Source organism: Paralichthys olivaceus, chromosome 16 (genome assembly GCF_024713975.1).
Source record: "Paralichthys olivaceus isolate ysfri-2021 chromosome 16, ASM2471397v2, whole genome shotgun sequence".
NCBI lineage: Eukaryota > Metazoa > Chordata > Actinopteri > Pleuronectiformes > Paralichthyidae > Paralichthys > Paralichthys olivaceus.
The window spans coordinates 21,556,660-21,700,838 of NC_091108.1; the positions used below are offsets into that span (position 1 = coordinate 21,556,660).

Consider the following 144,179-nt stretch of genomic DNA (forward strand, 5'->3'; position numbering starts at 1 on the left):
ATATAAAGGGAATTTATATCTATGAACGTGTGCAATTTGGTGAGGCTTGATTGAGTTTAAGGTGACGATGGAATGTGAAGAATTAACCGTTTTGACTGTGTGTCAAATGTTTGCAGAATATCTCGAGGTCAACATTAACCCAAAGCATAATTTTTTACCTAAACCAAAGCAATTGGTTTTTGTGCCTAAACCCAACAATACCATAACACCTTAAATCATAATTAGAAATTCATAAGTGAAATGCCAATGGTTTTGGAAGGCACAGACAAAAGACGTCATTTCAGCAGGACAACATTTAGGGCATGGACAGAAAACATATTTTGTGGTTGTCTTTGGAAGTGTGTTGGTAAAGTAACCAAGTAATTTGTCCTAAATACAATTTCTCAACTCCTGAATTGATTGCCGTATAATTTGGCTAAGACATCCATCCCAAGAGGATAAACCATTATGACCTCATACACGTACAAGACACAGACATAGATGTCAAAAGAGTTTGTGGCGATAAAGGCTGACGCCAGTGTCAGATGACGACATGTGATCTCCGCAAAGGTAAACCATAATAAGTGGATTACATCCTTCCTCTGCCAATGCCCCACCCCTCCGAACACTCTTCATATTTCCGTGTGATTTCTGAATCCTGGAACCGTCATTTTAACCCTCATGTCCTGGCTGTGCGGTACACGTCTCTTCTTGTGTGTGGCATTTGGCATTTGAACTGCATGCCGGCAATATGTTGGACTTCTTTTAAATGTGTGTAAATATATGTCCCATAAATTCTAGAGTGAGTCCAACAAACACAAAGTAAACTTCAGCACTGTTCAGATCCTGACTTCTGATTATTGTTTATTGTTATTCAATCATAATATACATTATCTCAAGGCACTTTACATAGAAGGTCAAGACCTTAAAACCCAACAGTTCCCACAATGAGCAGCACTTTGGAGACTGTGGAGAGAAAAACTCCCTCATTAACAGGGAGAAACCTCAAGAACCAGACTCAATCCGGGCAGTCACCTGCCTCGACTGGTTCGGGTGAGCAGAGAAAAAAGGGGAGGAGAGGAGAGATGGGTGGAAGAGAGGGGAGAGAAGAGAGAGTGATGGTGAGGAGGGGGAGAGAGAGAGGAGGGAGACCAGGAACACTTGAGCACCATCAGGTATCAGCTCTGACTAGTTGTAATGAAAATAATAACAGTGTAAAGAAGTTATTGATTATTATTGATAGCAGCAACAATTCATATAATAATGAATTACTAATAAGTATTGTTGTTAATAAGAATAATAATACTTGTTGTTGTCCTGCAGTTCTGGAGTCAGAGATATATGCAAGGAGAGAGAGAAAGAGAGAGAGAGGGACTATGGGAGAAAAAACAAACATAGTCATTGACATGTATTAAAATGAATAAATGAATGTGGGGGGGCAGAGAGACAGAGAGAAGTGTAGAAGTGCTCAGTGCATGATGGGAGTTCCCCCAGCAGTTTAGACCTATAGCAGCATAACTAAGGGATGGTTCAGGACTCACCTGATCCAGAACTAACTATAGGCTTCATCAAAAAGGAACGTTTTAAGTTTAACTTTAAATGCAGAGATGGTGTCTGCCTCCTGAACCCAGAGTGGGAGCTGGTTCCACAGGAGAGGAGCCTGGTAGCTGAATGCTCTACCTGTCACAGTCAGTCACCCATCCTCCCACTTCTCAGTCTGTCTCCCATCCTTCCACCTCTCAGTACTTTTCCATGGACTCCGCCTCTGCTTCATCTGCCAGCCAAGCCACACCCTCTCACAATCCAACACAGCTGCTCCTCATCACCTGCAATCAAGCCCAGTATCTGTTCACCAGCTCCACTCTCAGTCAGTGCCAGATTGTTCTACGCCTTCATGCAAGACTTTCCAGCAGTTATCCCCGGACTGATTCTTCGTTGCCGACCCTGCCTGTTCCTGACTAACCTGCCTCGTCCGAAACCTGGTAATCACCTCTGCCTTCCGTCCCTGACCAAGTCTTCTGCCTGTTGCTGTCTGTATTGCCTGCCACCTGATCTGCTAAGAGCTGACAATAAAGACTGTTACCAACTGTCCATGCTTGTTGTGCTGCATTTGGGTTCAAAACCATACCCGTTACACTACCTCCTGTTCTACTCTTACAGACTCTTGGAACCACAAGAGAGCCTGTGTTTTAGGAACAAAGTGATATATCTGGATAATATGGTGTTATCAGGTCTTTTATATGTGAAGGTGCTTGATTATTAAGGGCTTTAAATGTGAGGAGCAGGATCTTGAATTCTATTCTGAATTTTACAGTCAATGTAGAGAAGCTAAGACAGGAGTAATATGATCTCTCCTTCAGCACTCCTGCTGCAGCATTTTGGAACAACTAGAGACTTTTTACAGATTTCCTGTGACATCCTGATAATAAGGAATTACAGTAATCTACTCTAGAGAGAATTTAGAAGTAAGAAGTTTTAGGTCATCCAGGCCTTAATGTTCTTGAGACATTCCTGAAGTTGAACTAAGTGATTAGATTCATCAGGCTTCATAGAAATGTACAGCTGGGTGTCGTCTGCGTAACAATGGAAGTGTATGTGGTGCTTCCTGATGATGTTGCCTAAGGGGAGCATATATAAGGTGAAGAGTATCGGTCCAAGGACAGAACCTTGTGGGACTCCATGACTAACTTGCATGTGCATGGAGCAGGGGTTGCGTTAACCGAATATTTTCCTTCATTGACCGTTTTTTTAAACGGTGACGGAAAAATCTGAGGGCCATCCGTCATTTTGACAGATAGCAGGTACTTTGGCGTCACAGTGACACATGTAGACATGCAGACATTTTCATCTTTATGCACAGAGTACGTTACGGAGGTGACCAAATCAATCAAAAAAAGATTCCCATCGGAGCATCTGAGCATCATCTCTGACCTGGACACCGTACTCAATGCATCTCGCTATCCGGGTGGCGCTGACAGCGTGTTAAAGAGCTATGGACGGGAGGATTTGCAGCGCGTCTGTGACCACTACGGGTCACAGACCGGTGCAGCTGATCCACTGGTGCAGAAGGAGCACATGCTGCGGGATTTCCTATCGCTGAAGCGGATGCTTGCAGGATCAGGAAACCCCTCGTTCAGAGAGTCTTGCCGACTTCTGATCACTTCACTTGGAGAAATGTTCCCTGATTTCAAAACTTTGGCTGAAGTGGCGCTTGTAACTCCAGTTTCCAGTGTGGCAGCAGAGCGCGGATTCAGTCTCCAGAAAAACATCAAAACAGCCATGAGATGTCATATGTCCGAGGAAAAAGTCCAAAACCTCATGACAATAGCCTCTGCAGCAGTCCCCCTTGAGACATTTGATTACACGCAAGGGGGCACGCGATTCAAGTCCATGCGGACCAGGAGGAAGGTGTGAGACTGTGCGTTTAGGCCACAGGTGAACTGTTCATATTTCATGATTCATTGTTCATGTGTAGCTACTGGAGCCACACGGTCAGTTGTTTTTGTTACTGCGGAGAAAAGGTTACATATTCTTCTGCTTGATGTGTGTATCCACAGTGTGGATTATTTGTTCTGCTGGTCTGGACTGAATATTAATTAAAAATGAATTAAAATTAAATGCTTTTGAATACGTCATTATTATCATTTAAAAAATTAAAGAGACCGGTAAAAATAGATTATGACGGGATTTTTATGACCCTGTCAGTCGAAATGACGAAAAAGTCTAGCGCAACCTCTGGCATGGAGGGGTCATTGTTGAGGTTGACAAATTGAAATCTATCTGATGAATATGATTTAAACCAGTCTAGTGCAGTTCCTCTGATCCCTACATGTTGTTCCAGTCTCTGTAACAAGATCCTATGATCTATGGTGTCAAATGCTGCACTAAGATCCAACAGGACGAGTATAGAGACATGCCCATCATCTGATGCCATGAAAAGGTCATTAGTGACTTTTAATAGTGCTGTTTCTGTGCTGTGATGGATTCTAAATCCTGACTGGAATTTGTCCAGCAAACCGTTACTAACTAAGTAATCACACAGCTGGTTAGCAACAGCATTTTCTAGGATTTTGGAAATGAAGGGCAGGTTTGATATGGGTCTATAATTAGCTAAAACCTCTGGATCAAGTGTAGGCTTTTTAAGCAGAGGTTTAATAACAGCTCGCTTAAAAGCTTGTGGTACGTAGCCTATTAACAAAGACATATTAATCAGATTTAATATGAAACTGTCAATTAGGGGGAAAACTTCCTTTAAAAGTCCAGTTGGGAGTCTAATTGACAAGTTGTTGGTTTAGATGATGAAACTAATAAGGTCAGTTCAGGAAGATTAATAGAAGAAAATTGGTTCAAATATAAATCTGGTGCTACAGGTGGATCCATGGTTTCAGGACAGGACAATGTATCCGTGCTATTCATGGGGGGGAGGTGGTGGTTATAATTTTATTTGTGAAGAAATTCATGAAATCATTGATTCTCTGAGTTAGAGGAATAGATGGGTCAGTAGAAGTGTGACTTTCTGTCAGTCTGGCTACAGAGCTGAAGAGGAACCTTGGGTTGTTCTTATTTTCTTCTATTAATAATGAATAATAAGAGGTTCTGGCATTTCTAAGTGCTTTCTTGTAATTCATCAGGCTATCCTTCCAGGTTAGGTGAAAGTCATATTGACTGGTGGAACGCCACTTCCTCTCTAGTTTCCGTAATGTCTGTTTTAAAACATGTGTTTGAGAATTTTACCGTGGAGCTAATCTCCTCTGATTTAACTTCTTTTTCAGCAGGGCGACAGCATCACGGGTTGTTTTTTATGAAGCTGCTGTACTATTAACTAAGTTATCAAGTAAAGTGTGGGAGTAAAGTTTTGATAAATTTTCTGTATTGTACTGACACATGGCTGTGAGGTCAGTCTAGATGGAAGCAGTTCTTTAAATTTGTTCACAGTTTTATCAGATAAACAGTGACTATAATAGAATTTCTGTCCAGAATCAATATCGTCAATAATTTTAAATTCAAATGTAATTCAAAAATGGTCAGACAGAAGAGGATGTTAGGGGAATATTATTACATTTTCAATGTCTTTGCCGTATGTCAGAACAAGATCAAGAGTGTGATTTAAACAGTGAGTGGGTTTTATTCACATGTTGAGTGAAACCAATCAAGTCTATTATTGATTTAAAAGCTGAACTTAGCCTAGTTTATGCTTCTGCATCGCGTCAACGCCGTACCTACGCCGTAGCCTGTCGCTCGCCTCCCAAAAATCCGCAAACGCTGTGATTGGTCCGCTAAGAACGTAGGTTCTGGCAGCTGCTTTTCCGGTCTTTCTTCCTCGTCGTAAAAACCACCTCCGCAAAATTCTTCTCTGTCGCCTGCGCTTCAACATTTGCAATATAAGCATTTGTTCTTCAATATTGAGGAGCTCCAACAACAAATACAGCTGCTCCACCTCGGTCGCCATTGTTTACTGTTGTTTACTTTACGGAAGAAAAAGTGAGGATTCGGCTATAACCACACAAAAACGCAGCTACACCCCCTAGCGGCATGGCGGTGAATTGCAGAGCAACGCGTTCCCTCGACGCAGAACTTCGAATGCTCAACGACTGCGTCACGTCGACGGCGTAGGTACGGCGTCGACGTGACGCAGAAGCATAAACTAGGCTTAGGCTGTTGTTGGCAACATCTACATGAATGTTGAAATCACCTACTATAATGATTTTATCTGTCCTAAGAAATAGCTCTGTTAGAAAATCAGAGAATTCAGATAGAAATTCAGAGTAAGGGGCAGGAGGACGATATAGAAATGTGATTTCAGACTTGGAAGGATTTTCAAAGGAATTATAACTATGTTTCGGTTGAGGGTTGATATATAAATCAGATTTAGAGATTGCTGCAACCCCTCTACCTCTGCCTGAGGACATGTGACAGGGTAACACGGTACAGCAATACTAATGTGTATCCTGCCTTCCTAATACTGGACATAGTACATGTTTAAAACACATTTTAATGAAATTTATAATTGACAAATATTAGTTTTTAATATTTCTTCCAGAAACACCCCAGAATTTTGGTGTTGAGGCTTAAAAGGGGTCTCTAGTGTCAATCTAGGGGTCTCGTATTCAGCACCCAGGGTTAAGTGAGGAATAGACACAAAGCAAAAGTGAACATTGGAGTTGGTTTCCACCGCTGGAGATAAATATAGGAATAGGGGGGGAAAAATTTGATTTTGAACTTAGAATGTTTTTCTAGAAGGAGAAGTAAACAGCTGTTAATGCTAACTTTGGCTATGTAGCGAGAGCAAACCAAAATATAATAATAATATTTGTATAGCACTCAGGTTACAAAAAAAATGCCATGGTTTTTCTTTTTGTTAATATAAGCAGAGTAGTTCTGAGCGTCTTTGCCATTTTACACAGTGATATTCTTACAGATAGGAACTAAATCTCAAATGAATACAAGACAACTCTGAGCCACTTATTTCTGATGGCACTTCCATTAGTAGCCACATTGTGCATTATAAATGACTCACATCAAAATGTAATGCATTCATAATTCCTTATGATCAAGCATGTAAGACAGAATGCCTCTTAATGTCCCAATTTTACTTGAAAAACTTAATTATTATTATATATTATAGTTAATCATACATACAGTGGTTGTCACCATTTGAGTTAACACTTTATAGTAGAAATACAGATTGAGGGCTTCAGGATAAAAGATGTTGCTGACATGGGACTATATAAGACATTTCATTGGAGATGCATTTACGTTACTGTCGACCATTTTAAACAGTAGATCATAGAATTTGTTTCACTGAATGTTTTATGTCACCTGTTTGTTCTACATTCAGGCATCATTCTAGTATGAAAACCAACTTGTGGAAACTCAAAATATTCAGTCAGCCTGCACTTTAGAGAACAACAGAATACCTTTACAATCGGACTGATGAAGTGTACAAGCTGTTGTATTACTGTATAAATGTGGACAAACATGGATATGTGGTCTTCCACTTTGGAGTTGGCCCCCGACTGATTCGAGTGTGGGCCAGCTGTGTGGAATGCATCACTGAATAAATTAAACTGGGAGATGGTGAGGAACATAATTAATCTGCCATATTATCTAGTTGTCATGATTGAAATAGTTAATTAAAGATGGGAAGAGCTCTCCAGCTCTATATCTGGTGTTTTTTCTCCTTTGCCTTCTGTCTGCTCTCATTTCCTCCCTCCTGTCTTTCTGTTCTGCGTGTGACATTTAAGAGTCAGCAGGGAAGAGCTGCTAATGAATCTGTGGGGATTAGCTGGTCAGATGACGCAGAGTGAAGTTGTGGCTCACAGCTACAGATGCAAAACATCAGTTCTCATCTCCAGTGACTGATAGAGCGGTTGTTCCAAAGCTTTTTTGGAGACATACCCACAGAGTCGAGTCAGATGAGCTCAAGAACACCATCATCCAGACCACCTGTCATGTTCCAAATGTTCATTTGAACAGATTTTAAATTAGCCTGCTGAACGCTACCAAAAATTATTAATTTTTTTTTTATTTACAGTTGAGCTGTCACTGGTTTCATATTAGGGTTGTCACAATCACATTTCCACCATTTGGAAAGATTGAAAATACTTCTATAATTGGAAAATGATTGTGTGTTTGTCTGTTTGTACGACCACGTCTACTTGTCCAAAACCCATTCCCTTCCAAACCTTTTCATTGTTGTTAATGGAACCTTTGGCCTTGGTGGACAGTCAATGAGAGAGGGAGAGCTGCATCTGTGCCTACAATGCACCTCCCCTGCTTCCAGAGAGAGAGGGAGACATTAGTTTTGCTCAGCACATATTATTTATTGATATTTTTACCCTAATACTTTCCATAGGAATGGAACCAAATAGTAACTGCATCATGGAATATAAGTGATTTTGAGATTCAGAAGGTTTACACAATGTGATCATATATTTATTATTAACATTACCATTATCATCAGGACTGGTTTACTGCAACACCTGGAGTTCAGTGTGACAGGAGCTGGATGTTACCTGTTATCCAAAACATTTTACAAATCTAAGGTTGATCAATAAGGTGTTATATATCTTTTAGTATAAGTTTTAAATGGATACATATTGGACTTTTGCTATATTCTGCTGATGAAAATTATATTACAACAATCATTGGTATTGTTTCATTGCTCAGCCCTTGGTTAGCTATTCTCTGTTTTTACGACTAAGACAAAACTGACATGTCCAGAGTCTTAGTAGAATAATAACAAACATTCCCACTGCCTAAAGCATAGTGACACTCAGTAAAGTACATACCTCTGCCTATCCCCTTAAATTCAGTCAAGCCAAAAGTTGAGATGGCATTTTTTGGGGGGCAAATTGGTGAAAATTTCTAAAACTCGCAAAGAAATTAATAAAATGATTCTGGGTTATGGATCCATTGCAACATTTAATGGGTTGTTCCTTGGCCATGTCCCATCCTTCTACCGAGTTTCAAGAAAATTATAGAAAAAATCATAGTAATTTTGCTTCATTTCTTTTTTTCTTCGTAATTCTACTTACAATCAAACAAACATACAGGGGTGACAACATAACCTCTTTGGCGGTAACTTTTTTGAGGTAACTATTGGAGCATTGTTGCTACTTTACAATTCATGGATGATCATAATGGACGTGAGTTTGTAGCTGATGTCACTGTTGCCTCACACAGCCAATTCAGCCTCACTCACACAATTTGTCGCCCAGGCTACGCTGCCTGTGGTTGCTCTGCGAAACGGCTGCGCGGCGCTTCTGCTGTTAACTTTGAGTATAACTATAGCCTTTCTTCTTTCTGGTATGCCTACTATATTTCCTATGTACTCAGCGCAACCACAGCCAATGTGGTGCGGGCCTTAATAACACTGGAAACATTTACAAGGATCTGTCTACCCTCTAAACTCAATAAGTTAGATAATTGTTTGAATGAGAATTTGTTTTAAAGTTCATTTCATATAATCAAAATAAAAGGTAGAATAAATAAGGAAAGACTGAATTATTAAAGTAGGTTTGTCCACATTGATAACAAAGCAATCTTTTTTCAGTGTCAGAAACTTAATGAGCAAACATTACACGTTAATATAATGTAGCTGCAAATTCTTCTGTACTGAGAGGCTCATTAAAAAACCCTGTTCATCACATTTACTTTTCTTCATGTGACAATGACGTGCAAGGGAATTTGTTCAGTTGCTTCTCACTTGCCAGAAAAGTTGAAGCTTCTCAAGACTTCAGTAACACATTGACTATGAAATATACTGGCTTTCTTTGGGTGGGCATTCTGCTTAGCTTTGACTTCAAGTCTTGTAGGAAGCAATCATTTTATTGAACCTCTGAAGTTGCCATGAAAGGCTCAGGTTCATTACCCATGCTCTTAGTGGGAACCAGGCTTCTCACTTAAGCTGTGATCAGTAATAAATAGAAAACTGGCACTACCAGCTCTGACATCTAAGATTTGAGAGTCAAATCGACAGAGAGCATTAAATTCAATGAGCTGTGAGATTTCAGGAGATCAAGCCCAGAAGGCAAACAATGAGCAAACATGTTGCGAACACGGCTGGTATTAAGGGTTGTGTCAATTTAGCTGCTTTGTGCAAATGGCTGGCAGTCATGATATATATTTAATTCCTAAACAAGTCATCCCAGGGCACGCAGACAGCATTTTCCAGGGGACATGAACTACTTGGGAAGAAGAAGTTAAATTCTTGTTTATAGCGAGAGGATTCACTTATTTAACGCACCAACAGCAACCTACGCTGCCCTAAATGTTACCTTCAGGGTATGGGCAAATTAAATTCTGCTGGGCTCCCAATCATTTCATACACTCATTACAAACCAGCGATGGCGTTGTTCAGGAGGGGTGGTGGCTATGACTCAGGAGGTACGACAACGCTGCTTTCAAACATGCATTGACCCCCGGAGACCCTTGCTCTTTCTCCACACGAGATGAATCTGTGAACGTATATATATATATATGTCTGAGTGAGACCTTCGGACTTTTTGTGGACTTTGTCTGCCAGGCCTTCTAGTGTTAACTCTGCAGAAAGAATCTGATGTGAGCACACAGCAGGGGATCCCCAGCTGGATTCATTAAGATAAAATGAAATGAAATCAAGTCTAAATGATGAACTCAATGAGTGAAAGACAGTGTGTACAGAGATGTGTGTGAATGAGTGAATGTAGTGGGAGAAGTCTATATAAGCACTACTGTACTGCAGTCCATTCACCATGCAGGCCAAACTTTGTCTCCTTATCCAATTGCAACAGCCAAACCCAGCACCAGTCTATCACCAGGGTTTGTCTGAATTTACTAAAAGAATTCAATCTGAGAGTAGACTCTTTATACACCTACACTCTGTTATCTAATATGACTGTTTGCTGTGACAGGATCAGCCCTTTACATTTGATTCAATCCAATAAATCATTGCTTTTGATTTTATCAGCGTCAGGATCTGACCTCTCAGCAGTTTGAGATGTTTAAGAAAACATCAATTACGAGACATGATGTGCTCTTTAGGCAACTATACAAGATGAGAGAGAAAATGGAGGAGATGTAACTCTGTGGGTTTGTGGAGTTTTCCTGAAGAAAATTTCAAAGAAAGCTAAAAACACACCCCACCTTCTTCCAATTTGATTTCTCACTTCTTCTACATCTCTTTCCATTGTTCCCCCCTTTTCTCTCCTGCCCACCCAACACATTCTCGCAGCACATCTTTCGCATTGTCTTTTCTGCTTCTTATCTGTGACCTCAGTCACCCATCGTCTACCCACACTCACAGACACACAAACACAGTGGGTGGGTTAAAATAAAGGTAGATTGTTCGGCTCTCCACTGAAGTGGTCAGTGTGGTTAGATGAGGTGAAGTGATTCCAATCAATACGTTGTTAAACCGAGAGAAATGAATTTGTTTTTTATGTTAAGCTCAAAATAGCAGGATGAATCAGGAACAGAAATAAAACCATAGAGAGGAATAAATGTAAATCAAATGAGTGCAAATAATATACAGTGTTAATGATAATATGAGCCAGTTCTCCATTTTAAATTGAAATGCCCAAGATTTTCTCATTTAGAAACCACATAGTCACTTTTTTCAGCAAAAGTCCTGTAATGCATGTTACATTATGTCAAAACGTCTCTTTATGGTAGTTTCATGGTAGAGTCGACCATTCCAGCGCAAGAGATGGAAAGCGATGAAGCATGTCATCCAGCATTATTGTTTGCAGGTTGATCTCACTGATATCAGCTGCTCTGTCTGCTGTTTACTCTCGACAGATGAAACAGAGCTGTATTAAGTTACCGCTGATGCCACAGTAAACCTGCACCGTCTGTTATTTGTATGTTGCAGCACATTAAATGCCTCTAATGCTGCTCAATTAAACTGTTGTGGGGGAAAGAGCTGTGCTTGGAGCGGATAACCAAACAAGTAATCCATGATGAGCTGATGTCAGCTCGGTTGAACCCAGTGTTGAGATCAGTCAGATGTTCAGCTTTTTCTCACGTGAATCTTTTTAACATATATGCACCTTTTTATTGGATTGTTTGGCCATGTTTGATATGAACATCTGACATTGTAACATCATATGTAAAGCAGCTTTCAGATATGCACTGAACTCTTGAAGACATTCTCCAGAGGGGCTGTATATGAGAACGCGAATGTATTCATGTGGAGTTTCTCAGGCCAGCCCTCAACTCAGAGAATGTCTGAATGAGCCCGTGTGAGATAACAGCAGGAGATCCTCAGGAGCGAGTTAATGTTAATGACATTTCTAACACTTGACAGACACAAAAATGAAAAAAAGGACAAAAAGAATTCAAATCTCTCAGGATGATAAAGTGGTGCCAAACATGAAGAAGACACAGACAACGCTTTGAAGAGAGCTTTGGGTGATTAGATGCCAGGTGCCAGTGTTGATGTGCTGTAAACAAAAACATGTGATTTCCACAGCGACATTAATATGTTCCATCTTGCGTCTGCCTGAGAAGTCACCCCTCACCTGAACGCTCATGTCTGAAAAGAGCTCATGAAAGAAAATAAGGAACAAAAACATGAAGGTCCCCCTTTAATAGCAACTTTAATTCAATTCAATTCAATTTTATTTATAAAGCGCCAATTCATAATTTACATTATCTCAAGGCACTTTACATTTAAAGGTCAAGACCTTAAAACAATATTAACATAGAGAAACCCAACAGTTCCCACAATGAGCAAGCACAGGCGACTGTGGAGAGGAAAAACTCCCTCATTAACAGGGAGAAACCTCTGGCAGAACCAAGATTTCACTCTTGGGCATCTAAGGACAGAAATGTACATTAGTGGAATTACATTTGATGTTTCATGAGCGGTGTCACTCTACTATATATTGAATTCTGGCAACAAATCTCATGAAGAAATCAAACCGGTGCGTGTCATATCCGTCTTTCTGTGCTTTCTGACCTCCCTGCTCTTTCCTTGTCTGTGGAAGGCGTAAATCTCCAGAAAAGAATCCCACAGATTTAATTTAGAATCTACCACCACGCTCACAACTCAGTACAGAGGTGCTTTGAGCTAGATGCTAACATCGACATACAAACATCCTCGAACTACCGTGTCAACATTTGTCATATTAAAGAGATAATTCACAGAAAAATGAAAATCCACTCATTATCTACTCACCACTATGCTGATGGCAGGGTGGGTAAAGTGTTTGATTCGTCAAAACACTTTTGGAGTTTCGGGGGTAAACTGTGTTGGTGACCTCTTCAGACGTAATAGAACAACAGAAAAAAACAATTAGACTTTATTCTGCAGCACGATTGTGAAAAGAGTTTCAGTTCTACGTCAGAGGTCACCGATTTGAATTGTTGCTATCGAACACACAATGAGTATTTTAGCTGCTGTGGGAACAGTTTGAAAAAGGCCTGGATGACATCCTGCTGACACGTCATGCTGCCTAGAGTGAAGATATCTCTCTCAGTTTGCCTCTGTCCATTGAATCTGCATGCAATCAGCCAAATGAAATGTTATTTATGCATTCTGTCAGAAACCAGGGTAAAAGGGCATCATAAACGAGCCAACACACAGAGACTGAAGGAGAAAGTCCTGCTGTGTATCACTGTCACTGATTCCCCCACTACAACCTGCTTCAACAGTGTTTCGTAATCAGGTAGTCTCTTGTATTTGCTTATCTTTTACTGATAGCTGCAATAAACACACACACACACACAAACACACACACACAATCCTGTTTAGCACTCCAGAGAGGCTTGTGCTGCTCTATCTGTCTGCCAGCATCAACCACCACACTGAGATCCTACTCAGGCTTAGTCCACAAGCACCATACCCATGTCCACACACACACACACATACTACTAAGCACACATGCCATTATCCATGCCATCAGATGCATGCACAAAAATGACATATCTAACCATGTATAGAAACTTACATTGTATAGACACAGAAATCAGAAATCTTTATTGTCATTGTAACAATGTGACATTGTACAAGGAAATGTAGGTGCCGTCTTTACAGTGCAGGTAAAAAATAAAGACGATAAAGAAAGAAAATAAATAGATAAAAGGTCTGTAAGAAAATTAAAATAAAAAAGTAAAACATATAAATGCACTATGCTATAAAGAAAGGACTTTTAGTCTGAGAGAGTCGTGACACAAATTTTGAATTATAAAGTGTGTTTCTTGTCATGATAAAAGAAATAGAAATAGAGACAGTATTTGCCATAGTGCGTGTATGTGTGTGTGTGTGTGTGGTTTCAACACGTTTTTCCTGAAAGCAACACATATGTTAAAACCCCTATCATTAGAGACAGTTAGCGGTGAGTTGTTTTGTCAGAACACAGGTTGAATGACAGGGTGTGGTAATAAAGACGAGTGGACAGGATGTTGGGAGCAGGAAAGGGAAATGGCCACGCTGGTTCAAGGTGCCTGAGGGACACAGGCACATCCACATGGTTTGGACTGATAAGATAATTTCATGACTTCACAAACACAATGGAGAGTAGTTACTCAAATGTCTACACATTTACAATCAGCAACAGGAATGATTGCCACCATCATCATTATCAAATCTACATGTCTCTAAGAGCACAGCTGCTTTTCACAGGGTTCTGTAGATTTGATACGCTAAGTCGGAGTGCTAATGTCCTGAGTATTTAACTCATTGCCTAATCTTTCACCTTGGGCCACTTCGCTGCCATCTTAAAATACAAAGGCCATTTTTTTTATATCAAAGCAAATAAATACCCATCATATTTCATTCCAGTCATACAGAGTTGACTCGCTCTTTTATTGTTTTGGTGTTTTGTGTTGCTTTTTTTGATTAAAAATCTTATAAATAGAATTAATAAAAGGGCTCGGCCACTGTAAAAGCTGTCACAGTGCTGTCAGTGTGGTAGCTGACTGTGGTGACACATGTTAATTTCCTCTGTTCTGTGTCAGTTATTGTTCGGCCTGCTGTGATACTGTTTGCAGGAATGCACTTCAGGGCAGTATCAGAGTGAGAAAGAGGGTATGCCCCATTTTATACTACATAGTACGTAGAATCAATAAATACATATTTTAGAGTTAGTATATCAGAGATCCATGTATTTAAAGGTCCAGTGTGTAAGATTTAGGTGAAAGGGATCTATTGGCAGAAATTTAATGTAGAATAATCCTCATGATGTTTTCACTGGTTCATTTCATCTAAATTGTATGAATTGTAGTTTTCTTTACCCCAGAAAAGGCCCTTTATATTTAAATACTTTATATTAACATCGAGGGGACCCTCTCTACGGAGGCCGCCATGTTTTTTACATTAGTCCAGACTGAACAAACTAAACACCTTTTGAGTTTGTATAACAAGGGTGAGGTGAGGGGTTTTCAGCTGCAACATGCAACTTCAACACTGTACCTTTAACTATTGTGTACAAAAGCCATTGCTAATTGTGCTATTAAAGGCTTTAGCAAAGATTTAATACTCAACCATGTTTGGCAGTTCTGTCCTTGACACGCAGGAAGAAAAATGTGGACGCCAAGGTGGTGGATGGTATGTAGCACCTTCATTTTGATGACTGGAGTTTCCATCCATCGCAAACCTACAATATCATTTGTTCTTTATTAAACAGATTTAAAATCTGATTCCAAACTAAGCCAAAGTGGTTTGGTTGTTAAACAATTAGCCACAGTGTGCTGTGTGTGCCACAACCACAATCTTTCCTCGTTCTCGTTGTTTTAAACGGAACATTTTTTAATTGATGACGTAGACCCATGTTTGCTCCCTGATTGGTCTTATCAGTCACGACTCGACTACCAGCACTGTTGCCAACACTTACTGTCAGTGTTTCATCTTTCTAATGAAATCCCTGCTCTTACTTTTCACCATCGATGTCCCTTGTTCGCAGTTTTTTCTGCAACTTGTATCAACCAACTGCTGATAAGACAATCTACTTCCTGGTTACATCAGTGCATACATGTGCATTATCAGTACATGACTGGTCATTTAATATGCATTTTCAGCTGTGTATGGACAGAGATTATTTCTGATGCAGAGCAAAAGCGATAGCCCGAGGCAGAATTCAGACCAACTTTGGCCCTGCATGAAGGAATGCATCCGTCTCATCCATGTGAATAGTCAGCCCAGCAGCATCATAGGGGTCCCAATACTGCAGGCTCCGGCAAAACACAGCAGGGTGTCCGCAAAAAAAGTTCACACAAGCTCAGCTTTTGCTGCAGCACAATGCAACATTATCCAGCACATCACATCCATACTAGTGTGTGTTCCTAGTGGATTACTTTGTAATATGAACAAAGTATTTCTACTGTTTACTGTTTGAATCTCCACAAGCCACAGTAGCTTCGCAGAGCCGATGGCATGGCTGAAGATGGTTTAGGTGCATTTGTGTTATGCATGGTGAGTTTCTAATATGAGCACCACTCAAAAACTGGCTCACATTTAGAGAGTGGTCAGGAACGGGGGGGGGGGGGGAGTCTCTGGCTGGCTCAAACTGGCTAGAATCAAGTGATGATGAATCACTGGACTTTCCAAGATTAGTATGAGTTCAGCATGAGCGGGGCTTTAACCTTTTCCAACCTCATCAGCATGGCTGAGCGTGTTAACATGTCTGCTGTTATGTGTTTAAAAAGAGGACGTGGTAAGCATTCCTGTCTCTAAATTGCTTTCTGCTTAGTGACACAGTGAGCAGAGAATAGGAAGAATGGGTTAAAAGCAGGAAAGGAGTCAGTAGGAGGGCAAGGCAACCGTGGAGAGGAACGACTGGAGGGCGTCACAGAGGGGGGAGAAAAGTGGGGAAAGCTCTGGTGATGGAGGAGGGAAGGAAAAGAAGAATGGAGGAAAGGAGAAGGTAGGGGGTTAATAATGAGGTCTGAGTAAGGGATTAACCCCCCTGCAGACACACAAACCCACACACTGGATTAAGGAAGTACACCTGACAGGCCCCACATTAGACAAACTCTTATTGTCACACACTGGCCTCAGTCCGTCATGCGAGCAGTATCCTCTTGTGTCCTCGGTAGATCTCAAACATTTCAGAGAGCCATTCACTTTACACATTACATATCATAAATTACAGTCATAAATCTAATCTTTTGTGTTATGCTTGTTCAAGTGGTAGGATTTTAGACAAGTGAGGTTTTTTTCCCAGTTACAGGGTGAAAATTCCTCATCAACTTGTGAATAACATCACTTGGCAGTTATGCAAATGGTGGCACGCAGCCCCATGTGTGGTGACAAGCATGGCCGGATTTTAATTTTTTTCCCCTTTGTTTTTCTTCCCTCATATTTTGAGACACATCCTTTGGGTAGCCTGGAGTGCCAATCTGTCCTTGGCAGGGCTGAGTGGCCAAAGATTAATGGCTAAAGCCCAGATATTGGACAGTCTTTCCAAGGATAAAAATAGTAAATACAAGATAATGAAATTATGGGTCAATGTAAGCAAATGTAATAACAATAACATGTAATGATGATGTTCCTAATGATGCAACAGAAGAACCATCAAGGACATGATTGCGCTTTTGAAGAAATTATATTTCTCTCTATTTGCTAGAACTGCAATGAATATGTAAACAGAGTGCAGGCAATTATTAACGGTTTGTACTCATTTGACCTATTGTAGCCTGCAACCTTCCACCATTATACACAACATAACGTCTTTGGTAACATAATGTCAAATATTAAATAATAATAATAATCTGTCCTGGTCCAGATCCACCCTCCCACATTTTTGATTTTCAAAGCAGCCTCAGTCTATCCTAGTAGACTGCTGGTTGTTGTGACCTGAGCAGATGTGGTGTAGAAATACAAGAAAATGGTGATATTCCCTATGGCCTCATCTTCTTCATCTGTCATCATGCTCTTGTTTTTCCTGTATTTCCTAGCTTGGACAATTGCTTGATTACATGAGAAGTAAGAGGAGTCTTTTGGCATGCTAATTACCATTGCATAACATAGCACTTAAAGCGTTTCCACAACTGTCACCACAAATTATTTGGTACAACTGTACTGAATATATTTAGAGTTCTTGACTGGAGCAAAGGAATCTGTTGAATAGGCTTGGTATTACCTTTGAATTAACCCTTTATGTAAGGGGTGGCACAGTGGTGGGGTGGTCAGCACTGTTCAAATCCTGGTTTGGTTGGGGTCTTTCTTTGTGGAGTTTGCATTTCCCCCGGTGTCTGTGTGGGCTTTTCCTCCCACAGTCCAAACACATAGTGATTGGGGATTGGTTTAATTGGAGACTGTAAATGGTCGATAGGTGTTTGCTCTGAGATACACTGGCGACCTGTACAGGGTGTACCCCGCCTCTTGCCAATTATCAGCTGTGATTGGCTCCCAAGTGTTTGCAGTGATTCTCTGCAGGGATCAATGGTCAGGATGTGGTAAACGGGGTCCCCTTTTTGGTCCTTTGCAATTTTTTTAATCATCATTATTTATATATTTTGTGAAGGTGTATTTGTAAAAAAATTAAAAACGTTTGTGATGTAATTTTCCCACCAAAGCCTTTTTAAAGTATGAGATGCTAAATCCAAACACTCCGCTCCTCGCACCCCCGCCTCCCTCTCTCTGCTCCAGTACACCCCTTCAACTACATCCTGACTGTTATTGCTATCTCAGCAAATTCCAGAATCAGGAACTTTCTAACCTGAACTATCTCTGTGCTGCTGCCAGGATGTTCAGAGTGTGGCTCACAAAAAGCCTCGGACTGCACCTCTCCACACTGGCATGTTAGAAAGCACATGATGTACATAGCTGAGGTTTGGTAGAACTTCTGTCTCGGTAAAGATTCTAATTGGACTGAATAATCCAAATGATGCTGTTGACTAAAACCTAAGAGGACTAATAGCTCAATTTAGCAAAAAGGTGACACACCTTTAATATGGCATTCTCTTAATTTGTTTCACTGGACACCAGCTGTAATATTGCAGTACTGCCAACTGCTCTGCACTTATAGCTCTACTTTATGGACAAAAAGTGTAGTGTGTGATCTGAGAGGAATTTAATAGTGGGGGGTGGGGTGGCAGTGTCCATCTGTGGTGTCAGAGGGGGGTCTCTAATCTCCGTCTCTGAACCCCCCTCGTCAAAGCAGAGATGGACAGAGAAAATACTGTAAAATGGGCAGAAGAGAGGGGGCTATTATACTCCAGCAGAGAGCCTGTTTTTATGGCTCAGGGTTTCTGAGAGGGTTTAAGGATCAGGGTGGCTGTGTTTCTGTATCTTTGACTGCTGTGCAGAGAACTGAATGGTACTGATGTTGCTGTATCTGCTTCTATTTCAGACTTTTTTTTGTAACCTCATTCTCATACCTCTTGTGCAATGTTCTTGAAACATGCTTTTACTCACATCAGATATGTTCTCAGCATGAGCAGTTAGCCTATAAAATGCGTCTCTAAGCTTTTTGAATGGGTTTGATAAGATGTCTGAAATGAAATAAACTTAAGCTGAAAACATTTTCACATTTAATCTACACACATCAAAAGCCTATTGGTGACAACATCAGGAGAAACAACTAATCTACTAACTTGTGTTCATATTTACACTTATTCATCACTGCTGAATCACCAAATGAAATGTGGTTATGTTGAAGTCATGCAGCAGTGTTGTAGGTCATTTCTAAATTTTCTTCTGGTGAAATGTTTTCTAACTTGTGGTATTGAGCCTTTTAACGTTGAATGCATTGAGTGAAGAAGTCACATCTTTATGCCAGCTCCAAAATTTGCATCTTGTCCAGTCTGACCAAAGGTAATGTAAGCAGAGAAGAGTCATGGAGAAAGCCAATAGAATCAACTGACATGCTTTAAAGTGCTACTTCCCCTCTAAGTGTTGGCTGAAGTGCCTCTTCCTGGAAACATGTCTTCTGAATGCAGTGGGGGGAGGCAGGGCCCTTTGTAAACATTGTAAACACACACACACACACACATCCAGGTTGTCTAGCTATGAGCCTACACACGTTCTTGACAGAAATGTTGTATGAAGTATTGGGCCTCTCACTTCTTGAGTTTCCTGACAGCCAAGACCATGGTCATCCCGAGCCATTTGAACTACCGGCACAGGCAGGTGGTGCTGAGACAGCCGGGGCTGAAGCAACAGCGTCTAAGGAGTTTTGGTCAGCAGGAAACTGTGTCGCAAAAGTGTAAACACAAGACAGCAAGGCTAAAACATCCGTGTTTGAAAATTGGAAGGGCGAGAGCAGACAGGGGATATTTAAGGATGTAGTTTTAGCATGAATTTGAAAATTTCCACCCATGAGAGGTTGCTGGTGGCGGGAGGCTGTCCACCTGTGACTAGAGGATATATATATATATATATATATATATAGGGAGAGGGAGAGGTCCAAGTGGTTGACTCAATGTGAGCATTGGCCCTTCAAGGTCCAAGATGGTTTGAAACATCGGAGGGTGTTATGAGCAATGTACATCCCATAAATGTAGATTTTCTAAATATAAATATGGTAATAAATGTGATGATTAAACCAGCATAATTTGTTTAATCCAAGAGCAGTCTCATTAATTAGTTTACAGAATTAAGCTTTACAGCATCTCCTTAAGTGATTTTTTTTATTTCCGACTTACAGGTCAAAGTATCTTATGGGACCACAACCATGTCTTAGTGAGTGAAGCAGGCTGCGCAGTACATATTATTTGAATTTTGTCGTAAAACTATTACAATATTTATCTCTCCACTATTTTTTTTATGTAAAGTGGCATTTGCAAGGCATTTTCTGGCTAAAATCGAATGTTGTGTGCAAATATACCATCTGTACGGACGTTAGCTCAAGCTATAGCTATCAGCTGTGTGAGCAGTGTGCCTCCACTGCCAGGAGACAATTACAGTCTTTGATGTAAACGCACCCCAACAGCAGCATAAGTAGAGAATAGTCTTAAAGTCAGCAAACTGAATGTCACTTACACAGCAAAAGCTATCTATAGATTAGCAACGTTACATAATATTCAACAAAATAAGATAGTATTCACTCCAGACCAAGGCTGCAGCAGCAAAGCCTGTTGTGTAGTGAATTCAGCAAGGGTGTGTTTTATTGCTTTTGAATTGAAGAATGTTTTTGCAATAAAATATATGTGGGTAATATCTCTTTCAATAGTACAAAGTCTTGTATTAAGTGGGATTAGAGGCTAAGAGTCACCACCAATGTCCCCTGAAGTTTAACAGTAAGTCTTTAACCCTCTGAGGCACTAATAGTTACCACAGCAGAAGCACGTGTTCAGTCTTTGGAGTCAGAGCAGTGTCACAGCCTCATTACACCCCGGTCAGGTGCAGGGTCACGAAGTCAGGTCATGTTCGGACCAGCAGCTCATATGCTTTTGTCACATGTCACTGCACTGTAGATTTAAAGGGGTATTAACCAGATGGAACAATGTCTGACATTTACCCACCTCAAGCTACAGTAGAGACCTTTGTGTTCGAGAGGTGTCAGTTCATTTTGAGGCCTTGTGTACACAGGGAGGGATTAAGGATATACTGCTAATCAACATTTGGGCAAAATGAGCATGTCATTTGGATTCTAATGGGAAGTGAAAGCCGCACAAACCCAGAAACCCCAAAAATACTGTGCATATCCTCAGCAAATCGAAAGGATAAGACATTAAATTAAACCTGTTGTATCATTCAACCATCTGAGTGTAAACACTCATGTATTTAAACTGCTCTCTCTCAGGAGAAGCAGAGATGGGGGCTTGAAGCACAACACAAATGAGTTCCTTTCTTCTTCCTCTCCTGTGGCCTCAGGCAGCCTGGCTTCCCTGTGTGTGTGTGTGTGTGTGTGTGTGTGTGTGTGTGTGTGTGTGTGTGTGTGTGTGTGAGTGTGTGTGTGCACGTGCCTCTGTGTTTTGCTGGGAATCTCACAGGACATCATAGGGCTCCAAGATGCTCCACTCAGTGATTAGCTGTGCTCAGCAAGCGCCACAGGGACCATTTCACTCACACACACACACACACACACACACACACACACACACAGTTAGTCAGGCTGACAGAGACAGGCAGATTGGCAGGCCCGTGTGTCACTGGCTAAGCTGATGAACTGACGTCTGTGTGTGCCTGTGGTGTGTATGGAGGAGTATGGATGCCTTTTTCTTAACTTTCCTCTACATATGTATGTTTCTATATGTCACTTCAGTGTGTGCTTCTGACAGCATGGATAATGGCATATGCTTACTACTGTGTGTGTGTGTGTGTGTGTGTGTGTACAGTGGGGTCTGGTGCGTGTTTAGAGGCAGGAGCTGACTAAGCCTGAGATGGATCTCAGTTGGTGACTGATGCTGACAGACAGACAGAGGACATGATGAAAGTCTCAGAGTCACCGTCCAGCCTTTTCAACAGAACGGTTCCGTCACAGGAGCAGCACAAGCCTTTCTGGAGGCCTAAGCAAGATGTTGTGTGAGTGCCCCCCCTCCCCCACCACAATCATAAAAAACGTAAGGTAACACTTTATATTAGGGAACACATATCAACCATTAACTAGTTGCTTATCAGCATGGATATTAGAGGCATATTGGCTCTTTGTTAGTCATTATAAAGCACTTATTAATGCCTTATTCTTAATGACCTTATTCTGTAACTACTCCATTGATTAACAGTTTTCCCTTAATAACCTGCTAATTACTGCTTATTGATGGTAAGTAAGGAAGTTGTTGTACATGAATTACATGTGTGTTCCCTAATATAAAGTGTTACCAAACGTAATAACAATAATGGCTTGAATTTATATAGCGCTTTTCACAGGACCCAAGGACGCTTTACATATGTTTGTGAGGACAAGACAGAAGAGAAGAGAAGAAAGTAATAATACCAAACAGGATAGAATCTAGCAGCAGGGTGGAGCATTAACTGAGACCAAAGGCCTGAGAGGTGGTGCTTGAGGAGTTTTTTAAAGATTTCCAGAGATTCAGCGTTTCGTCAGTCTGAATTAAGCCAAATCATCAACTGTACACAGCTCACACATGACCTCACCCAGAGGTATCACTTTAGAATATTACCACCAAGCTGACAGACCTGTACACTCTCAACCTGTGTTCATTATTCACAGTGACACAAGCTGACTTAAACCGTTGCTTACTTTTATGGAATGCTGCGCTTCTCATATCACATCACTCATTACCCTTTTCATTAAACCCCCTATTTGATTTTAATGACAATATAGCAGCAGTGCAATTCATAGGATCTGTGATATGACGGTGGGTGTCAGACAGGATGGTTTTTCTGGTCTCCTGGGATTTTTACACACAAAGTTCTCAAGAGAAAAACAACATCCAATGAGCATCAGATCTGTGAGTGGAAACACATGAGAGAGGTCAGAATATAACTTATGTCCTTCTGACTTTCTTGGCCTCTTTGAAGAAGCATAGCTCTGATGATCCACTGGCCTCATCTAGACCTGGCCTTGTCATCTGTCCTGAGTGGTTTGATAACAACTGCATTTGAACACAAATGGGTATCAAATGAAATGTGCATTTAGATTTGAAAGTTGCTCAGGTATTTCACAATGCACACTGATGAATGAGTATTTGAGTGGGGAATTGAGATACGATCACAAGTGGTCACCAGAGACACGTTGACACGTTGAACTGATGAACTTAAAGTAAAATATCAGCTTTTGTTTGGATTGTCATGAAAACATTTATGGTCCCCAGACAATAAATCCTAAACATTGAAAAGGCTCTTAAATGTGAAGTGCAAAATCATTAGTAACATTTTTCATGTGGAACCTCCATCAGGTAAGAATTTCACTGTAACATTAATGATATTCCCATTGCACTCTGCTAATGTGGTATTTTGTCTTTCGTGCTTATGAGCAAATGTTAGCATGATAACACACTACACCACAGTGCTGTTAACAAACTGCAGATAGATAGCATCATTATTACAAATATTACACTATAAAAACTGAACATCAACACTTGCATACTGATGTAAAATGTCCCATGGGCACTTGACCCTAAACCGAGATCTCAGAGATTATTTAAACTACCTGAAGAAGCTACCACAGAAAAATCATATTCAATAGAAGCCCAACAGTTCTTGCACAGCGGAGAAAACTTTTCTCTGATCAAAAACCTTTACATGACCAGTTATTTATTTATCTTTACTTGTTGTTTGACCTTGTCCGTTTGAAAGCTTGTCAGATGTGTGGCAGGCCGCTGGGTCATGCATGTATTTATGGCATACTGTTTTTCTGTTCTTTAATAAATATTTTTGACAGATAGTGCACCTGAATGACTCCATGGAATGACACCCTCCCAGTGTTGGAGATCAACTCCTAGATTATGGAGTTTTTTTCCTATCTTTAATCAAGAGTGTGGTCTTTCAGTTTGAGCACATAACTTGTTGAATTTATGTTCAGATTGTGTATTTTCATCGAAACCCTGTCCTTGCACTAAAATAGCTCCTGTCTGCACTTAAATTTTCTGCTTCTGCTCAAACTGTGTGCTTGCACTCAGATAAATTGTTGCTTGCCAGGTGTCGTGTTGACCACTGGTCAACCAATGAAATGAATGAAATGATCCCTACGATGTACTTCCCCTTGCTTTCTCTATGACTTTTTGGAATATAAGGACAGGGGAAGTCCATCTAATAAAGCCATGGAGGGCTGGAGTGGATGAACCCAGTTACAGAGTAACCGCCCGCATGGCTATGCTCTGAAGTAAAGCAAACACGCCTGCAACGAGGGAGGATCATATCATTCATTTCATTGGTTGACCAGTGGTCAACACGACACCTGGCATTCTATTGGTTGGGGAATTTCGACAGGGTAGTAACACAATAAAATCCAAGCGCAGAGGAGAAATCTGAGAGCAGACAACTCACGAGCGCATGGAAAGCAGACTGAGTGAGGAGAAGGGCTGAAGCTGGAGAGCTGGGAATCCGTGCGAATATATCTGAGAGCAAGCACACAGTTTGAGCAGAAGCAGAACATTTAAGTGCAAACAGGAGCTATTTTAGTGCAAGGGCAGGGTTTTGATGAAAAGTAATAGACAATCTGAACATAAATTCAACAAGTCATGTGCTGGAACTGAAAGACCACGCTCTTGAATAAAGATAGGAAAAAAATTCCGTACTAGGTCTACTGGCAGACACACAAGCCAAACGTGGGCATGAGATAAGTCAGCCATAATTTCACATGAAGGAGTGAAGAAGAAATGCTGTGTGAACAATGATGTCATGGGCTTGTATTGACATTCTAAAGCAGTTCCTGAACACCAAACTTTTGAGGACAAGGGGACGCTGTGTCCACTGTGAAAACAAAGATGGATGACAGCGAAGTGACTCCTGACCATAACCAGCACAGGCTGTGTGAATGAAGAAAGATGTGCAACAGTACGTGTGCAGAAAAGAATTTTAGAGCTTAGAGGACTGGAGGAAAACTTTTTCAGGTTACTTATTGATGAATTAGTCTGCAATTAGATATGCAATATATAGTTTGAATAGAGGAAAAATCAGCATACAATTTGCATTTGACATTTTGTGAGCCAGACAAAAATAGCTGAAAAAGGAAAAAATCACTGTCGGTCATTTTCTTGGAGAAAGGCTGGCTGCCAAATGTTTTTTTATTTGGCCTTGAACAGCACAATGACAAGTCCCACAGCGCAGGTCACAATAAAAAGAAGGATTTAAGTGTTGGTGTTGGAAAGGCAGTGCAGTGACTATGACTCAATTTGAAGCTGGTCGCAGGATGTGAGCAGCTTCTACATGGAAAAGAAAATTCATCTACAACACATGTACTGTATGAATAACCACACTCCAACTAGACTTCACATGAAGTCTAATGTTACTCTGTCCCTGCTAGATGTGTGAATAGTTAATTGTTAACACAGGAGAAGGAGACCTCTCTCTCAGAAAGCAGTGTTATGGCAGAAAACAGCCTCCCAAGAGCAGCACTGGGTTGTTCAGTGATTTTGGCACAGTGGCAACGCTCAGTTTTTCAGGATTTCTGACCTAGAAAGAATTTTTTTTCCAGTGTGACTTTAAAATGGTCAATAAGCATTCTGAGCAACACTAGCCCAACTAACGGTGTTTCAGTGTCGTCAGAATTTGATCCACATTGTCCAAAACATTTTTAATTGTAGGAAGGCTTGAACGTATAAGCTGTCAACCACGATCCAGTCAGCCATGAAGGGCGAAGATGAAGACAATCAGGGTAAGGGTTGGTTTGGATTCTCCCTCTCCTCTAACTAAAAACTGTTGCAAATGATTTGTTTGTTGGGTCGGCAATGCTATATATCTGAACACTCCATCAACTAGCAAGATAGCGAGGCTGCAAAAACGTTGCCTACACGTGCACACCATGGTTGTGCTTGTGTTCCAGGATGGAAACATTGTCACGCTAATTTGTATTGTAACGTGATTTGTTGTACCCACTGTGGAAAGGACAGATCCTTTGTGTTTTGTGTTGCCTTTACATGACCAAACATTAATGACAATAAAAATCAAAAAGAAGTGTAAATAAGGAGCAGCAAGAGTTGAACCCCAACTTTGTCTTCATACTAAACTTACCCAAGTCGGTTTTTGCATGTAGAGCCTTTAAATAATATTACAGATTAGGACTGAAAATAAGACACATAACAATATGTTTGCCTTGCACACCAAAGCATTTCTAGCATTGTCCTGAGACATGGTGTTGTCGATGTTTGTCATCTCAGTGTTTAGTTGTGTTGCTCATTGGACCCAAAGTTCAGATGTAAGACAAGATGAGTAGTGCAGGAAAGAATATTATATCAAATTGGCAGGATTGCTGACTCTATTTGCAGTTAAAAGACAAGAAAAAACTCAAGCATCTCTAACTCAGAACTCAGGCAGCAACACTAGCAAAAGCCAGGAAACACCTTTCGGGAAACACAGGAGAACAAGCCAGGGCGGTATAGGAAGGTAGCACACAGATGAACCGAATTGGGGCAGGCAATCATAAAAGCTGACTATATACAAAGACAAGAAGTAAAACAAGCCAAAGATGAGTACAAAATAAAGCAGGAAATATGAGCTCATAGTTCAGACAACATACAGCTGAGATAATAACCCTAGCCCTCGAAAAAACAAGGCCGCAGGTTTAAAAAAAAAATGGCAATGCTTTTTAATCACATAGCCTCATGATCAGATGAGCTTACATCGACAACACGTAAATATAAGGTTAAAGTGAACACCGCTGGAAATTAAAGTCTGTGAAAGGTATTTCATGTCTTTAGCAAACTCACATTTTCTTCATTAAATTAGATGAACATTTGAAAGAGTTGGTATCAATGGATACAAACAGTGACAAGATTTATTGAAATTGTCATCATGCTGTGGAAATCATCCACCCCCATGTTTATGTAGCCACAAAAAGAGCCTGAATGAAAAGCAAATTTCTCTGCTTCCACCCGAGCATCTTTATTCAGCCGGAGCTCCAGTTTTTCACTTTGTCTTGGCAAGGCAAAGTAAACAGCTCTGCCAGAGCCAGTCAGCCAATATGGTGTAACTGATTTAAGGCGGATTAGAGATTCCTATGCTAAGCCTGAGAGAATCCTCTCAAATATTCACAGACGGACTGAATTAGTGAAAGAAACAATAGCCATTTTCAATGCATCTTATGTGAGATGTTTGCATCCTGTGATACTCGCAGCCATTGTAGGTGGCTGGCTCAAGAACATGTGACATGATTATATTTTAAAGCCACCCAAAGCCTGAGTTTTAACAGGGGCTGAAATTCAAAATACACATCACCTTCTTTCCAAAGAAAATGAAATAAAAAAGAAAATCCCCACTGTTTTCCTTCAGCCTGAAGTTGTATTTTTAAAGGTTTGTTCCTGGTTTCCCCTGTCAGTGACTTGAATTAATTCCTGGAAGAGCTTATTGCTCAGAGGAAGTGAAATTGCTCCTAGTTCATAACTATCGGGACAACAGTATCCTAATCTGTGTTTCTCTCTTTTTTATTTACAGACATGACACTTGCTACATGCAGTATAGGGTGGGATAAGTACGGATGAAATCTCACAGATCTGTACTAGATCAGTTAGATCTTCAAACCAGATAGTCTCAAGTCTGTCAGCTATGAAAACAGTGAATTTGTGAACATGAGCTAAAGTGACTGGTGGCTATATACACACATGATGGAATTTGCTGTATCTTCATATCTGATTAATCACAGTGACAACCATGGTTAATTCCACACATCCCAGTGCTGTCCCCTACCTGGACAGGACATCCCAAAGGAAGACAGGAGACAGTGTGTATTGTGTATCGCTAACAAAAGACACTTTTCCTCACCTGATTGGCTTTCTGCAGAGGAGTTGAGACAACCTCATGCTTCCCATGTCTTCAAGCAGAGGAGGTCCCTGTGGTGTAAATGCAGGGGCAACTGAGTTGCAATGCCTGCTTAGTCTCATGCCCCCTAATTACGCAGCCCTCTACTGCTCAAAATACATTTTCACTTCAAAACAAATTTTATTTTATCACTATTTCCCCCCATGCATTGCACGGTTAAAGAATCCCAAATAATATCAGTGCCGTCCGGTGATTCACCCAGCTATAAATCCCCACGGGGGCCTATCCCACCCATTTATTTTCCTCTTTGGAGAAAAATCAATGACATGTCAATCATGCCCTGGCCGTCAAAGTTGGCCACTCTCGCACTCGCAGAACAAACAATAGTTTGACACTTTTACTTTCTTCTAACGCTGTTACATCATTTGCAGCAATGATTACAGGACTTTCGCTCCATTACAAACAAAATAAACTTTATAGTTTGTAGAATTTTAATATTTCTATTGAAATATTTTACTGGGCTGGTTGTTGGAGCTGTGGTTGCTTATTTGTCTTGCTAATTTATCACTGCTCAGGAAACACAGACACGTTGTCCTCTACCAGGCCCGTGGGGGAATAGTGCTGCTGACACTGTGTCCAAACAGAAGGCATAGCATGAGCAGCACGTCAGCTGAGCAGCAGCAGCAGCAGCTCCGGTGTTCAATGTGCACAGGCTGCGTTCAGGCAGAATACTGAGTTGAGGGTCACACTCATTTGGAAATGCTCACAGCCCAACTCACAATCACTGTAGCACTGTTTTGCATTTAAAACGCTGCAACACAGAGACTAAAAATACACTTCAGGTTGTGTTTATGTATGTGCAGCGTCTGTGTCGACAGCTGAACTGATTAAAATGAGAGCTTATCTGTTCAGTCAGATGTGTGTCAGAACGGACAGCGGAAAATTGCACTGAACTGAAACACTAAGTCAGACAGAGGTTGCTTTATTTGCAATATAGTGATTTCTCATTTTACAGTGGCATTACTCTCCACCTCTCCCAGTCCATCTAACTTGAATGATACAACATGATGTCGTTAGTTTTATTTGCGAGCAGTGCAAGCTCACATTTGTACTTATGTCCGTAAAGCCGGTTTGACTGTGGCGCACATAAATTGGCATTGACCTTCGATCCATACCTGAATTCCATCAAACAATATTCTTCAAATATGTTGAAATACTGATGATATTTCTATTAGTTCCTATTGTCCTTTCAACAATTAACACAAAAAGGACTGCATGGACTACATCAGCTGCTCATGTCAGTCGGAGCACTGAGAGAAATGCACACTCGCATTGCTGTAATGCACAGCAGTAGCTTATCCTTCTCTTGTACTCACTGAGTGGTTGCACTAATGATCTCTCTGCTACCCCCAGCACACCATGCTTTTACTCACCTCACCAAACACTTCAAGACTTGACCTCATCAGGGTGGTCCACTATGGTGGTATATGGTATGGCATGATTCACTGGACTACAGTTATATTAATATAAAGAGGCAGTATCTTCCCACACAGAAACCCAACAAAGTATCAAACATGTATTTCTGTATTAAGAATCCTCTTTATGGTCCCACACACAGCGTGCAACATGCAAACTCTGACCTCTTCCCCACACGGAATACAATCCACACAGTGACCACACACGGAACAGTGGGCAGCCATGAAAGCGCCCGGGGAGCAATTGGGGGGTTCGGTGCCTTGCTCAGGGGCACCTTGGCGGTGCCCAGGAGGTGAACTGGCACCTCTCCAACTTCCGTCCATGCTGGACTTGAACCGATCACCCTCCGCTTTCCAAGCGGAGTCACTATGGACTGAGCTACTGCCTCTGTGTTACATGTTAACGTATCATTGTTCACAAGGTATTATTACAAGGTATTATTGTTATAATTTTATCCTGTTCAGTGGAGCAGTCAATCAGAAAGCACCATGTGCAGTCACAGATTTGTTTCTCTCCACAGTCCCCAAAGTGCTCCTCATTGTTCTCTATAAATTTGAAAGTCTCGACCTTCTATGGAAAGAGCCTTGAGATGATGAATATTATGATTTGCTGCTATACAAATACAATTTAATGGGAATACAGTACTTTACGCTTTGGTGAATTTTTAATTGTGGAATGAAAGTGCTTGTGATTCTGCATTTCATCGATTTGCAGGCACTAAAGCCTTTTTAGCCAATTTTACCAATGATTTTAACTGAACATCTGGATAGAAACACATAGAACTGAAACATTTTGCCAAATCCACTACAATATATCAGACATTCTTGGCTGAAATAATAACAAAAAAAATTAAATTTATAAAAATGCTGAAGGAGTTCCTCTGATTCTGTGTTTGGTTGAGTCAAAGCTGCTCAGGAGGCCAAAGTGATGTTAGAGGGTGAGTCAATGCATGGTTGGGTGACAATAACAGAACTCTAATTGAAATCCACAGCTAGAAAACACAGGAATGGTATAAGTCAAGATTTAAGTTTTTCTGGGATTTGTTACTTAGCGAATCGGTGCAGGAAAATGTTGATTTGACGTGTCAGAATGTTTTCTAGGGAACTGAACATCCATTCAGACTTTGGCCACCTTTATATCAGCACATTCTCACCAATACTGGTTGACGACAACATTAGGACTCCATATCCATTTTCTACCAATGTACTGTAACACAAACATAATGATCCTAATGAAAGCAAACGCCTTGTCATACAGTGACATGTTCATACTGTCTTCAGCAGTTTCACACATGACCTCCAGGTAAAATCCAGAGAATTGGCGATGGAGTTTACCCAGATTCTGCCTTTTACACATGCACAGCGGGAGGTTTCCGGCACGCAGAGGATCTGTGGAGTAAATGGTTAAATGGTTTGTATTCATAAAGCCCTTTTCTAGTCTTGATGACCACTCAAAGTGCTTTTAGTCCAGTGCACGTCTGAAAGAGGCTTTAGTGAAATGGCTGCTGATATGTTTTTAGAAGCACCTATTGATCACGTGGGCTGTATAAATGTTCCTTGAACGGTTGAAAGAGGTAGGACTATGAGATAGGTTTGAAAGCTGTAAGCGCCAGTAAGTGAACTGTTGATATCGAATTCAGACAGACAGTATCTCTTATTCCCAGTGGAATGAAATTACGGTATTAAAACTCTGTGTTGTTGTGTGAGCTGACAATGGCGTTGGGGTGCTGTAAACAAAATCATGTGATCGATGCAGCAGAGTTATTCACTTCCTGCCTCTGCCTGCTGCACTCTGCTGCACCACCTCTCGCCTGAATTATGTGGAGGATTTGATGCTGTTGTGAACGCATCTGTGCAGATAACCTCCCACCCTGTTGTGCATGTGTGAAAGGCAAACTGTGGGTTAAGTCCATAGCCAATTCTCTGGATTTTACCTGGAGGGCATGTCTGAAAACAGCTAAAGTAATACTTTATAGAATCTCTTCAATCCAAGTAAAAGTTTTTGTCAAATAAAGTTAAATCATTACTCTCAGTTTTTTTTGCAATTGCTACCCTTTAAGATACAATTATTGTTAAGCTGAATAATTAGCCTGAGTCACAAATGTCCATCAGAACTATCGCCAAAAAGCAAAGGGAAATAAGAAAAGCTTGGTTCAGGAGAATTTTTCATACCTAAATAAAAGCTCTGTACATGGGATGAAAAATGATGTGAACCCTTTTGGAATGATCTGCTTTTCTGTATAGGTTTGTAATGGAAAGGTGACAAACACATCCTTAACATACAAACAATTGCAATCTTACATGTGCTTATTTAAAAAAATACATCAAGGGGCACCTGCTTGCTTACTTGGTAGTGCAGGCACCAACATACCAAGGATTGAGGCCTGAGGCAGCCACAGGTACTGTTCCAACCCAGCCCTTTTCTGTGTGTCTTTCCCATTCTCTCCTCTCATTTCACACTTCCACTGTCTTGTCAATAAAGGTGAAAAATGTATCTTCCATCAATCCATCACACATTTTCAGACATGAACTCTGGACGGACAATCGGGTCACATTGGCTATATATGAAGAAAGCAGCAGGAGATTCTGCCGTCAGATGCATTACCAACACAACTTAATTTGACTGTGAAGATGTTTTGGTTAACTCTTATTAAGAGGACTACCCTCAACATTATCCTAAAAGATATACTGACAATCCTGGGAATTCATTTTCTCCTCTGTCAGAAAACCCCCAAATCCTGATGTCCCTCCACCATGCTTCACCTTTGATAAGATGCTTTCATTATGAGCCTCCGTGTCCCCCTTACACCATGTTCTTCCCAAACAGTTCAGTGTTAGATTAATCAGCCCACAAAGCATTTTCCTCAGTGGTGTGGTGGTTTCTTTGGCAAAGCTAAATGGTTCCCTTCAGCTGCCACTATGGGGTTCTTTATCACCTCACAGAGCACTTTGTGTTGTGTGTTCACAGTCAACGGTTGTGCTTCAGGACTCATCTCAGCCTGGTGAACTAGGCAGAGTAGCCACAATGAATCAATGAATTATCTGCGACCGTTTGTCTGACTATGGACCAATGTATGTCTTTGTCAAGGCTTCAACCTCTGAGTCCACTGAGATCTTTTTTGAGGCCTGGATGATTCTCGTAAACAAATGTTTGATTGTGTTTTTTAAGTCAAAGTATTGTAGCTGTAGCACACATCTCCAGCCTGCTGTCGTTGACTGTAGCGTTTTAAACCTGCACTGTGAATGTTTTAACGATTTAACGTGGACAACACAATTGCTTTGTCTGTTACTTGTTCACACAGATTTTTTTTGTTCACTGTTGCGATGAAAATCTTGATTCGACAATAGTTTTGTTAAATGTTGTGTCTATCATAACTGTCATGAAGTGGATTCCACTTTGATTGTCATTTGCATAAACAGATGCCTGAATAATTATGTATATGAGCATCAATATCACCGCAGTGAGCCTGAATGTTACCTGTGAAAAGCTGAATTCAAGGATCCAAAGAAAAACAGACACAACAACAGAAATCCTGTCAACGATGGAGGGAAAGTAGGATCATCTGAGGACTGGTGGGTCTATTAGGACGAAAATTGAAGAGACCACATCATTAAAGCATTATCAAAGGTTTTGTCTGACTGTGGCAAACATCTATTTATGATTATGTAGCATTTATGGGTCTGTCTGAGTTCTTGAACATGGGAGTGTTCTAGTTAACAGTGGTCTGAAGTTACTGAGCAGTCAAGGCCCCAGACATGTTGACAGAGAGCTAAAGCTAGGAGCCAGGACCACGTACATTTGAAGCGCAAAGACAGCTAATACCTCTTGTACATCAATATTAGTGGTTTTATTAGGTTTTCACCGAGGGTGAACCTGTTAACAAAACTCCTTTCTGCTTTTTTCCCCGGTATAAAACCTGATGTGCTCCCTCACCTCGCTGACACGTTTCAAAAACTGCTTGTTGGAGCTGATATAACCTGCGTCCACTGCAGAGTCATTTGACCTGGGAGTGAATACCGATTGTATCCATTCCTATTGCAGACAAAAGCCAGAGTTAGCCTAAGCCATCGATCATGATGTTTCACCCTGTTTTTGTAGCATTATATAACTAATTAAAACTTATTAGAAACATGAATACTTCAAAACATACATCGGCATAATGAGAACTTATCTAGTTTTAATCTAAAATGACAGACACTATCTTTGGAAAATTGTATATGGTGTGTACTTTGACTTTTGAATTAGCTCCATCCACTAACTTGGAGGAGACGGCCACCAGGGGGTGGTGCATATGTTTTGGCTTCACTTTCGGGGAGCTGTCCCTCTTTATATATGGATGGAAGAGATCAGTTGATCAATAACTGGAGAGTTTGTTCTTTCTTGTGCAGTCTCAGGTGGCAGTGCACAGGTTAACTAACCTCAAGTCCCCATTAACCGAGGGTCAGTTGCAGGGCTAAAGCAGTGATTAAACTCAAAATGATTTCTGTCACTTTCTCTAAAGCATGTTTATCTGTTGCATGAAACATGGGAGCTCTGTTTCACCAGGAGACCACTTTAAACCAAACAAATACTGTAGCCTGTGAGTCTGATTCCAAGTTGGCAGTATAGAGTGCACTGCTTCAGGGCAGTTAACTGTGACGTTTATTTTACGCCCAAAAGGTTGGTGACACTAGCGGAGGCTGGGTCTGCGCTGGCACAGATGCACCCAAGGGGGCAATTTAGAGCAATTACTGTAGCTCCTCATATAAAACTGAACAAAACCTTATTACAGATCAATGAAGTGTTCAGTCTAAACAGTTCACCACAGTCTTAATGACATAATATCTTATTTAGTCTGCACAAACATGCATTCCCTAGGAAGTAAAAAGTAAAGGACAATACTGCCACTACTGAGATGACGCAAAAAATCTTTGACATAAGTAATTCAAAATTGAATAACATGTTTACTTGATTCCATGCCCCTGTGCAGAAATCATACTGTAACTCTCTGCCTTGTGAAGTTTACACTACATGTACAACAAGTTATACAGAAAACAATTTATGTAAAACTAAAGTCATTTCACAAGCAGTGACTATTTCATACATCATTACTAACTCTTATAAACCAGATATTGAGAATATTAACTCGGCTACCACACACCCTGTTATTTATTTGCTGTTTATATGCTCGTGTGTTGTCTTTGCTTGCTGTCTGGTAGTTTTGTTTTTTATCTTGTGGTGTGTTAAGTGTAATTTCAGAGGATCACAATACACCTTAAAGGGATAGTTCACCAACAAATAAAAATTCACTCACTGTAAATTACACCGTTTTGATTCAAATATTAATTTCGGGGCTTTTCTGTCGTCGGAAGAAGAGGTCAACTTGGCCTCCGCCTCATTTACCCCTGAGACTCCAAAAGTGTTTTGTGGACTCCCTTCACCCACCCCTCCATCAGCATAGTGGTGAGTAAATCATGAGTGAATGTTCATTTACTACCTCTTTAAGGCTTTATTTTATTTTCATCCTCTGTGATTTTTAATTTGTATAGTGACAGCAGTCATTCTTCATTTTTTTATTATCTTCAAATAAATTAAAACAACTAATTATTCGTTCAATCAATGAATCAATTAAAAGAGCCTACACTACATTAACGTTTACGTCCACTTGGTCTCTTTGTTGTTAGTGTCGAGCTTCAGGCTGCAGGGGAGTGATGTTACTAACTGACTCTAGCTGCTTTCAGCCCTGAGCTCGGCAGATTTTCTCCGGAGGACGTGCCAGTGTGAACGCAAATGTCCGAGTGAGAGGGTCTGAAGTTTCTGTTGTGAACGCGTCTGTGCAGAGAACTTCCCGCTGCGTTGTGAATGTGTAAATGGCAGACTGTGGTAAAATTCCATAGCCAAATCTCTCCAGATTTTACCAGCAGGTCTGAAGATGGCTTCTGATGATTTAATGTTGCAGTGTCCAAGTGTCTCTTATGTGCCATGAGAGAAATGTTTTAAAGCTTTCTGTTGCAGAACCTTTCACACACACACACACACACACACACGTGAATGGACCCTTAAAAAACCTCATCAATAAGCCCAGTGGCTTGTGCTGAATCCTGCGGAGGATCTCCTGCTCTGTTCTCACATGAGCTCATTCAAACATTCACAGGAGGTTTTACTAGCAGGCTGGCTGGAGAATGCCTGGAGCTTCTCACTCTGACATTTACATTCTCACATAAAGCCCCTCCAGGGAATGTCTGCCGATTACTCGGTTTTAAGTGGAAAGCTCAAGTTCAAGTCCGAACGCAAGTTTATTGTGTGATTACCCCAAATACGATTGACAAGATAACAAAGTCAATACAGCAACGCTAAAGGAAAACAAAATTGGGAGATACAAAAACCAATCAGCAGTGTTGATAAAACTCACTGGACTCAGTTCCTGGCACCGACCCGAGCTGGATGATCAAACTGGCCTCTAGTTAGCCTCAGGTAGCACTGGAAACTCCTAAGCCATTTTCAGACATCACCTGCGGGTAAAACCCAGAGAATTGGCAACAGAGTTTACTTGAGTTTGCCTTTCACACAGCGGGAGGTTTCAACAGCATCAAATTCTCTGCATTATTCAGACAAGAGGTGGAGCAGCCAGGGGCAGGAAGTGACGTATTAACTCTGCTGCATAGATCACATGATCGTGATACAGCTTTTTTTCACCTGGAGATTTTTGTTTTTTTCAATTCTGTGTCTAGGGAGGCAGGCGTGGAAAGTCAGCAGAAACTGATGAGCCTCTTACTCTGACATTAGCATTTACACATGCACCTCTAGAGAAAATATGGAGTATCTGCGGACTTCAGTGCATGTCTGATAGCAGCTCCAGAGAAGACACTAAAATCCCCCATGATTCCACAACAGGTACAACACAGCAGTTGTAGTTACTTCAGCCAGTAGTCCCTCTTATCTCTGCAGGTGAACAGGTGATAATTTGTGTGTATTGTTAATTACACAGAAACGTTCCTGCAGCCAAATCGCACGAGTAAAGCCCAAATCAGGCTTCTGCACCGAAGCTACACCGTAGCCTACACGTATACGCTATACAGAGCCCAACGCAGTACCCTGACCTGGGTTAACCCCTGCACCTCCCCAAGAATGGAACTATGGGTCGAGGCTACGCAGACCGCAAGAGCTGTGATTGGTCCTCTTGGTAGCATCGCATTTTTGAATTGAGTTGAAGGACCGAACACGAATCTTTCTTTTCTTCATTGCTCATCTTTGAGAAAACGCAATTGCTCCTCAACATCAGCTCCAACATGAGCTTAGTAACACTCACCATTGTTCTGAGGTAAACAGAGATCCCAGAGAATTTGGAAATATGCGGACCAGAAACCGGAAGACTCTCAACGCCAGCATGGGAACTGCGCCGCCGCTAGTGTTTCAGTGGTGTAATTGCAGCGCGACTCACACACACACACCTACGCACAACCATGAATACTCGTCCCTGTGCGTCAGCTTCACGCGTACCTACGGTGTAGCTTCTCTGCGGAAGCATGAACTGGGCTTCAGGCCACGTCCAAATTCGTGTTGCGTTTGGTGTGAATGCCACCTCCTCATGGAGCTGTGACACCTGCAGGCTGTGAGGTGCCATCGGTGCCTGGTCAGAAGGTGGCCCCTGCCATGCTGCTGGAGCTGAGGGCCACTCTGCTGCTCTGTCAGCCTTTCAAGCACACACGGGCCTCTGGAAACGTGTGGGTTTGGGGTGGGGCCCGCATGAAGATCTGGTGCGCGTGAGTGCGTGCGTGTCCCTTCAACCGCCGACGGGCAGAGTGATGACGACCAATCAGCGGCCAGCTCAACTGCTCAATGTGTTGATGGGGGGTGGGGGCGACAGAGACGGGGAGAGAGAGAGAGAGAGAGAGAGAGAGAGAGAGGGAGGGCGGGGTAGAAGCCGAGCGAGGAGGGGAGAGAGAGAGAGGGGGAGAGAGAGGGAGGCAGCAGCAGCAGCCTCAGTCTCCTCTGGATTCAGCGTCGGTCGCTCGCACCGCTCCATCCTCGACTCACAGAGACGGTGAGTCTCCACAACTCTCTCTCTCTCACACACACACACACACACACACACACACACAGTTAACATACTTTGGATATCCTCTGATGTTGGGGCCAGGGGCTCTGGGTAATGTAGTGCTCTCAGGTGAGAAGTTGCAGCAGGAGCCGGTTGCTGGACGCGGTGAGCGGCGGAGGCACGCGCACGGAGTTGGCCTGGTGCTCACGGGGAAAGTGAGGAAAACCAGACGGTCGGCAACTTTGCTGCTCGGCCTGTCGCACTTCACCCGCTGCTCTCTCCCGTCCAGAAACCGCGACCTGAAACCATCTACGATCACCAAAGTTCTGATGCACCCCCTCGCAGTGTTCCGTATTAGTAGCGGAATAAGTTTGAATCCGGTGCACACCTCGTTGACTTCTGTGTGCTAGACATGGACTTGCATGGAGGTTATTGTGTGTTTATATTGAATCATAAAAATAGTGAGGTTTTTATGTAGAAGTACTTGTTGTAGAGTACATTCAGAACAATTATACACTATATATATATATATTTGCTTCTTCTCGTCTGCGCAGGGTGAATAAAGATCTGCTGCACGTCCTCTTGTATTAACGCTGTTAAACGTTTATTGTCGGCGCAGTTTCTTTTTTTCCTCTCCCGGGTTTGGTTATTTCTTTCTCTGAAGCTCTCGTCAGAAATGCAGCGGTTGAGTCACACGTGTGAAGGTGGAGAAACACTGGGGCTGAGTGGTGGTTTGATTTGAGATCAGTGGAAACATGAGACTGTTAGTTTGGTGTTTCAGTGCGTCTGGATGGAGTGAGAGTCAGAGACCGGAGGAGAGGGAAGTGATGCTGATCCGCTCCGACTCAGTTTCTTCTCTTTTCCAACTCCCTCTCTCTCTCTCTCTCTCTCTCCCTGGCTCCATCTCGACCCCTCCGTCTTGACGTCAGTATCTAATGCAAAGTTGTTTTTGTGTTTGTTTTAAAGATGTCTTCTTTTAAATTGTTTTTCCTGCATCATCCGTCAGACCCACTTTTTATTTCACTCAGTGGAAAACAGAAATCCATCCATTACTTGTCCCTGCTGTGCCTTTGCGTCTGACTTATTGTTGGCGTGCATCTGTTGTCTTTGCGGACTTGCTGTATTTAGTGTGCGCTAATGAGCGTCTCTGTAAAATGTGCAGCACAGACCCAGCTGGTAAATGTGCGTGTTCCCTCGCAGTGGACAGCTTGAACAGTCATGGTAGCAGGTTTTGGGGCAAACAGTGGCAGTGAATGCAGGCTGCTCAGTGTTGGATTTAACCTGCTTGGAGAGCCAGATGGGTGTGTGTGTGAGAGAGAGAGAGGGGGGGGGGCAACATCTGGGCAGCTGTGGCAGCAGTATTGGATATAAAATTAGTGTGATAAATATTTTTCCTGTCTTCTATGTTGTAAGAATGTGGCAGTTATTTGCCTGTTTGCTGCAGTAAATCTGCTGCAGGTCTGTGGGAAGCTGACATCAGTAATTTTGGGATTTTAACTGAAATCTGATTTTCCACGTTTGTGTTTGACCAGAAGCATTTTTACATTTAACTTCATTGTTGTTGCAGAAATACTGAGACAAGGAAATGCAGTTAAGAATCTATAATCAGAGTCGGAAAAAGCAGTCGTGCAGAACAATGTGCACATGAATAGATATCAATTTAAACAACAGTGATGGGTGTTTGATAGTTTGATGAGTTTCTATGGAATAATATGTATTCATTTTATATAAACCTTCATATTTTACTTGGTAAAACAAGTGATACCTGTGAATGTAAAAAAAACATTTATTTTAGCACCACACTGCCACAACACAAACATTTGGTGAATATATTTACAATCAGATGTGGTAACATTTTTACTGTTATTAGTCATTCATTTTCTTAACTTGTGAATTGTAATTTAGTGAAACATGGGAACCCTGAACAGACCACAGGGATCCATAGCCCTGTTTGGTGATTCCTTTATTTCTCCATTGATTTATACTTCAGAGGAATTTGGGGTTTCCCAGCATGCATGCAACTGTGGAAGGGCCTTGGAAATACATAGCACTGGCATCCTTCATCCACATTACTGTATGTGGCCTGAGTCCTCACATTAGACATTCCTCACTGACTCAGATAAGCTCCACGCAACCTAACGGCCCATCATTTGCATTTTTCAAAGAGCGAGAGCCAGAAGTAGACTGATGTATGATCAGCACATAATCACTTGACTGCTGCTATTAGTCTGAATAGAGACTCAGGAGTCAGAAATATGGACTGTATCCATCCACTGAGTGAGCAGTGAGATTTTGCTCTGATTATAATTGAACTGAAACGTTTCTTTCAGTGTTACACTCTAAAACATTGCAATTTTCTCATTAACTTAATGTGACTTTAAAGGCACAGTGTGTAGAATTGTTGCATGTTGCAGCTGAACACCCCTCACCTCACCCTCCACTTCCAAACATGAAAAAGAACCTGTGGTAGCTTCAGTTGTCATAAAAACTCAAAAGGTGTTTAGTTTGTTCAGTCTGGACTAATGTAAAAAACATGGTGGCCTCCGTAGAGAGGGTCCCCTTGTTGTAATTATAAAGTATTTAAATATAAAGGACCTTTTCTGGGGTAAAGAAAACTACAATTCATATAATTTAGATGAAATGAACTAGTGAAAACATCAAGAGGATTATTCTACATTAGATTTCTGTCAATAGATCCCTTTCACCTAAATCTTACACACTGGACCTTGAAACGATGAAGTATTGAATTCTGACTCCAGTCTAGGATCTTGTCTTGTACTGCTTCTGCTAAAATACAGGTTTCAACAGTTGAGCTGTATTTTTAAACATAAAATGAAAAAAGTTTTTTAGGCAGCATGGGAACTTCAGTATCTAAGTTGAATGAATTTAAAACATTGTTCAGTTTAGTAAATATTGTATTGCTCAGCATTTACCAGAAGAAACTCAATTAGGAAAAAGCCTATAGTCTGATTGTATAAGAAGTTCCTGGTGAAACACAGAAACATGAATAGGTTGTTTCCCAATTAATTGTGCGGACGTTCGGTCAGTGCGAGTCATCTGTGAGTGTTGGTCAGTGAATGACACTGACACCTACTGGGAAAGTAGCTCAGAACGCCTCCCCCACTGTGCCTCTGTGCACGAGGACGCATTTCTTTGTGACCATAATGGGCAGCTCTCACAACTACAATAGAACACTTTGTTTCTCAAAGCTTATCCTCTAGAGCAAGTCGCTTTTCACTCCGGGAACAAATCCCATGGTGGTCCTGACTCCAGCTGTCTATAAGGTTAATCATAACGTGCATTGGTGGACCATGTTGTGAGTGTGCTGGGACAAAAGTGCTGTTGTGAACTCTCTTGTGTGATCACTCCAGGGTCCCTTCACCAAACTCCCACAGTTTGGAGGACTTTATGTTCGTTGTGGCCTGTGATTAGCAGTTAATCAGCATCTGCACGTCTTACATTTTTACAAGAAGCCCATTAAAATAAAAAAATAAAAAGCTTAGAATATCTTTAAAAGCCATGAATCCTTAAATTAAATGTTTGAAACTGGTAGATTCTGAAGTGCTTAACTTTGATAATAGTGATTCTGCTTTTGATTCATTTTTGTGTACAAATTTATCTGTTTCACTTCAATATTTTGACAGAAAAATCCTAACTCAATGCTCACCTTCTTGTTTCATTACCCTAAAAATTTCACTCAGAAGGAGATGCACAGAGAAATAAAAGAGCAAGAACACTGATTTAAAAAAAGAATGACAATTAAGTCAAGAGAAAACAAAGATATTTGCAAGATTTAAAAAGAGCTTACTGGATGAGGATACTGACTCTGCCCATCTCTGTTGTGGTGGCGGGCTGCTCCAAAGCCACCGAGCCATGATGGCAAAAGCTCAGTCACCTTTAGTCTTTCGCCCGGACACAGTCACATTCGGGTCAGTCATGCAGTATGTAGCCTGTTAAGCAGTCAAAAGTTCAGTGAGATAACCCGGAGCCAGGCCAGAAAACACACAGAATCACTACAAAAACCAGTGAAGCCATCAGAGAGGAGAGGGAGATATTTGTCCCCCTCTCTTTGTTGTAGGTAAAAGCCTCACTTCAGCACTCTCTCCACACTGGAGGCGCTCTCTTTTTGGTTACGGCAAACAAACAGGGCACTGCAGCAGTTAAGGCAAGAAGAGATGAAAGCACATAATCCTCTATATTGCTGAAACTCAGGATGGATCTAAGTATAGCAATGCTCCTGAGATGACCAGAAAAGCTAGCCTGAATGAACAAGTATTTTAGTGTGTCATTCCAAATTAGTGCTTGGAAGCAGCTCTAATGTGTTTATTAAGCAGAGTGAGGGCAGCTTCAGTTTGACTGGAAACATGGAATTTTTTTTTCTTTAGTTGTGCAGAGAGGACGATTTATTGAGTTGACTTGACAGGTCCAGCTGGGTCTCTGCCCTCGCCTAAATTCTTTAAAGTTTTCTTTTGGAATAGAAAATAGAGAAACTAGATTTCTGGGAAATTGCATTTGTCTTGTATATGTCTATCCACATTCCAACAGTTTTTAAGAGAGCAAATACTGAAAATAATTATAAAAACAAGTCAGAGGAGACGGATGATATGTCCTGCTAGTGTACAACAGTCTGTCGCTCAAATCGCTCCCACTCTGCATGCGATTTGGTGTAAACTGTATTAGTGGCAGGAGGAAAGGGTATGTTGGGATGATGTGAAAAGAGCTGGATGACAGCCATATGTGACGTAACATCAGCCTGTAAACTGTGAACTGATGAATATGAAGATAGGATAAGAAGGTGCAGGGAGGGGATGACCTCCATTTTATCAGCAGCCAGCTCTCCAGAAGACGGAGGCACCAGGGGAAGAGGGTTTCCCAGCGTGACGGATAAGCACTAAACACTAGGATTATCTGTGGCTTGTTCAGAAGAGTTAGGAGACATATTTAGGACTTACATCTTCAATTTAAATATGAGATCCTACCACAGTACGTTTTTCATCAGCTGGTTATTACCAGAAGCTTTGAATCGTTGGCCTTCTGTCAGCTCTTAAACACATCGCTCTTTCAAGATGGAATTCTTTCATTCTTAAAGAGGACGTGTTGATGGCATCAAGTTTTAAGTGAAGCAACAGTTTCTGTGATTGAGGAGATAATTGAGATGATATGCACGCAAACACACAAACTCTCTCTCCCTCTCACACACACAAGCCTTTTTGGTGGTGTTCCATTTAAATGATAACTAAATTAATAGATTATCAGACATTAAGATTTAAAGTTAAGATTTTAAGGTTTTTTACATTGTTATGTAACGTAAGAGGGATAATATGTCTTTCGTGTTTCAGTTGTACATTCAGCCTTAGATTAAGATGTCATGACCTGGGTTTACTTTATTTTATTTATAATGACCACAATGTATGAAATGAAATAAATCAACATATTCCATGTAGAGATGTTCCAATACCAACACAAGTTGTGAAAATGGATCGGATACTGTCCAAAATGTTGTGCATTTATTTATTTTATTTATTTTATTGTCAGTTATGACTGTCAAACTAGATGATAAAAGAAGTTCTATAGCATTGTTGTTTGAGACACTAATTATCGCATGGTTCACATGTATGGAAAAGTGAGTAAAGTAAAAGCTTTTGACAAGTGAACCAGTCTGGCTTATTTTGAGTAGTGACAGCACAGACATAACCTTCAACCTCTGACTGTGAGAGCTTCTTCTCAAAAGGCCTCACATGTAAGATGCTTGGAAAACTGATGATCTGTTTCTATATGTAAGGTCATGAGCATGTTCACCTGACACCGCAACACAGAAAAACTGCCGGTGCCAACGATGTGATCAGATATCAGTTGTAATGGATTGCATGGGGCATTAAAAACACTGAGTACATGATGTTGTCTGACAGAGGAGCCTCTCACACATTTAATTATAGAAGCTCTGGATGCTAATGAAGCCAGGAAGCTGCTCTGTGTGCTAATCTATGCTGACGGCCGACAACTGCCCTGACAATGCTCTTTGTGCTCTGTATGCGTGTGTGTGTGTGTGTGTGTGTGGGCTTGTGCAGAAGGTGATAACACTGATATGGTCCAGGTACATTAAGTGGATTAAGAAGGGAAAGTGTGGCTGTAGTAAAGATGCGTGTATGTTTGTGTGTGTGTGTGTGTGTGTGTGTGTGTGTGTGTGTCCCTTTGATCGTCATATTCACAGACGATTTGCTGATTCAAACAGTGCCTAGCTCTGTTTTCCTAACCTGCAGACCTCGCTCCCCACAATTGTGTATAATTGCATTGAAAGCATAGAGCGAAGGAACGCTTTAATACACCATGAGCATGGTTGTTAGCTATCTCCTTCCCGTCCATAACTCTGCAACAGCAGATACTAAATTGGAGTGCATGTGAATAGCAGTAGCTTTTAACACGCTGCAGAAAGCATTCACATCAAATGAACAGTTTTCTTCTGACAGGTGTTCAACTGCATCTGTCTGGAAGAGAGACGCTAAATTGTTGTTTGAAGACAAGCGTCAGGCTTCCTCTCGACTGGCTTGACAGATCCTCCAATTACAGCTCTCTGGGCCCAGTGTGTCGTGTTTGCAAATGCAGTAGATCTCTGTTCATCAGAGCCGGGTCAGAAAGAATGAAAAGACGTGGCGGCTTGTCGGATTTCTTAAGACTGCGTGAGTGTTTTTGTCTGAAATCGGATGAGAGGCTTGTTTTAAAGCAAGATTAAAATGGCTTGCAGGCTACAGTGCCTAATTAGAGTCTGATATGTTATGGGACAGTTACACAGAGGAGAACTTTGTTGAACTTTAAAGTTCACAAGAACATTAGAATGGACTAAAGAAATGAAGCAGTGAGAGGGTGGATGCCTGGTGATGAGAACACAATAAATAAACTCACCTAGGAGTTCTGCCAAGTTAGTTGTGTGCTTCAACGTCTGTTTTCACAGTGACACAATAGAGCGCACTGCTGAAGTGGAGGCATTTTAGTCTTGGAGGGCAGCAGCCTTTATCACAGGCTGCCACGGAACCTCTGAAAACAACTGGAAAACTGTCACTACTGGCTTCTAAACTGTGACTTTAAGGTCTGTAACTGCAGCGTGCACCACGAACCAGATGTGTTTCAATGGTGGAGCTGCATAGCTATAAATATTATTACTTTTTTATATTTATATGTTTGACCTTCTGGGAAAAGCTAAACAAGCTGTGAGAACAACCTCTGACATCCTACCACATTGTTAAGTCTGACTTTTAAGCAATTCCCCATCTTCACCAGCTAGGTAACTATGTTTGTCTGCAGAGTACGATGTGTAGTGTTCACCAGAGCTCTTTCACTGAAAACAGCTGTAGGAAATGATGCTAAATAATAAAAGATCCTAGAAAAGGTTAGATCTACCTACCATTTCCACAAAGGTCTGTCTGTCTGCCTGTATGTGGAACACATATTTTGCCAACTGTTTTATCTAATCGGCTCCACACTTGGCACATCATTTTGATGCTTTTCACCTTCAATATTAAAACTAATTGAATAAGCAGGCGAACAGCGCTAGGTAGCAGCCTGTGGGGGCCGGGCAGTGTGCTTTTAGTCTGTGGATGGAGGCGATCAGGTTTTCTTCTACATCCTTCGATAAACTACAGCAACTGGGTCAAACTGCAGGTGAAAATCACCGTCAGATCATTTTGATCATTTGATTTGATTTGATTTTTATTTCACCATATCGAACTGACACACAGCACAGGTGCTAATCTCCGTCAGCAACAACCTTCATAGAATCACTTCCAGTTTGGCATGTTGTCTTCAAAGCAAATTCATAAGGTACATTTTGTTGCCCTAATGCTTTATATCAAGCTGAATTACTGAGCTTTTATTTTGAAAAGTTGTGCACTTGGGTCTGAAGATTGTGTCAATTGCTTAACAAAACTCTAAAAGATGTCAGTTAAGTAAATCATTCATCAACTTATATATAAATCACACATGTGAACTAATGTAAAGCAAATTCAGGTTCATTTTATGAAAAACACTGACTATCAAATCTTAAACCAGTTAAGATAAAATTGTTCCCTACTTCCCTCTGTACCATTTATAAAAAGCTCAACGTGCAGCACACAAACAAGTAAATGTGTAGAACTGTTTGACAACATGTTTAGAACCAGCACTGCACTAGTGAATAATAATATGATTAAAAATATAAAGACAACTTTAAAAAACACACCACCAAAACTGGATCTTTTGAGAAAACTTCCCACTCGTAGGCATGGAAGGTGAAACATCTCCATCAGTTCGACTCTGATCAGTGTACTCATTAGGTTGAAAACAATAGCCACTTAGACAATAAAGCAGGAAAGACACAACTTCCCGCTGAGCTTCACAGCTTTGATGAGGCAACAGTGCAACACTGAGATGGTATATTTAGATATGGTTTGTTTCTATGGAACAAGCTCATAAAACACTGAATAACAAAGATAATGCCTACAATTAAATGAGGATTGGAAAGTCCAAAGATTTTCTAGTGTGCATTTCTTTAAAGTTGTTTTATGTTTATGTGTTACATCACTGTCAACACCTCCACATTTGAAATTCACGCTCAGGCAGCAGAAATACCAAACATCTCTTTCCCAATGGAGAAATGCTGCACCAGACCTTATTCAGATCGAAACGTTGTATTAAAAAATTCAGTTTTTTAAAATTCATATATTGTGTAACATTTTGTGTTGTATTGCCAGGTCTTGCACTGTCACAGCTACCTCCTTCCCATCACCTGTCTCTACCTCTATCACAGTTAATTTTTTGTGCAGTATATATATAGAGCGCAGAGCAGCTAGTGAAGCTGGAGGTGTAAGAAACTGACAGTACACCTGGGACACCTTCTTGACTGCATGGTGCTACAAAAGACAGGCTTGATATTCCCCGGACCCGTATATAACCTGTCAGACCACTGAATAGGAACAATTTATAGTCTCTTGACCCATGTTTGCTGGGTTGGTTTCACACAATGTAAAAAAGCACATAGACAAACACACTTGGAGACTCACTCTGCATGTGAGGGTCTTATTGGTTTGGTTTGAAGTGCTCCTCATCATCAGGCTTTGTCTGCGTTAATTGGAGATGAAAGCAGGAGGGAGAATGAGTGGGAAAAAGCATATATGTTGGCCAAAAGTAGTTTGAAACAGAATAGTTAATAAACTCCCTCACAAACCAGCCACAGCTGCTGTTTATTGTGTTTCGCAGTATCTGTCTTCGGGGGCTGTGGGGAACAGCTGGATGATATAAGAGTGCATGAACAGAGGTTAGTGCAAGTTGTTCAATTTTATTCCTTTTGATTATGGTCCACTTTCATTGAATTGGATTGGACAGGACATGGTTCTGTAATAAAACAGTATAATAAAAGAGGCTGTATTTCGAAGGGGGCTTTTATTACTGTACTTTAGATGGGCTGTCAGTTTTTTAACACATTTTCTGGCCCCATTTTTATCTTCAGTGTAATCCTCTGTGTCATTCTTTTAATAGAAAAGATCACATATTTTTCTGGCAATGTTAGAGAGGGAACCTATTTATATGTCAGTAATATGTTAATTACTCCTAAGAGGGATAATGTTCATAACACTTTGAATCATACTTTGACTGTGAGAAATAGGAGTAAGGCTGAGTTAACAACCAGGGTTTAGTACCTGAGGACAATAGACGACTACACCGAGCACACAATATGCTCTTTACACACCATGGCCTTGTACAGAACCTATACTGCACCTCTGCGTTAGGTAATACACTTTACAGTGTTCTCCTCTGTAGCTACCGCCCACTTCTAAGGCAGCGAACTGCTCACACGCTGACCTTCAGTGCATCCATTCATTTTGCCGACCCATTACTCATGTGAAGGGTTGCAAAAGGCCATCACAGCATCAGACAGGTAGCCAGGCAACACTTGATTTCTTAAAGCTTACATCCCTGCATCACCTTATTCTGATCCAGTGTGAAATATGTTAGGTTTAGCAGATGTGGCTCCACTAATATATACTGGGTGACGTTGTTTCATCTTCTGCTGGAGGTGTGAAAAGTCATAAGCAGCAACACACACTGATAACGTGCAGGATGCACCGAAGCATTGGCGTAATATCAACTCTCCAGGCAGACATCAGTGCTGTCTTTTTCACTACCCACTTCTTGTACCATGAGACATCTATAGTCTTTAGATCATATTGTAAAGTAAATGCCCCTTTTTTAGAAAAATGTTGATGTAATTGATATTTTGGCCATGATTATCAATAGACCTGTCTCCACTAAAGTACTTGATATTGAACTTTAAGGCAACAATCATACTAAAATGGCCTTTTCACTGATGATCCAGGCTCATGCCCCACCCCTCCACCAAATTGTATGGAAATATGTCCTGGTGTTTGAGTAATCCTGCTAAAAGACAGAAAAACAAACAAATGACAGTGATTGTAAAACCTCCTCGGTGGCAGTAATAAAATGTACATCATAATGTTCATGACGGCAGAATTTACTGCAGCTCTGCTGTATGAGATTATATTAGCTGTAGCTGGTTGCATATGTCAGTGCTCAGTATTTACAGGGTAGTTAACGAGCAGAGACCGACACTTCCACCATGTTTATCAGCTTTGTCTCGAGACTGACTGCTCACCAGAGTGCTTATTAATCAATTTTGGACGTGACATAGAAACGAGTGGCCTGGGAGCAGGAGCTAGCTCAACATGAATATTTGATTGTGACTTCTGGAATAAGTAGATCTTTCTCCCCTGACTCCTCAACTGCTTCCAAATTGGATTCATCCCTTTTTTGAATAGATTAAGATAAGAGGAAGCTCCTCAGTGAGAGGAAGGATGTAATGTATAGAAGAAGACTGGGAGGGGGCAGCTGTACGTTTCTGCAGAAGAGGACTATTGTGTCACATTCTAGATGTTTGTCTCAGCTGGGGGCTTTGTTCAAACCGAGCCTTGTCCTCTCTTTAAGTTTTTTTACTCTTAACTCTCTAATATCTTTTCTTTTTACACACTCATGTTAACACACACAGTAGTTTACAAGGGTAGACATTTGCTCATTTGCATAGTAATGGCCTGCCACATTCCACGGGAGAGTGACAAAAGCATGGTCTCTGTGTATGTGTGTTCCTGCTGTTTCTCGACTCCGTGGCTGCCATAAAAGCGTGTTTCTCATGATAAAATGTCCTCGTGAATGAAAGAACTGCAAACAGAGCGTCTCTACAGACCCTCGTAAACACAGTCACACACGAGAACAAAACGCAGGATTTTACACTGGTACACAAAGTCAGAAGCCTTTTTAGCACAGACTTGAGTTTTCCTTTTAGCACCTTAATAAGTAAATGTTGGTTTTATCAGCTCTCTTTAAAAGATCTTTGTCCGTTGTGTACTTGAAAGGTTTTGGTGTTCTCCCTCTACCTCCAGTACAGGGTTATGTTTCCAAACCTAACTGTGTGCTAGGAGGACATTTTATATATGTACTGTCACTGAAACAAAATGAAGTGTGTCTGCAATAACCTATGTGAGATTCTGCTGAAACAGCTTCGAGTGCGGCTCCAACAGAAAAGTAAAATACAGTTAATAATATAGGTTGTTTAAACATAATGTGAACACAGCAATATATCGCAGCAGCAAAGCAGGTCAAGTGCAACTGGTAAAGGCTGCTTGCTAAGGCCATTAGTACTCATTATTTTGACAGTTACACATAAACATAATTCACTATTTTAGCATTAACACATTCAAATTGAAATAAAATAATGGATACGAGAGTAACTACCATGTCTCAGCTAAAAAATATATGAAGAGCTGTGTGGGAAATACAGCCTTTTTACACAGTGGTCAGAGGTAATTGGACTCTTGGCTACTTAATGTTTCTTGGGCAGCTCTGTGTTGTTTCACATGATGCCCAGAGTGAATTGAAATTTGCCATTAGATAGGAGTGGAGCTTTCTGAAGACTGGTTTATCTTCGCTGCTGTGTTGCTCCAGAGAGAGCGGTCTATAAAGGTGACGTAATGAGCGTCGAGGCTCCAAAACGTATCATGGCGCTTGGTCACGCACGCTCATCTCAACATAGACCACTTGGAGGGAAGACTGGCAGAGCAGGTTGGCCTTTACAAACTTTTCTACAAACCGTCCTGCAGAGACCACAGAGTCAATCTTGCACAATTCTTGGAAAGAGATTGCTACTTCGCTTGGTAAAGAGGAGGCATTTCGCTCCAGAGTTTGGAAGAACATTAGAGATTGCTTTGTTAAAGCCCAAACAAAAGTATGTGGAAAGATAGGTGACCCTGGGGGGGCAAGGCGGTCCTGGCAAAAGTGGTTGATTTGGGATGGCTGTTCCAGTTCATCAAGCACAGAGGGACTGAAAACTATTGCGACTGACTTTGGACAGTAACATTTCCCTTACACAAATGCAATGTTTGGTGCTGTTTACCATTGTTTCTAGGCTGCCTTCTATCCTTAATGTCTTGTGTCCTTATCCACAGACTACTTTCGTTAGCTAGCAGTTTGTAGCATATTGCAACGTTCAAGGTCTTGGCCATAAATGCCTCTGTGCATGCTTGTAGATTGTGCGTCATGTTCAGAGGCCTGTGCCAATGTGTGAGTATAAATAAGGCTTAAAAAGTAAGGCCCGCCGTCCACGCTAATCCTAAGATTTCAGAGAATTTGGAATTGCTGCTGATCCGTTTTATTTTAAAAACTCCAGGTTTGCTTTTACGTCTGTGTGGATAAAACATTTGGAAAGCATGCCGTAGTCAACCGCGTTTGCTTCCTGATTGGTTCTTATGTGAAAGCAAAGTGTAAACTGGCACATGCAGTTTAAATGGACATATGCTTGATGGGCATGTGATATGACCACATTTTCAGATGTGTTAATATTCATAGACTTTTGATGCAGCTCTAGATAATTGACTGTGCAAGTGAACATTTTAAAAGTGAGACTCAAGAAACAAAATATGTCAGAGAGACTAGGTAAGTGTGACACCTAGTGGTAAAATGTTTCTTCAAACCTTCTTCAAGCCGGTTTGAAAATATTTACACTTTTAGGGCTGGGCAGTGAACCGAAAACGTTTCGGAACAGACATTGATAACCGGTGAATCGTGCTATGACACAAAAATCATGTCCTCAACAAATAAAATGTTGTAAATTTGACGTTTTTGCCAAAGAAGGTGTTTTTTCCATTCTTGACTGGAAGATGGAAGAAATAAGGAACGGATTAATTACTAATGAAAATAACCCCATAGTAAGCCCCTGCTTTGATCCACACCAATAGGGGGACACACTGTGATGTCATCTCACAGGATTTCCAATCAGTGATTTCCCCACTGAAGTGTTTTGGGGTCTGCTGGTGTGTGATAAAAGATGCTCACTATGTGTCAGGTCTCCCATCTTGGTCAATCCTGCTGACCCTCCATCCCTTCTCCCCGAGCCCGCTCTGGGGTTACGTAATACTGTAAATCCTAAAGTACCATCTGGTACCAACAACACTATCCATCACTAATTGTTGTTGATGCACATGGCAGCAGTCATCAGAGCTCTCAGGAAACCCACGCTAATACACACACACACACACACATGCACACACACTCAAACACAGCGAGGGCTTTGCTGCGTAACCCAAAAGCATAGACTGAGACATAATGAACACACTTTCACTCTGCAAAGGTGTATAATGGGGACAAGGTCTTTGATAGATAGCAAAACCATTCAAATCGCTCTCTCTCACACACACACACACACATTTCAACATCTATTATCTCCCCTTTGTTAAGATTAAAGCAGCTCAGGTTGCATGGGGGATTAGGCTGGTTGGGACTTTGTAATTGCTGGGAAAGGGTCACTCAGTGAGTGCATTTGTGTGTATTTGTGTGTGTGTTGGGGTCAAGCATTGGCAGCAGGGATTACATGACCCACAATGTGCATCCAGCAGTGTGCTTTGTCAGTTCCTGTGACACTCCACTAAAAGCTGACTTTATGTGCTGTTCCCTTCAAACCTTAGATGTCATTTAGATTGCATGCAATACAGCTCTTAACATCCATTCACCATATTGTCCAGAGAACCACACTAAAGTACAAAAATGTAGGTCATTTTATGGACACACAAATACGATTGAGAATTCAGCCGCACACAGCCCCACCCCCCATACACCAGTTGCATTTTTCACCAGAGGGCCCAGGGAGGAGGTGTGAGGTCTGTGCCATGATGTGTGCTTTGGGTAGAGACACTAATTACAAACCAGTGCCAGATAAAAACACATTCAAGCGCGTCTTCATGCTCATCCCAGTAGCGGCCTTGAAATGAGGTGTGAGTGCCAGTTGACTGATTCCAGTCACTAACCCGCTGTCACATTGTGTGTGGCTCCATCAACAAGTTCATTGATTTCCTAAAACATTGATTGACCCAAAAACGTGGGCTTTACCCACAATGGTGGTGTGCTGCTATTCAACATGTGCTGAATGAATGTGTGTGAGGCTGAGCATTTTGTAAAAGTTTTATATTGTTGATGTAAAGCTTTCTTAATAAATGCTGCATTCACTAGTTAATTGTTTTTGAGGTCGTGAGCAGCTTTTTGACATGCAGCCCGATATACCAAGAGGAGGCACACTATGGTGACATTTCAAAAGGCTTGGCGGATTTTATTTGTCACATGATGCAATTTTCCACATTAAATCAGCAGCTGCAGCAGAGAAACTGCTGATTTGATGTGCTATGCTGCATGACCAACAGGTGCATGCTGGGTCTTGCTAAAGCTTATATGCTAAAACAGTGATGGTGGATCCTTCAGCTGGGACGTTCACTTCTCCCATCAGTGAGGCGTTCACCATCTTTTTGCTCCTCCTGATAATCCCTGTGGTGACCGCAGAGCTCTTTCAGCTCAGTGGAGCCCTGTGGTCTGTTCGAGAAAAGGCTGAAGTATTTAACTCTCTTTCCAGTTGCCTCAGAAGTTCAGAATGAGCTGTGCACTCAAACGTTGTAGGGGCAATATTCCCAGGACACAACAGCAGGTTTTAAATGGAAGAAAATGCTCCAACATTCACATCCTTCAGGACTGATTTCCGCAAATTTCAAATATATAATGTAACTTACGAGCACAAAGATTTTCTGCACATAAACAGCATTCAAAGACCACAAACATATACAATAATACTTACATAATATTGAAGCTTGACTTCTGTACATTTGTTGAACGTAGTGTTTCAGCAATGTCAGCATCCAGACGTAAACGTGTGTGTGTACTGAGAGCTGAATGTGTTAAATGTACAGTGTGTCAAACTGTGTGATACCTAGTGTTGAAGTTGCTTGTTGCAGCTGAACACCCCTCACCTCACCCTCTCCTTCCAAACATGAAAAAGAACCTGTGGTAGCTTCAGTTGTCATAAAAACTCAAAAGGTGTTTAGTTTGTTCAGTCTGGACTAATGTAAAAACATGGCAGCCTCCGTAGAGAGGGTCCCCTTGATGTAAATATAAAGTATTTAAATATAAAGGGCCTTTTCTGGGGTAAAGAAAACTACAATTCATACAATTTAGATGAAATGAACTAGTGAAAACATCAGGAGGATTATTCTACATTAAATTTCTGACAATAGTTCAATTTCACCTAAATCTTACACACTGGACCTTTAAATGCATAAAACCTTCATCAGTATTTTTCACAGTGTGCATCTGAAATAAGTTGTGGGCATGCATTGAGTAAAATGACAGTGATTATAGAACAGTGTGTTATTCTGATATTCTGTGTAAAACAATGCACATTCATGAGCCTGTAAATGCCAGAATCCCCATCGATTTTAACACAGAGGTGGAGGGGATTCAGATTGGTTGCAGAATGTCTACTTATACAAAATGAACTCATTTATTTGAATAAATATTGTAGTGAAGTGTCAGAGCAGAACCCTATCATAAAAAGTCAGTGAATATAAATGACTGGGACTGCTGGTACTCCGGTACTTTAATGTCATTATGGTTTGATTGAACATTCAGTGCTAAAATAATGAAGCAGTTTAGTCTTTCTCTGTTTGCAACAGCATCAAATAGATGAAGCCAGTTTTTAACACTATGCTTTGTAACATTCTTAAAGTGATGTTTTATTGTCATTTAAAAAACGTTATGGGATTTTCCTCACATACAAAACACCAATTCTTCTGGATAATTAAAGCCACAGTTTCTATTTCTGAGGTGCGTCCAGTGATACATCACACCTGTGTTAGTACTGTAGATGAAATACCTCAAGGTAAAAAGCAACAGTGAAACACAAATAAGACTTCTACACCTTGATATTACTTTGTGTCATTCAGTGTAAAGATGTGTTTCTTTGTATGGTCTGGTGTGCCAGAATTAATTAATGCTGCACATGTGTGCTCAAATCCATAGTCCCAAAGACAGCTTATATAAGTAGTGGAAAAAATATATGAGCTGCTTATTCCAACTCAAAACTATTAAATGTAAGGTATGGTCATGCTTTCTGTGGGTTGACAGTGTTGTGCATACATAGATTGTTTAGTTACATAACCACATATGTTCTGCAGTTATACACGGTGATCATACTACTCAAGTGTGTACATCGATCCAATGCACAGACATTAAATAATTTTTTTAATGTTTAAGAAACATACATTTATAATTGTGTTTCAATAAGGATATTCAGAAGACTTGTCTCCGTCTCCAGACCCCATTGTGTTTACATTCTCTGGACAGCAGGAGAGTCTCTGGAGCCTTCAGGTTCCTTGTCTGCATCTTCTATGTGCATGACACCTCTTTTTAATCCTGAGAGAATTGCTTTCTTTTTGAATTTTTATTAGTTTTGCGTCTGTCGTATATTTGAAATATCATCAACACGCCCACTTGTTCGCGGTAAAAATATCCTGCTGTATTTTCACATTGTCTCACTTGGAATTTTTACTTGCGGTCTGGCAGGAGAAACCTCCAAGAATATCCACAACAGCTGACTGAGACATTTGCGTTCCCACATACCGCCCTGCAAGTTAATTTCAGGATATTATTCTGAGTTCAGTGCATGTCTGAAAGCAGCAATCAAATGTTATAGTCTAACACAACACTAATGCATGTTGGTGACAGTGCACCGCAAAGAAACGGTAGGTTCCACTGAATCATATGATGTGTAACACGCAGATCTAGCAAACAGATAAAACCATGTTCAATCATGTCTTTGTAGGCTTGTAAAGGTTAAAGATGTATTTCTGTCGCGTCTAAAGAAAGCACATCACACATTCACATTGTAAAAGTGCATCTGCTCTGAACAGAGTGGTTAATGGATTAAAGCCTTGAAAAACACAAACAGGTGATCAAATTGTATGCACAGCTCTGATAGTCCCATCTGGATGCATCCTGTTGAAAAGTTGAGTGGAGCAGCTGTGCACTGATCTTTATTAAAGTTAATGCACATTTGACGAACCAACCTAATTCATAATTCTTGAAGACTTTAATCCTATAAAAATGAAATATTCAGTATGAAACCATTGATCTCTTCTTTTTGTGTTTTGTTTATGTGACATGCAACACAGATGGACCAGTTTCATTATCGCCCCCTGTAGTTAATGGTAGAAAAACATACTCCACCAATGCTCCTCATCAATCACCAGAGCCAACAGTAGTCTCAGTTGTTGTTTTTAACATATCCACAACATGAGGTCATTAATTAGCCCATCCCATCTTGCTTTCAAAAAATGAGACAAAGAAGACACAAACCCAAAGTTCATATAGATTTGAGCCTTTATTTTTACAGAAAGATCAGAAAACTGATACAGACCCAACATAAGGTGCTTTCAGACATGGACTCCAGATAATCTCCTGAAATTATCTGGTGGGGATGTATGTGAGAACACAAATGTCTACAGAGTCTGGACAATCTCCAGAGTTTTTCCTGCCAGCCATTACTCCTAACACTCAGCTGTCACTGTGAGAGCGGCGCGTGTGCATCATGAAATGTCCCGCTTTTCAGTTAGGCGTCCATGTTATCAGATTAGAGCACCCACACTGCTTGCGTGAGCAGCATGTCTCAGGCACATGAGCGGCGCTGCTCTTCTAGAGAGACGAGGTCTCGCCTCTTTTCTCAGCTTCCCTCGTGTGGTTCACAGCAAAAAAAACTGTGAAAGTCATCTTTCACTACAGTTTCAATACCTGTTTCTGTTGAATATGTCACAAACATAAATATTTTCAACACTTCCTGTTCCAAAGTGAAAGAACTGCAGGGTTTCTGTTGACTGAATCCATTCATTTCTTTTAAGGGGTTTTGATCGTTATTCTAAGATCAGAAGATGCATGACATGGCCTGGATTTGATAATGTCTAAATGAGCCCACGTGAGAACAAAGCAGAAGATTATCCAGGAAATGTACTATGATCATGTGGGTGTGCTGATGAAGTTTCTAGCATTGACACAAAATGAAGATGATGTCAAATTGAGAAAGATGGCAAGATACAAGAATATTGCTGTGAATGCTGGAAACAAAACAGCACACTACCCCTTGCCTGAAGATACCGAAGCTTCCTGTGTTGTTGTGAACATGTCTTTCCTAAGAATCTCCTGTTGCATTGTCCATTTTTGAAAGGAAAACCTTGGTCAAAGTCTGGACCTTATTTTGTCGATATATGGAGTTCAATCCTGAAAACATGATCTGCAGTCACAAATGGAGTAACAACATCTTCAGTTTCTTTGAATCAAAATTGTTGAAACTCTGTGAATTGTAATACTTAAAGGTATTGATGTTGGAGATCAAATTTCTTCACACCAGAATAGACTTGACCTTTGTAATATAAAAGCTAATGTTTGGAACTGGGAAGAAAAGGAAAGGATAGTTATGTTTTGGGGAGACAACATTTTGCCTCAGTTCTGGGTTACACAACCAAGGCAATCTAAGATGAAACACAAAACTCACAGTACTGTGCAGAAATGTCTCAAGTTCAGCCAAATTTGATGTGAGGCTTCAACAATCGGAAAGAGTCAGATCAAGTATCTTTACAGGTTTACTGCCAATGTCTGGCTCAGCAAGAAAACATTTTCTGTGGCAACACAAACAGGACATTTAGTACTAAATACAACCCTGGATGACAATCTGCATGGTTCGACCCTTGGTTAAGGTTGAGATCCAGGTTTAGTTCAATTTAGCCGTTGAACGAGCCCATGTCTCCAGACTAAAGATGCGTACTGTCATCTCCGAGAGAGACACGCTTTCATTGCCTTGCTACACCATGTCCTGCTCTACCTTTTTGGAAAACCAGGAGACACATCCTTGGCTTTTCAATGACCCACTATGTTATTTTCATTTGTTACCTTTTAGTACTCTCTCTTAACGCCATGGGACCAAGCTACTCAAAGTAATGTGTACTTATGAGAGTTGCAGGGCAGCGAATAGGACTTCTACACTGCCCTCCATGGTTTATAAAAAAAAAATTTTTTTTTCGAAAGAACCGATGTGTTGATTTGGTATTCTTTGTTGTGTTTTGAAGCATCAGAAAGCTGGGCGATGATAATAACAGTCTTGATCACAGCAGGAGTGTTGAGAACAGAGAAGGGGTGCTATGAGATGGCCTGCGGACCACACACTGTCTACACACCAGCTGCCCTTCATACACATAGATCATTGTGTGTGTGTGTGTGTGTGTGTGTGTGTGTGTGTGTGTGTGTGTGTGTGTGTGTGTGTGTGTGTGTGTGTGTGTGTTATGTGTTTCATATGTGTACGTATTGATGCATTGGTATTATTGATCTTACTTTGTATGGAAAGGACTGTAAAGCCTGTCTTGGTGGGTGATGAGCTGTCTACCTGGACATACTGAATGCTGAATAGCTGATGGGGCTGGTGCAGTGGCTGGGCAGCGTATGCCTCCTTAATGTTTATTCATCAGAGTCAGCATTTATAGAAGCCTTTCATTGTAAAGTTTTCACCTGAAGTTGCTTTCATTCGACGGTCCAAAGAGATAGAAATGGCTGGTATCTCGACAACTGGCATTCAAGAATCAATCACAGCTTGGCGGTGGTTATATGAAATGTACTACTTAAGTGGGTGCCATGTTTTAGACCTCACTGACATACAGTGACATGCAGCTTAAGTTATATATGAGTGATATTGTCCTATTTCTTAGGTCCTGTGCAAACAAGTGTCTATGCCAAACCGGTCATCAGCAGTCTGAAAAACAAACCATCAATACCAGTCAGTATTTCCAAGAAATATTAGTATTTATGTCCTAGTGCCATAAATACTAATATTGCACTAAAAGTGTATTGATCCAAAATTCCTCCTGTGTGAGTAAAACACAATCTGTGTTAAGGATTTTCTGTTTTCAGTAGGAACCAGTGGCCTTAGGGCTGAGTGCCACTGACTGAGTAGGGCAGGCAGAATGTGAAGGAGATAAACTAACATACTGTGGGTTCTTGTCTTTTTCTAAGTGCTTTATACTTATTTGGCGAGAATTTTAAAATGCCCTCCAGAAAGGCTGACCTCTGAAGGACTGTCTTTGAAAAATATTCTACGGTTCATAACAATGTCAGATTGTTCTAATGATGAAGAGCTGAAAATCTTTGGCCACACTGCAGCTAAATTCACTGTTTGTCAGGGGGCAGTGCAGGACACGCAGTGGAGAGATTTTCCACAAACAAGCAATTTTCCTCCAACACAAGGATGACCTTAAGTTTCCACAATATCAAGATGAACTCCGTACAAGGGAACAAAAAACACCATCCCTGTAAAAACCTTTTGCAAATATAACAAAGGAAATCTTTCTCCCAGTAACTGAATGGTTGATGATTGGCAAAGTGCTCACTCACTGTGAAAATAGCAGTTTTGCTATGATTGAAATAGAAGAGAGAGGAAGGAGCACTGACTTTTTCTCCACAGCTCTGCAAAAAGCCCAACACCATAGATGTTTTCAAGGAAAGATGTTGATATTCCTGTGTCCCAATATCCCATCTTGACCCTTTCAGACAGCACGCTTTTCATGGTGCCTTAAGTGATGTCTACAAAAGACTTGCGGTGACATTTTGATCTGAGTTTTTTTAGAAAGGTTCTCCAATCATACTACAAAAAACTGATTAGAGTGTTATCTCCACAATGGGTTGGTGACATACTGGTGGATTAGTTAGATGATAGATAATACATCGATTTTTGCATCTTTGATTCTTGACATTTAATCTTCATTTGTCAGCATCATGGTACACAGTATATACATTTAATTTAAATAAAATTACTCACTGTACACTATAATGTTAAATTCCTGATATTTACAGGACAGCTACGCATTTCTGCCAGTAGAAACAATAGTGGTAAATCAGGATGCAGGAAGCAAGAGCAGGAAGATGCTTCCATGCCAATGTGTAATTGAAAGAGTTATCTGGGTTTCTCATAATCATAACCTAGTTATGATGTTTACATAGACCGAGCCAAACTGGGTTACTGCCTGTCTCTGTATTTTCCCTCACTCTGAATAACCAAAAGATGACTGACTGTATGATTGCAAAGTGGATTGGGTAGACATATGTACCGAGTGTTACTGGCTAAGTGAACACCTGACTGACGGAGCAGCTAATTGACACCGTGTCTCTGTGCTCCTAACGTCTGGTCCGTATTAAAGAGAATGATTCATGGCGATGTCATGTGGATCACAAAAAAGTTGCAGAAAAAGTTTCTCTCTTCAAAAACTTGTATTCAGGTGTCTAAAGTCAAGCCACAGCTCCTTCACCTCTTTTATGGTTTATTCATAATGAGACTTCACACCCCCAACTACCAGTGACCGGGCTATCTGACGACTCTGTGAGGGAGTGTTTGCCATTGTCTGTCTGTCTGTCTGTCTCTGTGATGGACGGACAGTTAGAGAGTATGTGAATTAAATCTGGACAGGCAGTGTGGATGCTGTTGGCTGCCTTCAGATGGCTGGTCCATTCTGATGGAAAGGGGTGGTTGGGTTTGTACTTGTCACACGAACACACACATACACACACAAGCTGCTCGGTGGCTGACATTCTCCTTTTTTCACCTCTAATTGGTCCTCTGGGAGTTGTCAGAGGTCTCAGTGGCTGTCTGCAAGGTGACAACACATGCACACACACACACACACCAAACACACACCAAACACACACACACACACACACACACACACACACACACACACAAAACACAGCCCGGCATCAGGAGAAGTAGATGGAGGTAACAGAGGAGCAGAGGCGCTGTGATAGTCACCTGAAGGTCATGAACATTTATCACTGTTTGTAAAGTTGAAGGGTGGGGAGATTAGAGAGGAAGCATCATGCTGGCCTCTGGTGCTGTTCTAAACTCAGTGAGACCCTCGTATGAATCCCAGCTGCTTTAATAACAGTCTCACCATGGTTAAGGGCATATCAACTCATATGCTGCTGAGTTATATGCCTGTTTATTTGATAAGACCATGGGGTTCTGACAGTTTTGTGTTGGCTGCAGCCTATGGATGCATGTGACCTGTGGAGCTCTCTTGTGGCTGTAACACGGTGACTGTGGGGCCAATTCAAAAGCTTGAGTGTCTGTGTAATTAAATAGACTGAGGATGTTATTTCTCTGTACACGGTGGAAGTCACCACTTCATTATATGGACTCTGTATTTTGTGGAAGCACATTTTGGCATGCCTTGTTGTTGTTGTGCAAAGGTTCATTAGGCAAGTGCTTTGGACAGATGCCATTTAAAGTAGGTTGTGGAATTACAATCAACATTGTTCTCACTTCTGCTCAGACATTTCTGGGAATGCTTCCCACAATGCTGGAAAAATATGGCACTTGTTCCCGAATTCTAAGATTCCAGTACCACTTTATATTTATGTATACTGACATACCATTAAAAAGTTCTTTATAAGCATGTATTGGCTCTTTGTTAGTCATTATAACTTATTAATGTTATATTCTGCATGAACATATTTTACGACCGCTAGACCAGGAAGTAGGCCTATGAGTTTTCCCTCAATAACCTCCTATTTACTACTCATTGGTAAGGTAGGAAGTTGTACACACATTAGTCAATGAGCAATATGCTTTGCTCATATGGTCGGGTAGTCATTCTCCATTAATAGCACTTAGTAATTATGGTCTATTATGTTGGAACAAAACACAAAATTACGAATGTTAATAATATGATATATATCAACCATCATCTTTGATTCACCCATCAAAGAATTTCCGAAATCTCTGTTTGTCTGTGTGTGTAACTGTTGTGCTACACATTTGGCAAGTGTATTATTAAGGGCCTGAGGAAGTGGTGTAATTTAAACACTTGGATACATTCAATATTAACTGTTGTATAAACAGGCAAGCAGTGCTCTGTGGCAGCGGCTGAGACTCATCATCATAAGTGAACTTGTGGATCACAACAAACGTGCATTCATGATAATGAACATGTGCACGACAATGGCAACTGCAACTGATTCAGAGTTCGAGCTTCGCTGAACTTTGAATAAACAGGTGAACAGATCTTTGTGCAGCAGCAGTGGGCCAGGCAACATGGTTTTATGGACTGAGTCCAGCACCAGGTTTTTATTTGCTGAGGCTCAATTACCATAAGTCACAGTTTCAGAAAGAAAGCTGTAACCAGCATCACTACAGGCCAAGGGGAAAAAAACACTTATAACCTTTTTCATCCCCCCATTTGTATATATAGTAATCTCATATCCACAGTCAGAGAGAAGCCTAAACATCCCTCCACTCCGCTTTTTCTTCTGTGATCTTAGCACCACTAATCATTGTATCCTCATGATTTGTTTACATTCAGTTCCTGCAATTGCGGCATTTGTACAGTTAAGCCATTTGAGCAGATGGCACTCAAGATCGTCTTCTGATAGACTGAAAAGACTGCCAAGAGTTGGACAGATATTTATACAGCGACACCCTGTCAACAAGTTTGAAAGCTCCTCTAGACTGAAGAGGAAGCGTGGCAGATTATTTGGAAACTATCCAATCTAGTAACCAGTGTGATGATCACACACAATTAGTATGCTGGGGAATGAGCAGGGCTGCAGGACATAATCAGATCTTTGATGTAGCTGCGCTTCAGCCCACAGACTGCACTTCTGTCAATTACTGCTTCCGACTATATAGAAGCATGAGCCATATCAGCATACTCATTACCTTAGATTACCTTAGTCGTTATTTACCTTCTAATAGATCTAGAGAGATAAAACCCTGTAAAATCAGTGGATGCATATGCTTGGAGACTCAGAGAGAGGGGTTCACTCTGTGATATGCCGTGTGTGATTTTTTAAAACTTTAGTAACTGTAGTTCTTTGCAATAGTTGACTGTCAGAGGTTTTATTTCTGCTTGAAGACTTCAAACGGTTCTGTGGAGAAAAATATCAAACATTTCACAGACCCTGTACGTCAAGGCTTTCATTTAAGACATGTAATTACCAAACGTACCAAACCAATCTAGTGAAATGAGGAGAATGTTGTCCGTGGTTGTTTATGTCATTTGGAAGACAATAAATCGTATAAATAAAAATCATTCAATTGAAAATGAATCATATGCAGACGTGAGAGTTAATCTGCTGTGATTCTGGATTTAGGCCAGTTCATTCACGGTTTTTTTAAGAGCATTTTGGTGACTCTACACAAACTCAGCACACACACCAATAACCAGGGGATGGATAAGGGGGTCCCTTTGAACTGGAAAAGTGGAAGGCTCCAGCCTCTTTCACTGATTGATAATGGAAGGGGCGAGGCTCGTTAAAAACAGAGTGAAGGCAGAATCAATTAGTCTCCTGTGTGCTCTTCATCTGATTCAATTAAAGCCTTTCTATAAAGCACTGACTTAATGGGACTAATGCAGTACAGACAGAGAACAAGATGGAGCCAAGAACAAAGAAGCTAGGGAAAGAATGAGCAACAATGCTTTGCTATTCATCGGTTAAAGGTTAAAGAGCGGCAATGACTGACTTGGTGAACTACTGTCTGATCATGTTGAACAAAATGTCTGAAGTGGACATAAGAGTCATTTTGGTGCAGTAGTTGACGGGAAGAAGGTGGTTGTGTTGGAACATAGGACTTGCACTCCTTTGGCCATGCTGGTGCATGCATCACCACAGTCACGTTGAGGTGACTGCTGGTTGAAAACCATTGTTGCATGTCAGGGCTGCACCCTAGTGCTGGAAAGATGAACTGATGTGGTGAAGCCAGTAAACAATAAGTGTGTGTCACCGCTTTTTTACCGCAAGATATTTGTTTTCTTTTTGTTTTTTTCATATTTGCATCTGTGTTAGAAGCAACCCCCCTACTTCCCCGCGGTGAATCCGCCGGGGATCCCCAGCTGTGTTAACACAGCGACTTCTCCTGAATTTCTACGTCATTTTAATCAGTGCACTCGAGATCATGTTTGTTTTTCCTTGATCAGCAGCCTTAAAGAAATGCATCCTCACTATATGCATCCGCAGTGTCCCAAAGTCTCTCAGAATCCTGAAAATATGAATTGATCTGGTGTGAACAAAGTGTTGCCGTGCCGTGTCAACAGAATGAAACGGGTCATATTTGTACCAAAAGAGGCACAGATAAAAAAAATAATATTATTTTTGCTTGTTGCAGCAAGACATTGACGGAGCTCTGTGTGGGAAGATAAAAGCACATTTCCTTTCAGTGTTGTAATTGCTGTGTAAGAGTTTCCTCCATATCCTTCTTATTGATCCAGGGCAGTATTTAAGTGCACACAGCCTCTTTTAGATGGAGCTTTTTTGGATGGTACAGCAATTGAGTCAGTGTTCAATTTGAATTTTGAAGAAAAAAACATTATAAACCAAGAACCTTTGTCCCTGAAATGATGCAGCAGAGAGAGAAAGGAATATATGCATAAATACTCAAGGAGCTGTGTTGTTGAATATTTAACCGTTCAGTGTGTAAGATTTAAGTGAAAGGGATTTTTGGCAGAAATTGAATATAAAGTAATCCTCATGATGTTTTCACTAGTTTGTTTCATCTAAATTGTATGAATTGTTGTTTTACTTACCATAGAATGGGCCCTTTATATTTAAATACTTTATATTTACATAGAGGGGACCCTCTCTACGGAGGCTGCCATGTTTTTTACATTAGTCCAGACTGAACAAACTAAACACCTTTTGAGTTTTTATGACAACTGAAGCTACCACTGGTTTTCTTTCATGTTTGGAAGTGGAGGGTGAGGTGAGGGGTGTTCAGCTGCAACATGCAACTTCAACACTAGATATCACAAAATTCTACACACTGTACCTTTAATCTTAACTAGTGGTTTCTGTTATCCTCACAGATACAACCTCTTCACAACAGTACCACATCGGGCCTGCCCAAGACTGGATGTTTTTGGACAATAAATATTTTAGGATATAACAATGTGATATTGATATATTGATAGAAATTCTTCCAGGGCAAACTATGTCATAACACAATTTCTAAACGACCACTAGTTTCTCTGATGATGATGTACATGCACAGGTGCACGTTATATAAAGAATACCTACGATTTTGATGGAACTTCATTGCATTCCACAACCTTTAAGAAAGCATCTGTTCCAAACTTTACCTTTGCCTCAACCTAAACAAACATTCACCAAGGCAATATCACATCGCACTTTATCTGTCCATCCACAGTGAATTGTCAACATGTTTTCTGTGGCATGTCTCCTGCTGCTGAATGGGTGCTGTTTCATGCTCATGTGGGTCACATCAGAGGGTTTAGGTTGGCGGACTTGTTGGGTCTTTTTTCTCGAGTGTTTCTATCAGCAAGTTGATTTGCATACATTTACAAATCAATAAGATGGAAAATCTGCACTCCTACATAAAGCAGCTCACGTCTGAATGATTCCATTATATACTTTCCTCACACTGCACTTTTATTAAATGTGTCTGTCTCTCTCTCTCTCTCTCTCTCTCACAGCTTCTTTCTCCAGTCAGTCAAAACCTGAAGGACTATGACTGGTACCTGCAGCTGCCTACTCGAGGTGATCCAGCTTGGCAGATAGAGCATTTGTGACCTGTAGATCCTACACTTCCTCCTGGAAAATGAGGACTATCGTACCGGGCCTTACATGGCTCTGTCTTTGTCTGTCGCTGGATGCTTTGTATTTGACTGGACAGAAGACAGACGCTGTAGATGGAGAGGGAACTCAGGCAGCAATCAGAGGAGAAAGGCAGCTTAAAAGAGTGAGACGAGGCTGGATGTGGAACCAGTTTTTCCTGCAGGAAGAGTACACTGGCAGTGATTATCAGTACATTGGCAAGGTAAGAGCTGTGATTGTGATTATACATGAATGTTGACATGGTCCTGTATGTTGTAATATGAAATTCCCTTGATGTGTTGGAAAGAGATTCATTTCTCATGGTGATTCTGTTTCAATACATTGCTGGATTTGTTCATTTGTATTCTTGTTAAAAGTCATTTCTCTGCACATTAGCTCGGGTGTGCACCTTGATATAGTTTTCATGTGAAAAATGACATTTAGAAAATAAACTGCTTGGTTTTGGTTCTCTACATGCAAATACATAAAAATCGGGACAAATTGCATATGGCTGGATTTGATACTAAATTTCATCATATATAAGTATTAAGATCTTCAAGTAGTGCAAAAAACCATTGTAATTCTGTAATGTTTTGTAACACAAGTCAACAGGGAACATTTGAACTATATACTTGTAGAGGCATGAAATATAATGCAACTTTACAAATCCTGAAGGCAATTCGGTTTAGAGAAGAATAAATAAGATACAGACATGCACTGACAAACATACACTATACAACGATATGTATTCATGTGTCATATTTCATCATTAGAAGTTTAGATATTTCGATTGGGTTCAATGACTCCCCATTTCCAGTGTTTTCATATTGTTAACTTAATTGTTATTTTCCATCTGGAGCTCTTTAAGCTAGTTCAACTTTTACTGCAGCGTCATCACTCAGTTATGATAGGACCAAAATAGTGATGTGGCTGCAGACAGGGGTATCACTTTTTCAACGTCCTATAGCGCAATACAAGACGGTGGACGTTTGTTTTATGGTGTCAGCCTTCGTTTATCATCATCATTACAGCCTTAATACTTTTTTAGTTGCTTTTGAAAGAAGAAAAAACAAAGTCTGTCTCTTACCACATGAAAAGTTGAATTCATAAGCAATAAAACTTCTAATATATCCTTACTTTGTTCATTACTCTCATAGCTTTTGCTCACCAGCATCTCCTGGTCTGTAATGACAGTGCAAATGAGCTTTCATTTGCAAACTTTAGATAGATATTTCTGATTGTTAATACAGATTCTGTTTGCTTTGTAATTCTTCAATTCTTGTACTGGTACACAATGTTTTAGCATCAGGTCTAGCACTTGTGGCAACAGTGGCTTTTTTTTTACATCAAAAATAACATTTCCTTGGTTTGACACAGCTGTAATTCACATTTTTACACAAACACTTGATATAAAGCTCTGCTTGAAGTGACGAGTCCAGAGGTCAGCTTCTTCAGAAGGTATTCTGTTGTTTTGGTTTCATGGCCTGCAGCTTTACTTTTGAGTGGAGTCTCGGTGCTGCTGTCAGCCTGATGTACCCACTGTTTGCTGGCTGCAACACACCGGATAGAGAGACGATACATTTATAGCAAGTACTTGGTGAACATCATTGAAAAACTCATTCAGTCAGACAACTCACGTTCAAACGTTTATTGCAGCAGTAGACCAGGTTAGTGTTTGGCGTCTAGGCTCCGACTTCCCCCCGACATGACATAGACATGATGGGAGTGATGAGCAATTACTTGTAACCCCCCCACCCCCACCCCCGTAGGAGCCCACAGGTGGATGATGGGGTGGTGGAGGGGCTGAAGCAACTAGCAGCAATACTGAAGCAGCAGCGGGGCAAGCAAAGGGAGTGATGGGAAATGTTCTCTGCTCAAATAGACCACCTAATAAGGTTGGTTTGTAGTACGGATGATTGTGGATCATGGAGCGTGAGGTATGTTATGTGGTGTATGTCACATGTTTGGAGCAGCGTAGCTCGAGTTGACTGCCTGATCTATAGCTTGCAGGCGTTGATTCATTAAATACAAAAAAATACTGATATTTACAAGAACATGACTTCAGATTTACGTAACAGAAAGACACATTCGCGCAATAGTACGTTAATGCGTCTAGTTACATGGGTGCACCAATTCATCCCACTGTTTACATTAATCTCCAACTATGGTTACTCACACTCTGCAAATGCTGAAATTAAACTTAATTCCAAACCACCTGGACCTGAACCCTGTGTGGTAAACAGGACCTGCTGATATTCAAACTTTCTCAGCACAGACTTATGTAGTTGCTGTGGAGAGCAGTGAGAACACAGCTGCTGAAGCTCTTTTTCCTCTTGACTGTCACTGCGAGAGGCTTTCACAGCGCTCTAAAATTCTTACACTGTGATATTTCTGCTCATCCAAACTGTAAAGACTTGTGTTGATGTTTGCTCAGCTACTGCACTTTGCAGTACAGATTGAGTACAGAGAGGTGGGGAAGGCTGACAGGAAGAAAATGGCAGGATAGGCAAAAAGACAGGATGTGCAGAGTGGAGTGAATATATCAGGAAGGTGGTGTCTCATCAGATGTAGAGAAATATCTGTGTGTAATGACAGTGCCATCCTGTCCAAAAGTCTGAGAGTCTAAGAAATGGCCCAGTCATATTTACTGTGAACACAACTACAACTTTTTAACAGCAGGAGTTCACCAACAAATAGACAAAACACCTAAGTTCCTTGAGATAAATCAATTCAATTTAAATTTGACTTGTCTAGTGCCAAAATCATAACATACATAACAGACATTGATGCTATACATTTTTCTGTTAAGGTTTTTTGTTCCTAGTGTTGTCGCTTCATTTTACAAACCACCACATTCGACATTAAAATAATGTAAAATGCAAAATAGGGAAAAGAGGCACTGATATTGTTACACTTTTTCTCCTGAGTTTATGTGAACACAGGCTGAAATTGTGACGCACCTTATGTTCATGGTTTATTAAGTTAGTGAAGTGGAAAAGGGCTGAAAGTGAATCAGTTCATGCAGCTCCAGCATCTGTGGGCTGGGCACGTGTTCTTCACAATGACCAAAAGGGCCACAATGAATGAGAGGAGAAAGATGAAAAATTCATACAGGGCACAAGGTCTCACTGCCTCAACATTTCACTGAGAGACTTTGTTATAGTTTTCATTTTATTTTTTTAATTACATAACTAGGTTTTAAGGAAAATAAGAATAAAGATTCAATTAAAATAAAATTAAGAAAAGTACTTTTTGCAAACACTTTGTATAACCCATAACTGATCAAAGCTGCTAGACTAGTTTTTCAGATTCTAGATGTGGGTGTCCGGCTTTGTTTAATGTGAAGTGTCTGTGGCAGTGTCATGGTGTTAACTAATGATTATTATGATGAAAGCTTGGTATCTATTTACATACTGTGTAGTGTTTCCCACTACTTATCTAGACTCCGGCCGCCCACCATATTCTAATTTGTCCCACCACAGTTTCGAAATGAAAATAAAAATGTCTTTTTACATGTCTAAGAAAACCTTGTATGTGCAGCTCTATTTGTCACATGCTTGCTTGTGCTGTCGCACTAAGGCATGCTGCGATTATCAGCCATAATATTTTTACCATCCACAAAAGCAGTCATTGTTCAGTCTGTGTACCTGTCAATCAGAAACTGTTGTTAGAGTGACCTTCGTGTGTGACTGTTATCTCCATGGAATTGAATTGTGGGAAACGCTGCAGTAATTAAGTGAATACAATACACATGCAGCACCTCATACTGAAACCATATGGAGAGAAAAACACATTTATAAAACCAGTCTTTCTTAAGATCCTCAGGGCAAAGAAGAGTTTCATCCATTCATTCATAAGTAAGGCCCTGAGTGAGACTGTGCATGAAACATGCTGTTTGATGATGTTTTATTGCACTTGTAATGAGGTGTATAATTGTTCACTTACCTTGAGCAGAGATAGAAGGGTTACCTATGGATTTTCCATCTAACTGGCTGCTGAGTTTAATATCTAGAGGAGATTCTGGGCCCATTAGTGAAGTTAGAACATAGTGATGATTGTTGGTGCTGTTCTGTTTGATCAGTAGCCAGATGCCGGGAGGTGTTGTGCTGCTCTGTATGAAGCCTGCTGTCTGACAGCACAAAAACAAAGTCAGCTTTGAAACAAACAAGAGTTTGCTGCGATTGAGGTGAACACAGAAAGAAGCGAGACAGAGTCAGCATACCCTCCCTGCCTGCTGGGGTGTTGCCTTCACTGCAAGGGTTCTGCCTGGTGCTTCAGATATGCTTTAGTGACGACAGAGACAGATTAGAAGGGACGGGAGACTGTTCTGCAGAGGCAACAATACGGCAAGGCTAATATTAACAGGTTTTTACCCCTGATACAATTCAAGAATCATACAGCACAAACATATTTATGCAATCCTGATCCAAATTGTTAATATTCAGTGACACAGCCCAACAGCAAGCATTACCTTTAGATACTCTCTGCCTGACAGACTAAACCACCTTAATCACATCCCAATCCAGCTGCATGTCCTGTAGCCAAACCCCAGTATTCAGAACAGGAAGCCCAAAAAAGCTTTTGTGATGTGGTGCAGTTGTGTTATTGATTATGTTGCACTCATCCATTTAATTACTTGGGGTTAGAAAAGAAGCTTGCAGGTTAACCTCACTAAGATCCGTCACAGTTTACAGACCCACTTCCTGCTTCAACTTTGACCCATTGTACTTACCTTAATTGTGGATGGACAATTCTCCAGTGGGACTGTTTCTGACCTTTAGGTTCTGCTCACTTTCAGTTTCACCTCCATTAAAGTTCTTTAGATAACCAGGGTAAACAGATCATCTGACTGCTTATCTTTCTCCTGTTGGACTTTACTTCATGGATCTCACAGGGGAATTTTCCTCTAATGATCACGACTGATGTTATATGAAAATTACACCTGTAAAATAAACATACAGACAACAATAAGCGATCGTGGCTTAAGTTTTAATTTGCAGCGCTATAGTCACAGTTGAAACATAGCAATGTTGAAAGATTGACAGACTGACAGAAACATTGTGGAGGATTTAGAAGTTTGGAGATTTATCAGTAGTTGACACAAATATAATCTTTGTGATCCCCCACAGAAGTTCAAACACCACTGGTGTATTTGGAAGTTTACCTCATTAGCTCCAGTGAAACTTTCTCTAATAGAGTCAACAGCACTGACTTTCTTAAAGAAAACACACAGACTATTACATTTTCCATAGATTGTTCACACAGTGTAATTCTAACTGTATAGTATAACAGTCTTATTCATATTTATATGTGTGGCGTTCGACCACGCCACGGGGTTCCCCTCACGACAGCCAGAGACAGACCAGTTCAACCATTTTGGGTTCCGCAACATCTCTTTATTTAATCCCAACAGAACATACCAAACATGTAACTTAAATGGTCCAGCACTTTCTGCTGGACCTTTGGCTTAACCAAAGTCTCTCTTCCCAGTGTTCTTCTCCAGTGTGTGTTTCCCAAGTGTCTCAGAGCGTTTCCTCTCGAGTGTCTTGTGCGTTCTTTTTTCTCGGAGTTCTCAGAGCGTTTCTCTCGAGGCAGCTCTGCTACCTCCTTTTAAAGTCTGAGGATCAATCAGCTAACAACTCTCACCTGTGCTGATTGATCCTCTGTGGTGCAGGTGAAGGTGCTCTCTCCGCCCCTTCACCTCCACAATATGATTTTATGTGTAAGTACTACAACCCTCAGAAAAACATTTTCTTTTAGGTGTTTGGATTCATTTGATGATGATTGATAAATATCTGTTAATGGATATTGTTGTTATTATGAATGTTGTTTGTGATCATTGCATACACAAGACACAACACAAAGATTACGCAACAGTTACAGCGATACACAGTAAGTGTATCTTATACCACCCACTGCTGCACAGTGAAGTCAGAAACTGCAATGAGCAGTCTACCAAATAAATGAGGTGCCATTGTCAGCATGAATATGATTGTCAAAAATCACAAGAGACAGCAGATGGTGGAGGTTTGGTAGCAGAGACAGCGATCTGGGACACATAAGGACTCCGGAAAGCATGCTCTGCTCCGAAAATGTGCTGTGGTGAAATGTCCGCAGGCTTCGTCAGCTCGTGTTAGGTAAAAGCATGGAGGTGTTGCAGCCCTGCAGACTGACAGATCAAATCAGACTGAACACTGCTGGAGAGAAAAGGCAGCAAGGATCAAAAGGAGAGAGGGAGGCAGGAAGGGGAAGACAGGCAGAGAGTGAGGGGGGAGAGAGGAAAGAAAAGGGAAGCAAAGGGAAAAAGGAGAGAAAGGAAGAAATGTGTGTTTTGTAATGTGTGAAATATTCAATGAATCAGTGTAGATGAAGGAAAAGTGAAGATGAGGACAGGCTGAACAAAAGAACAGCAAAGAAACAAGACAATAAAAAGTCAGCTACATGGAGAGGAGGAGGGGAGGGGCAGCAGGGAGAGAAAGGCTACAGAAGTGCAGAGAGAAAGGTGAAACACTGCAGGACGATTAAAGGAAGAGAAGTGAACACATGACCAGGGCTCATTGCTGGAACCATGTTCCTCACATCACTGTTATACAGGAAATAATGGTGTTGTCATTACATGGTAAATGCGATAGTCTAGGACTGAAGTGCTGTGTGAACTGTGCACTTTAATATAAAGTTGAGTGGTTATGTGAGATGTCCATATAATACGAGAGCAGTGTAACCTTAAATCAAGGACAAGCTGTGAAGTGGACAATATACAGAAAATACTGAATCCTCTATTGACTGTTTTTCCTGAACCGTAGCTCTAAATGTGTAGATGTTTATTGCTAAATGGACCATTTACCCTTATTACATAAAGTGGTAATATGGGTGAATGGTACAGTATATAGTATATTGCTACAGTGTCTTGGGATGCTGACAGTGTTGATTCCATGTTAAGACCTTGTCTTGGTGGCTCCTCAGGAAATTTGGAAACTGTGCTCACAGTTCAATAAAATGACATTTAACAAACTCACCGGCAACATCTTTTTCCAAAAGTTCTCCCTGCTCCTCGGGGTAATTCACAGAGGAAGAATACATGAAGTCTTCTCTATAAAAACTGAAAATCAGTACCCTGATGGTGTTATATATCCATCTGATTCCATCTGATTTAATTCTGTGAAAAAATTAAGTATTAACATCATGTATTCACAATAAACATGTGATTGTATCGTGTAAATAATCCACCACCTGTAAAATAGTTTCTTTCCTTTGTGATGCCGTAACTTTACTTCCCATCATCTCTCTCTAACCCCCCATTTATCTCCCTCTCTCTTTATATATATATTTCTCTCTATATGTATATATTTTTCTCTCTATCTCTTTCTTACCATGACTATGGGGCTATATATAACCAGAAAAAGAAATCAAGCAAAAAAAGAAACTGATCTGTTTATCTATGATCTCCTCCACTCTGTTTCTGTATCCGTGGGGCACCTACAGACAAACAGTGCAGTCGGAGTGGTGTGTGTGTGTGTGTGTGTGTGTATGCAAGTGTTGGTTATAGGAAATGGAAAGACATGGAACTAGTAGTTATTAGTATTTTGTAATATTTTTGGAGCATAAATAATATGCCAAAAATGTCATAAAACACAATCAGCCAAGTACGGGTTGAAATTGACACCATTACTATTATTATTATTATTCAAAAATCCTTGCGGTATTGTGACAATATGATTATTATTAAAATAAAATCCTGGTTTCAAACACCTGAATAAACATGTCCCGGTTTTGAGAGACCAGAGAAATCAGCTTGGAGGACTTCAGTATAGAAACTGGGATATGGGTCGTGGCGGTCCTATTTTCTATCGACTGTCCCTCGACTACTGTCAAGTAAAGGTAGAAAAATCCCAACAACACTATTACTGTCACACTGCTCTTCCATTACTGGTGATAAGATGGAGAGGCTCAACCCAGCAGAGTCCACACAGCCAGAGACCGCACTGAGTTTATCCCCAGCTGCTGAGGCCACTCAGCAGCGAGCAGTTGGTAAACAAATGATACTGATCTGAGATGACATGAGATTTGCTGGGTTTGCAGGAGACAGGCACACCTGCACCTCTGTAGACAGTATCATTAGAATCATGTATTCAGGATTCTAAAGAAGCAGGTCTCTCTTTAATCATCACTACATTCATATACCTCTCAACTCTGCTGCTCTGGGATTCCACCTGAAGTTTGAAAGTTTGGCATCTCCCAGTAGAAACACAGCAAGAACAAATAGGCACAAGAAAAGAAGTGAGATAAGTCACATGATCACCGTTGTCCTTATTGCTGTAACACGTTGGTGGTGTTAAAATAGCATACAGTTTTCATACGACACTCGTTGCATCTGCTCAGCAATCATCTGCTCAACAATTCCCTCGGCGCACAAATTCGGAAAAAGAAATCGCAAATTAAATTTCCAAAACAATCCCCGTCAGAGGTGAAAAGAAAAAAGGACAGGAGCAGCTAGAAAATCCAATCAAATTTGAAATGTTTGACTTTTCTATAGGGAAGTTCTACACCAAATAACTGTTGGTGCTCATCTCAAAGTAAAGGTCCCGTGGCTCAGGTTGAAAAATCAGACCGAGCTGCCATTTAATTCATCCGTCCGACATCACAGTCGAGCCAGCTTTTTTTTTTGTTGCATTTTTTCAGCCAACGTCCTATTCAGTCTTCATGTAAAACTCTATTAGTGGTTGCTGCTTGTCTCTATTTTCATGATAATTTTTCTGTTGCTGTCTCTCTGGCTTTGGCCCCATGTGAAGTGTAGCTGCTCTAAATGTTTTCATTGCAAATCACTGGCTTGTGAAGACACATTATCTATGTGTTTGACTCAGTGACACATTTTTTCCTGTTCATGCACCAGAACCAGGCAGATGAAGTGTGACCCATTCCTCCACACTGTTGATTTGCAGCGTTGTCTTATGCGTCCGTGTGTGTGTGTGTGTGTGTGTGTGTGTGTGTGGAGGGGGGGTTATCAGCAGTGAGGCAGGAAGAACCTGAGGGAAAAATAGCTTTTTTGCTGTCTTTGAAAAGTAGTGCAAGTGTAGAGGAGTCTAATTATCCCCTCAGTCGCATCAGAGTTGTGCAAATTTCTTTTTAGAGCATTCTAGCTGTTCTGCAGAGTCACACATCATCCACCGAAACAGAATGTCCACCCTGACCACAGACTTAAGTTTTATCAAAACTATTATTCTCCACTAACAAACCATTTTAATTCAGTTTAGTGCAGAAATCCAGTATCTGTCTCATTTCTTCACACTGAGTCACTGCATTCAGATAAGGTTTGAATGCTCAAGAAGTATATATATATATATATATATATATATATATATATATATATATTTAAAAAACTTAGAGAACTTGACATGGCAACTAGGAATCAAGGACATGGCCATGTGCTCACTAGGTATGATTAAGTACTCGGCCAATGCTACATTATAACTGCTATTGGTGAATGGTTTGTATTTATATAGCACTGTTCTAGTGTTGATGACTCAAAGCACTTAACAGTGAATTTTGCAGCATCTTTTCTATGAGAACGTCATGTGGAATGGGAGAAGACCAGGATCGAACCGCTGACCTTCTGGTAAGATGACAGCAGGCTCTACCCCCTGAGTCACAGTCTAATCATTGACCCAGTACCTGGTGAGCACATGGCCATGTCCTTGATTCTGAGAAGCTATCTGCATGTCAAGTTCTTTAAGTATATCACATATATATATATATATATATATATATATATATATATATATATATATATATATATATATATATATATATATCATCCTTCTTGAATGCAGTGACCCTTTCATAGGCCCACATCTGATCCTTCTCATCCCTGTTTACAACCAGCAGTTTGTGTTTCACCACTGGTTAATGTAGTAAAAAAAATGGTCCTACTGTGTGGACAATAGTGATTTGTCATTTTTCAGAGTCATGTCATGATCCTGATGAATATACTGCTGTGGTATATTCTTCCTACATTGACTTCTCTGAAAATGTGATTATATACAGCAAGTCATGGTTCAGTAGAGAGATAAAATAGTAATGGAAAAAATAAGCACAATGCCTTTAAGGATAAGAAAAGGGAACTATACAAGGCAGCCAAATCAGATTTTGAGAGAGCTGTCAATTCTTAGGGTTAGAAAACAAAGTTATGACAGCAGGGGTGTTTGGCAGCGCCTTGAACAAATCACTAACTATAAAACTATAAAATGTGGCAGTAGTTGGTGATGACCCAACGCAGCCTGACAGTCTTAATGAATTCTCTTGTCGCTTTCATAACAATCAAAGCCTAATCAGACAGCAATAGTAGCCACTTCCCGAACTCCTGTCTTTGTCATAGAGGAGAGTGACGTGAATTTTCCACAGATGAACACCACTAGTAGTCTGGAGGTGGTCTGCAGCTTTGGGTTTCTTGGAACATTGATCTTGGATGACATCTCGATCTGTGTTATTCAAAAAGGCCCACAGAAGACACTTTTTATGTACTGTCTCAAAAAGTTGGGGTGTCCAGAAAGCACCTTTTCTGTGTGGTATGGAAACCCGACAGCATAGGCTGCAGCTGCATGGAACAGTTTGCTCTACCTCAAAAATCATCAGCTGCAAACTCACCCCCATCCCTGACATCATGAAGATCCGCATCTGGCGCAGAGTTCTAAAAATACTACAGGACTGCATGCACCCTGACAACCCGCTCTTAATAAGTCTCCCCTCAGGGAGAAGACGCGGGGGCATCAAAACGGAGACATATCTTCTCCTCACCAGTACTTACTGCAGGACCAACACATTACCAAATGACTCTTAATTCTGCATCAGTACTTTTACGGAGGACAAAGCACTAATTCCTACTAAAACACCTGGCATTCTACTCTTAATTTGTATTATATACTACAACCACAGCTGGTGGAAATGTTTTATGGAGTAGGTGTTTTTATTTATTTTGTCAAGGTGTAATGCTGGTATTGTTTGTTGTCCTGCTGTGAGCACACCGAGGCAACTGTATTGCAATTAAGTCTTGAATAAGGTATTTTAAATTTTGATTGTATGCTGGTGTATTGAAACGTCTTTCCCAACATCTCAGACATTCTGTTGGCTTCTCTTGTTGTTTGTTACCCATCTGTTAGGCACTTGAGCATAAATCAATTGAAGTGTCAGAGTAAGCCAACGAACAGGCAGGGCAGCACAAACAAATCCAATGCCCAGAAAGGTGAGAAGGGCAAGACCTTCAGTATGTTTGAACACAATATAATAATATTTTGTATTACATTATTAATAATAATACTAATTATAAGCGTATGGAACAGACAGTACTTCAGAGAAAACCTGAATTCAGGCACATTTCATAGGGTTTCTGTATTGTTATAACATCAATAGCCTATGCAGACCTTGGATTTTTTTTCTTTTGCTTCAGAGGCACAGGACTTCTGTAGGGACAGAGATACTGAGTTGAAAGGAAAATCCTCTCATTGACAACCCAGCAAAACTCCAACAGGCCAAGTGTGCAGATTTTGATTTTTCTTAGGAGGAAGAAGAAGAGGCTGTGAGTCAGCACTCTTGTTTCCCATCAAGGTTCATTGGTATGGGCAGTGAAGTGAGTTTGTGAAGTGAAGGCCGGGAGCTCAGAGAGTGACCCAGTCACTGAGTTCATGGTTACTGTGGGGGCAGAGAGAAGAGCTCGCTTATTTCTATTTTTAAGTCCCACATAATGAGCTGCAGATTCTTTAACATATAAAGACAATGAAATGATGTAAAGTGGGTCTGGTGTTCTTGCTCCATTATTGGATAATGATGATCCTTTTATGCACAATAACTGCTAACCTTTTGTCTATGAGTAAATTCATTCCACATAAAACCAACAACACACAAACAGAGGTACTATAGAGCTATACAGTGTTTCAGCAGCGGAATGCTACACAACTATGTCTGCACCTAAGGTTTTGTCGAACTGGAAAATCTCACATGAGAGGTGTGAATTCCTACAGAAGTGAACTGTCACAATCAAACCTCTTCTCATTGTGTTAAAGGCGCATTTTTACATGTGGATCACTATCACACCACTATCACTATCAATTTCTCAGGCACACCCACAATCAGGTTAAAGCAAAGCAAATTAGTGTTAATGATAAGAGTGATTAATAGTGTATTTGACATCATTTATTGTTTCCTATAATAATATTATAATGTGATATATAACAGCTCTGTCTCACACACACACATGCGATCATAGGCTTCAGCCTCGCACCTGACCTAAAGGAGTGAAGCAGGGTTGAAGGGATGAAAGGCGAACAGTCCTTGAGGTCGGCAGATACAGACAAAGACAAGAGTAAGAGGGAGCGAGCTGGGTTACTGCTGCAGGTATAAGAGTAAAAGCAACAGATCTCACAGCAGATCCGATAGATGTTTGCTCCTTCAGGCAAAACATGAAAACTGGCTCTCTGCTGCCTGCTCTTCGTTTTCGGCCGCGGTTTTCGCCTTCAGAAGACTCTTGTGTTGATTCTGAAGCTGACTCTTGGTCTTTATTCATGTGTTTGTCTTTGCTCTTCTTTGCTTTATCTTATATAAACCCGTCAACATCATCCGCTGGCTTTTTAACTCTGCAGAACTTTAACATACACAAAAGGGGAATATAACACAGAGGGAAAAAAGTCTGAAAAAAACGATATGTCTCCGTTCAAACTAAATTAATTCATTACCCTCCACAGCAACTTATATGACTGCTTTCCAAAATGATAATGCTTCTGGCTTCTAGCAGATGATAGAGCTGCTGCTATTCCAATATGTTACTTGAACCATACCCCATGAAAACACAGAAGGCAACAATGTGTTAGTCTGTCTTTTTATACTGTCTGATGTCTCTAACCTGTCTGTAGCACTCAGCCTCTCCCTCTTCTTCCTCCTAAGGACGTTCATCTTTAAAAAGCCTCATAAATATATAGTTCTTCTTTTTTTTGATGGCTCAGTAATGTCCTTTAAAAAGCTGGCAACTGAGATTTGTTTAGCAGACATTACATAACAGCAGGACGTAGTGCATTTGCTGGGGACTATTTTCAGTAGTGGATTAATCCACATTCGCCTTTGTGAGCAGGACAGTTTACTTGTCAGCTGGACATGTTGAATATCACCAGACTAAGGGTCTGTTGTTGGCTGGCTAACCAGCCTTAACTTACAGACAGAAACATTAAACCAAACCACACTTTTTGTTCAGCCAGTAACTAACAATGTTATGCTACTTGGATCGGCTTCAGTCTACATGGCCACAGGAGATCTTTGTGTCCCTGCTTGTTGGAGGCCCATACATACCATATTTTAAGAAAAAAAGTCAAACCTATATTAATGAGAGCATTTTACAGCAATCTTTTTTTCCAGTCATTAGTGGCTGAAGATAGATGTCCCGAAAGATACATTTAGAGGTGCTCAGGCTGCAGAAATGAAGTCTTTGTATCTTACAATTACTTTGAACTATGTTCAGTTATGTAACTCAAATAAGTGTGTGTCTCTGTGCAGCTCCAGTCAGACCAGGACCACGGCAACGGCGTAGTCAAATATGTTCTGTCTGGTGAGGGGGCCGGCGCCATCTTTGTCATCGACGAGAATAATGGCGACTTGCACGCCACCCGCCGCCTGGATCGTGAGGAAAAGGCTTTTTATATCCTCAAAGCCACAGTGGTCAACAAGCGCACGGGTCAAAAGCTGGAGCCAGAGACAGAGTTCACCGTCAAACTCCACGACATCAACGATAATGAGCCTCACTTCAGCAAAGAGGTTTACACCGGCAGTGTACCTGAGCGGTCTGACATAGGTGAGGGCTCTCAAGAGGAATAGCACACTTTTACTTGGTCTTCCTCTAATTTTGAAATTATGTGGAATGCAGGTCTAAATCAGTAAACACCAATAGGGATAATCCGGATTTTGTAGTATTTGTCTATAATAACCATGTGGATGTGTATCTCTCAGGTACATCTGTCATCCAGGTGACAGCTACAGATGCAGATGACAGTATGTATGGGAACAGTGCCAAACTGGTCTACAGCATCAGCCAGGGACACCCATACTTCTCTGTGGACCCAAACACAGGTATTAATGATGGAATCCTTATCATGAACCAGTAAAATGTTCTAACAGTGTTTGTCATTTTAAAAAGCGTATTAACCTAAGACCAAATAAATAAAAAATAAAATACATATTAAACCCCGCCTCTAACACTGTGGTAATAGGTTGTTGCAAGTTTCCTTCAGTTCTTTGTCCCATTGATGTATCTGCTTTTGTTTCATTCCTGCCCTGAATCATTGGAATTAATCAACCAATAATTAAACATTGTCCATATTTAGCAGATGGTTTGAGGTTTTACATCACTGGCTCCTATACAATACAAGTTTCTGCACTGGCACTAAAGTGACTGAAAAGAGAAAGATAGAATCAAACTTAGTTAAACTTGAAGATGTTTTGAAACATTTTAATGTGAAGAATCGGCGACCAAGATATACAGACATAAAACTCAGCCATTCCATCTGACTCTGGTTAAGATATTAACATATCCCAGAAGGGGACTGTCAGACTCTTCCTTTAACAGTGTTTAGCACCACTCTGCTAGTTGACAAAGCAGAAAACACAGCAGCTATGTAGAACTAAATTAAAGCTGGAGCACAAAAAAACAAATAATAGGTGAACTACCCACACTCAGATACTGCATTTCATCTTCACTTGGATTTCTGACTTTAAATCTCTCCCTCATAAGTGGCACTTTTGAGTCTCACTCCTCCATATTCATTTTATCAGATTTAATTTAATAAGATCCTTTCCTCCACTGTCTGTACTCACAGCAGAATTTAAGTGTGTGAGTGTGAAAGAAGTAGCGGGAATAAGAGGCTCGTCTTTGTTGCAGCTCCATATCTCAGTGTAAGCCAGTACATGTGTTTTTCATCTGCATGAAAAGCTGTTAGAAAAACTAAGGAAAAATAAGTAAATACCCAGTGCACCTTCACCCTGCACATTTATGTTAGCACTACACTGAAAAACGGAAGAAAAGAGAAAATGGATTTGCTGTAATGTCTGCTCCGCTCAGCCCTTCACTGATCTTTTGTGCTTTCTCTGTAAATAAAAAAGTCAGCCATCCATTTAGACAATCAACACACTAATCTCCCTCTCTCTGCTCATCTGTTTCGAACAAATAAAGGAGTCAGGGCCATGGTCAGATTACTGCTGGCTGTGGATTACAAAGCAATGATGGACCATGTTCTTTGATGCAGAAAGAGGAAAGTGGAGACAGAACAAAAGTATCCAAGCAGAGGCCTCGTTTTTGATGAACATGAACATTTACTGTTATAAAAAAATATATTCCTTTTCCTGTGGCTTCTCCACAATAAAAGCCAGCCTGTATTTTGCGATTTAAACATTTGCAACATTAAGCAGCGATGTACTACATGCATGCATCCTCTATCTTATCTTAGCGTATTTCCTTCAATCTCCTGTGTGTTAAAGTGAATGGCGCACCACTAACAGTACATTTATTTCATGAGAAGTTTACAGATTTTTAAGTACACACATTTTTTTTTTAATTTGGCATCCTCAGCAGTGGATTTGAAAAAACAATGTAGAGTTGTCTGATTTTATCTGCAGAGCATCTTCTCTTAACCGCACAGCAAAGAAACAAGAACAAAGTTGATCTCACCTTAACAAATACCTTTTTAATTGGAAACAGCAAGAAATGTGATTGTTTGATGAGTATATATAGTTTAGTGTGGGGTAGGATGGTGAAGATGAAGACAAAGCAATGTGTAGAGCAAAGCCAAAGCTCGTGTGATGTGTTTTGCTCAGGTGTGATCCGGACAGCCCTGGGTCCTGGTGATATGGACCGCGAGCAGAGAGAACACTACCAGGTGGTGATCGAAGCTAAAGACATGGCCGGGCAGAGAGGAGGGCTCACAGGGACCACAGTGGTTAACATCACACTCACTGATGTCAACGACAACCCGCCCCGCTTCACTCAGAGTAAGTACCAGCACTGAAGGAGGACAGAGTGCCTCCAGATGATGAAACACTGAGTCACACATGCATACACATTAATTATAGAGTTCGGAGAGGGCATTATAACTGTTGTTTTTTCATACCTTGTTAGATAGGAACAATTTCCCACAGGAATCTATCAACATTTCAGTTAACCTTCATCTGCTGTTAACTTTCAATTGATCAACACTTCACTTGGCTGTGAAGAGAACAAACTGTGGGAACACCAGTCACAGGATGGCAGAGTTTATATCCACAAATCAAGTTTCCCCGCAGGACTCAATAAGGTGTGTTGCATTCAAACGGCAGCACAAGCTACAATATATTAAAAATGAGCACAAGCGGCAAAGTCCCCAAAAAAACATAAACAGGCCATTTCTAAGAATATTCAATATTCTTCCATTTCCTGAGGGAAAAAAAGATGTTATGGATTTTACAAGAGCAGCACAAAGTGTAGACACTAATGGAAATCTTGGCCAGTGCGTGTGGAGTGACGGCTGCTTTTAATCACATACAGTACTCACTACTAAGTGGAGCAAACAGTGTTACGATAATAGTGCATGAGGGAGTTTCTCTTTGCTGATTTTATTGATTCAGAACTTCTGACAGCTGCAGAGTGTTTAAAATCATGTTGAAATGGAACGAGCTGCTTCGCTTTCAAGCTCCGCAAAACAAACAATTTCAGCAGGGAGGCTGAAGTTGAGGTTGGATTTTTGGCCTCTGCCACTCCCAAAAAGACCACCATCTCTGAAGTCATTACTGAGAACTGAGTTAAGTTATGCAGTGTAAGCAGACAAAGCGTATTGGCTTTGTAGACCTGCAGGGGTAAGGGTTAAGATTCTGTGAGCAGTTGTGTGTCAGCAGCAGCAGTAGCCAGGAGAGAGAATGTAGCTGCTGTTTGCCAATAAATAATGATTTTTTAACTAGACAATGAGGCCGTATTAGGTGCTGTAGATAGCAGCAACATGTGGTGTGTGGTTCAGAATATCAGGGGTAGGCAGGAGCAGATGCCTCCAATTAAAAATACAACCCCTCTGTCTCTGAAAGCATTGTCAGATTGACCAGGCTGTTTGGAATAGTGAACCAAAGGCAACACACAGGCCAATAACTGTCACTCAAAACTCTTCACACCACGTCCTCCAGCCAGGAGGAGCCCCCAAACTACAAGGTGTCGTCAGAAAAATAAGATGAGACGAAAACAGGTGTCCCGATTCAAGGGCTGAGGTCTGTGAACACCTTCGTAGACAGATCTGACATGAGACAGTTTGGTTTAGGTTCTTTTTCTGTGGTCTCTTTCCTATTTGCGTCACCAGCTTGTCCGGCTCTTACCGTTGCATCATCAGCTGCTGCGAGCCGCTGCACTGACTGCAGCCCAGACTCTTGCTTAGCCATCTCTCCAGCTTCATCTTTGGCAGGTAATGACTCCTGGGATAGGTTGTCCTGAGAGGGTTCCACCCGTTGGATCCCTTGTTGCCCGGGAATGGATGCATTTGAAGGAGCCTTTGAAATGGGACAGCCCAGTCACGCCACTGTGATGAAATCGATCTTCAAATGCAGCCTCTGAAGCATGTGGCTCCTGAATTGGGACACAGAGTTTGGCATCCAAGCTGCGATGGTTTCGATTTTGACCACGTACCGATGGTCCACGGATTAAAGGTCAGAGGGAGAGTCCAAGATTCCAAAGGTACAAGTATGTTCCAAGATCAAGTAAAAAAAAAAAAACTAAGGTGGAGGAGGTAGGTGAAGGTCTGTTGAGATGACGATGATCAGGGTCAGGACATCCGGTTGGTCAAGGGGATCCAGAGGTGACCCAGCAGTGAGAAGGTCAAGGAGTAAGGATCAGTAATTCTTACTAGTTCCCTGTTAAGCTGCTTCGAATGATGGATCACAACACACATCACTCAAAATAAAAACACACTGTCAATGCTGCATTCAGCATGAACTGAAAGTTTCTGCTCACTGCCGACCTTTTCTCTGCTCAGCGTGGTTATGGATCGTTAAATCATTGTGCTCTGCTCACATGCCAGAGGCCTGAAATTGCTCCACAACAGACATACCAGTCGACCTAATTGTGCTCGTAACCTACACTTTAAGTTCTGTCCATCACAGCTGGAGCACCATTCACTCCCAACATGCTGGTCCACTCACCCATTTCTGCTGGAGAAATCAGGCAGCTTTTCACTGTAAAATGATTTCTCTGGATATGTGTGTCTTTCCAGGGGAATTAATCCAAGTAACACTAATTCTTCCTGAAAGCCTTCATGATTAATGTAACCTAATTCATCCTTAATCACAGAAACAGTCTCACTGTAAACTTGCGGGCTTTGTACCAAACTCTCCAAAGAACTGTGCTATGTTAGCTTTAGACAGGCACTGCATATTATTAATATACTTTACATATATATACATATATATACATAAATATATATATATATATATATATATAGAGAGAGAGAGAGAGAGAGAGAGAGAGAGAGAATTAACATGCAGGTTGACTGTTACTAACTAGAGGTTCGATCCCAGTCTCCGTCATTCTGTGTACAAGATACTGATGTCCAAATGTCCCCTTTACGGTTATGCAGCTAGTGTGTGGTGGGAATATGAAAGACAAAAGTGCTGCACATTGATATGCTCTATGAATATGTGTGTGAATGGCAAGACCGTACTGTAAAGCTCTTTGAGTGGTCAGCAAGACTAGAAAATCACTAAACGCAGACCATTTATCATACAAATCAATTTTCGACAATTCCCATTGTGGCAGCACTGCAACCTCCACGTCTGAATACTGTGCTCTTCAATGGGTTCTCGGGCAGCGTAAAGAAAGGGCGCAGTGCCATGAACTTCTAGTCAAGCCCTTAAAAACACATTTCCATAGAAGCACCTAATATCTGTAATTAGTCTACCTTGTATTCCAGATGTCACAGTCTAATGCAGACTGTCTCTTTACAATCAGCAGAGACAACCATGATAGTGTCATCAGGGGGCTCCCTCCACAGCCACGCCACACATTATACAGCTGTATAGAAGGACAATGATGACATGTGTTGATTGGATTTGGGAAATTATCACATTTAAGTTGTCATGGTGAAATGAATGCTTTCGGGAGAGAACGATGAATAGTGGCAATTATGTACTGATTTGTGTAGAACTGGACACGTGTCCATTTAAAGTGCTATCTCTCCTTCAGAGAAAAAAATTTTTTTTCAATAGGCCTACTAATTGTTGCAATGATTCCCATGGCAACAGATTCACTGTGGTCAACACTTGTGCAGAGATAAATACATTAATGGATGTAGAATACAGCTGGTGTTGATAGTGAGAGCAGATTAACCTGTCCACCTTTACCATAATGTTAAAGGGATAGTTCACCAAAAAGAAATTAAAATTCACTCATTACTCACCACTGTGCCAGTGGAGGGGTGGGTGAAGTGTTTGAGTCCACAAAACACTTTTGGAGTTTCAGGGGTAAACAGTGTAGCAGCCAAATCCAATACAGTTGAAGTAACTAGGACCAGAACAGAATAAAACATAACATGCCTCCATACTGCTCGTGTGGTGTCATCCAAGTGTCTGCAAGCCCCAACATTAATATTCAACTCAAAACAGCATCATGTACACCGTGTTTTTAGCCTTTAACTATTAATTTAATTTACCTGTATTTGTATATATATACTCATATCTCACAGTAACAGGTGTCAGTGGCTGAAGAAATGAATCCCTGAAAAGTGAAAAGTGTGTTCAGTGGATTGTCTGTGGCCCCAAAAAAAAAAATATTACTGCTGAATTTTGTAAATGTCATTGTTCGGTGCTGCGTGTCAAGACAGGATCAGGGCAAAGCAGGCAGCTGCCCCCAAGGGCACCGAGCCCTCTGGGGTCCCAAAGGATCCCTGTGTGGAATATTTGGCATTATTCTCCACGAAAGCACAGTATATCCTGAAGCGACAATGGCCTTGGGGTTGGCTCTGCATTTAAAAAAAATGTTGAGGGTATCTTTAGTTTTCATACTTTTGTGTTTTGAGTGGATGTTATTCAGCTCATATGCTTCATTAAAGAAATCATACTTCTAATGCATTATTTAAATTGCATATGCTTATACTTATAACCTCACAGTTTATAAGCAGTATATACCCGCATGACTCTGCTGAAGCAGCGACAAAAAGATTCATGCTTAATCATCACACAGGGATGATGATGTGCTGATAAATATCTGATGTGGTTGAAAACTCCTATCTGGAAACTCTGAGGAAATTATTCTCAGCTGCTGTTTTTTAAGATTAAAAAAAACGGATCACATCTTTTAATCCAACATTGACAGAAAAGAAGTTAAATAGAGATTCAAGACGAAATCATTCCATAGGTTGTGACCATTGCTCAGTGACTGTCAGAAGCATTGTGTGTGTGGTGCAGTGCAGTTTACTTCACTTTCAGCTTTATTACAGATGAAGTTTGTACGCAGCAACAGCTGGTGCAAATGTGGCATCTCATCAAGAAGCTGTACCGGCACGTGGCAGCGCTCGTGTGTGTGGGGGTGTGTGTGTGTGTGTGTGTGTGTGTGTCCAGCGGCAGTGTTCCAGTGCCTGCAGTTGTGTAAAAGAAATGAGTAAATAGTTGCTGCATGTGCCTCAGTCACATTATTCGCGCTCCAGTCCCGGTGAATTGTCACGCAGGTGGAACTTCCTGCCCTTGGCTCTCTGGATCTTGGACTTTCTGTCTTGATTCAGTGTCCAAGTGTTTTTTTTCCCTCCGCCTCTCTATCTCAGCCTCGGTAAATCACAGTCCCTGTATCAGAGCGTCAGTGCCTCCTTCCTCCTGTCAATACGACTGCCTAGTAACCCATCGCTGAGATCGACCAAGGATATGCTGAACATATTGCATGTGGCATTATCATTTTGTTTAAGTCAACACACACACACACACGAGATGCGGAGCAGCCATTCAGATGTGACACTGTGTATTTACTGTCTTCAAACCCACAGGTCAGAAACTGGTTCTCACAAAGGTAGAACTCTAAATCAATCACACACACACACATGTCAATTCATTTCACTTCAAACCATGACTCCAGTCAGTGCCGGAGCCAAGAGGCAACACAATCTCCAATCAGCCAGAAATAAGGCTGAGTGGGGATGAATCCTGCCTCTGCTCTCTTTACTTCTGGCTCTTTGGGGTTTCACCAGGCTCCCACTTGTTTGTCTCAGTGTTTTTTTTAACTCAGAAGTAAACCGATTGACTACCACAGTTACTGGAATTGCACAAGTAAAATCACTTTTGTGGTTACATTGTGTCAGTATGGGTATTTGTATTTGCAGGTTTTGAGTACACCAGGCACAGAGCACCAAATGGATCATCACATCAGAGACAGTTACAACAACAGCTGTTGGATGGGTTCTTTATTGTCTTGTGTTACATCTGCTTGCCACCTGGCTTTGTAACCTTAATTCAATCAAATCTATGCTATGAATAAGATCCGGATTGGCTGCTTGTTGCAGAAGAAGGGACTAAAAATCTTACGGAATAGTCTAGTGTACTGTTTGACTATAAATATAATAACACTTTTTATTATATTTGTTTTCTTGTTAATTGTTTAATTGATTTATTTAGATTTGTCATTTGTTTTGTCATTAATTTCAATGACATATATAATAAGATTATATTATATCGATATTTGTTCAATATTTAGTATACATTTTATTTGACGTACTATTAAAGCAGTTAGGATAAAACAAAAACATCTTTGTGGCTTTAGTTGTCGTTACCTATTTCTTCTAACCTGATCACACATTCACCCTCACATTAATAATCAGTGTTATGCTCACTGCCCTCTGGCACTGTTGTGTGTTTGTTCTTGGTATTTTTCAGTGTGTTTGCCTTCCCTTGGCTTGTCTGGTTTGTTTGTCAGTGATTGGTAATTGGTTTAGTAGACCAATTACACTCACTGAAGTGAACCACAGTTCCACAGATTCCACTGCTAACATAATTTCTCACTGCTGATATTTTTCAGAAATAAATATACACACATGTTCTGAACAGGGACGATCGTGATTAACCATTGGAACCTGAGGCTGGCCTCTTTAGCTGGCTTTATCTCTGCATTCCTAGGACATTGGCACCATCTGAGTCTGTATTCTCCTCAGACTACAATAGACTGTCACCAGAATAACCCCACAGCACGTGGACATGTTGCCGTCTCTGAATAAAAATCAGTACCCAAGCTGTCCCTAAGCCTGGCCTGTTTATTTTATTTCCAGCTCTGAATAATGCAACTACAAGTTGCATTTTGTTTACAGACATTATTTAATATTTTTCTACACTGGAGCTGCCAGTCATACACAGCACACTCGGAGGTGGAGGAGGATTGAACATCTGTTGACTAATCTCTATTATAAACAAATGTTGTATTGGTATTATCTTAAATGTGCTGCAGACACTCATCCATTCTAAATAGAATATCTTAATTTTGTCTGGCTTATGATTTAAAAAAAAATTACAAATGAACATCCCTAAATCTGAAAGCCACTGAAGCCATTTTGTCCTAAAATAGCCCCTAAAATTGTGTGAGTATTATTTATCATCCTATCTCATTCTCTCTCTTTGGCTACACTCACACACTCACACAAACACACCTAAATATACCCAAACAGTGGCAGATTGAGTTCTGTCTAACTGCTGGAGTGTATGACACCTGCTGTGTCTCAGTAGCATATAATTACTAACTCAAATGGTTTATACACACCACTAGATCTCTGAGATGGAACGTAAGAACACACACACACACACACACACATATATATGAATGCCTCAGGTTCATGCAGCACAGTGACAACTCATTTGCATTCATTTAGGTGTGTTTGTGCTCCTGGACTCTGTTCAGTGACTCTGCCTTATTTAATTCAAACTGAATCTGCTGTAGTTTCACAGTGAGGGTAAATCTGAGTAACGACCAGCCCTCCTCAGCAACAAAAACTGAAGGCAAAAGACAGTGTTAGCACTTACCCCAGAGAACAAAAGGAAACATCATGCTCACAAAAAAATACATAGAAATCCTTTTTTTTTTTTTGATTGTCAGCAGTTTGGCAGAGAGACATTGTTCCTGTAACTGGCTTCCATCATCACTTACACTATTGTTTTGTCTTTTTTTTGGTTTCTTTTGTTCTTGCAGTCTACCCAATCTAACCTTCTTTATAAAGTGTTAAGACAGCAGAGACACGTTTCTCTATTCAACATTTATGCTGTGATATGATTTTTTTTTTTTCAAAACAAGACACTTTCGCATTGTCTCTCTGTGGTATTAATCACTCTGACTGACCCGTATGAAAGGGTGGATTAACAGGGTTCTTGATCAATACCTGTCATCTGCTTAATGGCTTAGGTGGTGATGTTGTGACAGTCAGGTTTGTTTGGGCTGCTCTTTATTCCAGTTACAGTATGAAAGGGCCTCATTGGGCCACATTAGACAAGAAACACAAACACCAGCTTAAGTGGATGGTGAACATTTTCAAAGGAAGAAAAAACTAATGAGAAAAATCAGGGTACATTTGAAAGGGATTACATGAGACAAACCCCTTTCCAGTGTTAAAAGGTTGAATTTAATGTTAAAAAGAAGCACGGTCATAAAAAGTTTCAAAGCAGGTAAGAATGCTGTACTCACGTTTTTAGCAAAAGTACCTGGACCTTTAGTCCAAGGAACTTTTAATTGAAAGACCGGGAGAAATAAGGTAATTAGGTGTTATGCAGAAGACTTTACAGCAATGAGCTGCCACCAGCCAAAACCACCAGCCAAACCACTCATATCAATGAGATGCGACCATACAGACCAGACATAGAGAGAGAGAGAGAACAGGGCTATGAGAGACAGGTTTTATGAGTATCCAACCAGTTCAGCACTGCAAGCCCCACCCAAAAGATTCCTGTAATTTCAATTTCATAAAATGCAATCCTTGTTAAGTGCGAAAGACTTCACTGCGATGGCAACACAGAGTTCCTGCAAAGGTTCCTTCAGTTCCTGGGGCACGTTCCTGCAGTGGAAACACAGCTTATGATAAAAACAGCTGTCCACACCTCCCAGTCAAATGGGAGATCCGGACTGTTGTCACTGCATGTACTGTTTTTCTTTTTTCCATCACCCAGACAGACTTTATAAAAGGATGGCAGACTGTTGGAGTCTATTGCTCCTGTAATCACATCCAACAGTAATATAATGGTGTCATGGAGTACACCTCACTGCAGCATTGGACAAAATGAAACGCTGCAGCATCAATCTCTTTTGTTGTTGGTTTGTTTGGTGTAGTTGTATTTGGTATTCAGTTTGATTTGGCTTGTTGGCAGTCAGTGATTGGTAACTTGTTTTTTCTGGTTTCTTCTTACCACACATTTGCTTTCCTTCAGTGTATTTGCATGCATGCTGATTATTTCTAAACTTACATAACTATTCAGACATTGACACAGGTTCCCCTCTGAAATTCTGAATCTGGCTTGTATGCAGTTCAGTCAGAATATGTGTCTCAGTTGGGGTTTTTATGGCAGATTGTGGCACTGCCTCTTGGCTGTTTACACTCAGCTCTGTGTGTTGTACACAAACCAACTGGACAAAGGTTTTTGGATGTGTACAAATACCACAACTAACCTTTTCAGTAAGGTGGTGGAAGCAATGAAAGAGAGTGGCCTTGTTTGCATGGCCGAGCAAGTCAGGCACCGGTGAAAATCTCTTTTCACAAAAATAATATTCCTAAAAGGCTCCCCACGCAATTCATCAAACAGTTGAATATTTACTTTCATTGGCCATATAAGAAACATAGGAGAATATTGTCTTTTTTTCAGAATAAGGGCAAAGACCAGAAATGTTGTGCCCATAAACGCAGTGACTGACACAGTTTTCATGAGTCCGTAGTTGCAGTACATTAGTTTCCCACTGTGGACATTCAGCTGGATGGCCGGCCTGAATTAGAAGTTCACATACACATGTGTGATGAGGGCTATGAAACGATCCTTTGACAGAGATACAGGATGCTGGCAGCTGCAGATGTGGCAGTGTTTTTCCATCTCCCCTGATGAAATGTGTATTCTGAGCACATCCTGCTCAGGAGCAGCAGCTGTAAAGTAGCATTTTGAATTTATATATTAGATATTGCCCAAACTATCTGATATGGCTCAATGGATAATGTAGATAGTTCTGCTTCCCCCACCTCTATACAGTGCATGGGTGTACCGACATCATTCCATTTTGCAGATTATACTGACAGCTTGCCATTCAACTCAGAAGCCACAAAATAAGAATATGAAACAGCATGTTTGTGGAACAGCTCTGTCAGTCATCAGGGTCATGATGGACAACTCTGTCATACTCAATTCTTCAATCTACACTTTCAAGCTTTTAATTGTTCATACATTTACAGATACAAACAATGCTTCCACATTTTACCCAGTGTCCTATAAATTGATGTTACCTCTTAGTGATAGATAGTGAACTCAGATCATATATATTATAATCTGAGAAGTGACCCTCCCATATTGATTTAACCTCCTTTGATTGATTCACCAAGTCTAAAGACCTTTGAAAGAAATAAGAGCTCTGTTTGATTCTACACATTTACATGTGTCGGTAAATGGTCTGTATTTATGTACTTTTCTAGCTGGGGATCAAACCACTGAGTTTCTGGTTAGTGGATTTTGATGCTTTAGAGGAAACCAATCAGGTGAGGAGATGTGTGATTGGTGTTTACAGTAATTTGCAGCTCAACGTGAAAGGTCTGACAGCCTGCTCTCTATTGTCGACAACTTCTCACCACCAACTGTGCCAATGCCTGCAGATTTAACAAATGAATTGGACAGTGTAGGTCCTTGTGCACTGGCTGATAACTGGCAGAATTTATAGTCAGGAGAGGAATTTAAAATTAGAAAGCTTTATCATTAGGCACAAATTTAGTAAATGCTCCTGAGGGTAGAGACATCAAACTGTTAGACATTAATATGAGAGTGATAAATCAAGGTTAAAACTTTTTTCATTTCAACCCAAACATTAAAATAACACTTGACTTTTATGTGAAATATAGTGTTGTCAGAACTCAAAACACAATAACAGGTCAACATTAGACCAAAAAATAATTCAACTGACATAAAGACTGAAGTGAATTTTAGTCTCATCACATGGATGTACATGCAGACACCATGCAGCTGACCGGGCTGTTTTCTGTGTTTCCAGGTATTTACCAGTTCAGAGTTCCAGAGTCATCAAAGTCTGGCATCCCGGTTGGAAGAATTCAAGCCACTGACCGAGACACCGGGAAAAACGCTGAGATGTATTTCACCATCGTCAGTGGAGACGGCATGGACATGTTTGAGATCTCCACTGACAAAATCACCCAGGAGGGAGTGATCACTGTCAGCAAGGTGAGAGGGAGCGCGACCAAACTGTGGTCCCAGACCACTAATCGCATTTGTAGCACTCATCTGAAAACCAGGTTTTTAAATTACTTTTGAGTGTAAGGCACAAAAGATATTTCAATCAGGTGAGACCAATTGAAGAATGAACAAAACGCATTGTCGTGCACATGAAAGTGATATAGATGAAAGTCTACTGAAAGACCAGTTCGACTGGATTACCATAAACATTCAACAGCCAACTGATTAATCAGGGCGGGGCGAGTAAAAGAGAATTGTGAATGAATAAGAGCATCATTTCTACAAAGGTTAAACATGTATTAATATACAGCTCAGTGTATTGCATTTACAATTACAACATACAGGATTTACAAGTGTAACGTGATTTACTTAACTCTGTTGATTTGAAATATCTCAGTTTCTTTTGGCATATGTAGTCTGTCATGACTTTAGATGAGAGCTGAAACCAATCAAGCTGTCACTAAGATTAAAAATGTCTTAGTCAGAGAACAGCTAATGATAATTTATGTTGTGCATAATGAACAGTTTATGAAATATTGTTTGTTATTTCATGGACTGGATTTTTCTAGTCGTGCATATTTTGATAATCATTTTTTTAAAACATCAACGTAGCATTAAAAAACAGATTTGAACAAAAAGAAGCTTCGAAGCATACACACACCCACACACACACACTTGTGCACACACTTGCACACAGTCCAATATTAAATCAGCATAAATAATAAATTAATAAAATGTTTGCATGGCTCTTTTCCTCTTTTGGTATTTTGGTTGGGGGCTGAAAAGTTTGGGACCCCCTGTTGCGTTTGATCGTTGTAAAAGCAAGTAAAATGAACCTGAATAAACCTCAGTAGCTGTACACGGAAAGGCGCTGGATGAAAACTCACGAGTGTGCATCTATTGTTGATTATAGATATATCTGCTGCTTTTCTGATGCTCATCTTCAAATAAGGCAGGCTTTTAATTATCTAGATATTTTTCTCACGGCATTGGTTGAATCAAATTAATTCTAAAACAGTGATTCAGCAGATCCCACACTTTCGACTCGTACGGATCCTGCCCACGTAGTCTGTTTTACATGTACTGTTAAATATGCAAAGCCCCGGCATGCTTGACAGATGAAAGAAACCAAATTAAACTTCTTCATCTTTACCTTCACAACCCTGTGCAGCAGGCACTAATGCACCGGACTGGAGCTTTTATGCTGCTGAGTTTTGAAAATGATTCACAGTGTTCTCACAAAGAGTGTGTTTACTGATGTTCACTCACAATTGATATTTAGAAATTCTTTTGTTCCTGTTGCTGACACAACCTAAGAAAGTCTGCAGGCTTTAACAAAGGAGTAATGATGTTCTGTCAGCAGGATGCGAGATGAGAACAATATCCAGGATTTCTTCAAGGAAGCAGAGGCAGCGCATGTAGAGCTGTTCGAGTGAATCTAAAGCTTTGTTCTTGTTTGAAACAACAACCATGCAGAGTTGCCACAGTCGATGTCAAGGAGCAGATTTCCCCAACATAATTTGCACTTTTGAAAAACTATTATCATTAGTCATAAGATTGAATCTGTCGGCTGCTTTTTATCACAAGTTTATTAATGTATTTTCCACTGTAACCATATGTGCTATTCTCTTCTGATTGTTTTATCATTCAGACAGACTGTAGCCCCCACACCACAAAGGATTTGCGCTCTTAGAGTCCATAAATCCTGCCTCTGATGCTCAACTTTTCAATTTTGATCATATATTGAACCATATAGTTTTAAAACTATTCTCCTATATAAGCAAAATATAATCATAACGATTCAGTGTTTTTCAGTCTAGTCTGGTTCATTATTTAAAATGTTTTATTATAATATCACACACATTAAAACTGGTCCCGCACGGCTACAGACATTAAAAACCACACTACTCAACATTTTCATAGCAATGGATCAAATAACCAAGTCATGTGAAAGGTGTCTCTCGTAGTGATGAGCCCGCAGAGAATTAGACAAAGTTCTGTGTCCTCGCTAGCATGTTAGCATGTTGCAACAGTAATAATATGTCAATGTTATATGTTCAAATTGTTCTGCTGGCCCCAAGTGTCCAGAAGATCGAATAATGCAGCTTTAAATTACAATTATATTAATTATTTGTGGCAGCCCTCTGCACTAAAGCCTGTCTATAATATATGAACGGGAGGTTCAGATTCAACTTTGCCTTCCAGTGTTGATGTTAGCTTTCTGTTATTTCCTATTGCTGTAAACAGTCCTCTTACAACCCTCCTGTGCGTGTGGTGTTCCTCTCTTTGCCTCTGCAGCCTCTGGACTATGAGAAGAAGCCATCATACACCGTAGAGATCCAGGTCCAGAACACCCAGGTGGACCCTCGCTTCATGTCCATAGGCTCCAAAGACATGGCCACGGTCCGAATTGGCGTGGAGGACGTGGACGAGCCGCCACTGTTCGACAAGGCTAGCTATCTGATGGAGCTGAAGGAAGACGCTGAGGTGGGCGTGGCCGTGGGCTCAGTCAGCGCCATGGACCCTGATGGAGCTCGCAGCATGGTCAAGTAAGGCCAAACCTCGCTGACCTTTATTTTATTTCTTACCATATTTTTTTTTATGCCTCATTGACTTTCAGATGTGCTGTCCTTTGGATTTTTCAAAGACAGTGGCAGTCTCACTGCACATTCCCTTGACTGCAGATTAGACGTAGCCTTCAGCAGGTTTATCACATTATAAGACATTTGCAGGTTTTGTTTGGACTGAGAGCAGTGGTGTAGCGGTGCCTGGAGAAGAGGGCATACCCCTTTTTTTTCTTCTTTATTTTTCAGTCCGTTCAGCAAAGGATAGAAACAGTGACATGCACTCTTGCATATTTAGTTCACTCAGAAATGGGCAAATTGTTACTTAAGGTCTGATGCAGATGCAGATGTTGCATACTAGCCCACAGACTCCAGGGTGATTCAGCTATATGATGATGCATTTTGAGTGACGCCAGTTGTCTTTGGGCCAGTGGATTGTTTTGTAAACTCTCCCATGGATCTGTGGATTTTCAACAGACCAGAGTGTGCCACAATTATCAAAATTAACATTATTTATCACGGGACAGTTTGGAGATATGACCGTATAAATATTACATGCAAATATGAGTAACAAACACTTCATGTTATTATCATAGTTGGATCTGCACCAAACCAAACATGCCTGTAAAATCAATAACAATTTGGAAAAGAAGCTTAATCCCAAATGTTGAAGAAAGAGATAAAAATCCTTGATAAGCATTGGTACAATATCAATATTTGTCAACCTTTTTGTTGAAAAAAAATAGATGCTGCTTGGACTGACTTTTGTAGTAGATGTTTTCTGCACACATGCACCTCAACACATTTTACACTTCACACACATCCATTTTTAGTCGCAAATGCGAGTGAAATGTTGGCACTGTGGAGCTTTGGTGACTTCATGGGAACTACCCTGTATACACAGCCTATTTAATTATTTAGTTTTAAGTCAGAGCTCAGTAGGTCACAGCTGTGGTACCAACCTTACCTAACTTAACCCAGGATAAACTCAACATTTAGAGACGTTCTGCCAGTGTCCTGCTGACTTCAGGAGGTAGAGAAATCTGGACAGATGAGGGGAATCCATGAAGCATTACTTATTCTGGATGGGACTTTTCTGTCCACACTTTGTAACTGAGGTTTAATGTGCTGTGAATTATGTATTTTTCCAATTTAAGATCCAACTGAAAATAAATGTCTTTGAATATCTGCTCAGTAAGTAACTCATACGTGACTCCAGATAAGGAGCTGATAGCCAATCATATCATCTCATTTTAAAGTGTATTTCCATAAAGCTGTAATGTCACCGTTCCAGCACACGGTCACACTTTCCAACAACAGCATGAAATCAAACACAAGACCTGTACATTTGAGCAGAGGAGCCCCCATTAGCTTTTGAATGAACAGCTCCATTTTATCTGCCAATAGCTGGCAGGCGACAGACAGTATGTTTGGTCAGTTCTGCCTCTACCAGGGCTAAGCCTGCCGCTGCACCCATCAATGGAAGTACTGTGGAGAGAGAAAACTCTCTTTTAACAGTAAGAAACCTCTGGAAGAAACAGACTCAGTGTGGACGGTCATCTGCCTAGACCTTGGGGTGAGAAGAGAAAAATGTGGTCAGAGGAATGGTGGGTTGAAAAGAGAGGGGAGAATCCAGATAGCGGGGAGGCAGGAAAAGTTGTGTAACTGTCCAAGCTATGTGACAAAAGCAGGATTTCGATGTTTCCTCAAAACCTCCCTGTTAGTATTCATCTCGATAACATAAATAATAAAGAATACACCTGCACATCACTTAGTGACTTATTGTGATCTCAGTTAAGGCCGTGTATCACTTAAACGTGGTAGACCATTCCTGCAGCGCAGGGCTATTATATTTGAAAGTTTGCATATCTGCGCTTCCTGCTCTGCTTTTTTAGAAATCTCTGCTTAACTACACTGAAGTTCGGATAAAGTTTTACTTCAAATGGTCTTGGATTCTCTGAAGGCCTATGAGGATTTCTGATAAGAATGTGAAAAACTGTGTAAACAGAGGAGAAATGTGGAGTAGGCTAAAAGATAGGAAGTACAGTGATCACTGTTAAGATTATAAACCAAGCTGTCTGTGGACTATACAGCTGTGTGCAGGAACTGCTGAGTATATACACAACAGAGACCTACACCTACAGGCTGTATTTAAAGGCAGCTGCCTCACTGCAACTCTGTTCATTATTGATGCCTGGCATTAGGGTAGTTTGAGCTCTGTGGCTCTCCTGTTAGTAATTGTCCATTTCTCAAACGGCATCAGTACGTCCTGGGAATTTTTTGATGTTTACAAAATAAAATGCCTAAGGCCTCAGTAATTTGCTCTGCTGCAGCGGGTATTGATCAGGAGTTAGAAGACTGTTAAGATAAGTTGAAACTTTCCTGATCTCTGAAGGCAATTTGTGCTCTTGCCAAAATAAAAAGTAATAGGACACAGCTATAGAAAAAAAATATGGATCTAGAAAATGGAGCAGTGTAAATAAAGAGGGGAATGAGGATTACATAATCATAGTGTTGAATAGTGTACACAATTCAAACACTTAACAAATAGATCAACATGTGGAAAAAACTTTACTTCACATAGTCCACAAAGCCAGTAACAGCAATCATGCTGCTCAATGCTAACAGCACACACGATCATATAAATGCCCAGACTCCACTGATTCCAACAGTAGCCTATCTTTCTTATCTGTCTGTGACAAAACTCACTGACCTAGCTGCAAAAAGAGAAAATATAGTGACATACATACATCATGTCTTCACTTCGTTGTGTTGTTCTTTTAGTCCAGAACTAAACCGTGACTGTGTGAAACTGATAGTGTCCATGCAGCAGATGGGTGGCAAAGTATCTACGACAGTTGACCGACACAACATGGAGGATTTGGTGTCAAAAGGCATTTAAAAGGTTCTAGATGTTGTAAACTAGCCAACATAGGCAACACAACGAAGACAACAGGGACGTGTCAACATGTCTATGAAAGAAAACAAGCGAGCGAAAGTGGAGTCACTGCACATATTAAACAACGGCAGCAAATGCCTACTTAGATCATATATGTTAATATGAGAAGTCTAAAACCATTTCTGATTATTCTGAAACTTAATTGCGATAAATCTGAATTTAGGACAGCATAATTTGAATAATTAATGTGAGACACTGACACGACTTGAATGGTAGTGTAGTGTAGTGTAGAGTAGTGTAGTTTAGTTTAGTGTGGTGTAGTTTAGTGTGGTGTAGCTTATTCTAGTATAGTGTGGTGTAGTTTAGTGTGGTGTAGTGTACTATGGTGTAGTGTAGTGTGGTGTAGTTTATTCTAGTATAGTGTGGTGTAGTTTAGTGTGGTGTAGTGTACTATGGTGTAGTGTAGTGTGGTGTAGTTTAGTTTAGTGTGGTGTAGTTTAGTATGGTGTAGTATAGTGTGGTGTAGTTTATTGTAGTATAGTGTGGTGTAGTTTAGTGTGGTGTAGTTTAGTGTGGTGTAGTATAGTGTGGTGTAGTTTAGTGTAGTATAGTGTGGTGTAGTTTAGTGTGGTGTAGTATAGTGTGGTGTAGTTTAGTGTAGTATAGTGTGGTGTAGTTTAGTGTGGTGTAGTATAGTGTGGTGTAGTTTAGTGTAGTATAGTGTGGTGTAGTTTAGTGTGGTGTAGTATAGTGTGGTGTAGTTTAGTGTAGTATAGTGTGGTGTAGTTTAGTGTGGTGTAGTATAGTGTGGTGTAGTTTAGTGTAGTATAGTGTGGTGTAGTTTAGTGTGGTGTAGTATAGTGTGGTGTAGTTTACTGTAGTATAGTGTGGTGTAGTTTAGTGCACTATAGAGTGGTGTAGTGTACTATGGTGTAGTATAGAGTGGTGTAGTTTAGTGTAGTGTGGTGTAGTGTAGTATAGTGTGGTGTAGTGTAGTGTAGTGTGGTGTAGTGTAGTGTGGTGTAGTGTAGTATAGTGTGGTGTAGTGTAGTGTACCATAGAGTGGTGTAGTGTACTATGGTGTAGTATAGAGTGGTGTAGTTTAGTGTAGTGTGGTGTAGTGTAGTATGGTGTGGTGTAGTGTAGTATGGTGTGGTGTAGTGTAGTATGGTGTAGTATAGAGTGGTGTAGTTTAGTGTAGTGTGGTGTAGTGTAGTATGGTGTAGTATAGAGTGGTGTAGTTTAGTGTAGTGTGGTGTAGTGTAGTATAGTGTGGTGTGGTGTAGTGTAGTGTGGTGTAGTGTAGTGTGGTGTAGTGTAGTATAGTGTGGTGTAGTTTAGTGTAGTATAGTGTGGTGTAGTGTAGTATGGTGCAGGTTGAGTTAAAAAGTAATCTTGATGTATGTATGTCAGCAGAATGAAATGGAAGCTGCAGGCTGGAACTCCGTCTTTATTTCTCAACATATAAAGCAGGCGAACTGATGAGGAACATATTCCAATTAAAACAAGCATGGGACCATGGAGTGCTTTTAAAATGATTTGTCACAAGAGGGCACACACACACATACAGACACACACTTAAACCCAATTCCAATTACGTCTGTGTTGTGAATTTGTGTATGTGACTACATCATCTATTCACACTGTGTCAGTGAACAGTTATTTTACTGCTGAGTGCTTCCTAATTATGATCAAGCCTGGATGTACTCAGACAATGTTTTCTTTTATATATCTCCATATGGGAAACAATAATTAAGATTGAATGGCACACAATTAGCTGATAATAGCAGTTTGATGAGATGTTTTTGAGTGGATAGTGAAACTAGCCTTGATCCAGGCACTGACGATGTTCACATGCAGTACAATGTGACGCTCCTGTTCACAGAGCAGTTTGCCGCCACTTTGACAGGCAGGCGGAAAAAGACTGAAGCAAAGGCATCTCAGTTCTATTATCTATGGAGTGCTGTGAAGCTGTGAATAGCTGCATTCAGCAACTAGTTCAAAAATAGAGAACGCTCTGAGAGCAGTCCACAGTCAGTGGCAGGGATTTTCAAGTAGCTGATGTTTTGAACAGGCTATAGTAAGATTAAATAGGAGGGGAGGACAGAATGCTGCAGCTCACAGCGCAACAGTTATATGATTCCAGCTGTTAGAACATCAAGGTCGGCTGCATTTGTTCTTTTACCTGATACCGCATTGTGCTCTGCCTTTTTTGCTAAACTTTTGAGAGGAACTTGCAGTAATTTCCCTCCAGGGTCTCTCTCTCTTTTCCAGTCCTCCCTTTTCCTCCTCAGGACAAGTGTGGGTTTTTCACTCTTTGATGATACAATTTGAACTTTCCCAAAACAAAACTTAACCCCAATTTGTGTGACCTGTAGAAGAGTGAAAATCGTATAAAAGATAAATGCAAGTAATCTGATCATCTGCACCACACTGTACAAACTCATAGATCTCAACACTATAAATGTCTGAAACATTATTTCCTGAGAAAATGACAAATGCCCGATCTCACAATGAAAGAAAAGATCCAGGATCAAACTCCCTTTTTAGTGGATCTTTACCGAAATCTAGAGTGTGTTTCTTCCCCAGCAATTTCACCATGTTAATGAAAGTTTTAAAAAAATCTGCGTCTGTTCATTTAGTCCCACATCCTTGTTATTGAAGAAATGGGGTGATTAAGATACTAACATGTTGTTATTATGGCAAAGTTCATGAGCTCCATGTAAACTGTAACTAATAGAGATTCATATGAGTTGAATTCATTTGAATTTTACACAAAGGACTGAGACCTTATCATATTGTAGAGAGAAGCCTAACAGTTCCAACAGTGAGCTAACACTTGATAATGTTTAAAAATCTTTTGCATCTTCGCTTCATCTGGCCACAAAACTAACGGTAGCTTTTAGTCCACATAGTCTAGTGCCTCACACATCAGTGTGGCTTACAGTAATGCAAAGTTTGTGAGTTCACACTGTAACTTGAACAGCTTTCAGACATGGACTGAACTCTGTAGATCCTCTGGAGTTTCTCCTCGGGGGCTGTATGTTTGAACGCAAATGATGAGAGCCTCCACACTTTCTGCAGACTTTCTCTGCCTGGCCCCTATAAAGTCCGCAGAAACTATGGATGAGCTGATGTGAGGACACAGCAGGAGATCTCCCGAGTTTGTAGAGGATGCTTTCTAACACGTAACAGCAAAAAAAAAAACTGAAAAAGAAACTAAGACAAAACAAATATCTCCTTATGATAAAGCAGAGCCATACACAAACAAAGATTTCAAGAGAGCTCTTGGTGATAAGGGCTGGTGTCAATGTGCTGCAAACAAAGCACATGATCTCCTTAGCGGAATTAATACGTTACATCCTGCCCTGTCTGTCCCATTTCTCCAGAAGTCATGTCTCATGGCTTTAATCAGCTTTACAGGCTCAGCAGCTTCACAGCCCAGCACATCTCGTTTGCTTTGCCTGTATCATCATGCTTGTTTGTTACAGGTACTCCATTGATCGTCGCACTGACATGGATCGCCTGTTCAACGTCCATCCGGGGAACGGGTCTGTGTTCCTGCTCAAACACCTGGACAGGGAGGAGACTGCCTGGCATAACATCTCAGTCATTGCCACTGAGTTCAGTAAGTGCGGCGGAGGCAGGATGAGTTGTAGATATGATGTATTTGTTGATGTGGAGTATAAATGAATGAAGCCAGACAGAGTGTCACGGTTATTTATCACGGAGCGAACTCAGTGACAAGGGGTTTAACACTAATTACAGCATCCAGGACTGGCTGAGTGGGCAACAGTAAAGCATCTGTTCATCTCAAATTAAAAAATCTCATTTAGCCAAGTAGAGTGTCACTTTGGGTTTTTTTGATAGCCTCCTCTGGGATTCGTGCTACCACTCCAATAAAATGGAAGTAATTGAATTTCATTGATTCACCTCCGACAAACTGAAAATGACATTTAAAAGCAACTTATATAAAGTATATCCTGCTTACATTGGATAATCTACAGACCTGAGAAGGAGTCATTTCAAGAGAAATAACTGTTTATGAAATCATTGAAAAGTGCCACTCACTTTGCCTGACACCATGAGAAGGGATTCATTATTTACTGATTCCTATTCTAAACAGCAAGTATTATTTATATCTGGTAAAAAACACGAAGGACACATCAGTAAGTCACACCTGAGAGACTTTGAGACACTGTCACTTATAGCTTCTTACTCCTGATCCTCCCTCTACAGCCAATATAAAGAAAGAGAACATCTGTTGAAACAGAAGAAAGCCTGTTGTTTTCAGTCACGCTGTGCTGCTGAGTATAAAGTCACCGTGGGACACTGATGAATTTGTGGTAATCAATGGTAAAGCCTATAACAAAGTAAATAATGGCAGGAAGCCTTCAAAAATCGTTTTTTGTTTGGTTTTTGTTTTCCAGTTTCAGGTCTCATTAACATCAAATACCTCAGCTTCCACAAACAATTTCACTCAGACACAAGTGTGAAATGGAAGCCTGATTGTTTCCTTGCTTCAACTGAGACACGCTGTGAAAATTACAGGAAACCGATGGCTCGGACATGGGCTGAAGAAATATGGCCATTTTTATGTATTTGAACTTGAAAACCTTTTTTTTTTTTCTCTTTCATGTTTTCACTTTTCATCTTTAATGTTCACGTGTGAGCATGAATGAGATAACTGAGGTTACTAAGACAACATGTGAGCAGGATGGAGACCAGTGAAAAATCGAATGGATGACTAAAGCCTAATTCATGCTTCTGCGTCGAAGCCACGCCATAGCCTACGCATTGACGTGTACCCTACACAGAGCCCTACGCTGTACCCTGGTGTGCACATCCCCAAAAATGGAACATAGCGTCAAGGAGTGCCAATTGCAAGAGCTGTGATTGGTCCGTTCGGTAGCATCACATCTGTGGCAGACTCACCGCCATTTTTGAATTGAGTTGAAGGAACAGACACGGACGACGTCTTTCTTTTCTTCGTTGCTCTTCTGTAAGAAGAAGTAATTCTCTTCAACATCTATCAGCTCCAACTCCAACACGATCTGCTCAGTGACGCTTGTCGCCATTGTTCTGAAGTAAACAGAGACGCCAGACTCTACCTCCACCAGTGTTTGGGCGGTGTAATTGCGGCACGACTCACACACTGTAAGGCTACGGGCATACCTGCGGCGCAGGTTCGGCACAGAAGCATGAATCAGACTCAAACCTTCCATCATCAGAGGTTGACCAGCAGACAGACACAAAACCGCTGGGGTTATACTGGGGAACTCGCAGTGTTAATGTGTTGAAGTGTGGGAAAGTGGAGCATGAAGCCTTTTCTCTGTTTGCCTTCAGATAATCCCCGTCAGAGCAGCTATGTTCCCATCTACATCCGCCTGCTGGACATCAACGACAACGCTCCCACCTTCGCCACCGTTTATGAAACCTTCGTCTGTGAGAGAACCAAGGCTGGTCAGGTAAAGCCTTATCACTTCACATATATGAAAAGTAAAAATGCTGTATCATTAGAGACAAGGGAAATGTTTGGTTTATAAAACCAGACTACCTCAAGTGGCATCCAGATTGGTTGTCTTTCGACCAGTCAAAGTCTGGGGTTACAGTTCTCATATATTTTGAACTTTGTGCAGCCTGGAAAGATGGACACTGGTCCCTTTTGCATGAGGACCTCATCAATCCTCATACCCAGCTACACCTGAAAATGAATTGAAGAGCACAGTGTTGAAGAGATATTAATCTGGCACACTGAAACAACAGATGGAACGTGATCTCTTTTGGCAGATTGTGACTCCTGCAGATGGCATGAAGCAATCAGCAAGATCATTTTCACCAGAGACGGCTCACCACCTTGTCCGTCTTTGTAAAATCATACACTTAAAATCCCAGGCTATCTCCACAGTAACATGTTTGACTCTTAAAAACTGTAACTTTTGCTACATTTGCGTCGGACATCCATACTACCCAAGTGTTCCAGACCTTAATATGGAGGCTTTTGGAAACACTGCTGGTCGTGTTTTTGTTGGGACACTCTGGTGACACCCACATTCTCTTCCTATTTGGGTTTTATCAGTCACGACTCAACTACCAGCTGTGAATTTAAACACATTCAGTAACAGCTGCACCTTGTCGAAAATAAATCTCTTCCATCTCTTTTCACCATTGCTGCTTATTGTTTGTATTCGTTTTCTGTAAGTGATCAACCATCTGCAGAGTGGACATTCTGCTTCCTTCCACACAAACACATATTAGTGTGGACGTCACCACAGTTGTGTTCGTTTTTTTGCTGAGTTCCTTACAAGGAGCACATTAACCAAACAGCCAGGTTTTGCTTTCATTGAGTTTCTCTCAGAATTAACATTAATTAGAACCATCATGCCACCAGCTACATGAGTTACTTGTCACGGTCAGAACTACTAAGAACTCTGTTACCCAAGAGTTTTGTATATTTCTCTCTGCAAATTAGGAAGGAAGAAAATGTTCATAAAAAATACTTATCCTCACAGCATATTATATCCAAGTGTTATACCTGGATTTGATCCAAAATAGATTGCAGCCCAAAAACAGACTCGCTGTTTTTTTGTCTGTGCTTCTTGTGGCAAACTATCAATGACTGCGTTTTTTAAAGGCAGAAATTTCAACTGTTTATACAAAAGCTCGGGACAGAACCTTCATGTGCAAATACTGTTTAAATGATTCAGTTATAGTGATCAAGTCAGAGACACAGAGAGGAGCAGTTACAGTTAGTGCAACAGAACATTAGACATGTTTTTCGAATGCCCCCAGGTTAGTCAAACTAGTTTAGAAGCGTAAATGAAAATATCAGTGTACAGCTCACCTTGGTGTTTCAGCTCTGATCTACTTGGTGGCACTTTCCTCCTGCACAGGAACATTCCAGGTGTCCTTACTTTCAGTTTGACCTCTACATTGAGTGGCTGAGATAATATGGACGAAAAATTTGTTTGATCGTGGTTGATGTATCAGATTTTGTTGTAGCCCTTTTCTAATATCTCAGCAATACTCAAAAACAAAAGCCAGAACACACCAGGATATAAAATAAACATTTTAACAAAGAGTTCCGATGATACAGCTGCTGGAGATTTCCGGCGTGACAGCAGTAATGGCACGGCGTGTTGTCTTTGTAAGCTTGTGGATGATTCAGCAGGTTACTGGATGAGAATCGTAACCAGGTCACGGACTGAATACGTTCATCGAAGATTAGATCAGCAGAGCAAACGATGGTATGGCAGGCAACAGGACAGCGGACCACTATGTCTAAATAAAACTATTTAGATTAATACTTAATCTAAGTACTTTATTGACATGATAAGAGTCAAATATTATATTTTTGCAGAATGTAAAAGAGCATTTTAATACAAATGCACTTCATGACATTGTAACATTAAAAAACATGTAGTTGTGTATGCTCTTCAGAAACACAGAATGACAGTAACACTGCATACACACGGTGTTGACCTTCTGTTTTGCTTTGATTCATAGCAGTGCCGCTCTCTGACATTATATCAGTGTGTAAAAACTAAACTTGAATGACCTCCAGCACAGAATGGAAGCTGGCTCTACAGCCTGCCCACAGCAGGTGGTACTGTAGTTATTGTGCCCTGATGCTTTTATGAATCACTTATGGGACATGCCAAGTCCAAGAGGCTAAACTGAGCTCATAATCCCCTTTTATGAACAGGGAAACACAGCATTTGCGTGGAATCAGTCATAACTACCACACTGACCCTTGTGCTGGGTTCCACAAATGTAGGCCAACATGCCTCCTGGTTTTATTACTGTTCATTTCAGGAGTTTAGACTTTTTTGTATGTTTTTTATTACAAAGCCGATGAACAAATTACAGTAGTGATATACAATAGATCATTTTCAATAGATTCCCCTGCACCTCCCTAATGGACTGACTTTACCACACCTCTGCAGCACTGAAAGCACCACATATTCATCAGATATCTGAATTATTTTGAATAATGTGAATAAAGTGCTGAAGCTTATGCATTTTACACACACACACACACTCACACACACACTCACTCACACACACAAACTGGAGGGAAGACAGAACTCTCACACAAAGAGTTCTGCAGCTGAGAATCCGATTGGTTGTGGTCTTTGAGACCACTTGGGTTCTTTTGTGGTTGCTGATGAGCTAATTTGTCACGGACCCTGGCGGGAGCTTTAATACATCTGGTATTGTAGGTAGGGTGCACACACACACAAATACACGCACACATAGTCGAGACAGAGGAATTAAACTGACTTATATTTATTTCTTAGGGACTCCAACAATAACCATAACTACAGCGTTTGTAACCATAAACCTTAAAACATGCCTTCACCTGTATAAAAGCATACACACCACAAACAGATACATCAGACGAGTTATATTAAGTAACAATTAGTAGGATAAAAACAAACTTTACATTTTAGACGACAAAACACAATTAGGTGCAACTGCACAGCTGATTACCACACATGCGCACACCCAACATCATCTTGATGTTCTACACTATGGTGGCTTGTTGCCACTAATCTCCGCACATCCCTGTCATCCTGCCATCCGTTCATCCTTTAATTCCTCTGCCCTTTCATCTGTCCATCAATGTGAATCATCAGTATTTGTTTGCTAAATATTCTCCGCAGCTTTCCTCTGGTTACGGATTTGTTCAGTGTATTTGTGTATGTGCACGTGTGTTATTGGCACAGATCTTTCTTAAAGCCTTTAATCCCTTGGCTAGTTTCTAATTAAAATTAAATAAGACTGTAGTGGAGTATTAAAAAACATATATGGTCATCAGCTGAGAAATTACAGAAATATGCAGCTCCGCAGGGTCCAATATATAACTGTCTTCTAAAGTCCTTATGATGGAAGTTTTAACAGAAGCCTGGTTACACATCCGGCCGACACTAAGCGGCATCAGCATTGTAACATTGCAATCATGTGTGTCCACCTATTCAGTCAAGAGTCCAACATCGGCTCTCCTTTTAGCTCTGTTTTGGTCGCATGCCAAAAAAGGAGGCTGAAAAATATCCAGCTCTTTAGGTGCTAAATACTCCACTATGTTCACAGCTCATATTAAACTGTGTGCTGCTGCTGCTGCTGCTGCTGCTAGAGACCAGATTTGTTAGAGCTGAGAGGCTAAAAAGCCCTGTACAACTTAGAACTGTGGAGTTGGTGATGAGTCTCTCACTCCACGTAACCCGTCACATTGCAGCTTTAACACCAAACAGTCAGCAGAGTATCGGCTGGGCAGTGAAACAGTAAGATAAAATAAGATAATCCTTAATTAGTTTGTAGTATTACAGCAGCTAGAGTCAAAAATACATCAGCAAGTAACATTTAACATCCAATACTTAAGTTTAAGGAATATTATAGAAACATATGAATGTAATTAAACTAGTATATACAGTGTAAAGACAGGAAGAAATATATGCAGTGTGAGGATATCCTGCAGGAAGCGGATCTGGAGGCAGGTCCGTTGGCACCAGTCCAAAAAGTCCTCTGTATTCCCTGTCGTCCTTGTCAGTGATGAGGCCGACAATCACAGAGTCATCAGAGAACTTCTGCAGGTGACAGGAGGGGGAGTGGTAGATGAAGTGGGTGAAAAGGAAGGAGCCAGAACCATTCCCTGTGGGGCCCCCGTACTGCAGACAGCCGTGTCCGACACTCAGTCTTGGGCCCTCACATACTGGGGTCTGTTGGTCAGGTAGTCCAACGTGCAGGATGTGAGGTGGAGGTCCACTCCAGCCTGCTCCAGTTTGTCCCTCAGAAGTGCTGGTTGGATGGTGTGAAAGCACTGGAGAAATCAAAGAACATGATCCTCACAGTGCTCCCAAGTTTCTTCTCCCGATGAGAAAGAGCTCTGTGTTGTGGCTCAATAGTGCCAACGGCCTGTAGCTGCTGAGATCTTTTGGGTGTGGAGTCTCTGGCACCGGTACCATGCAGGAGGTCTTCCATGGTACTCTGCCCGGCGCCAGGCTCATGTTGAAGACAACCTTTATAATGCCACACAGCTGCTCAGCACGGGATTGAGGAGCCTGGAGTCGATGCTGTTGGGAGCTGCTGCCTTTCTCACCTTAATCTTCCTGAGCTGTTTTCTCACCTGGTTTGTTGTGAGAGACAGATTAGAGCAGTGGGGGGGGGAATAGGGGCTGGGCTGCTGGTGATGGGTGACTGAGAGCTGAGTACTGTAGGAAGGGGTTTGGAAGAGGAGGTGGGGTAGTGTGAGTGTGTAGCTGTCCTTCCCCCCCGATCCTCCTCCTCAGCTTCTTCTGAACACACAGTATGGAGATGCAATAGTATTAAATCATGTTGTTTTAATATGAAGCTTATATATTGTACATACTGCACTCCGTTTATAGATTAAGAACCATTCTTTTCTTGTCTTTGGATTTAAATTTTGAGTTTTACAGCCTTTAAAATGTATAAATCATGTTGCCTAAAGCTGGGCATCAAATTGCAAAAGTGTAATTTTAAGTGTATGGTCAAATTCAAGAAACATCTCTAACATTTGCATTTTGTCACACAACAAAAGGTTAAAATAAATTAGTGGAGGACCCTCTTTATATCTTAAGCCACAGCTGCAGTATGGTATTAATAACAAAGGTGTCTTACTGAATTCAATACTCAGTTGTTGCATTTTTCAAATCACAGAAAACATATATTTGAATGCCTAGTTTTTTACTCGTATACTCAGGGTTCTAAATTTGAATCCATCCACCACCCAGAAATCCACTGAGGATTTTACTGCTGTCACAGTTTGTTGACTCCAAGTCAAGGCTTACGCAGAACTTACCTTTAGAGTATGAAGCTCTTACCCTGCTGTAGCTGTTCAAAGTTTGTAACGTACATCTGCACAGAGAACAGCAGCTGTGCTCAGCTGGAATTCAGTCAGCTAAAATGGGTCCCACTTGTGACACATTAACACTTTCCCAACTACTGCATTAGCATAACTCACTGCCCACTGTCAAGGTATTTAGTCCCATTTTAACTAGGTTAAAGGATTATGTTGGAGATCTAAATTAGAATATCAAAGAGAAAGAAGCATTAACGTGGTTATGTTACTATTTAAAACTGATGAGAACATCAACATGTAAGTGTAGGATCTAGTGGGAAGTGCACTTTGTAACCAACTTAGAAGCCGCCCACCCTCCCTCCACGCCCTGCAGGTGACATAAATGCACAGTGGACTGATGGACGAGGACTGAATCCATATGTAGATATGAAGGGTATTTTTAAAGTAAGATAATAGCAACAATTCTTAGTTTTAGTTGATTACTAATGAGAACATCATTATGAATATAACATTTTGACTTAGTTGAATTGGTTGTTGTCGTATATGATTCTATCACAATCTGCAATCTGTTTAATTGTATATCAGTGTAATATATCTTTTTATGAGCTGTGCTGTTGACAGAGCTATTCATGGGTGATTTGGCACAGACAGGTGATGCGGATGATATCCAAGCTTCTCTGTTGGCAGCTTTACATCACAGCAGTGTTTACTGTCACTGTGAAAGGAATCTCCTTCCTGCCAGTGTTTTTGCTCTCATTGACTGCTCTTAATTCACTTAACTCCACGAGGTGTTTATGTCAATGTATGTTGGTGTCTCCGACAGCGGATCCAGACAGTGAGTGCCGTCGATGCTGACGAGCCGTCGTCAGGACACAAGTTTTTCTTCAGTTTGGCTCCTGAGATGATGCACCGCAGCAACTTCACTGTTCGAGACAATGGAGGTAGGTCACATTTAACCAGGTGCAGGATTGCTCTGATACAAATGTGTATACATTTACAGTGGAAGACAATATACAAGGGAATTTCCTAAATATCAACTTCTTCAGCATTGGAATAGCATTTAGTTTTTCCATTGAACATTTTCAATTGAACTTCCCTATGAAAGAGCAATAAAACTTATACAATTCTACATTATTATTATTATTATTGTTATTTTAGTCTCAGCGAGAGCTCATCCTCCTTCTGATTTGATACTAGAGTAGCAATAGTAGTAGTGAAGTGTTTGTCTAACCCTGACAGGCTGTAGGTTGAAACAAACTAGATGCAGTTCTTGAATCAGTAAACCTATGACTTGGATTAACAGTCATCAGATTGCTCATATGTTATTGTGAATATTGCAAATGTAGGCTGTTCTTTAGCTTTTTTTGTTAAGGTCATGTTCGATTCAATGTGCACCACACACATCTATGAAGACAACAAATACACATTATCTCTCAACATTGTGGAGAGTTCATTCTTCCTCTTCACCAAAGACGCTGTAAATCCCAGAAAGACATACTGCCTCTGGCAACACAGAACCATAGTTACACACATAACTTATATATATTTATTTCTTATATATACTGTATATATATGATTTATGGTTTTTTTATTGTGAGCCTTTTTTGTTTGTACTGAGATAAGTGAATATATTGTTGCTGTTACTCCTTTTCCCAACTCGTACAACAAATGTATCCTGATTCTTGCCTTGTTGCACATTTCTCTTTCCAACCTAGTAATAAAGTGATTTTTATTCACACCTCTGCTGTGTCAGACAGTGTCACACACACTGTGCACAGCAGGTGTGCTAGAGTGATCTTCTAACAGGACTTATTCTTGCTCAGATAACACTGCCAGCATCCTGACACGTCGAGCCAGTTATAGCCGCCTCCACCAGAGCATCTACCTGGTTCCTGTAGTGATCACTGACGGCGAGTACCCCATGCAGAGCAGCACCGGGACCCTCACTGTGAGGGTGTGCACCTGCGACCGCGATGGCAACATGGAGCTGTGTAATCCTGAGGCTCTGAGCAGCTCTCCTGGCCTCAGCACTGGTGCGCTCATCGCCATCCTCCTGTGCGCCATCATACTGCTGAGTGAGTATGGAACAATGTTTGTGTTTGTGTCACTGTGTCTCCCACAGTGGCCAAAATGATCAAACTAAAATATGAAACAAAACATACACATAAAAGTAAGTGATGCAGCAGTGGAACTACATTGGCAGAGAAACTGTAGTTAATATGGATCAGCCAATAACTAATTAGCCAGATTGTATATGTGTATATATGGAATTTGCTTCTCAGAAAGACAAGCTATGATTGAGCTATGCTGTCATTTTGAAAGTAAAAAGTAGAAGAAAGTTGTTATCATAAACTACAGGTCAGCATTACAAAAAAATATGAATGTAACACACAAAAAAAGCATTTTTTCACTTAGACAACCTCATGTCATTAACATATAATTATACATTTACAAAATAAATCCACACAGCCCATCTCAGCCATTCATTTATTTGCAAGTGCTAAATTAATAGTTGCCACATTTTTCCAGACCCTTGGGGGCAGATTCAGTATATGACCAACTTGCTGTTATTTAGTTTGCGGAGTCACACAAATCAGACCAGCAATAGAATTTTTTTCTACACCTGGGAACCCAACAATGGTACTCACACAATGCTACAAAATGAATTCAAATGTCAGTGTGGTATGGATGAGCCAAAATGTCCTCCTTAGTTTTTAGTTGCATTTTTTAACAAAAAGAATTAAATGTAAAACATTGATTAAAAATAATTAAAATGGGAAGAAACCAAAAAAAAGAAAATATTTTTCTACATAAAAAGCAAATAGCAGAAAAAACTTGTGTGACAGATATGAAATGAAATGTGCACACACAGCGTGCAGCATGTTTGATCAGACTTGCAGCAGCCCAGTACATCCATTTGTACAGCATTGTTAAAACGAGCATTGAAGCCTTTCTCATTTGCTGTAATGGAAAACAATGTCGGTTCAGAGCTGCAGGCGGCTGCCGTTCGTCACAATCAAACCTTCTATGGAAATGAATGCATCTCATCTGCCACCACATCCCCACTTATCCTCTTATTCATACAGTGGTCACGGTCCAGTGGGCTGCTGGGAAAATGAATACATATTTATGCCTCTGAAGGTGCAGTCATTGCAGACTTAGTGGACACACACACACATAAACAGACACACAGCAAGACACAGGGATGTATGAAGACACACAGACACAGGAGGTAGGCAGTGCTGAAATGAAGTGTCCACACTCCACTTATTTGAGTGCAGAGAGATGAGAGCAGCTGGCCACCAACTGGCTCCACTCTCACACTCAAACACACTCATGGCTACCTGGCTAAGGCGGTACTAAAAGTTGTCGTGCAAATGCCTTGATCTGATTATTTTAGCCAAACAAATATGAATCAGAATAAGTTATGTTATAAGTGCTCCTGGAATTCACATGGAATTTGAGATATAATGATTCGATATGACACCATGAGATACAACACTATACAACACTGCAGGACACAATACAGATAATACGACACAGTACTGCACTTTAAATCAATCAACCAATCAAATTGTATTTGTATAGCCAATATTCACGAATCACATTTTACTGCATAGGGTTTAACAATCTGTACAAGGTGCGACATCCTCTGTCCTTAATCCTCAACTAGAGTGAGGGCAAACAAAAAAGAGGGATCCTTTTCCCAGGATGGACAGAAGTGCAATAGATATTGTGTTTAAAAGAGCACTTCAACGAAATAATATTTACAACATGCATGAGGAACAGGTGTTCAACACTGTAACACCATACAATCATACAAAACTACACAATATTACATGATAATATCATACAAACCATATGATACAGTGTAACGATGGCCCCACATATAGATAAAACATCAATGCCATACAGTATCATACAGAACAATTCATGTATAGTCACATGTTACAGTTACCTGTTGGATTTTTAAGACACAAATCAAGAAATGATCAAGAAACAAAAAAACAGATGACAGCGTCAGCTCAGCTCCTTTGTAGCTCGCTGGAAACATGTAGTGTAGTACCAACATATGAGGTGACACCAAATCCCCTCAGAACTGTGGCTTATAACAACATAATCATATTCAAACCAGTGGCCCATAAATTAAAGTTTTCATATAAAGAAAGATGTGGACTTGGAATAATAGCCAACAACTCCAAGAAGAGCTGAGGGCAAACTACTTTGAAGATTGGTGCTTTCATTCAGTGACGGCACTTTTAGTTCGCTCATCTGCACCGAGGAGACATTACAGCAGAGTGCAGAGCCGTAACACCCAATGTGAGGACTCTATCTGCAGCATGGACACAAGTACATTAGCTTTTCAACCAATCTTCCTACTCTGAGAAGTGACAGCACATTGCTCAAACTTATGCAGAAGTCATGTGTTGATACCAGAGCATCTGGTTCAAAATACAGCCTTAAACTGGAGTATTTTAGTGGTGTTGACCATCACATGAATGTATTGATCGCCCCCCCTGCACCCCATTTACTGTAACTGCCTCCTTTATCCGCACAAATCTTTCTTGTTCTGTCTTTACTTCTTGTTAATTCTCTCACTACGCTCGCACACATCACAGCCTGTCTGCTCCTTTGGAGGTGCTCCATGCATTGATTTGTGTTGCTGCTCTGTATGCATTGTTGCTTGCTTCTCCTCCCTGACCTTAGCTACGCCTCTGCACTTTCTTGTTGCCACTCTTGCTTGCACTTGATTTACATTCAAACTAGCTTGCATGAGCTTAGCCAATCAAATGTTCTGCATGATTATTTATGGCTGAGCCCTCTCTAAAATCAAAGGCTGCTGTCCTTTGTGTCTGCCTGTAGCAGGCCTTAGCAGCCCTGATGTTTTCATTTTGGGGAATTATGTGTCTGCAACTTGTTTAGAGACCCACGTGTTGGTCTGTATGGAGATTAGCTATGATGCACATCTTCACACTAAACCCTACTCTTTTACTTGATCATCTTTACACTATTGTGTTTCCTGTGACTAGCTGGAGATTAAAAGATTGTTCTGGTTTATTACAAAGTGACGTGAAGCTGCTTAGCTCCTCCAGGCAGCCAACTCCAGTCTGTTGCTATGCTCCCATAGCATAAATCCAGCGCACCCTTTTAATGTTCTAAAGCTGTCAGTTCTGCTCGTGTAGCGTTTCAAAAGCTCCGTCTCCACCCCAGCATTTACCTGTAGGCTCTAAGTCTTATTATTGTCACTCCACGCTCCCTGGTGTGCTAAGCTTGGTGCTACCTTGTGGGTGAGTGATGAGGTCAGAGCTTAGACATCAAATATCACCTTTGTGCATATTCTACAATCACAAAACCCCTTAGGTTCAAGAAAATAACCATTTAGTTGTGTACTGGCAACGTGAGAGTATGTAAATACCTTGAAACACAGAGTTCAGGTTTGTGAGTGACGCGAGTCAGTCAGCCCTGATGCAGGGGATTAAGAAAAACCAAGACCTGTGCGTTTAACTTGCAAAGAGGCATTGACTAATATTTTCTTGCTTCCTTGCGTATATTCAGCTATTTGGTTTGCCGATGCAATCAAAGAACCACCGTGAGGAGTAAAGATTATTTAAGACAAGATCATTCACTCCACTCAGCAATGTCACTGATGCAATGAAGTGTTTTAGATAGAGTGTTGGCTCATTTGCAGGTGTCTGCCTTATGACCTGACTTCACTGCAGCATAGTCACTGTGTTCCTCAGCAATTAACTTGTTGATGTTTTTAAATCCAATAAAAACAATGCTGCCGAAATTATTTTATGAAGTATTATCTGCTATCTATTATCTTATCAGTTTACTGTGAAGTTGTCTAACCCTGCACCTCTCTGCTGTTGCCCCTTGCAGTGATCGTGGTTCTATTCACGGCATTAAAACGCCAGAGAAAGCAGGAACCCCTCATCATCTCCAAGGAGGATGTCCGGGACAACGTGGTGAGCTATAATGATGAAGGCGGTGGCGAGGAGGACACCCAAGCTTTTGATATCGGGGCTCTGCGACACCCGGACGCTGCCGCCGCCTTGGAGGAGTCTGCCAAGCAGAGGCGTGACATCATCCCCACTGACACCCTGCTCTACCCACCGCACCGCCGACATGCTCCCACTGCCCCTGGCCTCATCATGCCACCGGTCAGCTTGGCGTCACGGGATAACGGGGACGTACGCGAGTTCATCAATCAGAGAGTTCTGGAGAACGACTGCAACCCGACAGCACCACCGTACGACTCGCTGGCCACCTACGCCTACGAGGGCGCCGGCTCGGTGGCTGAGTCACTGAGCTCTCTGGGCTCATTGTCATCTGAGGCTGAGCAGGACTACCACTACCTGAGTGACTGGGGACCCAGGTTCAGGAAACTAGCTGACCTGTATGGGACCGAGGACAGCGACTTCTCCTAACGAAGATACCATGGAACCATACACACTCTCTCTCTCTCACACACACAAACACACACACACACACACACACACACACACATACAAACATGCTTTCATGTCAAAGACAGGTCCAGTAACATTTTGAAGTGCAGGGCCGCTGACAGCAGTGTCTCACTACAAACTCAGTAGAAGAGGTCGGAACTGTTGCTGATGAGCTTTAAGAAAATACAAAAACGTGAAAAACAACTGATGTGCTGGCAGATGTTCATTCCATTTAATGGAATACGATAATCCAGAGCGCCACCGGATCTCTGACCTCACTTCACTGCACATGGAACTCACTAGGTCTGTTTCAAAAAGAGACAAAAGTCCCTAAATATCTATATTTGGGAACCGTGAGCTAAATCGACTAGTGCAGCAGTGGATCCAAAGATCTTCAGCTGGAGCTCTTCAGTGACTCATTTCAGGCCTGAATGGAGTTGAAAATCAAAATTGGACAGTGTTTTGTATAGAGAATCGGACTTTGAGCTTTTGCTTTAATCTCTCCTGGGTTACTGAACAACTGTTTTAAAGAGTGTTTCTTGTGGCTTTTAATGCAGCATTCAAGATGGACTGAATGGAGTGTGTGGTACCAGGTCACTCAACAAAACAAAAAAAATGTAGTTATTTCCGGACTGGACCACACACACCACTGCAGATATGAAGAGTGTGGGGAAGACACTTTTTTTTTTCTTTCTGACTAAGTGCCCTTTCTGCTGCCCTTCGAGCTGAACCGTGGACGCCTGTACGCTGGCTGACACTGGAGGGGGGGTGAAACAACTTTTACATGATTGCTTTTTGTCGTTTTAGCTGTCTTGTACAAATTGACCATTCCAGAGGAGCTTTTCTGAAGGATCCTCGCTCCTCGAAAGTCGCCTTCTTCGGGACACAGAGTAAAAGACAACTTGTATGAATAAATGCACTGATTTCTTTATGTTTGCGCAGGTTTTTAGATTTTGGTTTTCTTTGTGCTGCACACAAAAAGAAGATGTATGTTAACAACATCATTCCTAGATTTTTTAGCTTCTTGATTAAGTGTATATTGTGTCAGAACTGTGGTTTAACCTAATCATACTGGAAGAAAACTAAGTTCTGTTTATCTGTAATTTTACTGGAGGTAAAACAAAAATACAATCCACAGGTCATACAGACAGATGCTGAACAATGTCCATCGGGAATATGCTTCACATTTACATGAAGGACACAGAGAAACCCTGTCTTCACAGTATGGCTGTCACTTTTATTTTGAAAATTCAAATAACCTTCTCAACAGTGACCAGTGAATCAAGCCATTTTTAAGGCTGCACAAATATAAAGCTGCACTAATCAATATTGTTATTACAACAATGGATCAAAAGGCCCTCTGAGAATGATCACCAACTCTGCAGTTGTCATGTTTTTGTGTCTTTAAGCCCATTGTTTTGGTTGTCAGGCCAACCACTGCTCTGTTCTGGTTTAGCTGAATCAACATTCATCTGGCTGATCTCCAGCAGCAGGCAGCAGTTTTCTAACAAACGCAGTGTACCTGACCTCTCCATTACCAAACAGCAGGCAACCTCAACGTGTGGCCAGTTCTGAGGAGTAAGTGGAGACCGAACCAGAGCTAAAAGCAGAGTGACACTTCATGGATTCATGAGATGAACACAAACTTAACTCCAAATGGATGCTACTGTTGCTCCCTCCTTGCTACAACATAAGACACATTAGCTACAACAACAATAATGTAATAATCTAATGTCAGTGTTTGGTCGAATCAGTACATGTATGTTTTGGGACGTGGTCTATTTGTGATGAGACACTGCGGACGATCAGACCAGGATCAGTGTTACAGTGTAACATCACTCTGGGACTAGACTGTGCTGGTTGTGTTCAGATGAATGAAATTAATAAACGAACACAACAGACGGCTCACGGACAGACGTTAATCGATCCTCTTTCCGTATTGGTTCAAAGTTGACTTTCTGAAAAGTGACAGACCTACTTCACATCTTGAATGTCTGTCAATCACCGGTAACCTCATTTTCAGCTCATATTATTTCCTGCCCACACCTGTTTTCTGGCACACGCTCGCACAGTTTGAGGATGTGATTCAAATGTTTGTTCCCACGGGTATTCTGGCACAGATTTCACTCGCTGCTTTTGTTTGAGACAAGAGAAAAGAAACTTCACTTACCTTATTTACTGTTTGGTTTTTTTGTTAGCTTCATTCAGCCCAACCCTGCTGTCTCATTCAGACTCGTGGGGTTCTGTTGTAATGTTGTAATTAACCAACAATGAAAGGCAGTCATCATATGTTTTGTCACTAATTATTGGAGAAAAAGGTTAAAATTTACAACAGTCAACCTCAGTGCCATGTTAAAAAAAACACTAGTTTCCCAGTGAGGGATGAAACCACAAAGGCAGGATCATTTCATGTCACAGCAGGCGTTTGTATTGTGTTTTGGCCGTTCCAGTAAAAGCAGCGGTTTGCTCCAGTTGTGTTTTGTGACTGTGGTCTGCTCTGAAGGCTTAATACAAAAATGTCCACATATTTTTCTTTTTATTGTAATTCATTCTTTTTTGTACCAAATATTTATAGGACACAATAATGACATTCCTGGAGGGAAAAAATCCAAACAACCTCCAGCTTCACTGTTTTTTAATGTATTTTGGAGGTGTAAAACTTGCTGTAGGCAGTCTACTGTCTGTATATGATGATGTATTATCAAGTAATTTTATCAAAATAAACTTTTACAGTTAAAATGTTAGATTTTTTTTTTTCATTTGATGACTAACAGCCGCAGGAAACCATTTTCATCCTTCTTACATCTGTCTCCTTTGCTCACCTTGCTCATTAAAATTGTCTGTTATTGTATAAAAAAGAGAAATTAAATCTCCACTGAGAAGAAAATATCCCTTTCTGCTGCCACTCCGGTTATTTCTTCCACAATCCTGCAACAGACACAAAGTGTTCTGAAGCTATATGTAAGATTTCCCATGCATCTTCTTTACGCTTCAAAGTGCAATATGTACCGGCCACTAAAACTGGAAGACAGATTTTCTGGTTTCCTCTAGATAACATAGTGTCTTAGCCAAACAAAAAAAGACACAAGAAACCAGGTGGTACTCAATGTTTACTTTGTCCCTAGACTCAATATCATCCAGTTAGGCCATTTCTGAAAGATTACATACACAACTCACAGAGAGCAGGGGAAACACATTGGACATAGTTTATTAGCAGCTTTAGCAGCTTATGTTGGCCACTCAGACTTGTATCTCTTCATCTATTTCTTTCCAAGACACTAGAATGTGCTGTTTTTTTAAAATAACTATCTACTTACCTTTCAACAGAAAAACCCTATAAACCCCCACTGATCTATTTTCAAAGCAGCCCATCTAGCTGAGATGGCTCTCCATTCTGGAGCAAACTCCCTCTCATCAGTCCTCACACTCCTCAAGCTGTCAGCTGCATGTGACACAGTGAACCAGATCTTCCTCTCCACCCTTAGAGGAATGGCTGTCTCAGTCTCTCTCTGTTTGCATCCCACCTGAAAGGTCTCTCTGCCTCGGTGACATGAGAAGTAGCTATGCAGCCTAACTACTGGAGTTCCACAAGACTCTTTCCTAGGCCCTTTCCTCTTCTCCAACTACGAAAGAGAGATTGATGCTATCAGATACTCACGTGGCTTTCTACCACTGCCTATGCTGATGACACCGCTAGTCCGTTCACTGTTTCTGTTTTCTACAGCAGCTGCCTTTAGTTGCTTGCTTCTAGTTCAAACCTACACCCATGTCCAACTACGCCACTCTTATTCGTCTGGATATTTAACCATTCCATCACAGGACCTTGTGGGCACTCACCTCAGTCACTCAACACTCTTTTCTCATCCATCTCCACTGCAGACTTGTGTCTTGAAAATTTGTATTGTGGCACCGAAGATGCTTTAATACATTGTAATTTAGTGTAATTCAGTTCCATGCCCATTATGGCTGTCATGGAGCTTTATTTTGAAATGTTTCCAAACATTTTAAAATACGTGCATTGAACTACATCAATGCGAAAAGTGACTGTCTTCCCCATTCTGAATGCCAAAGTGTCCTTGGGCAAGATCCTGAACCCCAAATTGCCTGTTCTTCTCAGAGATGTTCTGCACATAGATGCACTGTATGGGTGAGTGTAAAACTGTACTGTAAAGTGCTGTGGGGGCTCATCCAGACTAGAAAAGTGGTATATAAATACAGATGATTTTACCATTTACTGTTAGCTCCTTTAACCAGCTCCACTTCCTGCAGCTCAGCAGGCTGCATATAGCTAGCTTTTTTGCTTCATTGCCTCCATGCAGTGTATCCTCAGATAGATCGGCTCGAGAAGGATCCACAAATTGGATCATTTGTTTCTCCAAAACGGAAGAACACAATTGTCGACTGCATTTGATATGGGCCTAGTTACGCCCCTGCGATGCATCGGCCGTCAAATGCAGCATCTGAAGGTTTAGCCACTGAATTAAGACACAGCTACAATCTCTGTTAACACAAACACACCTGAAAACCCATATCCCATGACTGTACACTGAGCATGCTGGTGGAAACAGGAAGCAGATTTTGTCATTGTTTCCAAAAGTCTCTGTTTCTGTTCCTCCAGACTAAAACTACCTTCAAATTCAACAGAATTCAACTAAAATAGAATTGAAAGCAAAACATAGGCAGCAGTGTTTCTGAAGGTCTCCTTGTTAGCAGATGGAAAACCCCAGCAGTGTAGACGCCAGGAGAAAACATAGCAACAGTTTAAAACTAAAATGAATCAGTCGGTCTGGAAGTGAGCCGCTGAGACATTATTATGTGTTGTTTCACTTCTTTTTTTGCTATCATCTTTAAAATATCAGCCTTTCTACTTACATTCTTAAAAATACATTAAAAAAAAAAAACTCCACATGAGCATGTGTTTTTTTCAGTAAATGAAACTGAGAGATGAATAAATAACCAACATGGTTAGATAAAACAGAATCACATGAAAGATTCACACTTTTTATTCTGGAAAAAAAAAACGTGGTGAAACTGCTAAGGGGTTTGACAAGACATGAGGTTAGGTGGCTGAGGTCGGGGAACACTTAAAATTATATATTAAAATATATATAGCATAAACCAGATTTTAAACCTTTACCCGTTCTACTCAGTGTGTCCCATCTGTCAGCAGCCGATGGACAGTAGGCTGAGAGGAGAGCGAGTGTGTGTGTGTGTGTGTGTGTGTGTGTGTGTGTGTGTGTGTGTGTGTGTGTGTGTGTGTGTGTGTGTGTGTGTGTGTGTGTGTGTGTGTGTGTGTGGTTACCCAGTGGCAGCGTTAGTGATGACAGCTGTAACTTTACCATTCTATGAGTACACAGCGTGCCTCCATTAGTGCTTCATACATTTTCTAAATGTTAATGTTTGATGGGAATGTCATGCAAGGAGATAAAAAGTGACTTTCAAACTCACTAACCCACTCTCTCTCTCTCTCTCTCCCTCTCTCCCTCTCTCTCTCTTTCTGTATTTCATAAACCCCACACACAGATTCACTCAAAAATGCATGACCATTCATTCTTCAAGGCTGGGATTGAATAAGGTGCTGAGCTTCTTCACTGGATGTTGAGCTGTTTGTGTGTGTGTGTGTGTGTGTGTGTGTGTGTGTGTGACCTGCAGGGCTGGGCTTTCCCCTCCACCCCCAGGCCCAACACACACCTGTAGAACAGTTGGAGGAGACTGAGAGAGACATGCAACAAAAGAAGGCGTCAGATCCTCGACAGACCAACACTAGGAAATGTGTGTATTGTCAGCTTGCAATCGAAAAAGAATTAGAAGAGTATTACATTAGAAACCAACAGGGATTTATAACTTTTTACTTGTTCACTGAGACAGAGGGGCCAGGAAGAAGTGGGAGGAAGAAGAAGGACAGATTTAGTCCAGGAGGACTGGGACACATCATGGTCAAAGCAGGCTGCTGCAGAGGGGTCACAAAGAACTGTCTTATCCTGAATAATAGACCATGTGGCCCAGTTTACACCAGGTACTGCTAAGTAAATAAGCAAAAGTTTTCAAAAAGCAGGGTTACAGAGTGCCTCTGTCTCTTTATGTGATCGCAGACTGACTCCTTGATGTTGAGATCAGGGCTCTGTGGGGACCGGACCATCTGCTGCACGACTCCTTCTTCTTTAGGACTCTGGCTCTGTGTTTGGGCTCATTGTCCTGCGGCAGAATGAGTGTGGCTGAGAAGTCGTCTCCGTCATGGGACCGTGCGATGGATAAGAAAAGTGGCTTAAACGTCTGCACTGCACTACATCATCTATTTAGTGACATCTCAACCACTGTTCATTGCATTTGAATCTAATTTGAATAAACAGTCATGTTATCTCTGTCATGCCCAAACTGTCAGGGGTTATCTATTTGAACATTTTTACGTGAATGAAGACGGTTTTAGAGGTGGATTGTCCCACTGTACAGCAGGCACAGGTTTAAACATAGAAAACTCTGTTCTTGGACAGGGCAACTTAAAAAAGGCACAATTAAAATGCAATCTCCCTTACATTTTTTTTTTTCTTCTTTCACTTATTAAAGATGTATTTATATAAGCTTTTTTTTTTAGGGTTGTATCCAACGGTGCGTGTCATTTTCCCAGTAGAGAGGGCTAACAGAGCAACAGCAGCTTGTGATGTAATTCATTTGGTAGAGAATGATGTAAGATAATGTAATTGTTGTGTTATCCATCAGCCTGATTCATTCATTTTTAAATGAAACTTCTTGTTTAAGAAAAAGATGTCATCAGCACATCATCTCTGTGAGACTGTAATCCATGTGTTTGGTGGTAAAATAAAGAAAACACTGGAATAAGTTGGGAGCTCAGATATATCTGTCAGCCAGTGTGAGCCAGATGTGGCTGCCGTCGTCCTCCCACTGCAAGAGTTTCATTTACACGTGGACCGATCAGTGTGAGACAGACTACCTCCAGAGGTGGTCCATCCGACCACAGCTGGATTGTTTATCAAGTGCGGATGTGATTTGTTCATACAGGACATCCAGGTACAGATTAACCATGTCTAAATGTCCCAAATTTCTTTTTCAGAGAGAAAGATTTGAGTTACTGAAGGTAGTGGAACAGGAGGTAACCAGGAAATGACATAATCTGCTTTTATTTGTTCAGACCCCTTGGCATCACTTTTTAACGTGCTTGATTCATCTATTGTGTCATCTTTCAGCGTGCTGAGGCAACATATTTTTCTAAAGTGCTACATTTATTAACAGCAGCAGAGTCCACAGGGGGTGGGCCTGGGGGGGGGTTGTGTGTGAACAAAGTGCACCACTGTCACAGCAGAGACTGTCACAGCAGAGGGCTGTATCCACCCTCCTGTCTGTGGTTAGGTTGAGACAATGGGCTGTGGTCTGTTTGACTTCTGGATCAATTCTCAATGCAGCGGAGAACACTGGAAGTCAGTCAGGCTGCCCTGCGTGTCAGAATATGACAACACCTGAAACAGCATACGCAACAAGCCTGAGTTCACCATCCTACTTTAGCATGCTAGCACTCTAATTTGGACAAAATACAAAGTGAAGCTGAAGATGATGGGAACCTAATTTCATGGAAATTCATCCCACAATGGTTCAGACCTGTCAGCCTGGATGAAAGTGGTTCAGTTGGCATCTTGAGTGTAGTGAAGCGTGATAAATAGACTGTCAGGTACTTTATGAACACTGGTTCAGGTTTGGCTCACTGCAATAATTCCTTGATGTCTTCTTGATGTGTTAAAAATGTAAGTGATGGACAAAATCCACAGTCCTCATCATCCACTGGGCTTTTTCCTCTAATGTTTAACCGTGTAAAATAGAAATCTGCTAGATATCCTTTTATTAAGACCTGCTTGTTCCATTATCATTAAAACTGTGTTTGCTATATATTTTTAAATCAACAGAACTGCCTCGTGCTGACCAGTGTGTCGGACCACACAGAATAGATGAGAATTATTGTCAGACACGGTCCTGGAGAGATAGATGATGAGTAAATGGGGAAAAAGCAAAAGGAGGAATATTAGAATTCTAAAGACAGTAAAGTCAAATCAGAGACATAGAAGAACTATGAGATGAGATGAGAGGCGTAAATCACAACCTTAATCTTATTATTTAATACTCAATATTTAATCAGACATCTTCTAATTAATTAAAAACTGTTTAATAATACTTCCAATGATTAGAGGATTATCCTCTGCTTTGATTATTATAACCTCCAAACATATACACGATTAGATTTTTCTGATTAATCCCCAGCTTCCTCCTTTGTCTTAATGGGACTCACTCTCATCGATGCTCTCTGACTGATTAACGTCAGTGTGAGCTTTTCTAAACATGGCACAGTTCAAACACAGAGCTGCAAGTCAATTCAGTACATTGAACACAGTGATCTTCATTTAGTTTGCAGTTTGTTTTTCACTATTTGTCAACGTGCAGCCACCTCTGGGGACCAACATGTTCCCTGAAGTGGGGAACCTCACGCAGCTCTCAGGATAAAATCATTCCACTACATCAGGTCGTCCTGTCTGCTCAGTGCAGGACCTGGACCCAGGGTGAGTCTGAGTGAGGTGGAGGCAGCTGCCCAGTCAGACTCTGATAACATTGTCATCTGCCTCCTGCTTAGATGTTTGTGCTCTTCCCCCCCCTCTCTCACACACACACACACATTCTGCAGGTAACTCTGACTCCTGACACTACTCAACAACAACAAAACAACAACAATTATCCTTATTCTTATTCGGTAACACTTTATATTACGGAACACACAAAGTGAACATATCCAAGCACTTGATTGTAATTCATGTTCAACAACTTCCTTACTTACCATCAATAAGCAGTAATTAGCAGGTTATTAAGGGAAAACTGTTAATCAATGGAGTAGTTACAGAATAAGGTCATTAAGAATAAGGCATTAATAAGTGCTTTATAATGACTAACAAAGAGCCAATATGCCTCTAATATCCATGCTGATAAGCAACTAGTTAATGGTTGATATGTGTTCCCTAATATAAAGTGTTACCTCTTATTCTTATTCTTAACTGGTGCTGCCATCTTTAATACCATCATTACATCTGTAAATATCATTAGAGCAACCAGTCTGACAGAGCGTAAATATGATGGTTACACAACTGTAACGCCCCTCTCTCCTCTCCACTCTTTTCAACCCACCTCTCCTCCCCATATTTCTCTGCTCAACCCAACAGGTCCGGACAGACGGCCGCCCACAGTCTGGAGTCAGATATTATGTTGTGCTGTATAAATACAATTGAATTGAATTTGAGGTGATGAACAGCTCACAGCGTGTCATTGTCAGGATCATGTGGCAGCAAGCAAGTGTTTCTTGATATTTTAAAGCATTTGTATTTCTATTGAACAACCAAACCTGAAACCACAAAATGATCCTTATGTATCCTAACCTCAAAGTTTCAAAGTGTTCTCCCTCCTACTGTTTTTGTTTTGTTTTCTCTTCGTCATACAGCCCATACTTCACGTATTTACATTTCTCCATTTCAATGCTGCTAATTTCGAAATTCATTATGTACAAACATAAACAAGAGGACTCCTCTCTGCAGGTTCATCAACACACACTGTGTCCTGCTGCCTTTGGACGGCTGCTGGGATTTAATGAAGTGAAGGAGAAGCTTTCCAGTATAAAGCAGCTGTGGACAGCACCTACTGCAAGAATGATTTACCAACATTCCTGCATGAAACATGAAAACATTGTGGCTGATTTCAACACAACTACTAGCTGAAAATTAAAATGACATGTTAAGCCTCATTCCATAGTTGCTGCCTATTTACTCTTTACACTTTCTGTATTAGATGAAATCTGCATATTTTACAGACAGTGAGCCACTAAAGCACACCGTCTAAAACACACGAAGCATTTTCCATTAGAATGTGAACTGCTCTTCTCCCACCTGAGCACCGCCACCACTAACATACCAGGGACGGAGGATTCCACGGTCAAGCCCAGCGACGTGTCACTAAATTTGCTGCTGTTTGTTGCTGGGCAGAAAGTGAACAGTGAAAACATGTCTGCTGCTGCTGGAAACCAGATGTGATGAGAACCCAGTTTACAGGCTGTAGAAACGAAGCAGTCCACTGTATTCAACTCAGTTAATAGTTAAATAGTTTCTACGTTATCACAAGTAACTTAACAGAGTTAGGGTCACACAGTACAATTGTATTGTTCCCATAGTGAGAACTATCTTTTAACAGGAAGAAACCTCCAACGGAGGAGAAGCAGACTAAATATATATCAGATGTCATATGGTTTTATGAGTGAGCAATTTTAGATCAGGAGCAAAGACAAATATATTGTTGCAAGAAATTTGCAAGCCAAAAAATGTGTTCAAGCAAACAAAAAGCCTCTTCTGTACTCAATAACTGTTTCGCATGTTTATCCATATTACCGTGCAATAATCACGTCTCAGCTACTGTCAGCAATGGAAGTGGAGCCTGGGGTTGCTCTTGGTTTTTTGCAGAGCTGGTGATCATTCTCTGTAATTTGATATGTGGTTAAATCATTTTAAATTCATGCAGTTCTTCATTGGTTCCGTGCAGCTCCCAGGAATGTAGGTTCACGTCAGACCCTTAATGTGGGTTAATGATTATGCAAATAAAATGGGTAAACTCAATTTGTGTAAGCCCGTCCTCTATGTCCCTGATCATTAATAATAAGGCAGCTTAATGCACATAAGCACACAGATTATCACCCAATCACAACCATCCGCATAACCAAACAGTGAAGTGGTGCGTGGGACTGTTAATCAAAAGACTCTCCATGCATCCGCACAGCCTCGGTCTGAGGGCTCTCCTGGAAGTGGAAGAGAAAAGAGGAAGTGAAGGTGAGAAGGGAGGTCGAGGGAAGTGCTGTCTGAAAGGAGATGTAATGAATGTGCGGGGGTGCGCTGATATTCTCCGTCACTTCCAGTAGAGATATCAAAAACACGACACTTGAAGGGACGCAGGTCTGAAGAGTTTCCTTTTGTGTGAAATTGTGAAGTGAAGTGTGAAACGGAGGAGACTGTTACAGTGACAGAGCCATGGAGCTTGTGTTATCACAGCAAAAAGCTGACAGACTCCGGATGTGAGCTTCCGTTGGTCTGATCTGTTGATACGATTCCACAGAATCTTCATTTGACTCATTAACTTGACATTCATCTGTTGATTAAAGGACAATAAAGTGTAATTATTATATTCAGGGAAACAAAACTTACACCTAATATTCAATTGTGATCTCTAAGATCAATGTTGTCATATTAAAATGTATGAAATTACACTGTTGTCTCCCTCATTCCGTGTGTGTGTGTGTGTGTGTGTGTGTGTGTGTGTGTGTGTGTGTGTGTGTGTGTGTGTGTGTGTGTGTGTGTGGGAGTGAGAGAGTGAGAGAGAGAGAAGGAGTGGGACCTGGGCGTCACAATCTGGCTTCCTGAAGTCTGCTGGATGAAAAACTCTGTCCCTTCGCTCCATTCCCCTCCGGTCCTACAGTGTGTCACACAAAAGAGTTGCCACAGCTGACTCTCTCTCTTCTTATTCCATTTGCTTGTCCGGCCTCAGACTCAGACTCGTGATGGCGGATCATGGATCCTGATCGTGGGGGCAGATTGTCACGGACTATAATTACAACAAGACTCCTTCATATACAATATGTCTACTCACATATTCTACCATTACTGACAATAACCCCTCAGTTCATTTGTCACTGCTGCTCCCTTCATCTCTATCAAATATTTTCTTATGTACAAGTACTTTTAAACATTGAGACACTTCTCCATTATGTTTCAGGAACACTACAGTTATGCTGTTGACCTCATTCTTTGCATGTTCCCTGGATTAGCCCAGCAGCGTGTTAAGATAAAACATGGAACACATGCAAACCCCCCGGTGGGCGTAAGCAGGCGGGATACATTTGTTCAAGATGGATACCATTTAGCTCAACCATGTTTGGCCTCTGTGCTAAAAGGCGGAGGCTGGGGTGGTGGAGGCAAGTTGCCGGCAGCAGGGTGTGAGTGGCAGTGTTGCTGAGCAGGGATCGGTGAGGAGGAGGTCATATTTAAAGGGATCACTTTGTTGAGGGAATGTGCTGTGATTGGTTAGTGACTGACGAGTCCTGCATGAACTTACACAAGGCTTCATTTGTAAATACTGTTATTTTGTTGATGGTTCTCTCTGAGCTTTCTAAATTTTTATCCCTGGCCTTAGTCTTGTTGAGGGTTGAGGACAGAAGATGTCGCACCTTTTTAAACCCTATGATAAATTGTGATTTGTAAATATGGGCTATCCAAATAAAATTTGATCGAATGATTGATTGTTGCTCCTCGTTGTATTCACACATATTTATCTGAATATTATAATCTTAGATTCCAGTCTTGTGCATGTGTCAGGTTTCTTTCGGCAAGATACTGAAGCCCAAACTGTCCCTGACAGCTGTCGTTCTTATGGAGAAGGTGCTGCACATAGATGTATGAATGTGTTTGTGACTAGTTGAAGAAAAATGGGTGGTACTGTAGCATTTAGAGTAGTTATCAAAATTACCATAAACTAGTTCTGAGAGCTTCCCATTCCTCTTCCCCAACAATTAGTCATTATTTCAACAACTTCTTCCTCTGGGTTTAAATTTAAACGTTGCCTCAGAGTCTGATTCCAACATTTGGATCCAAAGAGAAGAGAATCCAGACATCACAGTGTGTTAAAGCAGTTGCTCTGCTGGGATTTGTCATGAAAATGGTCCAGTTCTCCTCCTCCTGACTGCTGAGATTTAAAAAATAAACAGGAAGATGATCTGAAGACTAACCTCAGAGCAGACTCAGTGGATGGTCGTCTCTCTGGTGAGATCCTTGTTGAATCACATCCACCACAGAGAGAAAGAGCCACTGAGGCTGACGAGTCCAGAAAACAGTTAGTACCTGGATGTGTTGACTGTTATTGGTTCCATCAAAGACCGGTACACAGAAAAGTATGAGGAGAAGTCTCTCTCTTTGGTCATCAGGCTTTTCTTGACTACATTAGCGGAGCAGCTTTGGAGAATATCTTCCAGGATCCAAGTAAACTGATGAGAAAGATAAGACAAACTGTGCTTGAGTAAAAGGAGAACGGTCTAGGACAGAGTATACAGCCTGTTTCACATTGCACTTTTCTTGTTGACCACTGAAAGCACTTCACAGTCCAATTATTCACTCACACATTCATTACTCTGCTTATTTACACCATCCTCAGAGAGTTGGTATCTTGCCAAATGACACTTTGGAATGTAGACTGGAGGAGATGGGTATCGAACCTCCAACCCTGTAATTTGTTGACGGCCCTCTATACCCTCTGAGCAACAGCCTAGCCCCGAACAGTCATTTCAATAACAAGAAAATAAAACTATCCAGTAAAAAGTGATGACAAAAAATGGACAACTTGATAATTAATAAAATATGTTTCTATATTTCATATGGATGACATCCTTAAATCCATAGCCACTCCCCCACAGGTACAAGTATAGAAATGAATATAAACATGAATATTTCATGTCATCAGGACAATATCCCCAATCATCAACAATATCATGTAAGAAAACACTGCACCAATCAGTAAAGACAGTTCTGTCTGAATTGTATTCTTGCTTGTGGGGTCCTATATAAATACAATTATTAATAGTGATCAGAAGATAATCAGAAGAGAGAGAAGTGAGAGGTTCCATCATTAAAAGAGCGAGTTAGAGAATGTAATGTTTGACTTCATCATATTGTAGAACACATTTTGTTGATCTGTTTTGTTATTGTGAGAAAACTAAATCAAAACATGTCAAAAAAAGGACAAAACACACTTAACACAACAGATATAAAAGTATAATCTATAGATATATTATGCAATAAAAGCAGAGTGGCTTCTTTAGGGAAATATACAGCGGCAGTTGGAGTCTGGAACAAATCTTAAGCATATAGCAAAGTTTCATATCTTTATATTTTTTACTTTACTCAAGTGACATTTTCAAAGCAGGACGTTTATTGTCACCATTGCTCAGCGCACACGCCCACAGTGCCATGGCTTTCAGTGTAACATCAGTAACTGCTCCTCCCTTCCAGCTAATAAATATCATCAGCTTCATTGTTGTCAGACCCTCCGCAGGGGATTGATTCCAACCTGTCTGATCATCCACTCTGATCTGCCTGTCTCACTTTTTACCAATGACGCCACATTAAAAGATTTCTGCTATTAACCTGTCAGCATAACTGATAGAACCAATAATTACAGGCGTGAAAATAAAAGCCGCGCTGCTCTGAGTACAGAGGATCATCACTGTCTCTGGTCAGATAAATAGCTTTTTGCATTGAAGCTTCTCCCATCGGTGACTGAGAGCCTCAACATCCAGCTGTCGGCAGCTGGGAGATACAGTTACTCTGAAAGCTTATTGCAAGACGGCTGAAGAAACAATCCTGATGTGATGACTGTGCTGCTGAGCTATAACCGTCATCACCAGCGCTCACAGGCCTGAAGTATAAACCAGTGACATAACTTCTCATTACAGTCAGACGTAGCACCATAACACCGTGCTGTAATGAATCACCTGACTATCTCTGAAGTGAACCCAGTTGTTTGATGTCGTTCTGGTGTTTGAATCTTGACATCTTTAATTGTAACATCACAGTTTTAAGGGAGGTTTTCAATTACGCTGACCTCACATACAGCTTCAGCGCGGAGCCGCACCGTCGCCCTCTCACACGCTTCTGACCGCCGCTCTCATCTGAGGAAAATCAAACGACTGTGACCGATTCAAGCGCGGGATGTGACGGTGGAGCTGAAGCTCAGATGGCCTGGCTGCAGGGCGCACAGAGGAGAGTGTTTAATACAGCTGCTTTGACTTTCTTCTTGAAGGCAGTAATTACGTCTCATCACGTCCACCTCACATCACGCTCCTCACCCAGCGAAAACTCACCTTTATGCTCCGCTCCAGTCGCCCCATCGATCGAGACCAACCGAACGCATGTGGCCATCAAAGGCAGAGTGTGGCTGAGCCTAAAATAGGTTGTTTTTTTCCATGACTAAAAGGCACTGCTCTAATTTGACATCACTTTTAGTGAAATGCCAGTGAAGCACACCTACAGTATCAGCCAGCATCAACGACCAGATCTTTCCACTGTAAAAAAGACTCCTGAATATGATTATTTCTGTGCCCTCTTACTTCAATATAAAGATAAATGCAGTGCACACAAACCGTGTGTAGATCTGCCAGTAATGCAAAGCAGATCAGAGCAGGTCTTTGTGCTCTGAGCTCATACGTAAGCCCTCAATCTGATTCTGATACAGGGAAAACAAGATCTGAGGTTCGTAATGGGATAAGATGATCTATTTATGCCTAAAAGCCAGAACGCCACATGTGATACTTTATTTAGCGCCATGCTCTCAATTCACACACTGCTGCTAAATTAGATTTGGAATGTACTGTATTCCTGCCGTTCCCTCTCTTTGTCTGGGTGCCACATGCAAATTAAACCCACAAACATTAACGTTCACTGGATCAGAGCTGCAGACAGTTTGTAACTCGTCTTTTTTTCATTACAAAACGAAAAGCAGCCGTATCCCTAGTGACACGCTCATCACATTCAGTGCAAACACTAAGGACAGTTCTTTTTGCTGTCTCTTAAATGCTCTGTATTTAAATATCATCTTTTAAGTCTTGATGATCACTCAAAGCTCTTTATTGTACTGTTTGGCCATTCACCCATTTACATCAATATTCATACAGTGCATCTTTGTGCAGAACTTTCTTATGAGAGGCCGTTTAGGCCATAATTCAAACTTGGTCTTACATGCAATATCAGAATCTCACACATATACCTCTAAACTCTTTCATACACAGTACCATACTTTCTTATATGTACTATCATACTATCATACTGTCATACATGCACTGTCATACTCTCATACATTTACTATCATACTCTCATACATGCACCATCATACTCTCATACATGCACCATCATACTCTCATACATTTACTGGACAGGCTGTGTTTTATTTTAGAAGAAATATCAGAAGAGTTTGCCCCTGCATTAAAATGAGGGCATCTTTCAGAAGCCTGCTGATGTAACCATCGTTAGCCTTGCAGTCGTCCACTACCAGTCATTTCTTCCTCCACAAAAGAGCAGTGGTGGAATGTTACTCAGTACATTTACTCTAGTACTGTACTTGAGTATTTCAATTTGATGTTACTTGATACTTTTACTCATACATTTTGGAAGCCAATATTGTATTTTTACTTCACTACATTTATACGACAACATAAGTTACTTTTTATAAATCGACTAATAAATGATGACGTAGTCAAAATTAGCTCCTCCTGTACTAGCTGCAATATTAAAGTGGTGAACACAATGCATCAATCATTTGAATACAATTACATATTATTCTCTATTCTCCATTTTAATGCAGGGGAAAACTCTTCTGACATTTCTTCTCTAAAATAAACCACAGCCTAAAATACGACTTTGTTCTCATAATATTAAGACTTTTTTTCTTGTAAAATTACGACTTTATTCTCGTAATTTTATGAATTTATGTATTGTCTTTCTCATTTGGTGTTGTGATTTAGGTGTCCGAATGTTCATCTTTGCATGATCTGTTACACACCACAGAACCACTGCAAGATTATCTGGCAAATGCAGGGTGTCTCAGGCCGTTGAAATGCATAGAAGACAGAGACTTGCTGGTCCGAGACATTGTAATGTTCCAGGTGGTCCACAGAGTTGCCGGGGCATTTCAAAGGTTTGTGACACAATCTCATAGAAACGAGAAGAACAATTATTCGAACTGGTATTTCTTAATTTGAAAATTGAGTTCTTTATAAAACAGTGTTGTGTAAGAATAAAAGAAACATGCTTTCAAAACAATTCATGCAGTCAGAAACCTGCTGTCTGTAAATGAAGCTCTAAATTAAGATTTTTGAACAAATTACAACAACTACATTTTCCCAATTGTTTGGCAACTCTGAACATTTTAAAGTTTGTCTCAAACATCATACTTTGTTTTTGCCCCCTCCTTGATTTCACCCTGATTTCTGATGGCATCTTTGATTTTCTAGCTATTTTGCGGTATTGGTGATGCAAGTTATTAGTTCTTTCTTTTAGCTTACACTAATTATCATTCCAATTGTTCTCTTGTCTCTCATTTTTTATAGATTTTGTGTACTTGATGCAATCAGAATGCATCCAGAAAGTGTCAGGCCCTTAATGTGCCACGGACCATCGGCTCTCACTAAAGACTTAGCGGACCATCTTTTCCAAATCCGGCTGTCTGAAGTGGGAAGCAACAAGAGAAGGACAGAGGAACTTGTTGTACCCTTTTGGAGGGATTACCTGCAAGATGTTGAAGGTAAATACTGCTGCCATGCATAGTACTGTCTGCATTGATGTTGATCACTCTAGGTGTGCACACAATCGCTCCAGCAGACAACATTTGGACTACTATTGCCACATTGACATTGACATTGGTATTCATGTAAATTGCTTAGTCAATTTCTCAAATTCTTCTGCTTCCATATTTTGTCTTTTTCCTTCTCTTTTCTTTTCTTTTCCATCTACTCAATTACACTTTTTACTCCTCATCCCTTCCCCTGTCTTCTTTACGTGTTTTCCTTTTTCTTTCTTTTTACTCCCTACATCATTTTATCTCTCTCCTGTCATTGTCTGCCTTCTCCCATACTATTGCTTATGTTTTGTTTGTATTTCCCTTATCCTTCCTTTCTTTCACTCTTATATCCTTTTACCTATCACTTCCTTTCTTTCTTTGAACCTCATTGTTTACTTAAGGATTTTTCTGTATGGTATTTTTAACTTGCTGGTATGCTGTAAATTCTAATTTTCTTGCATGATAGTTCCTCCAGCCCCAAACGGCGTTAGCCCATGGCAAACCCTTGCATCAACTGCCTGACACTTTTTAGGATTTTAGGGAGAGCATAGACTTTGCAACACTTCGGGTTTTGGTAGAGAATAACGGAGGAACATTATGTTTGTTCCAGCCAGGTACCTTGTTCAGGAGGTTTCAGCTACCTAAGTTATTGATGCACTGTGAACGACCACTTCTGTGTTTTGTTTGTTTGTTTTATTTACCAACCATTTTTACTAGTTCTAACTGAGTAATTGGGCACATAATTAAGCTATTATGGCAAAGTGGTACAAACAAACAGATGTTATAACTGTGCTTTCAGTCTGTTACAAAAGAAAAGTGTGCTTGCTTTCCTATTGAAAGTATTCTGCATTTCCAGTGAACAGCTTGTTTACTGTTCACTGAGAACATTCACCAGACCTAAAAATAATTGTATGCTGTGATTGCCATCATCACTCAGTGGGTCAAAAATGTCTTCAGTTCCACTGATTTTGGAATTCACCAGCTGACCTTTGAACTCTCAGCAGGTAGATGTAATGAAGACAAAACGAATGGAGTTCATTTGTAGAATCCAATATGCCCTTATTTTACATGAAGTTAAAAAGATTACTAAAGTGGAATGAGACAACTCTGTTAAGCTCTGCCCACAGTCGTTCTATTCTCTGATTATGGACACTGGTCCAGTAATGACACTGCCTCTGTGTAACCCCCTTCTCTCTAGCATATACCTGGCAACTCCTGTGTTTTCCATGCCATGGTCACAGCGTATTCTTGAGGGAAGGCCAAAGTTGTTTACACCAGTGCAAAATATCCTCAAAACACTTGATGCCCTGTTGTTATTGAGGCATTGCAAGTAAATGATGGTGCGACTAAAGCCGTCAATGCATCCATGAAACACCATCCTCCATCTCACCAGTTTATGGACTCCATCTATATGCCTGTAAGGAGAAGAGATTCAATATTTAGAGATTGCAACCATTGTGACTATTGTTAATACAGAACCATAATGAGTCCATCAAATGGTTACCCTATTTGAAGTTAAAGGTACAGTGTGTAGAATTTTGTGATATCTAGTGTTGAAGTTGCATGTTGCAGCTGAACACCCCTCACCTCACCCTCTCCTTCCAAACATGAAAAAGAACCTGTGGTAGCTTCAGTCTAATAAAAACTCAAAAGGTGTTTAGTTTGTCCAGACTGGACAAACTAAACATTATTCACATTATGAGCATTATTCTACATTAAATTTCTGCCAATAGATCCCTCTCACCTAAATCTTACACACTTGTCCTTTAAATGATCAGTTCATCCAAATTATTAAAAAAAAAAATTCTCACCACATTAATTCAGTTTGTGTGGTTTAAGCCAAAAGCACATGATAAAGGACATATCTTTTTTTATTCAAATCTTTATTTTTAACATTTTGCAAAATTATGTTTATATGGAATAATGGACAGATCATATTAGTGAATTGCAACCCTTGTCTTATATACTACTAAATCGTATTTTATTTGTAATTACATTTTGTATTCATCTGGATCTACAACTTAAGTTATACAATACAGTTAGTGAAGCATTAGTGGAGGATAGCTGTATCAAGTAGCAGAAAAGAGAATTACAAGTGTATTTAAAAGTTTTACTTGCATTGTAGGCCTAATTGCAATACTTGAGTAAATGTTAACAATCATAAAATACTATCTTACCAGTGGATTCATATCACATATCTTAATGTAATGTTCAAAAAAATAATCACCATAATTGATTGGGAGTTTGGATTGCGGAAAGCCCGTCCAACCGGGTCAAGTTGTTGCAGGCAGCGTCTCACCTGCAACGTTGTATTCTGATGTGCTGTGATCGAAGACTCCCTAAAACGTACCTTTCCCCTGCATTTGGGGTGGTTTGAAGGAGCTCCCTAACAGCGTTAGCCGAAAACTCATCAGACATTCCTGCATAGGTCATTGGTCCAATTTCAAGTAGCTGTCTGTGTCTGTACAGTGTCCTCCTGCTGATTCCAAAGCAAACAGCTATTCTTTGCAGACTCATTCCAACTTCCAAGAACAGTGGATTATTTGAGCATGTTCTGTGTTGTACTGAGGGCCACCAGGATGGTCAGTTCTGGTTGTTGGAGGTACTCTTGAATTAAAGCTATTCATTTGTCTTCCTTTCACTGGTAAATAAACAAATGCATGCATACAGTGCCCCCAGGGCAACTGAAGTTTCTCGACTGTCAGTCCCTCCTAACCCCTGGCTAATCAAGAGAGAGGAAGAAATTGTTTGTATCCACCGAGTTCACAGAATAATCTGTCCAAAATTATGCTGTCAGGTCCCATGCTGTCACTTTTGCTTACAATATTCTGAACACACCGCATTGTTATTGTGAAAAAATTTGTAATGTCCTCCTCATTAACTTCCACAAACAAAAACTGACCCTGAAAAAGAAGGTAAATAAATTGAAATAACATGTTTTCCTACTGTACTGTTCTTACAAATTGTAAACTTGTCCTTAAAAGAGCTACTTGTAGCTCCAATTTAACTAGCATGCTCTGAGCAGTAACAGATTTTGTTTTCAAAGCTTTAAGCCAATCAGGGAATGACTATTTAAACATTCTTCCTGTTCGATCAAACTGATTTCCTTTTTAATTATACCCACTCACATAAAATATCATTCTCTCTCACATACACTATCATTGTGTATGATGGTGCATGTATGAGAGTATGATGGTGCATGTATGAGAGTATGATGGTGCATGTATGAGAGTATGATGGTGCATGTATGAGAGTATGAGGGTGCATGTATGAGAGTATGAGGGTGTATGTATGAGAGTATGATAGTAAATGTATGAGAGTATGATAGTAAATCTATGAGAGTATGATAGTAAATGTATGAGAGTATGATAGTAAATCTATGAGAGTATGATAGTAAATGTATGAGAGTATGATGGTGCATGTATGAGAGTATGATGGTGCATGTATGAGAGTATGATAGTAAATGTATGAGAGTATGATAGTAAATCTATGAGAGTATGATAGTAAATGTATGAGAGTGTGGGAGTACTCGGCCCACTCCGGGAAAAGATGGCTTGTCAAGGATGGCTGTTCAAAGTCCTTTATTATTATTATCAGCCTCATCAGGCACACACACACATTTAACAAGGTCTCTCGACCCACACACGTCCACACGTCCTGTGGTCTGCTCCCGCGTCAGAAGCCCAGCCTACTGCAAGAGACCAGACCCAGGTTACCAGCATGCTCTTATTGACTGACTGATCACCAGCTGAGCCACTCCTCCCTGTCGTCCAGCAGTTGGCGCCCTAACCACACCCCATCGCCACATACCCCCACCGCCAAGCGGGAGAGAAAGTCGGCCACGACCATCCGGTTACCCGGCCTGTGTATCACCAGGAAGTTGAACGGTCTGACCAGAGGGTAAAAGGGCGCCCCAGGAGATAATAGCGGAGGGCAACGACCGCCCACCGAATGGCGAGGCACTCCTTTTCCACCGTACTTCAGTTCTTGTCGTCCAGCAGTTAGCGCCCTAACCACAGAGAGTATAATAGTAAATGTATGAGAGTATGATGGAGCATGTATGAGAGTATGATAGTACATTTAAGAAGGTATGGTACTGTGTATGAAAGAGTTTAGTGGTGTGTGAGATTCTGATATTGTATGTAAGACCAAGTTTGTATTATGGCCTGAACGGCCTCTCATACTTTCTCCATCACACTTGCACATGCACACATCTCCATCACACACTGCCGGCACAGCCATCAGGGGCAATATGGTGCTCAGTATCTTTCCCAAGGCACAAGGAATGGGGAGAAGGGGATTGAATCACCGAGGTCCTGCACAGACGATGACCTGCTCTACCTGCTCTCTCACATGTCTCTTTTTTCGAGCTCATGTATTGAAATTTTGATAAAACATGCTTTTTTCCCAATTTGTACAGAAATTGGAACAATTCCAAGAGTAACAGAGACTCATACACAGAAACTTTTACATTGTGACACTGGAGCAGGTTCAGATCGTCCCAGTTCACCACTTGACCCTACCCCTATGTTTTGCATGTGGCCATGAAGGGGTAGTGTTGTCCCATTTCTCTATGTGATCAAGGGGTAGTGGCCATCTGGCCTTTCAAACACCCCTTCACCTGTACTGTATTCAGGACCACCTTAAAAACAAAGGGGTAGAGGAAAATATACTAATGCTTCATGAACAGAGGAACTGAATCAACATGGCGCCTGTTGTGGGTTAAATGCTCATGTATGAAAACTGGCAAAATAACCATTCTTTTTTTTTTCTTCAATCCACCAGAATATCTCATGTTATAATGTTTTAGGGTGGGGCTGATGTTTCTATGGACAGGACTGATGTTAATCAATGGAAACACGTTCACTGTGTATTGATCAATAGATCAGTTTGTCCCCTCTGTCCTGCAGTTGTCAGATGTGTCACTATTATAATGTTGGTTGATAACTGTGGTTAACAACGTTAGCTGATATTGTTTGTCACTGTAATAATGTCGGTTGGCTGCTGTGAACAAGATTCCACCGATACATGCACTCAACCATTCATGAGTCAGTCTCAGCTGTCAATCATTTCACCCTGTTTTTATGGCATCGAATAATTAATTAATTAATTAACTTACCAGAAAATAGATCACTTGGATACACATCAGTGTGATAAGGACTAGCTAATGCTTCAAAGCTTGTGTCCATCGGCTGCAGGCAGCTCTTTTTTAGAGGAGAGGCTCTGGTACACCCACTGTGCACTACCTGATCAGCACCACCTAACAAGTTCAGAGTCACATGCACACACACCCTCTTACTCATTTTAGACCAAGCACATGCACACATAGACATGCCCTTTCTCTTCCTCGAAATAAAGGAGATTAGACTTAAGTCTCTGCTCTCCCTCCCTCCACGTCTCCTACAAAATGTTGAGCATTAGAGCTGTGGACATTTCTTGATTCTTAGATACATTTATTGGTGGACGACTCTGCATCGATGCAGAGACAGAGCAAAATTGATTCATGTAGTTTTTATTGTTTCCACCGCTGAATAATTTTAACCAGGAGAGACTCACATCAAAAATCGGTCGTCTGGTGTCAGAATCTCTGTCAGAGACTGCTTCATCCTCACTCCCCCTCTGACCTGTGCTCACTTTACACTTAAACAATAAACACTGATCACAAGTTATTAGGACATGTACAGGACTGACGTGTTACTTTGTGTTTGTTTGATTGAGTTTATGAGATACATGTTTGAACCTGTTACACAAGAGGAGACGTGACGTACAGTCTGGACATCAGGGTTAAGCCGCAGCGCAGTGTTTTAACTTCGCTGTTGCTGAAGAAGCGACGTCCCGTTTATCTCAGAAAATCCCTGTTTTAGACAAATGTATTAATACTGCTGCCGGCCACAGATAGTTTATGAAGCGAAAGAAAACAAGCCGATCTTCTGTATGTTGGTCAGAGAGTGGCAGTGTCGAAAACTTTGACAGTTGGCAACAGTGTAATGAGGGAGACGCAGGATATGATCAAGAGACCAAAACAAAGGCAGTGAATGTTGGACTTTACATTTATCAGGTGAACACTAGTTTGACTCCAAATCGATTGTAATGTTGCGGTTATTGGTTTTGTTGAATGTGACAACAGGCTTTTTCCTAAAATAAACCAAACCAAAGTGCTTTGTGTTGTGATCAGCAGAAAATATAAAGTTGTTTTCAAAAGAAGGCACAGATTTTTGGGGGTATTTTTTTCCCTTCAAACATGAAATTGGTATTGGTTCTAAATATATGTTATGAAGTTTTCTTATGTTTCTTTGTTTATCTAAATTTTCTGGACTCTTTCATTTTGTTGGTGAAAAACCTGATCTTGTACTCCCTCTTATTTTAAGGAAAAAAGAGCAATAAAATGAGATGATGAAGTTGGATTAATGTACGACTATAAAAGAACAGTTCTCAAAGAAAAACAAGAGTGGATTCCTCTGAATGCACGTGATGATTCACTTACAACACTCTTATCAAAATATTTGAGGCATGAAGGACTCTGAGGAGACACAGGCGATTAAGACAAAGTCCACAAGCATGAAGTTGAAAGGGAAAAACAAATCTCTGATTCAAGTGCACCAGATCTGGACTTTAGAGACCAGTAATGGTATCTGCTTTTAGATTCACACAATGTGTGTGTGTGTGTGTCTGTGTGTTGGCCAGTGGCTTCCCCTCTTCATGTACCTCTCTGAATTCTTCATACTGCTTTACACTCCCTGTGCTACTGTTAAATAATAGATAGCAGCTCCTGCACTGACTGTTCCAACTCTCTCCACAGCTGTGCATCAACACAACCCATTTACTGCTGTGGAGCCTCAGAGTCCTGTCGGGGTACATTTTTTGATGCAAAGCATCACATTATGTGCAAAATATAACTGGTGAGCACAAAATGAGGCAGTGCTTGTTGCCTGATGCTCAGAGTCGGTAACATCCCTCTTACAACAGAGCTCTTCAGCCCTTTCTTACTCAGGCTAAATGAAGGAACGTCTCCTTCAGGGAGACTGAATCAGATGCACTAGCTGGACAGCTTGTTGCCATCACCAGCTGGCCACTCTATTTACCTTGTTTAAACTCACTGCTTCAGTCATTCATTACTCAACTGTTGTCTGCAACCTGCCAGCATTGCAACACTTGTTAACTCTGTGTCTTCATTGTTGCTCCAGAGAATCTTATCTACTACAAAATGTGTCTGAACAGAATGGATTTAGTTATATAGAGCTTTTCTAGTCTCATATCGACCACGAATAGAGCTTTACGGTGCAAGATGCATTCATACATTCATGCACACATTCATATACAGCTTCTATAGGCAGTGCTTTTTTTCATTCATACACTGTCAGCACAGCCATCAAGGGCCCAGGGACACTTCAGACTGCACACTGGAGGAGCTGAGGACCGGACCCACAAAGTTCTGGTTAGTGGACGAGTCACCAAAACAGTCAGTGGTTTAGATTCAATACTGTAAAAGTCATTGAGGACTTAAAGCAGAAGACACGATGCAGCCTTTTGAATATCAAACAAAAACTCCACATTTCTTTGTCGACTTTTCTAAAGAAAGAGGTGAGCAGTAACTTTGCCTTCAACAGTGAATCATTGGGAACAAAGCGGCCATGATGACTAATCCAACAACTTCAGTACATTTATATTTTAAGCAGCGGCCCAGGTATTATTTTATCTGTAGGATCCTAAGATTTGGTTCTATTGTATGGAGTTGGTAGTTTTTCTGCCAGTTTCTGTCTCTCTGATATATGTACCAACACACTGTGAACACACTGTGAAAATGTATACAACACCTGATGAGATGCATTCTTAAAAAACAAATGGTGGAGCTGGAGTCATTAGACTCCTTTGTCTGTGAAATTCATGCAATACCTGAGAAATTTCTGTCTGGACAAAAGTGGTGAACTGAGTGACAGACCAACAATAGATTGGTTTCAAGCCATCTACTTTTATGCATACTTTCTGCTCTTTTATTTTCCCTTTCTTGACAGGACAGTAAGCCTAGAACAGAGAAGGGATGGGGGAGGGCTCCTGTTCTACCAGGTGAGCCAGTGGGTGCCCTATATCTTCAGAAATGTGCAACTGAAACAGACTCAGTGATATGTAGGTATGACTGAGGTTTGTACTCCACATACATATAATAATATAAATACTATATTTCTATCATGTTTTCGAAATGTTTTGTTCACAATGAGGTGTGACTGTGGCTCTTTGAATTACACAATGTATTTCAGTGTTTATCACAAACAATCCAATGCTATATAATTGTTCTGGATTGAAATGTAGTGGAAACGTAGTTATTGATTATAATCGGTTCTCACGTCACACACACACTGTATCAAATGTAAAGAACTGAGAAATGTAACTGAAACCAGCAGAATCCTTCTCATGTCCTATTTGTGAAGCTCCTTGCTAACAGTGAAGCGCTATAAGCAAAAAGATGCACAGGGTCTGTTTTGTTTTGATGCAGTACAGGAAACTGTGACCTTGAAATCCATATATTCCATCACAACACAGCAGGAAATAACCAGTTCTGAAAGGTAGCATAACACAAAACCATTAACTGCACTGTATTCTATTTGAGTTCTCCATTAAAGTAATCGATTATTTAATTTAACACAGAGAAATGTTGCTCTATCTGACAGGTTATTGTGCGACAACAAATGAATTTAATCTTCATCTAATGTTTTTTGTTTCCTCTGTCCTTCCTCTTTTGATTAACAACTAATGCTTCCTTTTATCTGGCCTTGTTTTTCCTCCAGAGTTTCATTTAGAGAAAGCTCTGTTCAGCGATATACAGTAAAGAAGACTGAGGAAAAATATTGATTTGCTCATGTTTTTAATGTGCTTCTCTTTTACAGAGAGATTTTATCCATTTCATGACTTTGAATATTTGTTTTTAAACCGTAGTGACAAAGGTCGTTTTTTGTGCCTAAACATAACTAATTCATGACTGAAAGTTCCCAAAATGTAACGTTAACATTGGTGGGTGAGGCTGAGGATATAGAGCAAATCATCCACTAACCAGAGGGTTGGTGGTTTTGAACCCCCCCCCCCCTTGTGTCCTTGGGTAAGACACTGGAGCCCAAATTGCCTGTGCCTGTGTCGGCAGTGTGTGATAGAGAAAGTGCTGCACATAGATTCACTGTTTGAATGGATGTGAATGGATGGATGGCAAAACTGTAACATAAAGCACTCTGAGTGGTCAGCAAGAAAAGTGCCACACAAAAACAGTCTATTTACCACCATGGCAATGCTGCAGGTCCTGTATGCTTGCTGATGACCACTCTGGGTCCCATCTGAGGGTCAGGGACAAATGACCTATATAGTTATTTAGGTTGGTGGACTTGTTAATGCATGCAGGTGTAAATGCACGCAGAACACAACGTGATTGGACAACACCTAGAAGTACGTCTAGTTCACAATGTGATTGGATCTCAGTGAGGTGTAACTGAAATCCACATACTTAACGTGCCCAGGAAATTAAACGGATCACGTTTTACTAATTTCCATATCGATATCTGATCGGATCATGGAATGGAGATGACGAGAAAACAACTAAAAATCTGTTTATTTTCTCTTCTTCTTCTCTGTATAATAGATTAAACTGAATGCATTGAATAGATGGTTGCTAATCCACTAATGTAGTTTCCGTGTTACAGATGACATATAAGGTTATATTGGAGCTGTGAGCGGTACAGCCTTATCTTTGATTAATATATACTTCAGTATCTAGTTGGATAATATTAACTTTAACTAAAAGGATGTGGGAGGGCAAAAAAGGTTCCACAAAAGATTTGGTACACTGAGCAGAGTAATATGGGAAGGCAGGTCATATTAATATCGATATTTTTATTAACTTCCTCTGAGAGATTTTAGTGATAGAAGTAAGGAGAACAAAAATCTGAATTTTGAAAAGTGAGTGGAAAAGGTCACTGGAAAGCACTGATGTGAATACAGTCAAGGTTTCAATATCCATCTCAAACTCCCTTTTCATTTTTCACACAGCTGCCACCCTCACTGTTCATGTGAACCGTGAATACCACTGAAGGCTGTTAAATGCCTCTGAAAGTGTTTGCCATTATCCCCATTTGAACAAGAGATCGCATCAAGGATAGATAGATATGCAACGGCTATCACTGATAGATAGATATCACTGGGGAGAGTTCGTGGATGCAGCCAGGAAAACAGCAGGTTATTCATTTCTGGCAGTTTGAAACAAATACCAGCACTATCAGGAGAATGAATTACGTTCACCAGGTGAACAGCTAATGCTGCTCTGTTTCTGCTGGATGTTAAAAAATACATTTTCTATGTCAATGTGCTGATGATGTTCTGTTGCCCTTAGGTCGAAAATAACATCATCAGTGTTCAAGAGGTAGTGTTTCTAACTAATTCACAGATTTTGTCCACTAGCTCTCAGTAGCAAAACAATCTGTTCATCCAGCATTTATTTAAAAATCAATAAATAAAGACTTAAACAGGGTAAGTTAGATGACGCCACTCTGAACTGCTCAAAGGCACCTGGAGTTATGAGAAAAGCTGTAAAAGGCCACGCCCACTTCAACCAATCAATTTGGCACTTCAGATTATGGTTAGTATTTACCTCTACAGGGGTATTCAATCAAATCCAGCGAGGTCGACATTGAGGAAATTTCATCAAGCAAAGGTTGTAACAATGATGCATCAATGTCAGTGTGCAGTTAAAAGCTGACTGTCAAGTCAATGAAAATATAACAGTTTTTTTAAATGTGTAAATTTGTTTAAATTACGTTTCCTTTTTTTCTTCTTTGTGTTAACTCATTTTCTCTTCGTGTCTCAGTCTCAACCAATTTTATAATAGTTTCAACACATCTAAAACAGTACAGCACTGATATATAATAGCTCCACCACACATATAGTATGTCCACAAAATAAATCTTACAATCTCATTTGACAGTATCATTATGAATGCATCATTATTTTGCTGGCCTGCCTCACTCTTCTAATTGTAAAGGTTAATAATTGTATCATTGTGTTAATCAATAACACTCACCGGTGTTTAAAAGTTCAAATTCAATAATGCTTGAACCTTTCAACAATGTATTAGAAATGAATATTTGGCACTGCATCTCTGCAGCATCTTACAGAAGGCATTTCTAGTTTCATATTATATTTACCACTGCATCATCACCTGTATTCATCACAAGGTTACTGTTGACATAATGTGGCTTTGGCTTCATCTGTCAAACACGACTAAATTCTCCCCATTATCTGACTCAGATAAGAAGGAATCAGGAATCAAGGATAATATTGTGCCTTGTTAAGTGTCAGGACAACTGAACAAGAGAATAGAAAGGATGGAACATTGTCTTCTTTCGAGAGAGTTGTCTGTCAGCACTGAAATCATTAACAAGGATAGGCAAATAAAAATGTCTTTGTCCCCTGTGCTTGTTTTTTGTTTGCAGACACTGAAAAGGTTTTCCTTCAGTCCCCTGTCCCCTGAGATCTGTGACAGTCTGATGTCTGACGAGGACTGCTGCTCTCTGAACCACTGGCTAAACACGTTCACACATCCAATGTGTTGTGTTCACAGCTGCTCTGGTGTAGCCACATAGAAAATTGACTCTGATCAGCCAGGCCTGAAAAGGTGCAGAAGTTGAGATGTGTCCAAAAACGCAGGTCTCCTTGAAGCTGTCTGTCACCATCCAAGCCAAGCTTTTATTGATTTGTGGCATTATCGTCCATGCTTCACCTGGCATCTGTGGGGCATGGTCAAGTGTAAAACACAAAAACTAAAACTGACAGACAGACACTGGGACACACAGGTCCTCTAACACTTTGCATTCTTATCCTCTCTTTTCAAAGTCTTCTGAAGTCTTCATGCTAGTTAAGGAAACTGCCTTCAAACAAACAGCCTAATATCAGTCACAACACAAAGTCTTGACATTATTATTGGCATAAGAAGCACATACTCACACGCAAATATATACTCACACGCAAATATATACTCAAAATACACACACTGTACATACATATAAAGGCATGTGCAAGCTCTAAATATGCCCCCCAACCTTCCCACCCACAGGTTCCAGAAACGCTTGTGCTAGTAGTGTGTGGGCTGCACAGCCTAAAGCTGTTTGTGCCTCCTCAGGCCGCATCCTTGACACTGATAAACCAAACCTCAACTTCAAAAACACAACAACAGAAACATTCGCGCAATGTTTATGGCAGAAAAAAACAAAATCACCAGAAATTTTGAGGACATTTCCGTGGAATATCTGCATGGGTCATTTTTTATTTTGTTATTTATACAGAAGAGTTGACAGAGCTCTGTTTCACATTCATTCACTGGACATTCTGTCCTCTGCTGCAGGCAGCACCTCGGGGTTCCGTGTGCAGCCTTACATGTTGTTGATGTTGTTAGAATGAGTTGTTGGGGAAAGTGTGAGAGCTGGGATTTATTTGAGATATAATGTCCTGTGTGCAGTGACTCCTCTGTGCAGCAGTGGTGTTTATTGAGTTTGCCTCAGCCAAGACTGGTGAGCTCTTCCCCACACTACAGGCCTCCTGCAACTCTCCTCACCTTTGTCTGTGAGAAACAGTTTCAAATAAGTTTCAGGATATGCTGTACATAAAAAAAATGTAACTAATCATTTTGTATTATTTTAGTCTGATGTTGATTGTGATGCAGTTGAAGTAATGTCAGTCTGTACTGTTCAGACTGTTCTGCTGAAGAAGAGTTGGTGTAGAAGTTATTCTGACTGAAATGTTCATTTATAATGAATTTATCATTATCATGAGAAATATTTAACAGGGTGTGGATCATTTTTTAATAAAAGACATCAGAGGCTTTAGTCTTTATTTCTCCTCGTGCTGTTCTGGGTTGTACTGATAGAATAAGTAAAAGCTTCAACACTGTCACAGACACTGTCACAATCAGAAGAAGAATCGTTGATGATGAGTTCATATGAAGCTATAATAGTTCTTGTGTATTTGTTTAGTGTGATACACTCTCCCTTTGTATGTTAGATGCTCTGATTTAAAACCACATGCGGACACATGAAAGGTCTGGGACAGTAAAACCATTGCACTCATCTATAAGAATATCTTCTGCTCTTTAAAGTTTATAGATTTCTTTCGACAGGATCCTGTAGTCCTATGACTCTGGTTGATCTGGTTGTTCAATAATTGGGATGTTGACAGTTTGATCTGTTGTCAAGAACTTGGCCTGAAGTTAAATCTGAAGTTACATTGATTACCACAGATCCTGCTTCGTACTACAGGCCTCTGCTGCCTGCTTTTTCTTTTGGTTTCTCTGCTCCCGCCCCTCACACATACTATGCCTGCTCATCTCCTCAGTCATTGATATTAATTCTCATCTTTGATTTGCTCGTA

The 144,179-nt window shown here is 40.7% G+C and overlaps 1 protein-coding gene across 1 annotated transcript; it reads left to right on the forward strand.

Moving 5' to 3' along the window:
- The first annotated feature begins 37,096 nt into the window (after positions 1-37,096).
- On the forward strand, positions 37,097-116,114 carry LOC109645922 (cadherin-6-like). Its single transcript, XM_020111608.2, has 12 exons — positions 37,097-37,226; positions 64,091-64,434; positions 77,745-78,039; positions 78,195-78,314; positions 80,055-80,228; positions 90,442-90,629; positions 92,940-93,190; positions 99,596-99,732; positions 101,451-101,572; positions 107,747-107,864; positions 108,747-108,998; positions 112,807-116,114. Exons 2-12 carry the CDS (start codon positions 64,216-64,218, stop codon positions 113,352-113,354), a joined length of 2,424 nt encoding a protein of 807 aa, XP_019967167.1. The 5' UTR covers positions 37,097-37,226; positions 64,091-64,215; the 3' UTR covers positions 113,355-116,114.
- The last annotated feature ends 28,065 nt before the right edge of the window (positions 116,115-144,179 follow it).

What these genes read in the sequence shown, in the direction of transcription:
- LOC109645922 (XM_020111608.2), top strand. Translation starts at nt 64,216, where the DNA reads ATGAGGACTATCGTACCGGGCCTTACATGGCTCTGTCTTTGTCTGTCG. An exon ending in ATTATCAGTACATTGGCAAG is followed by an intron (nt 64,435 to 77,744) that starts GTAAGAGCTGTG and finishes GTCTCTGTGCAG; the next exon opens with CTCCAGTCAGACCAGGACCA. An exon ending in CCCGCCCCGCTTCACTCAGA is followed by an intron (nt 80,229 to 90,441) that starts GTAAGTACCAGC and finishes CTGTGTTTCCAG; the next exon opens with GTATTTACCAGTTCAGAGTT.